The sequence below is a fragment of the Syngnathus typhle genome, linkage group LG5, assembly GCF_033458585.1.
Source record: "Syngnathus typhle isolate RoL2023-S1 ecotype Sweden linkage group LG5, RoL_Styp_1.0, whole genome shotgun sequence".
Classification (NCBI taxonomy): domain Eukaryota; kingdom Metazoa; phylum Chordata; class Actinopteri; order Syngnathiformes; family Syngnathidae; genus Syngnathus; species Syngnathus typhle.
The window spans coordinates 18,494,493-18,638,671 of NC_083742.1; the positions used below are offsets into that span (position 1 = coordinate 18,494,493).

Genomic DNA, 144,179 nt, shown 5'->3' on the forward strand with positions numbered 1-144,179 from the left:
GCCATCTTTCATCCCTTGCTTGCGATTCGCTATTCAACACGATATGATGATCCAGGCCCAATTAAGGGATGAGGCTGTGTGAAAAATGTGATGACAGGGCAAGGGGAAGACAAGAGCGTCTGATGTGACATCTGAGAGGGAGAGCAAGACAAGTGAGGGAGGGAGGGAGGGAGGGAGAGAAAAAAGAAGGGAGGAGTGATGTCGCCAAAGGAAATGAAGTTGGGCTAAGAAGGAGAGAGAATGATAGCGAGGATTAATGTTAAGTAGAAAGCGACGGGGAGAATAATATGGTTCGGGAAAGGAGAGGGGAAATGAAGAGGCACATGAAGATGAATGGAGGGAAGAGCAGGAAAAATTATGCGCCTTTCTCATATGAAACAATTTCTCAAACCTACTTTTGATCTTCTTAGATTGGATCGCGTCATACTTTTTCTTTTCCCTTCCCAAAAAACACAAAGGAAATACAAGAAATGCAATGAAATATATATATATATGCATGTGATTGGAGACACAAGAAGAAAATATTCAGATGGTGTTGCTCATATTGCACACGTTGGTACATTTGATTTACAAGGCGGAGGATTTATTGTGCACAAGCAGGCTGGGAAATGTTTTATGAGTTTTCCCCGTCAGATAAACCCCAAAGTGTCGGGCATCAGTTTGATGCGGATGCTTTGATCAACCCCGCAGCTTTTTATCAGCGTGCGTGCTCCCCGTCATCAGCAAACAAGACCCGACGATGTCAAGCTCATTGTTCTTGAAGACTCAAGGAAACATCTCTGGCTTGAAAAGTGCTTTTATTTTGCCGTCAACAGACAAACAGTCAACTTGACCTAATTTCTTAATGAAAATATAAACAGCGGTACAGTGATTCTCATCAGCACAGGTTCACAATATGTTGTGCAATCATTTACAAGAAGCTGAAATTGATATTAAAAAAAAAAAGCACAGATGACGTCTTCTCTTCCAGTTGTTGTGCAGAAAGGGGCACACCTGAAACAGACAAATGGGGAAATTTTTGAATAAATTCTGGATTGAACATAAACCAACCAGGCATACACAACCAAACTTCCGAGCGCACCGCTAACCTATGTTAGCACGGAAAACTCATGACAGGAAAAATTCATTTGAAAGAAAAAATCATCAATAGTCAACTTCAGGAAAAAAAAACGTGCTTTGTATATATATACACAACCGTTCAAAAGTTTGGGGTCACCCAAACAATTTTGTGACCCCAAACTTTTGAACGGTAGTGTATATATTTATTTAGATAGTTATTTATAGATTATATATATAATCTTCTGTGTAAAAAATCTTATAATATATATGTATACTTATATTCATAGATTATTTATAATCTTATACAAATATAAGATATAATTTATAATATTTAATTCATAATATTTTATTATAATAATATTTACACTACCGTTCAAAGGTTTGGGGTCACCCAAACAATTTTGTGACCCCAAACTTTTGAACGGTAGTGTATATATGTTGTAGATGGTAAAGTTTAATTTGCCTCAGCTAAACTTGCCACAGAAGTTCTCAAACATGCTCCGCCCCTTTTCGACGCTACCTGAGACTCATGTCAACCGTGACTGTGAATGCAATGTGTGTATTATTCTGTCTGGAGGGGAAGAACTAGTCGACTTACGTCGCGGCTCACAGTAAGATCCTCCAATGAAAGGCCTTCATGAGCTGTGAGGGAACTTGAAGGCCAACAATAGCGGCGGACATTAGCCCCCTTCCGCACCCCCACCTCACTTTTCTCTCTTTCTTCCCGCTGCACTTCTCACATGTATTGTCTTACATGATATCCTCTAGAACATAAGTTTCAAACTCAAGGCCCGGGGGCCAGATACGGCCCATCACATCATTTTATGTGGCCCGCGAATAAATTATGGATCGACCGTGTTGTCACTTTTGAAAACTACAGCTATTGCTAGCAATTTCTATGACGATTCATTTTTTAAAAATGTTTGACCAGTTTTTACTCGACTGATTTCAAAGCTACTTATTCATCAGTTAGTTGTGATCGAACCACAGCGCTTGGTCCATCACGTCTTAATTTTGGGTGAGACCGCTTATGGAATTGACATTCCCGCCTGGCTTTGGACCTCCAACTGTGCCACCCGCATCACCAAGTCTTCCTCAATTAGTTCCAACACACCTGCCATTCACTTCCCTCCAAGCAACATTATACCGTAATTTTCGGACTATAAGTCGCGTTTTTCTTTCATAGTTTGGGTGGGGGGGGCGACTTATACTCAGGAGCGACTTATATACATATATATGTTTTTTTTCACTTTTTGGGGCATTTTCTGGCTGGTGCGACTTATACTCCGGTCCGACTTAAAATCCGAAAACTACGGTACTTCTGTTTTCTGAAACTATGGAATCTTAGGCCCAATGTAAATATAATGCCTCGCTTCTTACAACACGGGAGAAAATCAGTAAATATGACCGCCATATCTCCAACGTCCTTGTCTGCAAACAGCTGATGCAGAGCAACATCAATTTAGATTACCTTCTCTTCAACATTTCCTAGCGGGTTCACTTCAAACCAGATTTATCTCGTCGTGAACTTGAAATACCGAAAGTCACTCCCCCGCACATGATAAGTAAGCAACTGCCCTCATTTCCCCAGAAAGTGTTGCGGCTAGGCTTTCTTTTTTCCGCAAATGCCTCTGATGCTTAGCTGACAGAACAAAAGTGTTCAGGGTTGGCAGGCGGAGGCTCCCTCGGCCATTCACGGGCAAACTCAGCCCATTTCCAAAAAAAGATGAAGGCCAGCCAATTCACACGAGTCAAGTGGCAGACCGTGCCTGCTCGTCGCACGTCCGTCCGTCCGTCCGTCCGATAGCAGCTGACGGATGACGTCTATGTAGATTCTCATTCGTGGTAATCAACTGAGGTAACTGGACTTCTTGATGTTTGAATGATTTTTACAAGTACCTCCATCTGGATTAAAGGTGATTCCAAATGATTTCATGGAGCAAAACAATAACATCCTAGAATCAGCATAGCTTTGGTGAAACATGGTGGCTGCAGGAGAAGCAACACTGGGCTTGTTTTTCTTCAGTTCTATTTGACGCTTTAGTGATGGTGGAAGCACTTCTGAAGGTTTCTTTTTTTTTTTTTACAGCAGAATAAAGGAGAAGCACAAAAAGAAGATGCACATGAATTGCCAAGCAAGTCAAAAATAAAACTGGCACACAAGGAAGAGAAGACATCTCTTCACCACGCCACTTTCTACCTTTGTCAGTTCCTCTCAACCTCAGGGAGACATATTCTTTTTCATCTGTCAGTATGGATGGAAACATACATGTTCAGAAAAAAAAAAAAAACAATAGTCTTGTCAGCACAGAGGAGGCTCTATGTTTTGTATGCTCCAAGCAGTGCATTATGTGCTAAGTGTCTCGTAGTAAATAATGAATGCTTCTCACTTCGGGGACCAGCCATGGTTTACCTGTATAAATGCCCTTTCTGTGTCTTTGGAGAACTGGATAACATTAAAGGATGTGGGTCAGATGATTTCATTAGCACAGCATTTCTCCACGTGTCTCCTTCAATCAGCGCTTTGACACGAATAACGTCACTCAAAAAGGTCTGAGGGACGCTTCCGTGGTGAATTCTCCGGTAAAAGGGATGCAGAGGCTGCTGATCCATAGAGGCGGAGTCTTTGAAATATAGCCCACATAAAAAAGAGGGCAGAAACAGTAATGCACGGAAGGGGGAAAGTCACCTTTGCGATCTGCTGGATATCCTCGACGTGGCAGGCTGGAGAGTGGCGGCAATACAGGAGGTCTTCATCAAACCTAAAAAAAAAGAAAAGACATCAGATTTTACGCATTCGTAAATTTAGAGAAAATGCTGTGATTGGTTCTCTGGAGTTGAGTCCAAAGTCCAGTTTGGATCAAATGAAACTTAAAGTGTGTAAGTAAGTCTCTGTTTTGGTCTCCCCCCATCGGTGCTGACGTTACACTGAAAGAGTCTCAGATGTTGTGAATTATTTACTTGATTCACCATTCGGCCCTTTAACCTCTCAGAAAATGCACAGGGCTGTCAGGGTTAAAAATATGCTCCCATAGGATCTGCTTCAGAGAGAGTGTGTGTGTGTGGGGGGGGGGGGGGGGGACTGGAAGGTGCATTTAAAGATATATATATAAAAAAAGAAAAAAAAAACAGTAAGTATTTGTAGTTTGAACATGCTTATATTGACTTGAAGTTGTTTGATCAATTGATTTACATCCCATTTTTATATGTCATGTGCCCTTCAAATTTATGTCCATCTGTCCTTTTGGAAAAAAAACAACAACGATGTTTTCAGATATTGATTCATATTACCGTAATTTTCGGACTATAAGTCGCACCGGAGTATAAGTCGCACCAGCCATAAAATGCCCAAAAAAGTGAAAAAAAAACCATATATATGTATATAAGTCGCTCCTGAGTATAAGTCGCCCCCCCCACCCAAACTATGAAAAAAAAACGCGACTTATAGTCCGAAAATTACGGTAGTTGCATAACGTGAGTAAATATTAAGTCATTGGGTGAAATAATGTATGACGGGCCCTTCTAGCAACTGAGTGAATATTAATGTGATTGAGTTGTGGGCCTTAATGCATTTGTGCACGCACACATATAAATAGAAATATTAGAATAAGGGGGGGGGGGGGGCAAACATGCATCAGCGCCAACTCGATTGTGGTATGTCCCTGGCATACAGCAGTGTTGTCATGGATACCTCCAGACACATCTGCCATCCTATGAGCGGGGGGGATGCTGCTGAGCGCCTCCGAGGGGTTGGCGCCGATTCTCCTGCACCCCCCCCCCCCCCACCCCCATACGGAATCCCTATTCTCCCTGAAATGTGGCTTAGCATTACAACTGTTCTCTGCTCTGCTGGTTGACTCTCTGACTTTGGAATTGATTACGGCCAACGTGTTTTTGCAATGTTTGGACAATGATCCAACGGAAAGTGGGACAGAGTGAGAAAAGAAGTGGCAGAAAAAAAATCTTTTCGCAAACAAGCCAAGATAGATGTTGAACAGAGGAACTATGTATGTGTGAGTGCGTGCGTGCGCCTTAGGGGAGGGGTAGTGCTGGTGTGTTAGCCTAGGGGCTTTGGTTAAGCCCATAGTTCATCCTGAACTGATCCTTTTCATTAGCAATAATCAATAATTCAACATCGCACTTGCTTTAATGGTTTAATGTGGGCAAACCTTCACTCCCCCCCCCCCCACACACACTTCTTAGCCTGTATTCACTGGCACAAAAGCAGGAATAAATCGTGCACATGACATCATCCCAATTGGCTCTACTGAGCTGTAACTTTTTACAAAAGCCACTTCAAGTCTATGTGGGGTATACAGTACATGCACTAAAAATAATTCTTCTACTCTTGAGATGGAGGAATGAAAGGGTGAAGCTTTTATGATGTGTCCCCCTCCTTACCTCTTCTCTGCCCTCCCTTTCATATTCTCCAGTATGACTGCACATATATGCTGGAGGAAAAATAATCCCCTTTGATTGGAAGGCTAACTTGAAGTGTCAATTATTCTTATGAAACTGACAGTACAGTTTCTCACCTCTGAAATGAGGTGGAGACCCAGACAGGTGCCTCCAAAACATCTTTCCAGCAACCCTCCGCCTCCTACTCTTAATCTTTACCTCTTTGGGAAGATGTGGATATCTGCATGCACAGTGTGTGCAAGACCGTGATATCAAATGGGCCATAAAAATGTGTGCCAAATAGTTTAAATGAATATTTGACATCAATGGCAGTGAATGAGCGAATTGACGCTCAGCTTTTAAGCGATCAAATCTACTGACTGACTATGCATTGAATACCTCACGATTATTCTTAGTAAGAGTAGACAAAGTATTTTGGCCTCTCAGCTGATGTGATGGTTTAAAAATAAAATAAAAAAGAAGCCCAAAACAGGATGAAACAACTGGCTGTAGAGTTCAGTTTCACCACAACAATGGCTTACATTCACTCCCATCCTCAACACACAAGCTTTACCTCAAAGGGTGTGCAAAGGGGGCGGAGGGGGGAGGAGGTCGAGTTGGGAGGGTGTGTGAGTGCGGGCATGAAAGGTGATATTTTAGACGATAATGGTGCTGCTGGAGAGATTAGATGCTATCACACTAGCATGTTTGTTTTCAGCTGCCGGCTTGAGCGAGTTCATGGCCGACATCATCAAAATCAACTTCCGCTATGACTGCAATTTAAATCGCAATTGAATGTACAGTAAAAGCCACAAATAAAGCTTAGATGTTCGAGTAGGCTTTCTTCTGCTTTGGCGTGAATTCCTTCCACCTATATTATTACTCCAGTTCCAGTTAAAGAAAAAAAAAAAAGTTCAACTTTAGTTTCCTTCGACCTTAACACATTTCCCTTCATGTGTTTGGGAGATAACAAAAACCCTCCAGTGATGCATGGAGGTGGCGGAATCTTGCAACGTATAAGCTGGATACTGCCCCTTACTGACTTCTCAGTTTTATATTTTGAAAAAGAAGTTCTTAATCTCAGTGGGAGCGAGCCGGTTAAATAAAGGCTAACGGACGTAAAAGAAGATACGCAAAAACTCAACTACGGCCGGTAGCTGGCAACGCTACAAATCGCACGGCCGACAAAAATCACCCGTAACGTACAGCTGAGATAACAATTTCCCCATCTCGCAAATTCTCCAATATACCGTTTTTTTCCATGTATAACGCGCCCCCATGTATAATACGCACCCTAAAAATGGCATGTTGATGCTGGAAAAAAGCCTGTTTCCATGTATAATACGCGCCCAAATTTTAACTCCTACTTAAGTCCGTAAACGTAAAATCATTTCAGAAAAAAGATCATCTTTGGGAACAACCGGATGTTATTCTGCCGGTCAGTATCACTGCGCATGCGCTAGCAAACTCGATAGCGAAGAAATCTTTCGGATTCGTGTAGAGTACATTGTGCAAGCGCATGTGTAATGGCGGCCTCCGTATCATATCCGGATTAAAAAAAGAAAAAAATATATATATTTTGTACCCATGTATAATGCGCACCCCAGATTTTAGGACAATAAATTAGTTAAATTTTGCGCATTATACATGGAAAAAAACGGTAAATCAAAGGATTCCCTCCGATTATTTGTCTTGGTCCCGTCACACGTTGGAAAGAACAGCTCGGCATACAGATACTTTTGAACTTTCCAAGATTTTGCTAATGAAGCAGAGACTGGCAATTTGCTCGGATCTGGTTCAGTAGTTGAGCGTAGAAATGAGTTGCTAGGTGAGCTTGTCAGCGCAAGGAGGAAATTTTCCCTTCCCAACCACCAGCGGATATCCAAGTCGACGAGACGCCTAAATATTCCTTTTCACAAGAGTGCACTGGGAATGCCCGCTCTCTGTCTGTCTGTTCATCTGTCAGGACGCTCACCCCCCCCAAAATTCAGCGTCTTGTACCTCAAAAATCTTAAGGCTGGTTCTTTTGAGATTGTTGTGCTGGACCATCGAGAGCGAGAAGAAAAAAAAAAAACAGCTATGTTAAGGGAAAGCGATCTCGGGCTCTTCTCTGGCTGTGGCTGCTGGGTTCTCCTGGGAAACACACAGCTCATACAATGGATAGAGGAGGCCTTTTGTTAGGTCTCTGGGAGCTGCAGGGCTTTCTCTGGATCAAACGTGTGTTTGTGTGTGTGTGTGCGTGTGCGCTCTCGCAGCATTTCACTTCCATTCGCATACGAGCGGCTGGCAGGAAAAGACTGCACATGCAAAACGTGCACACGCACGCACACACCTTCGCCCACACTGCGATGCGGCAGACTTTCCTTATCTGCCTAAACTCAGTGTAACAAAGTAAACTTCTTCAGTCTTTTGCCGTGTGTATCATTTTCGAGAGTGGAAAGATGAATTTGAATGGGGTGAAGCCACATCGGAGACAACGGTGACGTGAAGCACTTTATCGGGATTGCTTTTGTGTCAGACTATATCCCCGAGAGGCTTATGCAAAAGTCTGGGATAAAATGTTATTTTACCTTGATGGGTATGATGATGTCTCACCCTTTTTTATGCTTTACTTTTGACTTTAGAGCAAATTGGTACCTTTTTCACATTTAGCGGATTCAACTTGGGAACCAAGATTGGATTGAAAGGGGAAAAAGTTTTAAAAAGCTGTTTTATTTACATTCTTTTATTTATTTATATTATATACACTTCACAAAATTGTTTGGGTGACCCCAAACTTTTGAACGGTAGTGTATATATTTATTATTTATTTGATCTTCTGTGTAAAAAAATCTTATAATATATATGTATACTTATATTCATAGATTATATATAATCTTATACAAATATAAGATATAATTTATAATATTTAATTCATAATATTTTATTATAATAATATTTACACTACCGTTCAAAAGTTTGGGGAGACTGTTCAAGTTGGGTTTCATGAAAGACGTTGTGATGTTAGTTTGGGCTGAGAACGTTCTGGCAAGCCTGCATTTAAGTGACTTCTTTTTCTCCTGTGTAGAACTCCTGGGAAATCTTCTCCCTGAAAAGAACTCGCACCTTCTCCGGGACTCCCCCTTTTCCAGTCCCACAGTTTCCCACAGACCCCCTCTCTCTGGGCTCTTCTGTCTCCGCATCCTTCCCTCACTCTTCCTCACGGCAAGCCCTCCCTCCCTCCCTCCCTCCTAAGTCTCTGCCTTGCTTTCAACTCCAATTTTGGGCACAATGAAGTTGTTCTGGCTGACAGTTTGGCCGGTAGAAGTAAGTGTTGCTCGAGCCCGCTGTGTGGCCCTGAAGTGGGCCCATTCTCCCCCTTGCCGGCTCAGTTACCGAGTGCTTGGCTGGTGAGACGCGGAAGCCGCCTGTCCCCCACGCTCCCACCGTGACCCAAACAATTAGCCTCAAACCGCAATTAGGCTCGCTCCCATGCGCCCACGCGTGAACGCCGGCGAATCTTCCACGTCGACGTTACGAAATAAACGGCGTCGTTGGTGTCGTTCGCTCGCTGACTTCAGCTCTTGCGCCATGTGTCGCTGAGGATTCTGAATCGGGGTCATTCGGAGAGACAAAAGCCCGCAGCCTTCTCTCGTCTGTCGCATCTACTAAGCATCAACAACCTCGACTTTCCGTCACTAGCCTCTGCTTCCCTTCTGGTTTTCTCTTTGCGGTCCAATGGGTGAAAAGGAACAGAAATAAATATGTCCATCCACCCAGATGTAGAGACTCACATATATGAGAAAATGGCTTTTTGGAGGCCCTGGTGTGGGAAAGAGGGGGGGGGGGACCATATGTCCAGGCGTTGAATATCAGTTGTCTCGCCTCCAGCGCGCCGCCGGACCACCATAACTTAGTTTGTCTTCAGTACAAAGTTTGGTCCAAGCTTGGCTGGCTTCGTTAGGAAGCTATTCTCCGCGGCCAATGAAGCTCAACGGACCGCCAACAAAGGAGCTAATCACACCCACTGCTGCTACTCCCCTTTTTAGCCTGGCTTCCCACTCTACCTCACCTTTACTGTGATTTAGAAAAAAAAAAGTGTATTATTTCTATGCAGCCGAACTCTTCACTAAGTAGAAAGCAAAATAAGAACTCATTCAATGGCAACAATAGTCCTGTCAAGTAAAAGGTTAACAACGCGGGGCAATCTGGAGCAAGTAAAAAAAAAAAGCTACAGTACATAATAGCAGCCTGACAATATTTGTATAACAACTAAATGATCGTGTTTTCATAGGTTACCACCTGCAGCTATTTGCATTCGTCGAGTATACGTTTGCAATCGCCTAGCTACAAATGCGTTTTGGCTAGGCGGCTATTTCGTAAGTGTCTTCCGGTGTGTGTCCCCTCAAAACAATCGGGGTTTGAATTGGTTGATGATTTTAGAGGTGACACAACAACTTCATCAAAAGAGGAGTCTATTGACCAATCACAAAATCCGAGCCAAATTTCAACCTTCAAAGCGCAAGACACGATTTCAAACAATCCACACTAAGGCAATACAAACACACAACGTACGGGAAATGCCATTCATCGTCTTTTCGGCAAAGGTCAAAAGACTAGCCGGCACCCATCTGAGGCACTTTGAAGAGCAACAAAATACATCTCCCAATGCACTCCGACATCAAATACTTTACAGATCCCTTGAATGGACATAGGGATGTGTCTTCTAATCATCGTGTATTATTTTGAAGTGCTTTTTCATCGCATGTTGTCCACAAATCCAGGAGCCTACTTTTGCTTCCTTTTGTGTGTTTGTGTAGCTTTATGTTGCAGTTGGGATTCAAACAGTAAATTGTAAACACAAACAAAATCAGACACGGTAGCATGGCTGAATCTGTCACTGGGGTCGGATATTGATTTTAGCATGACTTCATTACTTTTGTCTATTGTTTGTGAGAAAAGCTAAAATGTTTGACGAATAATAATCACGAGGATGACGTTAACCTCACAACTCGTCGTCAGAATAGATTTTGCCTTTTGGCCAGTATAGATTGCCGCCATTATCTGGGTGCTATTTTTCTAGATGACACGCACTAAAAGGAGAAAATATGGAACAAAACGGATAAAGAAAAATTCATCTAAATGCCATGTGAATTGCTGATAGGACCTGTGGGGAAATTTTGTCTGCAATTGTCAGCATTAGTACAACTTTAGTTGTCAGAGGCCATTTTCCCAGTAAGGCTTACCAGTCAGAATGGGGGAGAATGCCATCCAATACAGGAGTGGTAGAAAGAAATAGAAGATAATAATGCCGAGATCAGGTGAAGTAAAGTAAAAACTTCAAATATTTTAGAAAGATGGAATGGTACTAATAATTCCTAGCAATTTTCTAAAAGTGAAGACAATTTGTAATTTTAGTCTTGACACATGAAATCGTTGCACAATTTGTCTTCGCGGGCCAAATAAAATGATGTGGCGGGCCCCCGGGCCTTGGGTTTGACACCTATGGCCAAGATGCACTGCACCGTATTGTTACAAATATTTTGCCTCTATGAAGTAGGTCAGTGAGGTAACCAATTATTTTGCAGCACAAAAGCAAAGAAAAACGCAAACGTCTCACCGATAGCGTCAATCAAAATCGACAAACAACTTCATATCGCGGCAGATTAGCGTCGCCTCACTCTTCACGGATCCTGCCTAGCAATTGTTGCGACCGCTGGCGTTAAATGTGGCAAAGATGGACAAGCGAGGTCACGCAATTTAACTGGGAATGAGGCAGAACCCATAAACACACACACAATAAAAAGTATTTTTTTTTCTTTTGCTAATTGATTGCTTCTACTAACGCGAGGATAATGTATTCTATTGTGAGCATTCTTCACCCGTGTTCATTAAGCCAGGAAGCAAGAAAAAATCTTTTGTCTTGTTTCTTGCCCCCCCCCCACCTTCTCCCTCGCTCACCCCCACCCAGGCCTCTTTTACTTCCTCACTTTCCTCTCGTCTCTTCTGCACCGGGTGGGAGAAGGTGACGTAAAGGTGGCATGACTGCCAAAGCATCCCTCGCCTTCCCAAATGGACAAAGTACGGAATGGAAGTACGGACGCGGACGTACACGTCGTGCCTTCTTCCCTTTTCAAAACCTCCCTGTGACATCCTCTGCTTCTGCCAGCTTCACACACACACACACATGCAGCCACACACACACTTTTGACGCCCCTTCTTGCCCCATTTTCACCCAGCTCCCTTCAGAATTTCCGCGATGCTCGTCCTAATGAGAGCTGGCGGGACAATGGCCACATTGTTGGCCATGTTTGGAAAGCCCGTTGTGAAACAATCGCTGTTTACCCGTGCATCAGCACAGCCAAAAGCGTTCCTTCATTACCGCAAGGCCGAGTGTGATGAAGTCCTTTTCACAAGTGCTACAATGAGCCGTAGGGAAAAGGCTTCATCAGTTATTTGGAGCGACACTACTTCCCTTGTCTGTAATTAAAAGCACATCCTTTATGCATGTTGCAAATCTATTGACATAGTCACCAAAGTCTATTGGATGAAAATGCTCAACAAAATAAAAAAACAGTCTGCATTGATTGTTTTTGATTATTGCAATTGGACACGAAACAACCAGACGACCTTGGTGAAGCTAATTTCGTGATTTAAAATCCACATTAGAATTGAACAAGCTGCAGGCAATGGCAGTATGACTGACTGCAAGAAATAAAAGGAAATTCTTTTGGGTGATGGCCTCAGATCATATAAAAGAAGTAAAAAAAAAAGATGGAGGCATGGAGGGAGGGTTATCAAACGGATGCTTGTGGCGGAGACGTAGTGAATCAGTGGATTGACAGCTCTTTCACTCGCATGCATCCCTCAGCGCTTGCGGCTTCTTGCGGAAATATGCTAGCAGCTCTATGCAAAGCAGCGTCATGAATATGCGCAATTAGGTGGGACCGGTGTAATTTTTCTGGGTTATGGGATGCGACGTGTGCGAGGCAGAAGCATACATCAGCATAAAGAAGAGTGACAAATGCATACTGCTCGCCTTGGCAAGAAGGTTTTTTTTACACGTTACGACACACTTTTCCTTTCATACACTTTCACAGCTGCATGCAAAAAAGGAAACAATGCGTTATTTCTAGAAAGTATAAATATATATGTATACTATATATATAGTACCGTAATCTTCGGACTATGAATCGCGTTTTTTCTCATAGTTTGGGTGGGGGGGGGTGACTTATACTCAGGAGCGACTTATATACATATACCGTATTTTCCGCCCTATAAGGCGCACCTAAAAACCTAAAATTTTCTCAAAAACCAACAGTGCGCCTTATAGTCCGGTGCGCCTTATATATGGACCAAATTCCTAAATTCAAACTGGCCCAAAGTATTGTGTCATGAAATCAATCATAAGTGGCCCGCTGAAGACTATGAATCATTATTTTATGATTATAAAGTAATTTGTTTCGTCTGAAGTTGAAATAAAAAAGATAAAATGGAGAATGATTTGATTTGGATTACAAATCTGACATGATGCATTAATGGTGCGCCTTATAGTCCGGTGCGCCTTATATAAGGATAAAGTTTTAAAATGGGCCATTCATTGAAGGTGCGCCTTATAGTCCGGTGCGCCTTATAGGCCGGAAAATACGGTATATGTTTTTTTTTCACTTTTTTGGGCATTTTATGGCTGGTGCGATTTATACTCCGGTGCGATTTATAGTCCGAAAATGACGGTATTACATATAAAATAGGTAATATAGAATTATAAAACCATTTTATTTATTTATTTATTTATTTATTTATTTATTTATTTATTTATTTATTTATTTATTTATTTATTTATTTATTTATTTATTTATTTATTTATTTATTTATTTATTTATTTATTTATTTATTTATTTATTTATTTATTTATTTATTTATTTATTTATTTATTTATTTATTTATTTATTTATTTATTTATTTATTTATTATTAAAATAGCCTAGCAATAGCTTATCTTACTTATTTAGACCATAGCTGTTCCTAACATTTTTGCCACTCTGCAAATGAGGTGACCATAATCAAAGACACATTTCTAAGTTTGATGCAGTGCAGATATCGACATTGTAAACGACACATCTTTGAAAATCTACCGACTTGCGATTGAATTGATACGATGCTGACAATCAAATCAAGGCACAATTTTTGATAAAGGTCAGAAAGTCATGGAAGTGTACTGGGCAGTGGGCATATGTTACAATTGATCCATCTTGGAATTGGGGACCGTGGAGGTCCTCAAAGACATCACTTGCCAAGCAAAATTGTTAAATATACTGGCAAATAAGTTTTCCTTCTTGTTGGCGACTACGAGCTGCAGCTCAGTTAATAAGAAAGCTCCAGCAAATTTCACTACTCTGCTTTGTTGCAAAATACTTTTTGCTTTTTTTTTGCCACTGTATTGAATTACCAAGCATCCATTTATGCGTGTGTGTGTGCGTATGTGTGTGTGCATGCACAATTCAATTCAAATGAACCTTTAAAGGAGCTGTACATATGAATGCACAATAAGGACGGGCAGATGGGAACAGGAGCACTGACAAAAGCATCTATTAATAATTGGATCATATTTTGCACACTAGCACACACACACACACACACGCATACACACATGAATATATCAATGCATGTGCACTTCCACACACTTTTCCAGCCCTTCATAGGGAGCCAATTTATAGATACTGTACTGAAGCTACCCTCAGCAACCCTCATCTCTCTTTTTGCCATGCCCCTGTCCACCACACAAACACACACGTGCACACACACACACGCACGCACACACACACACAGTGGCACGTTCGGCACCACATACCGAAGGGGAGGACATATCGCTCATAGCACCCAGGAAATTAACTTGACATTTGATGCAGACAGAAAATATATTTCAGTGGGGGAGGAAAAGAGGGCGGAAAAAACAAAGTGTACCAAAGCAGAGACAGCATAAACCCATCCCCCCCACCACCACCACCACCCCCAAACCACCCCCTTGAGCCCAGGGACGCATTCAGGGGGGGGGGGGGGATTTTAGCGATCTGCAATGCAGACGCCACTGGGTGCCCACGGAAAATGAGCTTCATCTTTTGCCTGTCCCTCTCGGTGTATGCTCTCTGTGCCCCTTCTGTTTCCATCTTTTATGATTCCTGCATGCCCTCCATTTTCATATGCACTTCCCCTCCCCTTCGCCTTGGTGCCTTTCTATTAAGAGGCAAGTTGCAAAAAAGCAACTGTGTGTGTGTGTGTGTGGTTGTGTGGGGGGTGCATTTAATAAAGCCACACAGACAAACTAGACAATAAATCGTGTGCAGAAATTCTAACATTGATCTGAAAGTTGAGTGTCGGAAAAAGGTGTGGAATCATCGTACTATTAATATCCAAATAAAAAATGGTCTTAAGTGAGGCTAAAGATGTTTTAAAAAAGATTAGCTTAGCATTTAGAGAGGACATTGCTGCTTTTCCAAGCCGCGTGTACAATTTAATGCTCGCAGACTTGAAGATAGCGCACGGCGTGGTCACGCATAATCCGACAAGATTAACGATCACATCCTGGGCCTTTCAGTAGTCTCGGCGAGGAGCCCCAAACACTGACGAATGGCACGGGCCGCAATTAATGCATCATTATGTACGCATGTGTCGCTCACACCTTAACAACACACTGCAGGAGCAGCCAGCTTCTGTCGCAATATCCACCCCATTAGACATGCGGGTATGTTAACATCATTATGCGCAATTGTCAATGCCTTGTCTGGGATCGCAGACCCCCCCCCCCCCCTTCCAAAATTGTCTGTGTATGATGTGTTAAAAATAGATTAGTGCAGTTATCCGCACATCAACTGTTGGAAGAGTATGTTCATTTTATTGCAAATAGTATTATTATCAGAATTATATGCAATTGAGCATAAGAGCCAAATATATCAAGACAGATAAGGCGTTTATAATAAAACTCATTTTACACAGAGCCGCAACGTTGTGCGAGTCATAAAAGTGAAGGTGTATTATTTATAACAAATGTGAAGTGACATTTAGAGAGCCAAATAGATTTGGCACGTTCTGTATTGATGAAAATAGATTTGCCTGCTGTATTTTTGGGGGGTAGATAAAATTCCAGTAAAAATATATACAGGCAGGTTTATATTTGAACGCAGGCTTGTAAAAATCAAGAGTTTTATTTGAATCAGTTTTGGTGTTGTATTTTCCTAAACTGGTGCACTCAACATATTGCATCATCCTAACACACACGCACAAAGCAGGCAGCTTTATTTTTCTAGCATTTTTTTATGGCTAAATTCCTTCGTGAACTGCATTTTGATTAATAATTAGGAAGAATTACACAACTGAATAAATAGCAAAATGTAGACACGGAGTCGGTTTGTCCTACACCTTGTCTATACAAAGTCACTGGCATCCTTCTCTGCATGTGCAACCTCCTCCCGCCCCGCCCCTCCCCTCTCTATTCCTCGCTGCGAGTGATTTGCATTCATTTGCATGATTTCACAATGTGCATATCCTTTGTTCTGCTTGTGTGGTGATGCACAAGAAAGAAAGAAAAAAAAAAAAAAAAAACAGTCTGCTGAAATCTGCTTGGATTTTAAGATGCTGTTTGTTAACTGCTGTTGTGTCTGCTTTGATTAAACAGTTTTACTAAAGCTACAGTTGTATGCTCATAGAAAAATCACAATATGGCGCATGAGGGGTGTGGATGTTTTTTTTTTTGTTTTTTTTTTGCAGGTTCCTCTGCATGTAATTGACATTGTGTTATCGCTAAGAGTATAGGCAGCATGCGGCGTGGCTAAAGCACGTCATCCCTTCGTGAAATATGCACATAGAAATAGATGCAGAACTAAACAATACACAAAGAATTGTTCAAACTATTTTTTCCTTTTAGAATCATTTCATTATTATGGATTTTGAGATTTTTTTTGTTGATGTAGGATCCATTCAGACTCACGACATGCTAGGCATCCTTTGTTCTGTGTTCTTGTTTATCTTACCACACGTATTTCCAAATATTAAATAAATATATGGGAGCTGCTCTTTGTTTGTTCCTAGCTGGCCGGAGGTGGGGATGGTCAACTATTATTTTAAGTAAAAAGAAGTGGGAAGTGTGTGTGTGACATGTATTTTTTTTGTTTCAACTTTAACCATTGAGGTCCATCTTGTTACTTGGACTCGTAATAATAATTGAAACATTGGCTGTGTATATTTCTTTGTACACATCGACAGTATAGCTTTCAACACAATCACCGCGTCTCCTCGATTTAATATTCAAATTTGCCCAAAACCTACAACTACATTACCCACCGCTAAACATTTCTTATCTGACCAGATGGACTTATTAAAGCCATTTGTCTCTCTTCAGTGACATCAAATTTAACGTGTAATAATGACGGACGGGCCTAATTGAAAACCAAGTATGTCCTCCACGGGACATAAATGAGACCAATTAGTGTTACTGCATGGATTTCTACAGCCGCAGGGAATGTTTTTAAATCACTTCTGCACATTTGTATTTGTGGGTGTGTGTGTTACTGTGATTATGTCCAATGGAGTTCGGCTTCCTCGTCTTCCAGACGTTAGCATAAAGCTCGCAAGTGGTCACGGGATGCGATTGTGCCCACAATCACAAGCGGGCAACGGTTCTTTAGTCACTCACCATGTCCTCTGAACCAAAACTAACATCTCCGATCGTGCCCTCCACACACGGGCTAGCACACATCTCACACATCAGCAGAGATGAGCACACGAGAGAAAGCAACAAAATAAATGCGTTTTTGAGACTGTCATTACTTTGGAGATCATTTCAAAGGGGTAAAACAACCATGCTATACTGGGATTCAAAATGACAATTTTTGGAATTGGGATGGAAGGATTTCTATATTATATCATATTTAATATGTGATTTTATTATTTTGGAATGTATTCAATATAATTGTACTGGCAATTCAACTCATACATGGATTTGATAGTTTGATCTTACCTCAGACAGGTGCAGTGAAAAGAAAATTCCTCACATCACATCGATGTCCTCTTGCTTTATGGCGTCCTCCGCAGCTCCGGTTCTTCATCACTGCACCAATGAAAGATGAGGATGTTTAACAAGGAAAACATTTTGTGCAAAATGGCAATTTTGCAAAAGAAATGGAAGTGGTTTTAAGGTTTCGAATCCAACTTTGGTCTTGTTGACACGTATTTGAATCATATTTGGCCCACCGCTCATATTTAAGTGTTAAGTGTCACTACACTTATTAAAAAATAACAACATGGTCAAAGATTGAAGCAATGCTAACCAATTTATTATTAAATCAGCATTGTGCTTAATTTCTGCACAACTGCCACACAACTTTGATGAAAAGTAATGTATTAGCACACAAGCTAATTCTAATGCTAACACAACAATTTGACAAGATAACCAATGAAATACCAAATTAATAATTTTCCTTGCTTCCAGTGTCCCAACACAGTTATTTTGATGCTAGTAAGATAAAATTATTATATGGTGTACTTTTGCTTTGATTGTATAGATGTGGCAAAGCGTTATCAAAAAGGAACATTTTGGTTCGCGTTTTTCCGGGTTAAAATAAAATATATTGTTTTTCCACTGACTGTATATTTTTATTGTGGTGTCGATTTTGAAAATCTAAGCAGAAATATGGCAATCAAGGATTTACCACTTCCCTTTGTGTTACTATGAGTCATCTCTAATATGATGCACGTGCAAAACAACATCACCACATGATACCTTTTGGTTAAATAATCATTTATTCATGTTTTAGATCATCAAAAAAAAAAATCACACTGAGAAAACCAAAACAAATACATTCCAAACTGTGATGAGCAAAGACTTCAACACATGACACATACTGACAGACATCTTTATCTAAAATATATTCTTCTCATTCCCCGGTGTAATGTTCGACTTGTGGGCCGACCTCACCAAGTGTGTGTGTGTGGGTGTGTATGTGTGTGTGTGTGTGTAGCCCTACGGCAGGGTTTTGGGGGAACCATTTTCCACTCCCACCTTACCTTCCCTGAATTTTCATTCTCTTTGCAGCTGGTGTAGCATGTTTGATCCCATCAACCCCCAACGTGCCCCTATTCAATGCACTGTGCGTTATTTACCGGGTTGGCGGCCATACTGGCCTTCACCAATAATTCCAAGATTGCAACGATGCACCCCACGGTAAACTGTCAAGTTCGTAGCGATGTTAATGTCTCGTCAACATATATAACAGGGGACTAAACTAAGGCTAAACACCTGCGGAGACTTGTTATTATAGAAGATGGAAGGTGGCCTTCAGTGCTTCATTATTCTTATAAGTCCAGGTCTGCATTGACAACTGGCTCCCCCTCCCGAGCCGCCTGTCTCATTTCCTTCCCAGTACCAATCCATTAGCAAGCGCTAGGCTCAAACAAGCGGTCGTTTAATTATTGTCTCTTTGTTGGCAGCACGCCTGCACCACTCATCATCATGGCAGAAAGGGGGGGGGGGGGGGGGGTCACGTTGATAATGTGCATGCGAAATTCGACAGCATGCGTTCGCGATCATACACCGACTTCTACTTAATCGTCCATGCAAAGGTCCGAAGAAATGTAACACGGTGACATCGACGGAAACCTGCAAAACTCAATATATATAATCAAATAGTGGGCGCTTCAATATGTGATGGGTCTTCTTGCGTTTACGTGTGCGTGCCTCTAAAATAGATGCATTGTGTGGTACAATTCAAGTCGAATCATTTCCCGCACATTCTTCTTTATACATTGCCTTAGGAGCACTTCAAGATGAAAGAAAATGCTAATGCTCTAGCTGTATCTCACTCAGTGATGTGTTTGTGCTATTTATATATATATATTTGTGTGTGTGTGTGTGTGTGTGTGTGCGTGGCTTAAGCAAGCACTTTTATGGTAATTAACAGATAGGGGAGGTCGGCCTCCGTCTGTGTGTGTGTGTTTTGCACAGTAAGAGGGTGAGTAAAAGTAGAGGGCAGATTTACATGTTTTTATAATACTGTCATTTCCTTCGCTGGATAGTGTCGTCATTTATAAAATGGAGAATTTCCATTTAGTGAAAATACACTTCATTGAAAATACATAAGAATTCATAATACAACCATACTTGAAAGCTATTTTCTTTCCACAAATAAAAGCCCATTTTGTTTTTTTTTTAAACCTAATAAAGATTAACCTGTAAAATATCGGGTTCAGGTTTGCCCTGGAAATCCCACGATAGCAGCATTTAGCTTAGCGGGCTAACGAACAGATACACGAAAGACTGGCATCTCGAAGGTGACGGTAATCGGGCACATTAATCCATGCAAATGAAAGCCTCAGCCGACCGCTGTAATTGAATATTCCGACCTCCGCCTTGCCGTCAATAGAAAATGCGCATGCAAGCACGTGTGTATGCCAGCGGACATTTTAGGTCTGCCCTCCTTGCACGTGCTACTGCCAAACGCCTTAAGATGGTGGCACCTTGAGGCGGCGCATAGAGAAAGCCAAGCTCCTCCTCGCAGTCCCCGTTGCTACCTTCCTCCAGCACGACAACGCGGGACGGGCCCCCTTCTATCCCAACCCCGAGCCCCGCGTTATAAATATTTAATTCGCAGCCCTCTAATAAGGATATTAAGGCGAGAACATCCCCCGCCCGGGCGTATATGCATGACTCCTTTCTCATCAAATTTACATAAAAGGGCCAGATGCTAATGCGAGCGTAGCAACTCCTGCTCACTATTCTATAAGCAGTGCTACTGGCCCTCCAGTCCAAAGCAGCCGTATAATTTAAATGGTGAACACCATCATATATTTTTCAAATCCTTTGCTGCATGCCAAATGTAAGCAGGCCTCCATACCCCATGCTTCAGAGAAATCGGCTTTCCACGTGTGCCGCTGCAGAATTTATTATGCTTCTGTTAGTCCTTCCTGAACCAATTTTCAATACAAATAAGGCTTTACATTTTTCATCCACATTTTTTTTTTCCACGATATACAGAGAGGAGCTCATTCCGTATTTGCAAATGTTAAAAAAACGATACTCGCATATTTACAGATTGTATAATACGACAATGGGACAGACCAATCGTGGACATACACACAGTATAGTGAAAACATTCAGTAAATAGCATTTTGGGAGTGTACGCGCTACTGTTTTGTAATTAGTCCAGGATGAATAATGCAGCGGCAGAAAATATATTATTTACATCCTTTCATCTGCAAGGGCGATTGAAAACGCATTTCGTGGCGCAATTATACTCATTTATTTATACACCATAGTATTTGCATAATCAAAAGTCAGTGGAGCACAGACATATGAGAAGCCATGCATGGCAGCCAGCTTTAGAACCGAATGTAAAAATAGCATTTTTAGGCACACATTGTGATTGTGCATCACTGTAATGTATATATTTTTTTAAATTATTTTTATCAACAAAAATTCCAGTAGAGTATTAGTGTTAAATGTAAAAGGCTGGGTTTTTATAATTGCTTTTATTAAATATTTGTGGTTGTGCCTAATACCATGGCCAGTGACACTAAGACAAACTAGATTTATTTTAGAAAAATGGCGAGGTACCATCAACTATATTATTTGTTACTTTTCTTCATACAACGTTGAGAAAATGCCGATTTAAAAAAGCTATTTTTATGCCATTACAATAAATGGATTATTATTGTCATTCATCATCACTTCATCCAATCAGGACGAGAGCATCGACGGTGTGTGGGAAGCACGTGACTCCGATGCTCACAAATGACCCGAGGCTTAAGTTCTAGGCTTGGTTCACCGATGAATTTAAAGTGAATTATTTTACACAGCCTACGTTAAACCAGATCCTTCTGCTAATCACGTAAAAACACAACCTACCGACATCCAAAACACATCTTTGACAATACAAAGACGAGAAGACTAACATGTCGGCCATGCGCCGCCACGCAATCATCAGACGGGGAGGCTCGTCCGGCATGGCAGAGCACAGCATGCCCGCTGCTTGTAACAAGACGGTCAAGTGGCCATGCATGATGTCATTAAAAAGGGCCTGAACACTGCAGCATTCCTCACTGGATTATTGCAAAGTATGACAACGGCGGCGGATGACGTCCTTTAAAGTCAAGTGAGAGCGTCACATGCTTTTTGGGTGAGTTGCCATGCTTACTTAACTTCTTCTCAAAGTCCAACATAAGAGCTAAATTCAGACAACAGGGAGGTGGCATGCAACACACACATGCAGAGCAGGAACCTGGCCCGCATTGGCAGGGGCTGATGCTGCCGTGCGCACGGTGAGCTCACCTACCGTTGCCGTGGCGACACCAACCAGAGGGAAAAAAGCCTTATTGTGTGTACGCATGCGTACGTGCGACCGTGATTGTGACAGAAGCCGGTGGAAGAGGAGGAGGGCCTGCAGGAATTCACATCGTGCCTGGCTTGTTTAGGGGTCTCATTCACTTACTAGCCCCTTTTTTCCAGAGGAAACAAGCACACCTTTCAATTATTAAGGCAGTCAATTCAAAATGGCGCTGGCGATAAAAAGAGCAAGCCGGTGCTTTTAATAGAGCGGATGCGTGACGACCGCGTTGATCAGCGGGAAGCACGTGCGGACACATGCCATGTTCTATCACTACGCATGCACTTACCCTTTCTTTTTTTTTTCCCTCAAGCAGACAAGCAAAGTAAAGTCGCCTTCCTAGCAGCTGTTATTGTTGAATTCTATTAGTGATGAAGAGCTAACTCAGACTATAGGGGTCATCTGCTCATCAATGGGTGGTGGTGGCCTAGGCTCGCTCTGCAGCCATGAATGCACTGAATTCATTAGCCCTGCTGCACAGATGGTGTCTGGCTGCCTGTCTCAAGTTCAAGTTCATGTCCAGGAGATAGATAAAAAAGACAGCGAGAGAGAGAGAGCCAGCTTAAGACCAGACAGACAGACGTGGTTGAACGAGACATGGCTATTGTTCCCTTTCATCAACGTGATGCAGACTCACTCTCTGAAGAGGCCTGGGTCAGCTAACTGTGGGCACAGGGCTACATACAGGCAAAACTGAAAACGGCCGGGTCAAAATGAAGATGTTTGTCAAAGCTTTTGTTGAGCAACCACTTCCCCCACCTATGTGGACTTTGCAAAAAAAAAACATTGCAAGGGGTTGACACAATATGTAACAACCCAGATATGGGCTATTCATATGCTTCGTGAGAGAACTCAACCAAGGCTGTTCCACATTATGTAGAAGCTGCAGTGGGCGAACGCCCCGTGGAATAGTGTGAGCACAGAAAAAAGCATTCAATGTAAAATAGGCCGATTCCCTGGTGGATGAGTATTAAAAACACTTTCCATGGTCACCCTGGGTTTGCGATCATATGACGACTAATGAGGGTGCTGGTGTGGCCACCAAGAAGGGCAAGGACAAGCATGGCTAGGCAGATTTACGCTAATACGGGATATGCAAATGGCCTCTCCAGATATGTAGCAAGAACATTCACGCATTTCCAAATGAACCAAAGTAACAATTTCAAAAAGGCACAAAGGAGTTTAAAATTGAAGAACACACACACAAGGCTAATTTGTGAAAGCTAATTGAAGCATACTGAGCAAGTCTGATCTTGCAAGTGTGTGAGATGAGATGCTGCTCTCTCTTGGTAACAATACACCTCGCCATTCAATTACTTTTGCTGGCTGCAGGGATGAATCCTTTGGAATATTTACTGGCTGCAGGGTTATTTTTATAAAGTGCAAAATAATTTTAAAAGGATAAACGGAATTGTAAAAACAAATACATGATGGTGCAGACGGTGAGGGAGGCCAAGTGCTTTAGCGAGCTGTGGGTTGACATGGAGAGTGACCCCCCTCCCCCCCCCCCCCCACACACACACACATCCATATAATTTGAACACTAACCCCTTTCATAAAGCAATGCTTGCGCTTAACCAGTGCCGATTGTTTTACTCACAACAGCTCAGGCCAACTTCCTCTACTGTTCTCTCAGGCAAATAACCTGCTTTTCTAAAAAAGACTTTTGAAGAGCAAACTTCCAATTCAGCCAATTGATGATGAAAAAAAAGAGTCAAAATATGGTTCACTCAAACTTTACAATGAGGAATCAATTAAAGATGACTTAATGCGCAATTTGTCATTAAACAAATCTGTATGAAAGGTCTCCACACCAACAATCACAGAAAAACAATTTTGTTTTCAGTTTGAGGGTGTCAGGGATCCCTAACGCAGGTGTTTGCTGACCTTGTTTTCTACATAAAAGTGAAAAATATTATGCTACAGTGTTAAGTGTCAACCACACGATTCTTTTTTTATTTTTTATTTACCTAGATCTTCTATTGACCCTCATACTGTACATAATGCCAAAATTCAACAAACATCTTGACGTGCCTGATATTAAAAGACCAATTCCATCAATGCACAATACAAAGATGTCAGCCCCATTCAAATTGCACAAGGTACCAAAATGTCTAAGTGCAGTGTGTTGAAGTGGCGCCATATGCAGTGCAACTCTTTCAAAATCACTCCGACTATGACTAAGGTAGAGGCCACGCCATTATGCATACAACTGGCGCAGGCGTGAGGCCTTCAAAGACCGTTAGTCTCCTCCATGTTCCCCTCTTTCTTTGGGGATGCAGATGAGTAGGGTGCACTTGACATCTTTTCATGACAACTCCCCCCTACATTTATTACCCCCACCCACCCCCTATTCCAAGCCCTGTCATATTGGGCCCGGTCATGGCATTGCCACTTGCCCCCACCGAGCGTGGGAATGGGATCGTCCAGCCGTTCACATCTCCTGCACTGCGGTTAACGGAATCAATTAAGTCCCCCTCGCCCTCCCAAACACAGCCACTCTCCCCCTCTTCTGCCAGCGCAGTCCTCCTCACACCCCCTGACCCTCATCCCTCCTAGCCCCCCAACTCTCCACTTTTTTGTCAGCCCCCTCCTCATACATCCTAATTATTAGGCCCTTGCTCTGGGATGCCAGCGTCGTTTCCTGACCTGACTCGAACATGCAGAAATACACTAAATGTAACTAATTCCCCCGTAAAATATAATCAAGCGAATATTAGGATGTGTGCATATAAGCACCGTATATACACTGTCTCATAAATGACAAAGTTATCAGTAAATTACATTGAATACATAGATTTTTACGTGTCAAATCCAGGAAAAATAAATTGGAAAAAAATAAATAAATGGTGCATGTCCTCGATGAGTCTGGAAGTGGTTTTTACTTTCGGTTATCTAGCTTTATGACGAGCAGAACACTCATACAGCTAGATAACCAAAGATAACAACCCACTTCCTAATCTTCTGCAATAATCCACATGCACACCTCCGCCTCCGGTCTCCAACTTTCCATCTCTTAGAATTCAAATAAATTAAAGCAGGGGGGGAAAAAAAAGACATCCTTTAGAAAATCACATTCTGCCTTATATTCCCTTTTTTTGCCATTGCTGGTCACTACACAGGATGCAAAAATTCTTCCATGCCAAAGAGGTTGAGAAAAAAAAGAAATATAATCCCAATGTTAATGCTATATTCACTTGACATGAGGCAATATGAGTGAGTTGAAGCAGGCCGGCTATAGAGTGCAGTCATCCTTGCACAGGGGCCCTCATCTGCAATGCAAATAAGCCCGAATCCCACAAAAGACTCGTTCGCCTCTATTAAGTCGTCGTGGAGCAGCCATAGATATCCTGTGAGGCCGGAGGAGAACCAGCAGGAGGAGGGAAATCCGACTTCCCCGTGGAAAGTGCAACCACAGCGCAGGGAATAAGGACGCTAATGTTTCAGATTATGAAGTCGCGAGCTTGCTTTGTGAGAGTCAGATCGTCCGCGCAGCTCCAACCTACAGCAGAGCTGGAGAGCCGCTGCCTCGCAACCTCGCAGCCCGAGGGTCCCATGTGCAGGCGGTGAGCATGCTCCCCTCCCGCTCTGCAAGCAGTGTGGAAGTAAAGGGGCCATCCCCAATGCTTGATAGGGAGGCTGGACAAAATATGGACCAACCCCGGTGAGGTCAAAGGCCTCGGACCACGAGCATCTAAATACGGTGATGTCATGAAGAAAAAAAAAAAGAATGCAAAATCACACCCCCACCTCCTCCTCATCCTCGTCCCTCCTAATGCGCCCGCGCACACGTCCGCGCTGGAGGGAAAACGTCCGCCTTGTGCGGCGAGCAGCACCGCGCACGTCGTTTTTCTCCGCAAAGATTTTTTTTTTTTTAATTTTACCTCGTGATGGGAGCGACTGTATTGCGTTTGAATGGAGGAAATTGAGATAACTGCGACGATATAGAGGCTGCTTTTACAAAAGCAATATTAAGCTCTCGCTTGCTGTTCCATGCGTCAAAATCCTTATCGCTTCCATTTTTTTTTTTTTTTTTTTGCGCATCCGCAGCGTGGACTACAATGGCACCGTCGCCTCCTTCAACGTGTCCGTGTATTACTCGTTTCCCCCCCGTGCACATGGGGAAGTGTGAGTAGTTGGCTGGACATCTCAGAATGTATGAGAGCAAAATAATGGGATAGAATTATTTCACCTGGGCATGCATTGCTGCTTTTTTTGTTCATTTCGATGCCATTAAACACGACATACACCAATCAAATTTCTTAATTTGTGAGTGACAATCAGATTTATATTTGTCAATCACGTCATTCACTTTCCAAGAGGTCCCACTCACGCCAGTGTCGGAGGTGGGCGGAGCTAACTCGGCAGGTGTAAAAAGGAGCCAAATGATGCACTTTGACATATAGATTAAATAATAGACTTTTTTAATCCAACACTATGTTTGGATTCTCTTATATTCTTGCATCCACAATGTGCCATCTTCTATATGATGCACACAAAGCATGAAGACATTTTTTGTTTAGTTATATCTCTCCAATCTTGAATTAAGACCCCCCCCCCTTTCATATTGTAAATTATAATGCTCAATAAAGAAAGGCCAGCTCATTAAGGCTCCACAACGGGCCTGCCACGAGCGCGCACAAGCATGAATACAGGTCACGTCATCACAACGCATTATTAAAAAAATAAAGTTGAATAAAACACATTTTTGAAGACGCACCTAGAAATGCACACGTTTCTTTGTGATGCGGATGACGAAATAGCACAACCGCGTGTGACGTTAGAAGTGGAACTATAGGATTTGGTTTCACATATAATGACGATTTAAGCAATTCGATCCGACTTCATCTACATGCAGCATCAAATAGAGTTATTATAACGTCATTTTAATGACGCATCGCAGCCATCTACAATACGAGATGACTACAATTCATTTCTTATTTGTTGTTAAAATATGTCAAGTACTGTAGATGGTTCTAGAAGATCATTTCAGCAATCTCAAAGTGGGTCAAAACCAAAAAAGACATTTACAACCCGAAACTTTTGTTTTCGCCCGAAACCAATGTGTGCACAAACGCCGTTACCGCTAGTTCTATTCTATTCCCAAAACAAGACGTAAAAGTTCTACTTACTTTCTACAAAGGTGAGTCAAAAGAAGTGAGTGGTCCGTGGTGTCTGGTCGTCAACCACTATCCCCTCAAATATCCCGTTGAAAAATAAATAACGAAAAAGGCAAATGGGCTGGGCTGGGCTGAGGATGGGGATGGGATGGACACAGCGTGCACTTTGTAGAATAACCTGCATTTGAAGCATGCTGCAGCCGCTCTGAGCACAGTGTGATCATATCCCAGGCACATGATAGACGGAGTTGGGGGGGTGAGGGGGAGGGATGGATGCAAAAGGGAGGGGGTGGTTGGGTGCTGGGGGGGCACAAGACAACTTTCCCATACTGCCACCAAATAGAAGAAAAAGTTTTCAGTCGGTTGGTTGGGTTGATGATGATGGTGGTGGGGATGATGATTGGCGGGGGGGTCCTTCTGCGCGAGGACGTGCTCAGAAATCCAACCAAGTGCCCCCCAAGTTCTTTTGTTACAAAAATGTGCTTCTGCCACCCCCCACCCTAAAAAAAAAAACACCGCACCAACGCACAAAATACACTTAAATTCCATTTTCTATGCTACTTATTCTTGGAGACTTTTGGTCGAAAGGCAGACTGTACCCGGGACTGGTCGCCAGTCAATTACAGGTCACAAACATTCAATTTCACATTTATATTGTTATAGTGAATGTGTGGGAACTGAACCCAGACGACATGTCAGTCATAAGGTGAAGGAAGCACAAAGTAGTGTAAAGTTCTAAGAAATATAAACATAACCAATCAGTTAAAAAAAATGTAACCCATGGCAAATTTTCTTGGGGGTAAAATAAAATGTTGTGATGACTAGTTTGCTCGAATAAAGAAATGTTATAGATAATAAAAAATTTTTTTTACTAGTATGACATTTTAATTATTAACTATTGTCATCATGTGGCAAATGTGCTTTATCATTATTATAATAACGACTGTGAAAAAAGGAAGCCCTCCCTGTCTAATTGATTCAGACTATAGTTAGGTTGCGCGTGCACGTCCAGTGACGTCGAACGCGCAGCCATATTTAAATACGCCAAGGTAATTAGCCAACCGAATATGCAAATTCAGCTCCAACTACCCAGTCAGTGTGCTTGCGTGGCCGCAGACGGACTAATGGTCCACCCTGTAGACTTTTTTTTTTTTTTTAAGTGGGCGTTTAAATATACAGCATTGTCTTATTGATCTCCTTTGGACCACAATGAAGAGAAGTAGAAGAAGACGAGCGGCTCCTGTATGCGTGGAAACCTCGAACAAGATTTTTTTCCCCCCCTCCTACTGAGAAGACTTCACGCTGCCGACGCGGTATTCTTATTTTCAGTCTGAATGCAATGTGATTGAATCGCTTTGTATTTATTGACGCACCTGACTATTTACCGTTATTTATTTCTCACAATGATGTTAAAACGGTTAAATAATTGCGGGCCTTTTATGATGATAAAACAGCTAAAACTCCGAGATTTTAAGAAACGTTATTCAATGATGCAAATGAGCACATTGGCTGCATCTAGCAAGCATTTCTCCAACAATGGCGACGGGGAAATAACATTTAAAAAGCCATTCAAATAAAACAAGACATGATTTCAAAAGTCCTGCTTGTTGGGAGTGCAGTGACGTAAATCGTTTGCACACCAAATTTTAACTTATATCTATTCACTGTTCACATGCCTGCCATGAAATACATTGTATTCATCAGAAAACGCCACGTGACCTTACCTCTCATGACAGCATGTTCATTCCTCGTCTTGAAGTTTGCACACAAAGGTATGGGGACGTAAATCATGTCGCGTCGTGCGTGGCTCATCACGAGTGGTCAGCGACCTGGCTGCGCCCTAAAGAGTCAAAAGATGATGCATGACAGGTTTGATGCCCACCTGGCACATTTGGATGCTAAATTTCCCCCATATAGGATCCCAATACACACATTTTAACATCATTCCAATGGTTTGGGATTTTTCTAGAGTTTATGGAACTGTATAAATTGTGTTTTCCCAATTTTGTGATTGAATATAATGTGGAATGTTTACATTGCGTCTTTTTTGGTTTAATAGAGCAAATGTTTACTTACCTTTGTTAAGGCAGCACGCATGGACAGAAATAATGTATTCTACGGCCCTGGAATTACAATATAGCAATTAAGTTAGAATGAAGATTAATTGCTTTTCTCAAATGTTTAATCGTCAGAAATGTGTGTGTGCGTTTGCAACTATTTTTCCCTCAAATGTTTGATTAGTAAAAGAACGTACAACACATGTGATGACGACAGAGGCTAACATTAAGTTTAAACCGAAGTACAATATAGGCTTTAATAAAATACAATTATGGCAATTAAAAATAGCAACTTAACATTTGACTATATTGTAGACTACATATGATCAAAAAACTCCCAATGAAGAGAAAGGTCAAAAGAAAAAACAAAGATAGAAAACGCTAGAGTCCTTTTAATTCTTTGCTTGCACTTGTAATTAACATTAGCATGCATTGTCCTTTAGCATCTTTCCATTGTCCTTCTGCCATTATTGTTTGTTAGTTATTCACAGTTTAACTATAGTTAAAATATTATAATATTTGGTGATTTGAGATGGCCTTCATCTGTGCTTAACAGTTTTAAAATTTGTATTTGTGAGAAAATAATGATAATAAAAAATGGACAATGTCATACTTAACCCAAGACGACGAAGAAAGAGCTCCGCTCCACTCCACGACCTAATGCTGACATCTAGTGGCAGAATGGAGAATGGCTACAACTGGACTGGAAAGAGCGGCCGAAAAGTGGAAATCACTAAATGCACGTTTTCCATGAAGACAAAAATGATTATTGATTAGAAAATACTCTGTGCAATCGATGAAAATCTTATACATTCAAATATTTCTTGTACTTTTAGATTTTTGCAGTTTCAAAATGTGAGACGTGTCTTGATGTATGATACAAATTGACCAGGTCGATTATGTTTAAATGCAGATGTTGACGTTATGATTGTTTTCATTTCTGCTTAATTTCTTTTATTCCAAATAAAAACGTGCATTTGTTTCAATTTGATGTCCATACAGTGCAAAGAAAACGGAATTACAACAAGTGTATAGCGCCACACTGATTACAGGTACGTCTATGACATTTGGTCCAATTGAGCATTTCAATTTCCATTTCCATCCTGTTTATTATGTACTCGGAATGATTATTTTTATTTGCAACACATTTATATTAGCCTATCCTTGGTATGGTGCTCATATTTATTTTCAACGTGTTTTCAAAGTTAATACGGCAGGATGTATTCGCTCAAATAGCGCTAGTGTTGTTCTCATTGTTTAAATATGCACTGATTAAATACAAATTTTCTTATTTGGATATCTTAAAAACACAATGGATGTTTTTATGTGTTTATTTATTCATCAACAAATATGAACGCTCGCGAGTTCACACTGTATAGAAATGTTACTGGGCTATAATATTCGTTTTACAAGCACATTTAGATTAATTATATTATTACCGACAGGAGCTTCTTCAATACATTATTTAGATACACATGCGTTTTTGTCAATGATGGAACGAATTTAACTGATTGTAACCTGTAAAATAAATAAAATAAATAAAAGGTCATACGACGTCAAGCTGCAAATAATTCAAACATTTCCAATTTCGGTTTATCTGACTATAAATGAAACACGGGAGAAAAGAGAAGGGGCCTTCAAATAGTTGGGACCACTGCAGGCCTATTAAGGAGTACTATTTGCCAAATAGTAGGGTTTATTATTATTATTGGCTTTTCTTTCAAAAATGAATTCAAATAAATTAAAATAAGCCCTCTCTGTAATTAAGAGAAATTGCTATTAGTAGTCCTGCGTCTTTTGTCGCCATTGGAGTGTTGCGCAACATCTCTTTGCACCACTTCCACGGGGAAGGGCTCTTTCGAATCCGCACTGAAACAAAAAGCCTGCATGCAGAAACGAGTCCAACACAATAAAGTCACACCAAGTCACGATGAGGATAACTAAGAAAGCCAGTAAGTTTACTGAAATCTCTGCAAAGTACAAACAGTTCAACTCCTCTCTAGTCGAGGACACTTGTGTATTCCAGCCCCACCACAGGCAGCTCAGTCCAGTCCAGTTCCACACACTTTTCATTGAACACCATCACCATGAGTCAAGTGGCGACAAAGGCCAGCTTATGCCGCTCAGGTTCTGCACCAAACTTCTCCGAAGCTGCCCCATGCAGTCTCTGGGTTAACACAAGCTACATTTCACACTACAGACCGACGGATTTAAGCATTGAACAGAAACAGATCCCGTTTTTTTTTCTTTTCTTCCCCCTCAAGATTTAAATAAACCACACAATGTGGAGTAACAAAGAGGCATGGTTTGCTATTACACATGGCTGTACAGGTGGATGGATGCTCTCCCATTTTGCACTGCAAAGTGACCGCACAATACATCAGCGGAAGTACTGCTTGGGTCATTTGGAGGTACCAACATGACTTTTCATTTTTAATCTCAACGAAAACACAGCAACTGATCAACAGATGGAAAAAAAATAATAATTGCAACAACAACAGCAAGAAAATATAAATTCATGTCTTTGGTTAAATTTGAACTGTAATTGATCACCAGGACATGTTGCAAATAGCTCAAGATAGGAGTGAATATAATAGATGCGAATTACGGTCACGTGACTTTTTTTCGCTTCTAAGCACGCGCGCGCGCGCACGCTCACTCAAATTCGATGCACAAGTGTTGTTGGCATCGACACAAAGTCAACCTGGACTTGAGTGGAGTTAAAGTGTGAAAGAAATTGTGCATTTGAATATTTTTTTTTTTATTGTCATCTTTCAATGCTTGCAAAATAAAAACATAAATGAATGTGTAAATAAGAAGTTTACAACACACAAATGCCACTGGCTTTGGTTTCTCCACTCGCTCGCCTCAAACATCTTTTATTTTTCCCTCTCAGCCTTTTTGTACTGAATTAAAAAAAAAAAAAAAAGAAGAGTGAGAAGAACACTGCTATAGAGGCTCTGCCCCCGTTTGAATGCACAGACTATACAGTAACAACAAAGTGAACCTGCATGAAATATGCACATTGAAATATCATAACACTTAAATGACAGCAGATACATGACTCAGAGGCAGAGATAAGTGGCTAGTTTGGGTCATCAAAAGAGCTAACGATCAGAAATTAGCGACTGGCGATCACATTTTCCTGTCGAGCAAATGATGTTTGATCGGAAAATAATTCCACCGGAGGACATACGGAATCAAATTAGCAATGCAAATGATTTGGGAGTTATTCCTCACCATCCATTTGCAAAATTGCATTAGTTAAATTGCTAACAAGGGAGATTGTACGGCTTGGATATGACAAGCTCAAGTTGTGTCGAGCTGAAGGAGGGACAACAAGTTCAATAAGTTAATTAAGCTTAAGGATGAGACGCGAGACGACAAATGCGTGTTGGGGTCAGATCGTGATTGTGTGATTTCTTTACCAGCTCTGCTCAGGGCTCAAAGGAAAACAAACCAAACATGTGCGACTGCACATTGAAACTCCACTAAGAAAACAACAACAAAAAAATTATTATATATATTTATATATTAGAAAGCTATACACAAGCATGTTAATTTCACAGATTTTTTTTTTTTAAAGATTCTTAATATTACCATTATTATATATAATTAGAAATACACGTTTAATAACAAACCTCTACAAAGATAAAACAGTTCAGCAAAGCATTGGATCTCAGTCTGTTTCATGGCTTTGGGCTCCAAAGCCCATGCACTAACCCCCCTCCCCCCCCCCCTCCACTATCCTTCTCTTATTAGCAAAGCTATCAAAAACACATTCTGGCTTATAGAAACTACAAAAAGCCACAAAATGCTTTGCATTGTATTCCTTTCATAAGAAAATATAAGCAAGTGTATCGTACAATTGTTTTTTTCTTTGTTTTCTTTTTCCTCCTTTAATAATACTGATAGTTAATACTAGATCCAGAGGCTTATTGATTACACCTAACTCTTGGATCAGAGGGTGCTCCTCACCCCACCCCTCCCTCACCCCAATTTTTTTTTTTTTACACACCAAAACTTCCAAACGTATTGGGGTCCGATTACCTGTACAGTCCTTCAAATGTTGCATATTAGCTTTTTCTTTAGCGAGTAAATAAATCTTGAAATGTCCGGCAACCTCTTGACCCCCCCCCCCCCCCCTACCTTTGACCTCTATTTACATAAATACGTTGAACCTGCAACATGACATCATCTAATGTTAACACACACTTGTTTTTGCGAGGGAGACGGTACATAGCGATGAAACTACACACGGCGTGTATGTTCATTTTTTTTTCTTTTTTTTTGTCTTTTCTAGTCACTGATGATTCTCTGCGGTGAACTTGTATGGAAACAGAGTACCTGACTATTGTTGGCGATATGCATATATGTACACAGGGTGTGAAGATATATGCATTTGTGATTGCTTGTATCCAAACGCAAAGCAAGTTATGCATAGTTCCCCAACTAGAAATCCAAGACCCCGCCCCTCCCCTATCCCCGAATGACATCTACAAGAGCCCGCCGGTTTATGTGATGTCATACGTATAGCACACACACGCACTCAGCAAAAATACAAACAAAACTAAAAAAAAAAAAATTGTAGACTTTTTAGAGGGGCTGTTAGATGATGGTGGTATTGACAAGGGGGCTGTTGTTGTTTAGGGGGGGGTTAAGTTGGGGAGAGGGCAGCGCTATCATGTGGCCCAGCCCTCGGACAGGCGCACCCGCTTGATGGAGGGGCTCTCGCGCTCGTCCAGGGTGGGCCGGGCCAGTCCCAGAGGAGAGTGGAACTCGTTCCTGTGCTCGTCGCGGTCGCTGCCTTCGTGGGAGCTGCTACAACTGCTCAGGCTATCGACCGGGGAGCGTCCCGAGTCCTGGCGGGAAGCGGGGTTCTGGGGGGGTACTACCCCACCGCCACCACCGTAGCCCCCCGGTGTGCTGCTGGTGCGATCTCTAGGAGGAGAAACAGGTTCGGACTTGATGTGCAGGCTTTGAGTAGAGGGCAGGGAGAGATTTGAACCCTGACATAAGTGAGAGCTAGAGCAATTTCTGTTGGAAGGAAGAGGAAAGGAAAGGTGTTACAGAGATACGGAGCACACAAACATGCATTTGACGATTTTCAAGAGGTGTCGTATTTGTGCTGTGAAGACTGGAGAAAACGGTGACGTAGCGGTGCCTCGACGTTTGTCCATGCAACAAAACGTATCATTCCTCGCGAAAATGAGTGGAAATGCGCCCAATCGTAGGAAAAACAACACTCTAAAATATTTCACTTTATAATGACATAATTAAATAGAATGATAAGAATTAAACAGTGCTTTCTGATTTGGATGTCATGGACAACAGGGGGCAGTATAATACAGACGTTGGTCATATGCTATATCGAACCCCCCCAAAAATGGTCATAAATCGGGTCTGTCGAGGTGCCACCCTCTTTGGCTACTTGGTTGTGACATCATTCTTGTGTGATGATCCATGCATTCCAAAATGGGTCCGCAGCCACTCACCCGAGTTGTCCGAGGGCCGAATGTTGCATGTTCTGAAGGTGTTGCTGTTGCCAGCCGCTCATTGAACCCAAGTGCAGGGAACTGCCGCTGTTAAAGCCGGACAACGAAGACAAGTCTGCACTATTCAGGGAATACTCTGCATAAGAAGAAGAAGAAGAAAAAAAATGGTATCAGGAATTTGTGCAAGTTGCAAGGAGTGTGTAAGTGCGTTGAACAACGTGGCACCATCCCTAAATGAAGCTCTCTTCATTTGTGTGACAACAGCGACCTCTTCTGTTCAAATGCTGAACAACGTTTCCAAAATGATGGCTAATTCAAGGCCAGATTTATGCAACACCAGGATTAAGATGGTCGTTGCCAAATCGATACCAGGCAAAGTGCCATTAAGTAAAGAAAATGACTTGGATTATAATTATAATATAATTCCCCAAAACAAATGATTGAAAGCAATTATTTGCAAAGACTATCAGAGACATCTTTATTGAACATCTTTTTTTATCTATTATATTGAGTGCCGTCTGAGCACAATTTAAAATAATATTTTGACCCATTACAGTGTTAACAAACGGCACATACCTGTACCATAAGAAGTGGAGATGGCCGACGGGTAACCACCCATGCCTTGTCCTGGTAGAGTTGGAGTTGCTACTGACACAACTGGGGTGGCCAATGACTGAGCAGACTGGGAGTTGTTTATTCTCTGGTTCTGCGACAGGAAAAGATAAAAGACAAATAAAAGAGATGAGGGGAGGAGAAAAAAAAAAGAGCCTTGAGAACATTTAACGGACAGCGCAGCCTAATCAAAGCAACCGAGTTCTACTCGTCTTTTTCATTTCCTTTCTCACTTAACAGATGCTGGCAAAATGAATGCGATGCCAACTTGCGCAGGGAAGCAATTGCCTGACACGCGCTGAACTCAGCCAACCCTGTCATTTACCCTTAGTGAGGGCCCAGCGTCGCTATAGTAACACCATCTGTCTCCAAGGCAACGTAGGGTAGCGATGGCAAAGGGAGTGGACATGCTTTTGCCGTGGCGAAGGTGAGCATTTGTTGGCCAAAGATGCAATAAAAAAAGAAATCGGAACACAAATCACAGTAATAAATACTGTGAATTGTGTGCCTATGTGTGTGTGTGTGTCAAATGCACAGAGAAATGGGAAAGGCAGAAACTAAAAGTCAAACTTATGAGAACTAGATGTCAGGTCAACGTGCTGTTACAGACATCCAACGCTAGGGGGCACTATGTGTCCTAACAAAACAAACACAGCCCACTTTGCAACCTTCAGCGCAGACAGCGACAGAGATGGAAAAAGTCGACTGGAGTCCGAAATATCAGACTCCGACAATTTTTAGTGGTGGCAGCGAAAAAAGTGGGCGCACATGAAAAGCCAGTTTTTGCAATATTGCTTCATTAGAGGGAGGCTGCTGGGATTAGAGCAGTCCGACTTACCAGGAGGAGATCGACGTCATCAGACTGAGGGCATTAAAGATGGGGAGGGTGATAAATTCAAATTAGAGAATGTGAGTGAATAGAAAGTGACGACTAGTTGCGGGTCTAAAGAAGAAGCGGCTACAAAGATCATTACGCTACCCAAAATAACCTCGATAATGGCAAAGGGGGAAAGGTCAAAGTAGACAAACGCAGTAAATCGAAAGACACTGTTGAAGTCGGAATGAAAAATGTATTATTTTACTCCCTACTTTTCATGAAATGATTACGAATGCATTCCAATAGGAGTAAAATAATCTTTAAGAAGTACTTGTACACATTTTTCTGTTTGCAATTCATTTGAATATATATGAATATATGACATTTTCTTTTCCCGTGTTTTAAACACGCACAAACTGCAACAATATTGGAATTTTGATCAATACTTTTCAGCAATAAAACCTTTGTTTTTGATAAACAATTAGTCCTACTATTTATAATGCTTGGAGATCTTTGTATTGTCAAAGTGGTAAAATGGAGAACCACATAAATTAGACTTGGTCAGGAAACAAATAGGTCCGACACAACTATTTTAAATAATGGACAAGCTTGAAGAAAAATGAAACCGATAAGCGTTTACTCACAATGGAGGGCATGTTGTTCTTGGCGCCATGCGGGATGAGAACACGGAGGTCGGGTTTGCGGTTGTTCATGCCCAAATTCATGGGCGGGGGTGACTTTGCCTGCATGTTCTTGTTCATGCCGGCCTGAGAGACCAGCAGACCGGGAGAGTTGCGGTGATTGCCATATCCGTTTCCTGGCAAAGCAAAGATGGCACCGTTAGAAACATTTCAATAGGCACACGTGGATTGTTTAGGTTCTACTCTTCTTGCAAAATCCTTCCTCAAACTTTTGCAAATCCTGCTGTGTAAAATAATCAGGATCCACACTATTCCATTTTCACCTTGCGGTTCTTTCAAGTCGTTACTTTCTGACACAAGACCCTCGAGCGCTCGTATCATTTACTTGGCGGCTGTGCAAAAAGCCGACCTTCCCCTCCGACTCCGTCACACTCGGTTAAGGCTACATGTGCCCGGCAACAGCCAGTGAATCATGTAAAAACATCAAATTACGGGTAGCAAGACCACAGTGGGACGGGGCCCATCATTTGGCCATCAGAACTAAACACGTGCGGTCGCTCGGCACAAAGACCCTCCCTTGGGGTTGCCACCGGCTCGGGAACACAAGTGCAGCACACGCTTGAAAAACCGTGCGGTGAAAACCTCGCAGTATTATAAAGACCAAAAAATTGGAGGGGAGCATTCCTGCAAGCAACATATTCTTTGTTTCTAACCCAATGCCACAAGCTGGTGCCCCCCCCCCCCCTTCTCCTCTCAAGGGCTAGAACACAGGGCGCAGTGTGGACTTTCCCACTTGAAAGACAGGCAGGAATTATACGTTAGACATAAATGAATTTCCTAATCATATACTCCGGGGGGGAAAATGAGTCGCAGATGTCTTCCTGGGCAATTTCCCTTTGCTGATCTTTGTTTAATTTGAGAGCGAGCTTTTTGTTGTTTGGAAATGAAAAAAAAAAAAGCACAATTTGAACAGTTTGACGAGTAAACCGCCGCGAGTGGTGACGGGGAACGAATGATAAAAGTGCGTGTGTGTTGGGCTCATGTGTGGGTGCTTCACGTGTGATGTCATTTTGTTAATTCACGCGCTTTTCCATGCGAACGGCGGGCCGTGATGTAGCGAGCGTCTTTGAAAGTAAAAAGCAATCTTTGCATATGGATGCACGTGTGTGTTTTGGATGAGCCTCCCTCTTGGTTCTATCTCAATCCCTCACATTAGCAAAGTGGCAGCTGCCTCTTCAGCTTTTCCCGCTCTCTTATTCTCATGGCTGGCCCCCTTTGTGAGCTCGAGTGGCTGCATGTGGAGATAGATGAATGCCACCTCACACACTCCTAAAACACGCATTGACATCACACACACTTTGGTAAATAACCCTCGGTGTTTCGGGGAGAGTTGCCGACATTAATACGGCGTTTGGTCAGAACTTTGTGATGGTAAGGCTTCAATCAGACATCTGCGCGGTGCCGTCGCGTGGAGATGGCTGAGGTCCAGTCAATTATTAGCGCACCATGATCACCAGCGGCACACGGCGCTGCTTAAAGCACTTCACGAGTCGAATCATCAAGTCATTAAGCAAATGAAATGGGGAACTGGGAGTCAAGTCTTTTCATTTGCTCGTTTGATCCCCCCTCCCTCTGATTTTGGGGCAGATGCTCCGACTCAAAGTGAGTCCACTTGCTGCAACCGACCGCTTGGAGAGGAAGTTAGAAGACGCAGCCAAGTGGAGAGGCAATTAGATGGTTGCGTTCACATATAGATTTGTTCGAGAAGTTTACTCATAAAGTTGAACTCATTTGCTTGACTGATTTCCTTGTTCCGATCCCTCGCCTTGTATTTTTTTTTTTTGTCTCAACTTTTGCAGACGTTTAAAACCGGAACATGTGCTGTAGATAAAAGCAGCCATGTTCCTTCACAACCTTTCAGAAGAGGACGTATGATGACTCAGTCTTTCAGTAACCTGTCTTCACTGCACTGGAGTGGAAATAGCACATTATGAGATTCGGACGTCATGCTTGGCTCCTAATGCAACATATTTGCTTTGGTGGTCCAGGCTGGAGATCCACGTAGCATCTTCCAACATCATTGAGTGAATGGGTTCCTTTTATTTAGCAAAAAATGCAAATTGTATTTTAAACATCCGTCAGTCTAAAAGAAAAAAGTTAAAAAATATTTTTTGGGGGGCAAATTCCACTATTCAATCTGAAGAACCTGGTTGTGTTTTTAAAAAGACCATGAAACAATTAGAACAATGGAATTAACAAACGTCTGTGGTATTTAGGCAAAACAATTTTTTTCAACAATGCTGCCACACTACAGGGGACCCCCAGGTAATAGTAGTCCCATGTGGGAACTTGCTGTCATTTTGTCTCTTTAGACACACGTTGGAAGCATGACATCTATGGAAACACACACACATCCGCGCACAAACACACACCTCCTTTTTCTTCACACAGAAAAAACACAATTTGTACAATTTTTGATCCAAACTTGTGAGCAGCTAAAATGTATTTCCGAACAATCGCGGTCCAGCCACCTCACACTGACTCCCTCAACGTCACAATGACCGATCAAGTTCACACAACACTTCCATGTGTGTTGCCCTGCTGTTTCTCCTTTGCACACAAGCACCAATGGATATTCACCCCCCCCCCCTACTCAGCCTCTAGATATGATTTAAGGCCCCGTTTGAATAGAATCTTTTAGTTTCGCACAAGTCTCTCTCCACGTCGGCGTGTTTTTTGCCGCTGCCGAGCGACGCGCCGCCGCACTCCTCACAGAGCGTCTCTGTTCCTTGGCCCCGGTGACACAAAGAGTACATTGGAAGCAGTGCTTCGTCCAAGCAACGTACGCCACAATAAATGATCCTGTTGTGTGTGCGCCACGAGTGACCAGACAGAGAAACCAAGCAGTGACCTCGATGACGGGGCCCCGGGGGCCAGACAGGGCTGGCCCAGCTGTGCCCCCACTGAGCCAGCGCCCCTTCTCGCCATTTTACACTGTAAAATATGTTGAGGCTATAAAATGTCACCCTTTAAATAGAGGTCTCTTTGCTATAAACTTTGGCCTGACATGCCCTGAGGGACAAATCTATTGGCACACAGAAGCTGAAACATTACATTTGCTTACATAAGTTTTTGGGTTTGCTTAAATCTCTGTAGGTTTTTGGGCTACGGTTAGACACTAAAACACGGCATTAATTCGGTTACGAGACATATGGTAGTTGTTAATGTGCGGAGAAGTAAAAAAGCTGCTTGTAAGGAGACACAAAGAACTTAAAATGGATTGGTTTTAGACAACCACAATGTTCCCCTGAGCAGGCTCCGATTTATGAACAGTATCTGGTCAGTTAAGCACCAAATCCTTTTTTTTTTTTAGATACACTGATTCTTTTATTTAAGAGACTTTTCTTTTTTCTAAATCAGTGGTTCTCAATTTATTTATTTTTATTCTCTATTCTATTTATTTTTTATCCTCAAATTATTATTTACCGTATTTTCCGCCCTATAAGGCGCACCTAAAAACCTAAAATTTTCTCAAAAACCAACAGTGCGCCTTATAGTCCGGTGCGCCTTATATATGGACCAAATTCCTAAATTCAAACTGGCCCGAAGTATTGTGTCATGAAATCAATCATAAGTGGCCCGCTGAAGACTATGAATCATGACTCAAAAAGACTATGGATCATTATTTTATGATTATAAAGTAATTTGTTCCGTCTGAAGTTGAAATAAAAAAGATAAAATGGAGAATGATTTGATTTGGATTAAAAATCTGACATGATGCATTAATGGTGCGCCTTATTGTCCGGTGCGCCTTATATAAGGATAAACTTTTAAAATGGGCCATTCATTGAATGTGCGCCTTATAGTCCGGTGCGCCTTATAGGCCGGAAAATACGGTAATTTATTTTTTATTTATCTTTATGAAATCTTTGAACGCTTATTTAACAATAATTTGATTTAAATTTGACGTGTGACCAGTTTTAATAAAATATTTTCTTTACTAATTCATTTTCTTATATTTAGACTCTGTGTTGTTCTTCAAACCTGATTAAAAAAAAATTCCCTACAGTACACGGGATACAAGAAATGATTGTCTTCCAAAGCCCGGTTTAGCGCCTCTCTTCACCTCATCAGGAACTACGTTTCATTTCTCGTCCCTCCCTCCCTCCTCTTCGTCTTGTATGAATTTATTGCGAAACTCAACAGGGGCAGGATGTGTCACAGCCTCAGCGCTGGGTAAACATTCCCAGATGAACTCCACCACCACTAAGATCAACAACACCACCGACAAAATCTCCATTTGGGCTCGGGTTAATATTAGTCACGCGTTATACAGCACCGAGTGGGTGAGCGGGTTGCTAGACAATAGTGTGAGAGCGAGAGGACATTCTTACCAGCACTGGTGCCTGCGCCAGTGGTGAGGTCAGCACCCATGAGGCCACCTAAAACGCCAACGAGGACACGTGTTACATCTCACTCATTCATACAACACACCAGTGCGTCAAGATGCTCCCAGAAAAGAAAAAAAAAAAAAAATCCCTCTCAAGCACACCGAGCAACTAGACGCCGCGGTCCAAGAAAAATGACACATTATTATTTTGAAGCTATGTGAGGTGGAAGGGGTGGGAAGGTTCCGAACTGGTGCGGTTTGCTATGGATGCTGCAAGCTCCAAAGCTCATATTTAGTTTTGTGCTGGCGTTTCTCCCATCCACTTGTAATGACAGGGTGAGGGTGTGGGCTGAACTTTTCAGACCAGTGGGCCTGAAAAAGGACTCGGGACAACAATAACAAACCAACAGGCTTGATTTTTCGTGTCCCCGACACTCGGGGGCCAGACAACGAGTCAGCTCGATTCGAATCCACGCAGGTGAATCAATGAATCGGTGAATTTAGTTGTGCTCGGCGTGCCAGAGAGAAACACACGAGCCCTCATCCCCCTCCCCTACCTGCACTGGGGGGTCTGTGTGTAACTCCGGGCGACATGCTGTTTCTCTGTAGTCCGTGGTGCGTCAGCGGTAGAAGATTGTGATTTCCGAGGGAGCCGCCGGGATGGCTGTAGATGAGATTGTTCTGGTTGCTGACTGGGATGGAAACGGGCATGTCGTAGTTGGACGGGGGCATGGCCTGCTGAGACAAAAAAAGAGAGGCCGGTTTGAATCCATTTGCAAGTTGCAAATGCAACAAGACTGTATTGTTTCAGAAAGAGGGGGAAATTAAAAGGGGGTGGAAAACAGAAAGGGCAAAAGCTTGAAAGGAAAAACTAACATCAGACAACCATGCGCAATTGAATAAAACAGATGACAAGACCACAAGGCAGTAGCGAATGGGTGCGTCAGGGAAGTACTGCCGAGAAAACAACTGGCACAATAACCCAACGTGCTCCTCATTAAACGGATGGCTTTGAATCCTAACGAGTCACTTTCTTCATTCGGAGAGAGACGACTAGTCCAAATAAGTGCATTTCCCTGCCAGGAATTTTATGACAGTAAATCAAAAAAAAAAATACATGACACACTCAGCTCCAAAAGGCCAAATGATCATCCACTCTGACTTCATCTTTGTGCAAATGTGCTGAGACCTTTGCAAAATTTCTTTTGAGATGGCAAGGCTTGAGTTTAATCGGAGATGATTTATTTTTCCATTTCATGGCGCTAATGTAAAGTGTTGGTGGTATTTACTCAGATCAGCGTGCAGCCTCATCAGTAACATTAGAAGCCCTCAAGCACCTTTTTTTTCCCTTCCATGTGACATTTTTTGTGTCACTTGGCACAAGGGCTTAACCTTGGGAGTGCCCTGGAAGTGGTTGGATTCTCAATGTTAGCTTTAGGAAGTAGAAAATAGGGCTCTAAATTACTGCCATGTGCCTGAAAGCAATATAGGGAGAATCAGCCGGGTTTGTATGGAAAATATACTTTGCTGCTTTTCCCACTTTTGTCCATTTTAATCACTGTTTTACTTGTAATTTTCCTTAATGATGTAGGAGAAACACCCATTGGTTGTTTGTACAGGGGTGTCAAACTCATTTTTGTCGCGGGCCGCATCATAGTCATAGTTTCCTTATGGCCGTCGACAAACTGATGAATAAGTTTGAAACCGGACACTAATAAAAACGGTTCAAATATTTTAAAAGATCATATTTTCTTAAAAGTGAACACAATTTGTGACTTTAGTATTGACAGATGAAGTTGATGCACAATTTGTCTTCGGGGGGGCCACATAAAATGATGTGGCGGGCCGTATCTGGCCCCCGGGCCTTGACTTTGACACCTATGAGTTATAACGTACATAAAGTTGTCCAGACTTAAAACTCTCATAAGTGTATTTTAAAGGATAGTTAAAGCCTTCATTTAGGAAAATGAATTATGGTTTAAGGAATGCGGACACCCTGTTTTTAAAAAGGATCTGATCAGACTGCACACGTCATTTCACGGGTGCCATTTTCCCTGCTCTCACTCATCTCCCGCCTTTACGCTGCGTCCCCTGCAATGGAGAGAGGCCCGAAGCTTGGCAGCCAACCCTGACCACACACCGAACTGCCACTTGTTTTGCGCGCAACACACACCGCACACCCCAGCGTCGATCCCAATCGCATCTCACCCAGAAAGCTCCCCCCCTGGCTCCCCAAACCGCGTCTCTCTTCCATCCATGCAAGGTTTTGTCACACACTACTCTTCTCGTCCAAATGATCCAACATAGAATTACTGTAAGCATTTCAATATGATGATACTTTGTGAATGGCGGGAAGGGTCCGTTTACACAAAGCCGCTTTTACGGCGTGGTTTCAGGCAAGCGACTCGTCTGTAGAATCAAAACTACAATCAAAACGTTTGACAAATGTTACACTTGTGCATGCAGTTCCTCGTGAAATCAAAAAGCCAGGCATCGTGGGGAACAGGTTCACGGTGGGGAAGCCGTTTAAACGAGAAAGTGTGCAATTATGAAGCAAAAATGGCTGCCGGTTGTGGCTGCACTTATGTCAAATTAGAGGACCTCTCCTCAATAAGCAAAAAGTGAGAGCTGTAATTTTTTTTCCCCCATTCTGTGTATACATTGTAATCTGCGGTCGTCCTCCTACTCTCACTTTGTGTATTTAGTCTGGTGGCAAACAATGGCGGTTAGCCGGGTTAGCTAGCGCAACACCAACCGGCCAGTCAGCATTTTGTTAGCTCGCCGAGGACGCCGGGTGACGTCAAAAGCCCGTACTTACAGGAATCCTATGACTTTTAATCATGTGATCAAACTCCTCGTTAATCTGTTTGTATTTCTCCTCAGTTCGCGGGGTGAGGATGAGAGTGGATTCAAGCTCCGGGCTCTCGCCACCTTTGTTCTCCTTCTTGCTCAAAGCCTGCCGGGCCCCGCAACCGACACAGGAGGGAGGGACGGATGGCGAGGAGACATGACGGAAACGTGGAGACGAGGACGAAGCAACAAACATTACAGCGGGGGTGGGTGGAGAGAGGAAAGAGAGAGGTGAGGAAGACTCGGGGTTCGACAAGAGGTACTTACACACAGTCTCTGTCTGCTGATCATCAGATCTATGTCCTCGTTTATTTTCCTGTATTTGTCCTCGGACTCGGGGCTGTGGCCGACCGAGTCGTCTGCATCGGGGTCGGGGCTGTCACAGCCATTTAGGCCCTTCTTTCTCAATGTCTGTAAACAAAGCAGTGGCACAGCACAGTTGAAGGGCCGCATTTTTTTTTTACCAATTTTTTTCCCCCCAAACTCGTTATTTTTTGCCCGTTCTATAAAATAAAAGCTAACTGCGACGAAACTAAACCGTGACCCAGATATTAGTTATAATTGTGAAGGATCTTCCATCAATGGGTTCTAAATGATAACATTTATGTTCAAATGTCATTTTATTCGATTGAATAAAACAACCAAAATGACTTCTGAAAAGAAAAAAAAACCCAACAAAAAAAACTTTTGTAATACACGCCTTCTATGTACTTCTTCTATTCAAGTCAGTTAGGACTCACTTTTATTATTATTATTAGGAGCTTGGTGGCCCTTAAATGGAGCCGGATAACAGGAAAAAAAAAGAAAAGCAACAATGACCAGTGGGATGACAATTTAGACCAAACGTGAAGGTCCGGGGGTCACTGACGGTGCACTATTGAAGGCAGCAGTTACATTTTTGTCCACCTGATGGCCACCTGGTCCCATTAAATCTCCAACAAGTCAGGTCGGCCATCCATCTAAAAATATATTTTCTCCGAGGATATCGTCGACTCCCGTGATAACCAAAAGAAGCCGCCACAAACCATCTCCCGCTGATCCACATTGTGTTCATTTGTAAAGTGAGACAAAGACTGCAAGTGAAGAAAGTACAGTAGCTGACAGTTAGAGATCTCATCAAAGGCAGACCCCCCTTCTTTCTCTCCCATCTTCACTCCACTCCGAACCACCACCAGCCTCCCGTCTCTTCTCCCCCTGGCTTTAATAAAGGGAGATTAGTCTAGTGGAGGAATATCACGGGCCTTCTTCTGCCTGTGTAGTCATTGCTTCACACTGCGCTCCCCTACTTTCATCTGAGGCTCCATATCAGACAGGCGTAATTAAATTTACTTTAGTACACCCTGTATTTGATGCTGATGAAGTGTGTGTGTGTGTGTGTGTAAGGATTGTGCGGCGGTGCCAGTGTGGGTGTATAAAGGAGGAAGGTAGATGCTAAGATAAGTTAATCTCCATGAACTTCTTTCCTCTTTGTTTGTCTGTGTTGGCGCTACGTGTGATGCTAGCTAGCTGCTCCATCACGAGCGGCAGCCGGTGACAGGGAACGATCTGCCTGCTTAGAAAACAAATAAGGATCCGCTCATCTCTCATGTCAGCACAACAAAGAGATGTTTGGAGTGTGGTTTAAGTGAACTTAGAGGGCTCCTTTTGTGTGCGTGATTGCCGTTTGATTCCAGAGGCGTCTCGGCGGCGAAGCCGCTACTGTATAAGCGTGTCAACATTCGTCGGCTCGCCTTCTTTCTCTCGCTTTTTCCCAAAATCTCACTTGCCCGCTGAGGGTGGAAATCTGGAATTGGGAATTTGAAAGCATCTCTCACATCTTTGACAGTCTTCAGGAAATCACACCAAACAAACGCAAGGAGATCTGACTTCTAACGGAGCAGCTGTGAAACAGGCGCTCTCGCTTCATGCGAGGTGTGTGAGTCAGGAGAACAAAGGGGTTGCAGAGGTTCATCACGCTGTCTTTTTTGGCATGAGGCGCGAGATGTGAAATTTCAACTTTTTTTTTCTTTTTCTCGGGTCCTAGAGATGCATCGTATCGAACTGACAAAAGTTGAATTCTGCCCTCGCTCTCTTCATGACAAACCAAAACTTGCAAACTTCATCAATCCAGGACAACCAGGAATGGTCTTTTTGTTCAACCTTTTTGATCGTCAACTGCCCCGAATTCCATCCTTTGTGTCGATACCGTATCTATTGTACTTACGTGAGCCCATATGAAGCCCAACGATAAAAATAAACGTCTGTTCCAGTTAGTCAAAGGCCCATCCCTAGATCAAATACACAAGCCCCTTTTAGGAGAAAATAGCAACCATCAGAGGCATCCAAAAGGGGCTTAAAGACCCAACGAGTGGTCACGCAAGGAGGTCGCAACACCGCTTGTGTCGGGTGTTGATAGGTCGCAGAGTGTTATATGACTCGTGGTCCCTCCCCCCGGGTTTAACTTTCCAGCGGGGCTCAGCATTTTGACAGCGAGGGCGCTATGCCACTCATCCCAGTTACGACCACCTGTCCGCCGACATCACACCTGTTGCCAAAATCCGACACCCGACCCGACAACCAATCACGTCTGCCGTGGCGCTCGCATCACCGTAAAAGGACCTTAGACGCCAACGTCATTGTATGTATTTATACATGTGTGAGTGAGCCAACGGGAGAACGAAGAAGAGCTATACTTCTTGGGAGAGGAGGGAGGGGTGAAAAAAAAAATCCGTTTTTGCTTGCTTGGCTCTTATGTCTTTCTGCGGCCCCTTTGGAGGCTTGCTCCTAATTAAACTCCTTCTTCATGATGCTCCCTCATGACTCGACTTGTCACAGGGCCTCTGCCAAGCGGGGACGGCATAGACACGGTGGCCTACATACTTAGACACCCGTCTCATCAGTACCCTTTAGCTCTTCACTCAAAAGTTAGGAAGGCCGACATTGGCAGCCCGTTCAACGGAACTATGATGTCGTCAGGTTGGAACATTTTTTAGCTCTTAGTTGATACCATGTCGCTGTTCTGTAGACCGCAAACCGGTTGAGACTTCTTCAACGGTGCCATCAATTTGTTTCAGTTGCTTCAAAATCATCCCAACTGAGTTCTACTTGGAATAGACCCACTTGGAATATTCCGCTTTCTTTTGTTTCTGAAGTTCTTTGTATAGCATCTGTCATGGAAATGTGTTTTAAATTGTAACAGTTCCTTAGCACAGTCCAGGGTGTGAGTAATAACTCCGAGGATCCTCGCAGGGTATTTGGGTGTGAATTCTGATCGGCCCCCCCAGGGGGTCTGAAAGGGACAGCTGATGCCCACCATCGCCGGGTCCTTCTGTTCGGCATTCTGCCACCCTTCGCACCCTCTCCAGCCCTCTGATCCGTCTCTCTGTCCCAGTCTGCTTCTCAGTCTGTCTCCCTCTGCTCGACTGTGCCGCCGTCCCCTTTCCTTTTCTGGACTCCCATCACATCTCGAGTCAAAACATGTTGGCTAGAAGGGTCCGGTCTTTATTTTTGACAGACGCGTGTGTTAACTGTTGGGTTATGTTTGGAAAGCTCTTCATTGCTGACCGCCGCCTTGGCAGTGGCTGAAGGGTAAGACGCGTTCAATATTGTGTTTATGGCTATCGGCGACAGATCGTGGATCTGAATGTTTTCAAGCCAGCAGAATTGGTGCAACATGCTCTCACGAAAACAGCTTGTTTCTATTCCTTTTTTGCTCTTTGCCAAAACGAGACTTCAGGAAAGATTATGTCTCGAAAGGATTTCCCCCATTGTAGCTCTTTTTCATAATCGTTGAAATACAATACCTGACACTTTTTCCCCAAATGGTTTACCCTGATTGCGACGCTATTGTAATTTACGAGGAAAGCTAAGTATAACGTGACATTGCGTCAATGGGAGTGAAACAGGTGAAAGTGACATTGGCCCGTTTTGTTCAGATTAGGTCAGGTGGTTATAAAGTGGACCCACATTCAGCACCACTGCATTGGCAGTACAGTCATGGCGTGAAGATGCAATACAAAAGGGATAATAATGGCTTGAAGATTCTCTCATTTTTTCCCTCTCTCTCGCTCTTCATCTCGTCACTCACTTGGACACTGTCGCTCTTTAGTTCTCTGCTTTTCAGAGTTGCTGGTGATAGTAGTGGTGGTTGGGCATCAGAGAGATCAGGCTGGCTTCGTTTATTGGAAGCAGATGGCAGACCAAAAGGCAAAGAAGGCCACAGTCTCATGAAGCGTGGTTTGAACATGCCAGGACCATATCGAGGGCCATGTCCACAGATGACGGCTGCATGGTGTGCACGTGCGAGTGAACATTTGGGGAGAGATTTAGCGATGAGAGGAATGCGCACCCCTCCTTTCATTATACCGTAATTTTCGGACTATAAGTCGCACCGGAGTATAAATCGCACCAGCCATAAAATGCCCAAAAAAGTGAAAAAAACCCCATACATATGTATATAAGTCGCTCCTGAGTATAAGTCGCCCCCCCACCCAAACTATGAAAAAACCCGCGACTTATAGTCCGAAAATTATGGTACCTTGTACCTACAATCGTCCATCTTCATCAAGGGTGTCAAACTCATTTTTGTGGCGGGCCGCATTGTAGTCATAATTTCCTTTCGAGAGCCGTTATGACTGTCGACGCCTTATATTATACAGAATATAGGCTACACAACAAACCTGACGAGTAAATAGTGTTGAAATCGCAGATCTAAATCTAATAAAAATTGCCAGCAACTTCTCTATTTTTTAAAATGTGAATTTAGTATTGACACATAAAGTCAGTTGCGCAATTTGTTTTTGCGGGCCACATACAATGACGTGGCGGGCCGTATCTGGCCTTGACTTTGATAACTTCATAAACCCTAATCGGAAAAGTGAAGGTCTCTTTAGCGATTCATTCTGATGCTACGCCACCTTTCATGGGCACGAATGGATAAAGGCTCAATTTCACAAAGGGACGATGTGCATCACAAAACTCCAAACATGATCAAACCGTGGCATTGTGCGTGATGTGCACGTGATAAAAACCCCATTGGGGAAAAGCCCCCCGTAGACAAGAGCCCACTCACACCCGGGCGGTCTTAGCTAGCTGGTCCGTCCATCCCGTACGCAAGACAGCACAATAGCAGATGGTGCAGCGTTCCCATATGGAAAGAGACACACACTGAGCACATGTCACAATCCAACACGCTTTGCTACAGCGGCGGCATCCCAGCCCAGTGAACAAAGTGGTCATTCAGACAAGTCACCACACTGTATAATTACCCAGATAGACATTATGAGACAATACAAGCTCAGATAAGTGGATAAAGAGGGCACTTATGTCTACACTCTACCATTTTTATTCTGTCTAACCCCCCCCCCCCCCCCCCCCACCCCGGTCTTGATTCTAAACTACATATTAGATAATGTGTCTGCATTGATTTTGGATTCCATAATTTATGAGGACTTCATTTAGCGGCAACCGTGACATATCAATCCTAAATGGAAATGACCAAAACTTGGAGCCTTTTAAAACAAGCGCCTCAAGTCTTGGTTGTTTTTTTTTTTTTCCTCTTTGCGCTGCCCACCAATCATGACTTATCGTCTTTTGTCACTCGGTCGCTTATCGCGTGGCTCCACAGCAGGAAGAGGGAGCCTGAGGGAGGCCTTGAGTAACAATGACCAGCTGCTTGACCTCTGTAATGTGACCTTGGATTTCCAAACCCTGCCCAAAGCTGCAATTATGGTGAGGAGGGAGGAGGGGGGGCATGGGCGGCGGCAGAGGAGGGGACGGAAGCTCTGGAGCCGGGTGAAGGGAATGCCATGTTTAAAAATAGATCATTATTTGAAATTTTCCACAAATAGTTTCAAAGAACAAGGCATCATTTCATCTTATTGGCTAGCGAGAATTGTTTTGGGGCTGGATAGTGGAAAAACCTCGGCCGGCGGCCTTGGCAGCGTGGTCTCAGAAGTGGCCGGACTGTCCACACCACAGGGACCGCATATTGGCACATGTCAAAGGCTCTATTTTTAAAAAGCTCCTTTTGTTATCATGTGCCTACCTCAGAGTTCCGTTGCAACATGTTGACCTTAAAAAAACACTATCCAAAGCGGTCGTAAGTTTAACGTCTGAGGTTCTGCTTTTCTGGACAGTGGCTGTCTGATGTGGAGCAAAAAAAAAAAAAAAATGCTGAGCTGGTACATCAAGTACATTATCTTCTTGTTTTTAGCCTGCCGTATAAAATTAAAAGAGGCTTAGTCTGTTGAAAAGGAACTCAGCAAAGTTCTCGGTCTGATGCGCCAGGCCTGGATAATGCTCGGGGGCCGGTCAAAGGTCATCTTCTCAATAACATAATTTTAAACACAAGGACAAAGAGGGTCTTAGCGTTAATTGTGAGAGGACTACATGTGTTTCTCTATTATGTATGAATTTCAACAAACAACAAGACAGGAAGCTACTGTTTGGTTTAGCGTGGGGAATGGGGGAGCCAAGTGAATTCAATAACAGGCGTCTTTATTCAACGGATCAAATGTTTATAGGCACCGCGGGGTCTTGGGCCGATGGTGTCATGCATGTGGTTGATGAGAGCAATTATTCATGCTGGATGATCACAGGGAAAAAGAAAGGGGGAGATGATGACTGAATGAATAGCATGAAGCTCTGCTTGCTTACTCGCTCTTCTGTTTGAAAAACACCCCCCCCACACACACACCAACAATCCAAAGTGTGTGTGTGTGGGGGGGGAGAGTCCTTCCAGCAAAGACCGCCAGCTACTAACTATTTTTAGCCTCACCACAAACTATTTTTAAAATCACTTTTTTTAGCCTTTTATATAAAAGCAGCTATTATAAAACAAAGAGGTCACGCACAGTGAAATGTAAATGATAGCGGCTTCTGTGTTGATTATGTAGCAAAATAAAGTCTTAAAAGATAGCCAAAGAAAAACAGCTAGTCAGTAGCAACGTTTAAGATTCGAATTTAAACATAAAACAACGACGGCGGCGGCGGCCGCAAGGAGGACGGTGAAGCCGGTGAAGACAGGAAGAGGGGAAGGAAACACAGCTGCATGACACATGGAACATTACAAGAGGTTCTGCACGTTTACAGTAGCCTGTTTGCTTTTCCACCAACTCATCAGCTTACTTACAGCTGCCACTGTTGTTAACACAGAGCCTATGAAAACAAGTGCAACCTCCAAAAAGGCGCTCAGACGTCCCGGCCATTTGGGAAACATGTCAGGAAATATACGTCGTGAAAGCTGCACTCAAAAAAAAAAAAGAAAAAATCATGTAAGAGGTCGCTGTTGTTGTCGAATGTTTACTATTCTATTCTATTCTTTTTATTTATTTATTTATTTGTTTATTTGTTTATTTTCTATTTTGGACAATTTAGAATTACGACACACTCACGTTGGCAAAAGCTTGAGCCTGAATAATTTAATTTTCTTTATTTACAATGGGATCCAAGTATATTTAAATGCAAAGTATAACTGCTGGCTAAATATGAATCCCAACATTTCCTCAGGGCTGCCTTAAGCAAAACCTTCATTTCCTAATCTTCCCAGTGTCATAATGTTAATTGACTTAGGCAGTCAAAGCGGCTTCGGACCTTAATCCTCACCTCAGCCCGTGTCGCCCGTCTCCGTGAAGCACCGTGATCGCCATGGTGACCCCACCCCGTCACACCTCAAAGCTTAAAACCGCCACACGAGACCCAACACTTTGGACAACCATGGGGACAGAGGACTTGATTCCATGTCAAAGTCATGGCGAATAAATTAGCGTCGCTATTCAAGCTGCCACGATTACACGCCCTTTGAGAGGCATGAGAAGAAGTCATTCAGCGAAGCTGATCAACACTGAAACTCCTTAAGGCTAATGTTCTCCACGGTGTTTAGAAACCAAATAAGCACACAGAATAGCACACAAGCTGGAAAATATTTTCGCAAGCGCGAGGCAGAACATGAGCACACTGCTACTTCTGAGCGGGAGATCACATGTCCTGCGTCTGACTCGCCGGACAGAGTTAATGTACACTATCCGTATAAAATTGCTTCTAATGGAACAGATTGGACGTGAAAAACTCACCACCGGCAACATCTGCTGGGCTAAAACACGTTTATTCGTTTCTCACCAATCGAGTCGTCAAACTACACTCGACATTATTCATCAAGAAATTTAGAACAGAATGTCAGCGCGCAAGTGTACCTAATGATCTGTCCGCCGAGGGTTTTTAACGGTTTCTCTGTCATATTTACAAGGCGATGTCTTTGTTCTTTTAATTGCCCCGTCGACATTCTTTCCCGCTACTTTGCCGCCCGTCGCTGGACTGAGCACACACCTGTGCCTCGCACACATCTTGGCACATCGGTGAAACATACGCCGGGTGAAACATGGCCAGGGAGCTTTGCTGAATCTCATTAGCCGAGCGGGTAGTCATTAACAGAATGACCTTTGGAAATAATTACCAGCCTTCCTCCCACCATCCCTCTTTCCCCTCCCTCCTCCTTTGCTCACACTCATCCATCCCTCTGTCCCACACTTCCCCCCCCTTTGCATGGACTACATCCTCCTAGGTGAGCAGGAAAAAACGAGGCAGGGCGGGTGAGGGATGGAAAGGAAGAAGCATGCTAACGCTCCTGCTGCTGTGGAAGATTACGAGGAGAGCTGAACTTTCAGATTAGATTAATCTGCGGCAATGGGATTGGCGAGGAGCCCGTCTTCTGACAGGTACGGTCAGGAGGCGGCGAGGTCGGCTTAACGCCGAGTGCCATGTGCCGCGCCATGTGATGCTTTCACCGACGAACGGCATGAGGGTGGTGCACATGTTGAGGTCACCAAAATTCTTCCGGGCTTGAACACAATTGCCATTACTGTTTGCTTAGCAGCCAGCGCATTTTGTGCAAAATGTGTTCCCATCAAGAACCAAACTTGTATTCATCATAACTAAAATGCCAAACATTCCAACGTGGAGAAATAAAACTAAAAATTTAAAGCCATCACATGGAAAGTTTGCAGGTACTGTCATCATCACGAGCACAACCAAAAGACTTTTTTTGATATACTCTGGCAATTAACAAGTCCCATAACTTACACCGAATGCCGCCTATATAACTTGAAAGAGAAGGAAAAGCAGAGGTGGATAGAATTTCATGCTTTCCATTTTCTTCTGTGATATCATTCACATGTCCAGGAAACTGGCCAGGCAGAGTGCAAGGTTAGGAAACGTGTCTGTTTTATCTGGAGCCAGACTCGGGAGTTTATTGCAGAGCTGCCAGGAGGACACACTTGGACGTCATATGACTGAGGAGCTGCCTTTGCTTTTCGTTGAGTTCACAGTTTGAGGATTGTATTTTAATCCAAAGTGTGCAAACTATGGTGGCTGACATGGTTGTAAAGGGTTTGAAATGGAAGTATTACGTGCAAAGACCTTTTCAAATCAAGATGTGCCTCTTTGTCATGTCAGCAGTGATGTGAAAATGAATATTTGCTTCAGAACCAGTTGTATTTTTCTGAAAACCTATTTGCCATTTCTTAAAATCTCAATTCTACTGGAGTCAAAAAATACAACTGCTTCATGAAGCAACATTGAAGCTTCATTTTCCCATCAATAAATTGCTCGGTATGAATATGCAAACATAGCGTCAACCTACTGGAAAATCATCTCATGATGACATGTAACGTGTTCAACGGATACTGCAAAAAAAAAAAAAAAAACATGAGAAAGCCCTGAAGCCTCTTGTAAACATGCAGAAGCTGCAGAGGCTGTGTAACACTTTCAGTGGCACTCTCTCAACAACGCTAATTATCAACCAAAGACATGCTAATTACATAGAGTTTTATTGCTAATGTAGCGGGCCTCGATGCCGACCGCCCACGCTGAGCTCTGCTCCCCTACCTCTGCCTTGCCTCCCTCCCACTACACCTTCAGGCACAGCAGCATCAGAGAGAGAGAGAAAAGGAAGCCTTTCTGTGTACGTCTGAGAAAAAACGTACTTTACAAATTTGAAACAGGACAACGTGCATTTAAAGTGCTTTTTGCGTAAACCTCGATTTTAGAGGACATTATTGTTGACCCTCTGTCATCTTGGCCTTCCCCCAACCCTGCAAGCCGCCCACGTTCATGACAAAGCTTAGCTCCACTGGAGGGTCCCGACCCGACGTTCACTTCCCCCGACTCGCGTCCGCGCTAAACGTGCCCGCATCAGCCCTGCGGCCAATCGCGTTAGCACGTAAAGGCCTCATCGCATCGATTTGGAGCGGAGACCTCTGGGGGTCCCTGCGCTGGTAAGCGCTGTGAAGCTTTATCCTCCCCAGCCCGACCCAGCCCCCACTCGGCTCTTCAACATCTTTCCTGACATGGCTGTTTATATGTTATCCATCTTCGGCTCAATAAAGGCGACACGGTTACAGACAGCATCAAAGTGGCCGTGTTGCATCACAGGCACTTGTTGAAACATGATGGCGCCCACTGAACTAATAGAGTGACTGAAGGGCTTTGTGCGTATAGCCTTAATGAGCTAATGTACACTACCGTTCAAAAGTTTGGGGTCACCCAAACAATTCTGTGACCCCAAACTTTTGAACGGTAGTGTATATATTTATTTAGATAATTATTTATAGATTATATATATAATCTTCTGTGTAAAAAATCTTATTATATGTATACTTATATTCATAGATTATAATAATAATACAAATATAAGATATAATTTATAATATTTAATTCATAATATTTTATTATAATAATATTTACACTACCGTTCAAAGGTTTGGGGTCACCCAAACAATTTTGTGACCCCAAACCTTTGAACGGTAGTGTATGTAATGCATAAGCCATTCGATTTGATTCTATAAGTACACTTGGCAAAAAATTACAATTCACATCCAGTGTATTTGTGATCATGGGAATGTAACAGGCATGGATGAAGAATTGCATTGCATGTACTCATCATAGTTATTCAGAAAAGCTTCATGTACTCATCATAGTTATTCAGAAAAACTTCATATTAGAAGAATGAAGCATTGTGAAATAAAGCATGTAACGCATGTGGCTGCCACTTAATAAAATGCCCACTCTGTTCTCTGTTTTAATTATCAAGGTCAGCCCATGTTAACTGTACACCACCTAATGTATAAGCTACCTTAACACATTTGATGGCACCGAATTAAAAAAAACAAACAGATTATATAGTAACAAGAGCAAACTGCTGTGAAGATTGCATGCCAGCCATTTTATCAATGTCTTTGAAAGGACATCATTGGAATAATGCAACGCGGACGGCATCTGATGCAAACGTGCAAACTGAAAAGGTTCGCCGTGAGGGGCAAATTGCCATCTGGAGATGCGGGAATATTCCCAATGGACCTGTCCACCCGTGTTTGGGCATGGAGCCCAGTAACACCCATATGAAGAGATAAAAACATGTCCCATGCTGTGGGCGCCTGTATTAGGCTGACCAGCCGGATCCATAGGTGCGTGTGGGCCTGGACTATTCACTCATTACATCTCATTGGGCTTGGGTACATGTTGTCTTCTTAAATTCTGAGCCAACAATTTCAGACTGGTATGCATAATTTGTCGTGAGCTAGAACAAATAAATTAAAATGATAGCTTAATGAGGTGCCGGTTTTAATTAAATACCAACAAATTGCCAAAAAATGAAAGAAAACAAGGGATCCTTTGATTTAAAAAAAAACATTGACTTATTTTACTTATGCAGTGGAGTCTGATCCATCAATGCATTTTTATTTATTTAATTTCTTTTTGAAAAATTTAATTTATTTATATTTAATGTAACATTCATGGATGTTTCCTTCTAGCGCATTTGACGAGCAAGCCTGGCACGAGAGATTATGCTTGTGTGGGTACAGGGAAGGGATCAACTGTGGGTTGGTCAGAACACCAGTGCTAATGTTGCGCAACAGGGTCATGTCGAGATCTTAAGGATCTTCTCGCAAAGCACCGGCCTCATCCGCTCTTTAATCGGACTGCTCACGAGCTGCCGTGAGAGCCGTGTTCGCAGTTGTCCACAGTCACGTTAGCAACATGTGTCAACTGTTTTCAAGCTGTGTCCAACTCAATGGTGACATGTCATTAAGGCTAAATTTGGTTCGGAAAGTTATTTTATTTTTAAGAGTTGCGTTAAAAGGGATACTTTGTTGGCGTCAATTTCTTTCTGCTATGGATGCCAAGGTTGAGGATAGTTCAACAGGCAACAAGAGCTAGCAATGGAAAAATTAATTAAAACAATTGTCTCAAAACACCATCAATATGCTTTTTACAGGCCAAATTGGGGGGGGGGGGGGTAGGGGGGCTAACCTGTAGATCAATAAATATTTTGAAAAAATCTGGTTGATTCATAGGTCTCAAACAGCGAGTATGCAGGTGTGTGTGTGTTTTATACAATACGATTCAGAACAAGGTAATACCTTGCTTTTTGTGTACCATTCAATTCGATATAAAATTCAATACGATATTGCAATGTGATATTTTAATAGTTACAATGACTTTTCTGTAAATAAAATAACAAATACATATTTTTGATCATTTATCATTGGATTTTTTTTCTAAATTTAATCAAAATGTACTGATTCCAAAATGTAAAAAAACAAAAACATGAAATTGCAAAAAGCGAAATTGACAATTACACCGATTTTTTTTGGGTGCCCCCCTAGCAGATTTTGCAAGGATAAAGCAGTTTGGATAATCAAGTCAAATCATATCAACTACCGTACCACTCACTATATGTCGCTACTTTGGAAATTGAGACGATACGGAACTTTAGATCCAATTTTTCCTTTCAGTGATGAGTGGAAAGACAAAAAGAGAAGTAATGAGTCACCACCATCTGGTGTGTTTGCGCATTTCTGCGGATGATTCAGTGCATTCGGGCGCACGTGCATTTGCGTCGACTTCCCGACTCACCTCCACAATGTCCGAGTTGGTCCTGCTCTCGTGGGGCTCGTTGTACTCGGTGTATTTGAGCAGGACCTTGTCCATGTCTGTGCTGGCGTACTGGAACAGCTTGTTGGTGCTGTTGAAGATGATCAGGGCGATCTCGCAGTCGCACAGCACGCTCAGCTCGTAGGCTTTCTTCATTAAGCCAAACTTTCGCTTTGTAAATGTCACCTGGGGTAGGCGGGAAAAAAAAGAAAATAAGATTAGTTTCTGTTCATAAATGCAAAAGGACAGATGCAACTCTTGTGCTCATCATTTAATTATACTACAGTATTAATAAAAAAATAAAAAACTGGCTAGGACATCCAAAAAGGAACCCGGAACATTTGTGATCTTTTTACCATTCAACTTAAAAGTGCCTTCAAGGAAAACAGAAATCCGTTGACGTTTGAACAGCCCCCCGACTGATACTACAGTCCAACCACTAGAGCAGGAAAAAAAAAAAAAAAAAAAGCTGCATTTTAAGGAACTGAAAATACTTTCGTCTCGGAAAAATAACGGCCAAGAAGATCCGTTAATGTTTGTACATCAAAGTGCACAAAGGGACTTATGACAGATTCAAATGGCCTTCTTTCAAATCGCTCGCTACTTCGAGGCTATTTAAAGAAATAAGTTCCTGCCGACTACCCTCGGTCGAAAATAAAAAGTTAGTGTTGCCCAAGTAACTACCTTTCAATAAAAATAGCACCTACTCATATTAATACCAGCGCCATCAAAAAAAAAAAAGCACATATTTTGTAATGGGCTTTTCTTGTGGCATATCAAAAGTGGTCACATTTGATTTTTTTAATAGAAGCATCTACTGTACATTGCTCGGTTAATTTAAGCTCCGACGAAGTCGCTTCCCTCTATTATTTACGTAAGAGATTTGCACTGTCAAAGCTTTTTTTTTTTTTAAATGCTAAACATTGCATCAGAGCTCATCTGGCATTATCTTCTGCATTATTTGCCTATTCTCTTCCGACACTTCCACCAATGCCAAAAAATTGAAACCTCGCAACTCTCGTGCATTGAAAAGGATAATAAAGATGTAAAGTCTTCTTTCACGCTGCCCTTCACACTTTGAAAGCTGAAAGAGGAGCTAGGAATGACTTGGATATTGATGGATAGTTTTGTATTACACGCAAGCACGTCTCCCAGGATGCATGGAGGAAACTGAATCTATCCCTCACCTCCATCCACCCTTTCCTTCTTTCTCCTTCTACGTCGAGTTGGTAACCTTGCGCGAATCGCTCCGGATTCCTTCCAAAAGGCTTTCTCGACTTGATTCAGCAACGGCGGGAACGAGAAAATGCTCCCGTGGGCTCACAAATACCAAGCTGACATTTACGCAATCAGACTTAAATGTGAAACAAATAAAAAGGGTGTCAGTAAGATTCATTGTAGCGCCCCCCAAAAAAACCTTGCGGGCCACACCGACCAGTTCTGGACGAAAACACAAATGAGAAGACTCGTCGGACATGAGGACGATGAGAGAAGAGGACTCGGAGCATCGTCTTCAATTTGAATAATAGAGAGCTTCCAGAAGAGTGAAAGAACATCTATATTTTTTTTCTAACCACCATTAGACTGTAATTTCTAATCCTCCCTTCTTCCAAGGTTTTTCATATCATCCCAAAATGGCTTTTTATCACCATCCAGGAGGCGAGCGAGTGATTGAACAATAACACCTAGATGAATTTCACACCACGCCCACACATCTCAACGTGACGCATACAGTACAAGCTGCTATATCGCATACATCCACGCAAACACGCCTATTTCTTGGTCCAACAAGCAATTCATCTCGTGCACTAATTGTGATCATTTGGTGAGTTTTAGACTGTCAAAAAATGCAATTCACCGGAGAATAATATACCGTAATTTTCGGAGTATAAATCGCACCGGAGTATAAGTCGCATCAGCCATAAAATGCCCAAAAAAGTGAAAAAAAAAACCATATATGTATACAAGTCGCCCCCCCCCACCCAAACTATGAAAAAAAAACCGCGACTTATAGTCCGAAAATTACGGTATATAATATTAATTTCCGACAGTGTCAATCAAACGTCGACCTTTGTAGCGGCCCACTTCTTGAGTCTCATTAGATTTTGCAGGTGTACCCAAAGGCAAAGTATAAAAAAACTTTTTTTTTTTTTATTAAATACCCCGTTAAGTCCTTTCATCTTCTTCCCGTCATCTTTATTCATGTACGTATGTTTGTCTGTGAAACGGCAATTATATGCGCGTCCCAGTCAAATGAGCATAGATTCGCTCTGCATAAAACGACATGTCACATTTCCGCTGGCAAACGACGAAGCGAGGCGGACCGGGATAAACACAGAACAAGGTGGAGAGGCGGCGGCGGCAGATTCCACGCCACATGGGTGAGAGGGGAGACGGTGGGGAAGAGAGCAAGAGGGGGGCGGCTGGGGGAGGGGGGGGGGGGAGCACAGGAAGCACATTTGTATGCATTTCCTCTCATAACAGGAAGAGGCCAGTGGCTTCCCCTTCACAATGGCTTCGCTTCTGCTTCCCACCTCCTGCTTGCTTCCCCGGGGGAGGCATAGGAGGAGTGGAGAGACAGGGCACCTTAAAACGACTTGTTAGCAAACCGAAACGTGGCGCACACACACACATGCGTGTCAGTCCGTTTTGGTTTTGTCCCGAGACAAACACTTCTTCCATTGTCAGGGGCCAAGGCAGGAAGACACCAGCTTACGCAAAAGGAATACAAGAAGTGCAGGACCTGTTTCTGAACTCTGCCTCAAAGCCAAGGGAACATTTAAGAGGGCCATTTTGACAAAAGGGCCTTTGTCCCTCTTCTAATATACGCCGTGCTCTTCTCTCGCTTCAAAACGCCACTTATCGGGTTTTTCAACGCACCAGACCGAAAATGTTTTTTTCCCTTTTCGTTGAGACTGAAGCAAGATGCGGCGAATGAAGTGTCCGCGTTGAGTGTTTAAAAGCTGCTGCATTATGGGAACTCTTGAAATACTGCAACGGTTCCCTCTTAAAGAAATATGGAATTAAAATTCCCTATGGCAATATGGTCGTCCAAAAAGTTGCGGGAAACCATCAGGACAAAAATAGTCATTTACTTTGATGCATTTTGAATTCTACAAGGGCAACATTTCCACATCTGCTGTGAGAACGTCACATTCATTTTCACACATTCAACTCCATAACCATCAAGCGCTCAGGTGTGACGGGGAAAATGACGCATGGGACAAAAAAAAGTTGAGCAGTCCAAAGAGGAGTAAAAGAACGAGGTGACAGCTCGGCTTTACAGGTGAGGCTCTTGCCGTGCCGACCAGATGACAGAGCGAAGGTGATGCTCACAAAATGGAAGTTGCTAGGTGGGAATGAGGGAATTAAAGGGGTGACGAGAAGATACCCTGCGGGCCTCATTATTTCCCTGCTGTTAATTTCACCAGCACATGTTCTCACCCTGGCACCATTGATTGGATTAAAGCTTTGTCAGAAGGCAGGGGGGGAATAAATAAATAAATAAATAAAAGATCGCTTTCTTTTCTTTTTTTTCCATCTCTCTCCATGTGCCCAAAGGCATCACTGTGCATCTCCCATGTGTTGTTTGGGGTGGGAAAGCTCGGAGATGGAGTTATTTCCCTTCCTGACACTGATGACCTGCTCCATCTTTAACCTTTGGCCTTGCATCCTCCTTGGAACCCGAATGTCTCCATCGCAACACACACACACACACACACACACACACACACACACACATGAATGCGCAAACAAGTCGCCCTGAATTTTGCCCTCCGAGCACACTAGAGGCAACACTAATTAAGGGCAATTGCAGTAAATGACTTGCTCCCCAGACTAGCTCAACTGAGATACATTAGGCTGTTTATACTTTGCAACCAGAACCAGAACTAGAATGATTTTTTTGTACTAGGTGACGCAGTTAAAATTATTTTAAATAAAAAAAAAAAAATAGAACATTTTAAAAAATTTCTTTTACATTATATTAAAACTGTAAAAATATTCCTTTAAAAATAATAATAATAATAATTAACAGGTGCGTCAAATTCAATAAAAATGGACTTATTTGCTGTACTGGTTTGTTTCCCTTCATGTGGAGTAATATGCCTTATGATAATATTCCGCCTTTACAAAAAAAATTCATTTTTGATTGACACAGTCAAATTGGTCAAAGGGTTGGCTGATCGTTGTTTTTAAAAGCGGGCTCCAATTAAATTCACCTTTGATCAAAATGTCGAACTGAATTATCTGCAATGTGTCAACTCTACACGCACACACCTGTGGTGTGCGTCTGCTTCTCGTGTCCATGAGGGGTTCTTTTTATGTGCCTGAAGCAAGGTTGAGGGTCTGAGTGGTCAGGAGGCTGAGAGCCAGCCAGGCCTCACACACTGCTGTCCACTGTCCAGAGCTTCGGGCAGCCAGTCAACAACAGGCAGGCCTGGCTCTACTGCCTCGACCCTGGGGAAGTGTTTGGGGGGCCCGGGGGGGTGGCGGCCCAAAGTGGCCGCCCAGGGTGAGTGGCCCTGTGCCCAGAGTCATGCTGCCGCTGATGAGGGGCAATGTGGGTGGCATGGTGAGGATGGTATTGAAGCTGATTTTCTTTTTTTGGGGCCCTACATCATAAGGTTAGGAGTTTCTGGTGACGTGTACATTATCCATCCATCTTTATTCTCTGACACTTATCTCACTATAATACTAGTTTAGCTTTAAATCTTCAAACGATCTCCCTTTCTGTCCATTTTGAAAACTCGCTGGGTACCTTCATTTCCTCGGGGTTCAAAACTATTTGGACTACTGACTCATAAGGTAACATTTTTCCTCCTGTTTAATTCAAGTCTGCAGTTGATTTAATCCAAATACTCTTATCTTTATTATGATGATCTGTTTCTTTTAAACCATGTGAAGAATGCAAGGTTGAAAGCAGCTGGATACAAACGCCTCTTTTGTTTATTTGGCTTGGGCCGGGTGGCGTTTTCTCAAAAAGGAAGTGAGAATATGCAAAATTCAACTTCTGGTTTTTTTTTTTTTCCTTTTAAGAAGGTCGGACTTTCTGCTCCGTCTTGTGATGCTGTCTAATACAGTGATGTCATTCATACATGCCATAAACGGGAAGACAAAAGTGCTCCGCTGACCACATGACAACACCATTTCATGACATCATTCCAATTTGGAGATCCAAACCACAAAATCCAGCCGTTTATCGACTCTCCTTTCCCTGAACCTTTTCTCCTCTGCCGTTCCGTTCCTCTCTGTAAGCAAAGCCCGGATATCACAGGCATCGATTCCCCTCAGGTGTCCTTCCTGTCTCCCTCTTTCCCTCCTTATCCTCGGGAGCCGGATGGCCTGGCGCATGTGGCTCAGTCTAAGGTGAGAGAAGGGCTGAGATAACAGCGAGGAAGAAGCCAGGGTGCCGCCGCAACACGATAGCTCCAGTCCTCGTTGGGAACTCGGTGACCTCTCCGGCTGCTTCGGTCGCTCGATGACGATGACAAAGTGATGCTGCGCCGCGCTTGCTTCGCCTCTTTTTCCAAAGAGCGAGCGGATGATGTGTCACAACCAGTAGAATTCCTGGAAGCTTTTTTTTTTTTTTTTCCAGTTTTTTTTTTTATCTCAGGTGCACCCACTGTCATACGACTTAGTTGGAATGTCATTTATAGAGACCAGTCATAACACGGGTCAAAAGGACTCCTCCAACATTGACGAATCTCTTCCATTTTTATTTTTACACCAAATGACTCTGCAGATGACTTAACCGGATACAAAGAAGAACTGAAGAAAGCGTGACTGTGTCACGCTTATGTCAGAGAATTAAGAAAGGCCTGAAGCTGATCTGTGTGTGTGTGTGTGTTTTTGACCTGTGATCCAGGGGCCACGCTAGATGCGTATGGATCCAATTTGAAACGTCGGGAAGCTGAAAAAGTGTCAGTGGTCAGTTGGAGCGCAGGAAGTGATCGATTGAGTGCCTCCAGGGCAGCCATGGAGGAGTGCTCGCTTTGTCTTTGCTTTTACAACCGCGGGCGGACCTCGGAGAGGGCCACGAAGTCACAAAATCCAATTTTTTAAAGAATTGTACGCGACGATTTTAAGTCTGCTGCTGGTTAAGAAATAACATGAGCTCAATCGGAAAATGGACACGTTTGACTCTTGGTCTTCTCTTTGTTGGCTTTCTCCTAGCCGGTAATACTCCACTGGCGATGCGAGGGCCGCAACGCGGGCCGCTGTGCCGATATGTAGAATGGGTTTTGAGAATATTCCCCCCCCCCCCTCGACCCCTCCCAGATTGCCTCAACGCCGGCTGGTGAAGGAAACGAGCCTCGTCATTATAAGGCAGGAACATTTCACCCCCAAAGCAATAACTCTGCTCTGCCGGCATGCACTCCCTTGTCCCCCCCATTTGATATTGCTCGCAATCCCGAAAGATTTTCATTGTTGAGGGTAGTGTGCGGGGGTGTAGGGTGCCCCGCCCCCCACTCTCCCCCACCCTCATCCATCCTCCCATTCCCCAAAGACATACCTGTCTGTTGCGTTCATCCATAATCCGCGTGATCTGAATCTTTTTCCTCCCCATCGTCCCCGTCGCTTTCTGTCTCTCCTCTTCCCAAAGAACTTTATGCTTGCTTCACTCTTTTCTTCTTTCCTCTTCTTCTTTCTCTCTCGTTCTTTCTCACTCACTCGCTCTCTTTCTCGCCGGCTTTCTATTTGTTCCAATCAACTCAAAGATCCCAGCATCTGTACCTGCAAGAAAGAGAAAGAAGAGAGGGAGGGGGAGGGGGGGAGCGGATGAGCATTAAATGAAATGAAATATGGCAAAATACTGAGGGGAATGAAAAAAAATATATGAAAGTGGCATCATGGCAGCCACTAGGGAGGGCGAAGAAAGACAAAGAATCTGTCAACAATGTGGCTGTGTTTTTCACTGTCGATATCATGCAAATCAGTTTTTGTTTCTTTTGGTCTCGCTCTCTCTCTCTGCCGGCACAGGCTACGAGAGGAGACAGCGCTGTCAGGATCTCGCCTCGTTCACAGAGACTTTGACAGTGTTTTGGAAGTGGCGCTAACTTAAACGCTCTAATCAGCAGCACTGTAACATTAGCTGCAGACTGAGCAAAGCTTTTTACTTGCTCCTGTAAAAGTTCACTGTACTGACAGTAAAACTAGCATCAGGCTTTACCCTGCTTCAAATTGTCAGATGAAAGAATTAGATGTGTTTTTTTAAACATGTTGGAGTTAAAGGTTATCCTGGGTGAAGCGGTTTGTGCGTTTAATTAAAAAAAAAAATCAGTTTGTTTGGATTTTTAAAACAAACGGTAATGAACGGTTGCTATGTAGCTGTTATGCTAGCACCGCGTAAAAACATTTTAGTGAAACGATACACTATCGGTGGAATTCAGATGGAGAATTGAACTCTACTTTGTCCCTTTCTGGCTCAACAAAAAACACAAAATAAGACAAATACTTTGTCATTTTAGGAAACAGCATTCAAACAAAATGGCGGACTTGTTCTTGGTTAAAAGCCACCTAACTGGACTTTATGTTTCGCGCGCCCCAAAAAGTTTGCATGACTGTACATGTGTGTGTTCTTTATTTGAGCTTGGCTAAGCCCGATCTTGAGCGCATCTCTCTGGAGGTGCTTAAGTAGGCCAACCCAATCTATCTGAGGGAGGAGCACAAGAACTGTTGTTGTGTTTTCTTTTGACAGTAGAGGTGATAACGTCCCTCGTTATGCAAATGAGCATCCCATTATTTAAGCTCAGTGCAATGCAGGGAAGCTGTCAGCGCCATCACATAAAAATAAAAAAATAAAAATCCTCCATCTACCCGGCCTTTTTTCTCCATCTTTGCTTTCTTCTCTCCTTTCTGAACCAGATTTCCGGCACCTGGCAGCACGAGCATCAGACATTGATGTGTGAGACGACACCGCTTCACCAAAAGACATGACAGTCTCTCTCTCTATCACTTTTTCTCTCATGCACCCTTGCTCTCTTCCACGTTCTTCTCACATTCTCTCCTTTGCACGCACACACACACACACACTGTACTGCACTTCCTTTACCCCCACCCAGCTCAACTCCCCCCTAACCCGACTCCATGTATTTATTGAGTAACATGCATGAGAAAGCAGAAGAATGCTTTAAACCCCCGAGGTGAACACAGCACACAGCTACGCACTTGACCTCTTTTTTTCCAACTAGTAGGACATTGATAATGAAAGTATGCAATAGGGACATTCGGCGAGGCCCGCGCGCACGCCGGCAACGCGGCTTTACACGCAACATAAAACACGGCAGTTTGCAGAAAGATAAGCCGTATGATGTGTGCTCACTGATGGAGATAAGCAGGTCACCAAAAACATAAAACTGCAAGAACATACAGTGGACACCTATTTGACGTATAAATAGCAAAAGACAGATTTGAAAAAAAAATCAGATTTCAAAATTCTTTATCAAACCAAAGTTTGCATCCCTGGTTGGAAACACTCACAGTGTACCTAATGAAGTGTCTGCAGGTAGAGTTCAGTGAACATTAGTTTAAAAAAAAAAAACTTGACATCTGATTGTCTGCAAACCTCAAACGGGAAAAATGGGATGTAGATACAAAGCATCTTTGGCAGTTGGGGAAATAATAATAAGATCTAAAATAACTCTGCCAGTTCTAAGGAGGCAATCCAGAACATTTTTGTGCAAACACGCCCATCGTTAAAGACAGAAAAAAAAACAAAGTGATGCCCTCTGGAAGGAAACAAAGAGGGATGTTGTCAGACAAACAGGGATTACAAGCCAACTAAGATGCTTGGCACAAGAAAGCCAGACGGGCGTATCAATCAAGCCAGCAGCGTACCTCAATCACGGGCTGACAGCATCACCCCCTCCCCTGCCTTTGTAGTCAACACTCGCCAGCTCGGGCAGGGCTCCAAAAAGCCAGGGGTTACTCGACTGATCCCTGCCTCCTGGCCTCTACCACCTCCTCCTCAATCCTCCCAAAGCACTTGTGAGCAGAGCTGAACCTCTCAATGTCAACACCCGCTGGGGCAACACCTTAGGCCTTACGTAACATTAAGACAAAGCCCGTGTCCTGAACATTTAATCCCTACTTTTGGCTCCCAGTGCTAACCATGCGGCACTCCCCCGAGGAGAAGCCTTGTGAGCGCTCCCCTTAAACCCCAACCACCACCTCCTCCTTTCATCCCCTCGCACTTTCACCACCTTTACTCCTCCTACACATCATCGCAAGCACCCCCTCCTCTTCCTCACACCTGCCCCCGTCCCATATGAGTGCCAGGTTGCTTCTGGATCTACGCACATTGCCCACCAATGGCATCTCCTCCTCAGCCTCCCCTTGTGGCGATCAGTTAACAGATTACAGAGCGACTCGCTGAATCCAATTTGGCCCGTTGAAGCCAAGGAGGGGAACTGCAGTGGAAACAAACGCCGCTTAGTGAGCGCGGTCACGTGGCGCGCGGCAGTAATCCTCCAGAGGAATTTTTCACAAGGGACCTCTGACCCGGTGAGGGCAAGTGAGGTGAGGGAAGGCCGCAAAAATAGACCTTAAGGCATGGAACGTATCTGAGATGATGAATAATTGGAAGGAGGCCTTCAGTAGTAGGAAGCCAGAAGGACAACAGTTGCTCCTCTGCTTGTTTAATATCACGGCGCCGGGGGCTCGGACGGTTGACGCGAGAAGGGGTTGGCCGACGGAGAGACAAACAGATACATACGTAGGAGAAGGAAATAGAGTGAGGCAAAAGCAAAGGATCTTTTGAACAGGCACCGGGCCTCTCCAGGGGGAAGGGAAGCGCTGTAGCCATGACCCTCCCATCTGTTAAGCAGACGGACAGAGAGACCGAACCAGAGAGATGAAGGTTGGGGGAGGATGGGAGAATCGGAGAGTGAAATTCAGCACATAGATCTAATGAGCGCTCGTTCTCTCGCCGTCTCCGAAGCGGGAGCTGAGAGGACGATGAGAACACCAACACTCCAGTGTGCACCGCAAGGCTCGATTCTAGGTCACCTCTCTCCCAAGCGTTTAGTCGCTAAAAACTAATACACACATTCTAATAGACAGTCTGGGGGATGCCTGTTAAAATGGACCGAGTCTGGGCTTACGCAACAGCGTTGCGGTGTCGGTCCACCATTGTCAGTCTAGAATGAAGTTAAAACTTGCTCTGAACTTCCTAAAGAAGAAGCTAAAGACGCATCGCAATCATTCACCGGATTTATTTCTGCATTCAGAGAATTGCGCGGAGGGAAAATGTTGAAACCGAAAGTGACACTTCTGTATCACGCAACATTTCCAGAAATCTGCTGAGTTGGGTATTCTCAAATTCTCTACAGGTTATATACAGTGTGTAGCAAATTGGGTAAGGTGATTTATCATGACAGGATTTATGATGTTTTTCTAAGAAACCCCACCTCGGGAGTATGGACTCATCCGCACCATATCGTACATCTGCAACGCATTTGTGTATGTGTCCTGAAATATATACCTATGTTTATATAAATACATATACATATTCGTATATATTACCAGTAACCTCTTATCCTCTGAGGAAATGTGGTTATAAGGATTTGAACTAACATTTTACACTACAGTAAGTCAACCTTTGTCGGTGTATGGTACATTCAATAAACATGCTCTCTTTTTAAATAAACTCATTTCCTTGAAGGGGGGTTAGGTGCTTTTGTATCATTTTGGAAATGAAATCGGAATGTTCTGTTCTCGCTCGAGCGTTTCTGCCGAACGTTCTTATTTTTCTTCTACGGCTTTCCTCTTTGTTGTATCTCTCGTCTGCCAGTTTACATGTGGATTTTGTTGTAGCGCACGTACGTGTACATTTCGGAGGAAGAATAAGCGGCGCACTTGGCACACGTGGCGCCTCCGAGGATTGATGGAGACGGCACCGGCAGAAATGAGTAGATCCGGCGAGTCAATGGCCACGCAGCATGGGAGAGAGAGAAGGAAAAATATGCGCCGGGTCTCATTGTGCCTCTAATGTCATTAGCGCCGGTGACTCGTCTATGTGGGACGTAGCGTTTGCCGTCTGTCACGACGAGATAGGTACGGTGACGAATGGCTAGCGCTACTACTTCTACCTCCTCCGTTTTCCCTAATGTCTATATCTTCTCCGAGTGACCCGAAGCTGGGTGGTAGCCCACGCGTAGGTGGGCCTCATGCGGCTTTGAATTGCAGCAGATATTAGGGCTAATTTAGCATGTTAGCGGCTAAAGAGATTAGCAACATGTACACCCGGGGGATTAGCGTGATAGCGGCGGATCATCTTATAATGTGTTCATTCTCCTCAGTGAAGGTTTGAGTTAAACCTGAATTTGAATGTTTGTGTATGTGCGTTGGTTTGTGTGTTGAAAAATATTGGAATATATTCCCGCTTGTCTCTTTCTATTAGCTGATGATCTATTCTGATCATTAGCAAGACAGCAAGGTTTTCATGCACATCCAATTGTCAATCTCCATGTACCTTAGAAGTGAGACGACTGTCTATTGAAAATGACTTTTATTTACATAGTCTTACACTCCTAACTGGGACTGACATCACGGGGGAAAAAAAAACACCATCAAAAGTATCTTCTCAAGTGCTGAACTCTTCTCGACACCTCCGGCTCAAGAAGTTGTTCAGCTCAACTTAACTTGAAATTGAATTGATTGTCATCCTAATGAGACTCTTCCAGCAACGTTTCCCTTCTTGTGCCTCACTCTGTGAAACCCAAAAGGGTCTTAGAGGCCAGAAAGACAGGAAAGATCATGGAAGGATGTGACATCAGCAGCCCAAGACAATCAAAGTTGTTTCCTTTCTTAAATCTCTTCAAACCAAAACTTAAGACATGTACGCTTCCTCACATGAGTTACAGAAGCAGTAAAATCGTGTGAATGCAGATTATTACTCGACATGTTGACTTCCCCATAAACTTTATTTTAAGCATTTTGCTAAAAATATTTCCATGAAGCAACTGATTGTGAAAACACGTTCACGGAACCTCGACGCAAACAAAGCAATTCGTTTTTTTTTCCCCTATTGTCCATAAATAGAACACTTACAAGGAAGTACAATATAATAAAGATCAGACCCAGTTGGAGTCACTTGAATGAAGAGTGCGACATAAGATGAGATCACAGCTTGTGACCTAATAATTAGTTAGAAGCGTGGATCAGAAAAATGAGTATTCAAACATCTGGGTGGGGAACTTACAATCTTGACTGTGTCATGTGTGGCCGGAAAGAGCATTTGATATGGCTGGCCGCACAATTTCAAACCCAAATAAAATCATGTCATCCACATTCACTGCCATTGACGCATATAGACGTCAAATTTGTATTTTATCTTCATTATATCTTGTTCATGGTAAACCCAGTCAATTCAAACTCATCTTAGTAGTCTTTCAATTGACACCTCCTTGTCTTGTGACGTTCTCAAAATGCTTGCCCTTATATCATTTTTTGATACGTGGAGAGTTTGGAAATGCGAGCCTTCGTGCGGGCATCTCACTCGGCGGCAACAAACAGTCGATGACAAAAGCCGCCGCCATGTAGACAGGTAGTCATCCGTCAGAGGCAACGGCCAGACAGGTGAGAGCCATCTTTCCATAGAGCCTAGCGCTGACTTCCCCAAGGACGCGGTGACTTGACACAATGCGTCAGCCCCCTCTCTGAAAGCAGGCCAAGGGCTGTAAAATCCACAGCTGCTGGGCCAAAGGCAGACAAGCTAGAGGACACACACGTGGAAGTGAGGAGGGGGGCATCAAGAATTAAGAGATACGCCTTTTGGGTTAGAATTACCCAAGGATGGGACCCGTGCAGCTACTGAAGTGAATGAAATTCCGGGTAATGGTGAGTTGTAGATTTATTATTAATTATTATCGAGTCTGTCGATTCAATGTTGATGTAGGTGTTTTCGTTCTTGAACATAAAGATAAGAATTAGTTTTGTAAAGTATGTGTTGTCAAAAGTACAAGTGGAATTGTGTAATTTGCATGCCAGGCCAATAGGTGGCAATGTAAAGAAAACACGCAGCTGCTTATGGGGCTGATTCTAAATACGCTTTTAAATACTTTTATGATAAAAACAATTCAAAAGTGTTTTTAAGGCATCCAAAAGTCATTTGTAAAGTAAACAAAATCAGATTTTTTTTTTTTTTTCAAAGCCATGTGTTGCAACTGTGATGTAAGTTGACGTCCAGCAGCATGACCGCGGTTTCTCTCCCTCTTCCTCTCTTTCTTTCACTCCCACCTTCCTGTCATTGTTGGGCCACTTACTCATGCTCTAAGTCACCTCCTCAAATCAAGACTCTCCGAAAAGCTGAGTATGAAGAGATGGGCTCCTACGCCCCACTTGTCTATTGTGTTACAGAAAAAAACAACAATCTCATAAATAAATAGCTAAAGCAGTTACGAACCAACACCCCCCGCCCCCCAGCACGCCTAATCCCACCAAGAACAGCCCCAAGTCATGTCACGACACAAAGCACTGACATATTCACCCGATTATGTTCTCTGCCGACAATGTCTTTGTCGTCTTCAGTGAGTGTGGGGGAAGTAAGGCAATGAGAAGTGAGACACGTTCCGAAGACCTGAGCCCGTGAACACCCCCACCCCGCTCCCCTCTTCAACCCAGCACCATATCATCACCAGCCATGGCGATGAGGGTGATGATTTCATCACACCCCCAGCCCTGACTCCTCCTGGCTGCCACAGTCTTCTAATCACCCTAATTAAAAGCTTTGTTCATTTAGAAATCTCTGATGACAATTTGTTTCACTCCCCCCCCTACAGCAGTGGTAGCTGTGAAGAGAGGAGAATTAAATTTGATCTTCTGACAGCAATTATTAAATGCTCCCTCCTGGCCTCAATTAAGGCCCGCAGGCTAATGCTAACACTGCTAACCTTCATGCAGCCACGAGGTGCACTTCCCTTTTTCCGTCGCCGGCTTCGTTTCGTCACCTCTTTCCGCACGGGCGCATGAGCGTCGCCTCCGAAAAGAGACACGCTGCTTTCGGGCGGTGGGCTCGTTTGCATCGTAGCTAACGGGATGGGTGAGGTGAAGAAGGATTTTCATTCTTGGGTATTTGTGGTAACTAAGTCAGTAAATTGGCAATGGCAGGTCTACTGGGAAGTTTCCCCCCTTAATTCGTTAATCAGCAAATTTGGCCTCTGCAATAACAACAAAAAATGTTGAATTGTGCAAATTTGTAGCTGACCGAGATCGGCTGAAATGTATTTATTTATTTATTTATTAGATTATTATTAAATGATTTAATCCTTTTGAGACATGTTTGTAGCAAATGGCTCTGACAGAAATATTAATCCAATCGAATGGTGATAATTTTTCACATTATTATTATTTTTTTAATTCTTGCTAGGATGTCACTTTGCATGGTGTGACAAGTGACAGTCACAGGGTGGGTGTGATTTGCACAGAAGTAGACGCTTGCACACTCGAGCAAGGATGTCCTTCATACTGAAGATACGACCTTCTGTTTTTTTTTTTTTCTCCTCAGGTCCCTTTGCTCTACTGGCAAACCGAGTAACCTAGATTGTAACGTATCAAGAGGCGAAAGAGATTGAGCGCTGGTACAGTCGGGCATTCAAATTAAAAAAAAAAAAACATTGCAAGAAAAAAATGCTTGTTTTGCCTTTTTTTTCTGCTTTCTGATTGATAATTGCGAGCATTGTGCACATCATTAAACACTGCCGCAGTGTTTGCTTAAGCAAGGCTGGTGTTATGTTTCCAGGCGTTGTCTCACCACCACACGCGTAAACTTGATACACAAGCAGCAAACTGAATTCATAATTAATGCCACTCATATTCTTCTGTTTCAATCAGAAATTGATCATTTAAGATGCCAAGAAACCACATTTTGAGGTAACTTGCTTTCTTCAGTTGGAACTGTGCTTTACAGTTCCCTGGGGGGATGGGAGGGGGGGGGGTCCTGTGTGTGTGCGTGTAGAAAGGTTGTCTGGAGTGTGGCGGGCGTGTGGTGGCATGACGGCACCTACAGATGAGCCTCTGTTTAGGGGAGTGGCCCCCACCGAGGCCAAAACCGAGCCAGGCCCAGCCCAAGCCTCTCATTAGCCGCTCCTTTTTGGAGTGGTTAAGAGGGGAAAGAAGGGGGGGGGGGGTGATGTTACTGGCGAGGGACTGGCAGCACCAGCGTCCTCCACTCCCTGCGCCATCACACGGCGACCTCATCAAAGCGAGCGCTCGTAATTTGTCACAGAAAGCAGCCAATTAACATATGTTAAGGAGGAGGGGAGGATGAGGAGATGGGAGGAGGGGATGGCGGGTAAGAAAAAAAAAAAGATAAGCTTATGATTAAAGAGTCTGCACAGCTGCATGGAATCAAAATGGCAAAAGGAAGAGACCTCAGCGCTAGTAATCTGATAAAGCTTACTGTTACTTCAGCCCCATACGCAGAAGGGGGAAGGTCGGCTGGAGATTGAACTAATGCAGACAAACAAATATCAAATTACCGCCGGCCGCGAGGCTCCGAGCTTTGGCAGAGTGCCTCGGGCTCACTGTGTGGCTACACGGACCCTCGGCCACCCTGCTGTTTGACCACGCTCTATTTTTAGCTCCGCTCACACCATTGTGTCGGAGCGTTCTGCTAAAACTTCCAGGAATGTCCAAATACTCATTATCGTAACGGCAGGTGCACAGCGATGACGTCATTTATTGTTTCTTAGGCGAGTTCCATTGTAAATTTCCATTCCGCCCTTGTTTGGTTTTTCCCATCCTAACTGACACTGTTATTGTCGATGTTGTTGGAATATCTTATATGAGAGTTTGCCTTGTTGTCGCAGCGCGGTGGCAGGTTGAATGCATTAAGCAGCGCCCGCCGATGCCATCCTGTTATCTGTCGTCTCGCCGGCGCGCCTGCGCTTCGTCTCCGCGCCAGCGACTGATCGCACGAGGCTGACGAGCCAGTTTGGGTTGTATTCTGCAGCCGCATTCTTTGCTACGTGTGATTTGACGCGCACAAAATGTCAAACAATAAAGAGGTGCGGGAAGGAAGCGTTGAAAACTTTGGAGTGTTTTACGCAATTGAATGCAAAATTACAGGGGGGAGGTTTTTGCTCCATCACAATGAAAGGTATGACTTTGATGCCCTGCAATGAGGAAGCAGTAGTTACGCACGGGTAATTAAGACAATTATTAATCATTAAAATAATTAAATGATACAGAATGGAATAAAATGTTACCACCGTCATTGTCATCTCAAAGTATGATTTGTTTTAAATACTTACTATAAATAAAGGCATTTGGTGATACATATTTTATTTGAGCAGCTAAAATATTTCAGTAAAATATATATACACTACCGTTCAAAAGTTTGGGGTCACCCAAACAATTTTGTGACCCCAAACTTTTGAACGGTAGTGTATATATTTATTTAGATAATTATTTATAGATTATATATATAATCTTCTGTGTAAAAAATCTTATAAAATATATGTATACTTATATTCATAGATTATTTATAATCTTATACAAAGATATAATTTATAATGTTTAATTCATAATATTTTATTATAATAATATTTACACTACCGTTCAAAAGTTTGGGGTCACCCAAACAAAACGGTAGTGTATATTTTTTAAATTACACATGTTGCCTTTTCAATGGGGTTTAGGTCTGGGGACTTAGATGGCCAAAAGAAGAGGCTCATTTAGTGTCTGTTGAAGAATTCTAAATCTAGAAATTGAATTTTCATTTTCAAGCCAGTAATTGTGGGGGACACGAGAAGTGAAATACATAATTTGCGTCACTGACAAAACTACAAACTTATTCAACGTGTCAACAAAAACTAGAAAATATCACAAGGCTCTTGTGGTGAATGTTGGGAGTCAATGCATTCCTTAAATTCACAAATGGCAGGGAGTAAGTATCTGGAATCCCCCCCCGGCTCACACTATATGTATAAATCATGCCAGCTTCCTTTTTCCTCTTCCTCTCTCCTATCTTTGCCATCAAGCATCCATCGTTACTTATTTATTCTTCCTATTTGGGAAGTAAAGAGTGAGAGTGGCGGGCCGAGAAGAGTTGTTTGGTTCACAAGGTTTTATCTTCTGGTTCAGCGACGGGACCTGGCCGCCTGGACTTCCCCCAGCGCCGCTACCATCATCTTCATCATCAACATCATCGTCAGGAGCTCTCAAATCCCTCCGCTACGAAGACAGCTGCATCGTTCACATAACCTCGCTTGCCCCCTCCCAGTGCTCCGCCACCGCCGCCCCCGGCTAATGATAGCAGAGCATGTCCCCTTTCGCAAGGCTTTTTTTTTTTTCCACACAAACTCACAACAAGAAACGATGTGGGCACACAACACACGACCCCTCTCGCGCTTTCTCCTCCCCTTCATTTATTTTTCTCATATCACTCAATTCCTTCCCTCAAAAATCCCCCTTGCCTTCTGACCCAAAGAAGGCCTGAGAATGCTCGACAGCCCCCACCCACCCTCAACACACACACACACACATGACGCACACTTAAGCGGCCCTCCGATTCCATACTGTTTTCTCTCACTGTGTTCACCCCTCACTGCAAGTGACCTGCATCACAGCTGTGTGTGGGAACTTGCATGGTGGAGTGTGTGAACGCGTGTGTTTGCACATACCTGCACACGGTCACGATGGATGTGTGATTTCAGTTGTTGGTAAGGCGCTTGTTGTGCCCATCGCTTTGCCGTCCCACCCACAGTTGCTCAACTTCTCCGTCCTGTCACACTCCCACCAAAAAATAGGCCTAAAACCGAACCGTCCAAAAACCAAAGCGACATGTGCCACGGGAAATAATGTAAATCTGAATAATCGGTTAAAGACAGCCCAAAATATTTACAAAATTCTTTAATACAATCTGGATAATTAAAAAAAACAAAATCTACATTGGAGCTATTTTTAGATATTGTGCAACAACGGTAAGGAATGCTTTTATGCACAACTCCGACAATAACAAGTCGGTCTGCTCGGCAACACTCTGACAAGTTTGGGCAACATCGGCGAATCATCCTTTCAAAAGTCAGGCTTTTCAAATAAAAGCATTTAGGATTAACGCGCATCCATTGCAGGGAATGTGTTGTTTTGGAGTGGATATATGAAATTTAGACGACAATCAACGAAGACCCAATTGTCGAAAAACGTGCGGTTCCACTCAATTATATAAAGTATTTAAATCGTGTGTGTGTGTGTGGCGGCGGGAGCGCTGGCTTCTGTGACTCCTACTGTGCATTATATCAAATAAACAACGTATTACATGTGTACTTAACCAAGAGGAGCTGCTGAGCGCCAAGGGCTAATCCCTGTTATCGTTTCAAGCATTTCTCCCTTGATTAGGGAAGAGGAGCCCAAGATGGTTGAGGAAGGCAAGTGAGGAGGCGGCAAATAGAGAGCGAGAAAAAAAAAAAAAAAGGCATTTGTGTTAACTTCCCACATACTATCCCTTCTCACTCTGGTTTGGCGCACTCGCTAGCCTCTCTTTGCCTTCTTCTCATTCTTCTCCCTGTGGATTTTGCACTGCTCTTCCTTGTTTTTCGACCACCTCTCAGAAGTGGGTCATCGACGGGCAGCGTTTTGAAGAACATGGGAGAAGAAGGAGGGGAGAAGGAAAAAAAGCCTGTTCTTTCGATGAGAACAATCTGAGACTTCTTTAACAAGTAGCCCGCTTATCAAATTAAGCTGTCAAAAGCACATTAATAACAGGCAGCTCAATTCCCTTCACACACAGAGGGGATGTGAGGGGGGGTGGGTGCATTGGAAAGAAAGAATGATCTCTCTCTGGCTGGCTGTGTGAAAAAAAAATAAAAAAACAACAAAAAAAAACAAACACCAAGGGCACTAATGATTTTCACAGATTCTCGCCTCTCTCAGTCTGTATATTTCTTTTCTCAGGCCAACTTTTGATATGATTATTGGCCATCAATTCTTTTTTTTGGGGGGGGTCAGTTGAAGAGTACGGCACATTTAAAGGGCAGATAGCAAAACAATAACCCCGCATTGACTTGGAAGAGTTATTTAGCCGTTTTATCACTCCAAACGTGAGGCGACGAGAGAAAGTTAACACGCTTGACACTGCTCACATGACATATGCCTGAGATGCAGAAACAAAATTAACACTTTGGCGCGCAGATGGCAGGGAGGAGAGAAAAACACCCCGTGACCTCGCATGCCGAGTCCAAGTATCATACTTCAGGACTCTGGTCTAATAAATGTCTCAAATATAAATACATAAATAAATGAATTGAGAGGAAAAAGAAACTTGTGGTAAGTGTACTTAACGCTGCTCAATCCAATTGTTCACATCTGTGTGTGTTGCTAACCAAAATAGCAGCACCAATCAGGGTAGGAGAAAAAATTCACTGAACTTCCTCAATTTTACACAAAAGTAGTACCGTAATTTTCGGACTATAAGTCGCACCGGAGCATAAGTCGCACCAGCCATAAAACGCCCAAAAACGTGAAAAAAAAACATATATATGTATATAAGTCGCTCCTGAGTATAAATCGCCCCCCCCCCCCCACCCACCCAAACTATGAAAAAAAACGCGACTTATAGTCCGAAAATTACCGTAGTCTATTTTAAAGATATATTATTTTAATCTAGCGTCATAACTGAGATATTTTTTTTTTAAATGAAAATATGTATCTGGAGTTGTAAATGCACCTACACAATGTGGATTTGCTTTTGTGTTGCCGCCACATCCTTGTAGTCCGTGTCCCTAATTTCCTAACACCAACTATTTTTTTTTTCCCTTGTCAGATTTTCTCACACCCTCATCCTGTTTGCGCGGCTCCCAAGGGGGGCCGTTTGTAGCGAGCCGGCCAGCGGCGGATGGATGCGGCCGGCCGGCGAGGAGGCCCTGGGAGCCAAGCCGGGAGCAGTGACAGGTATCTCCCACACTTGCTCGGCTATTTTTAACAGTCAGGCCAGCGGAGGGCCGAAAATAAGTCAAGGGGCCATTTTTATCCCACACCATCCTGGCGACGCCCCTTTTGGCTTACTCACACCAGCACACACTGTGCCAAAAAGTTAACTAGCAAAGGGGGGGGGGGGAAATCTCACTAAACAATGGAAGTGTCACTCTATAGCGCACATGCACGCACACACAAGCGGCAGACAAAAGTCAATATCAAGGCTGAGCTATTTCTGTAGAGTGCACTATTTAGGAAGTATGGGCCGGGTGCCAGCATTCTCCTCTATCGTCTGGGCGCTATAGAAGCCTCACCTCTTTCCTCTCTCACCCACTCCTCACCCTTTTTCCACCCGACCTTCTCTCCATTGTCAGCCTTCTCCTACAAGGCTATTTGTTTTTCCACCGAGTGGAAGGGCAACGCCAGCCAGGTGAAAGCATCTCAAAGCCATTCAAAAGAGAGAGAGGGGAGAGGGAGGGAGGGAGAGAGAGAGCGGGCCCCCACTCTGGCCAGCTTGAAGTGAGGCGCGGGGCTGGAGTTTCAAACAAAGTGCCTCCCTCATTCATTATACATGCTCCTCCACTGAAAATCTTCTTCCGCAATACCATCTCTTCTCCTTTCTCTCCATTCACCCCCCCCCCAACCCTCCACCGGACGGAGCATCCATAAAGTATGAATGAAATTAATGACATCATGAGCTGCACTTTTTTTTTTTTTTTTTTACTGGGGGGGCATGCTTCATGGAGCTACTGCACACAAGCCAGACCAAGACTGCTGTACTGTAAAGTTTCACTTTCTGGAGGGCCAAGCGAGCAAGCTGGCTTCCAGTCTGGGAACGGCCCAGATGACGGCGGAAAGGAACACGAGTGTGGACTTTGGCAAGTTGAAGCCTCTTGTTCGAGACGGGGAGCGCCCGCCGATTCTCAGAAACGCCAAAAGATTCGTGAATTAGCGCCGTAATATTGTCCGTCGCAACGGGAGGAGATTTACAGCTTTTTTTTTTTTAGGGAGACAGTGGCAACAAAAAGGCTCAAAAGTCAAAATATTTTCCCCTCTTGGATTCATGTGTCAACACAAGATGGTCTAAAAATACTGGATAGCGGTGGCGCAGACGAGACGCTTCGGATGGATGCGTGCTCGTGCACAGAGCCACCTCTGTGCGTCTCGCCGGACTACCGGATGATTCCGCTACGTCGCAGGCGTGACAAAGATAAATTACAGAAACACTTTTCAAGCCTTGTATTTCGATGGCGAGTGGAGTCGGCGTTGCCACAGGTGGGCCCCTTGTGACATCATCATGGCTTCACGCATGGACAAACTTGAGCTCCACACAATTCATGCATGTCATATCTAAACAGATAAACACATCTGTGGTGGTCCAAGATAAGCAAAATGTTGAATTTCTCAGGAAGGGAGGCAAAGACGTTTCTTCACTAGTTTGTTAGCTCATTTAAAAAAAATAAAAAATCGGAATTCCGAGCCTGTTCAATATTTAGAGCGAAATGTACAAACTCGTGTAAATGTTTCCTTTGTCTTATCATGCACAGTCCAACAACTCCCTCCTTTCTCTTTCTCCCTATCCAAATATTTCAAGGAGCCGGCCGGCCGGCCTCCAGCATGGTGAGAGGTGTTTCGGGTGTCTCTTTAGGTGGGCTACTGCTGACGATACCATTGTGTGGTCAGCCCGCGGCTGCCTGCGGACCACCCAGCAGGCTGCCGCCGCCGCCGCCATCGTGACCGACAGGCCAGGCAGGAAACAGGAAACAGGAAGGAGGAGGCAGGACGTCCTGTTCAACCAGATCGCCGCGTTCGCTACGACATCACTCTGGCGTCATTTTAGTTCAAAAACAGAGTGGCGTGATTAACCGAGGTATGTTTTGATTTTTTTTTTTTTTTCCCCTCCCCTCAATCTTTCTCATTTTCCTTTCCAACTTTTTTTTCAGATGCCAATAGAGACGATGGGGCTTTATTATTTTCAGTACGCACCAGCAAAAAACTCGAAAGGAAAAATAAAAAATAAAAAACAAAGAGATAAACATTTCCTATGTGCAAACAGAGACAACAAACGCACAAAGGCAGCAAACACAAAGCAGCCGCAAACAAAAATCAACTTTAGGGAGAAAATATTCTAAAGTGTGTTTTACAATACAATTAAACATCAAAGGCTGCTCTATTCCGCTGTGATCTTTAACACCCTAGTGAACAAGCCCCCCCACTCTCGCCCCCCACAAACACACAGACAGAACGATGCTGAGCACCAGCGCTAATTACTAGACAGAGACACTTGGCATCATTATGTAAAAAAAATAAATAAAAAATAAGGACATTTTTTAAATGTACGCATTCACCCTAAACGACACACGAGTGCTATTTCTGTTATAATGTTTGAAACGACAATGCAGCCAGTTTGAAGAAAAACCGAGTCTCTGATTTCATTAGTCCCAATAATAATTTCATTATGGGCATAAAAGAAAAAAAAAAAGTGGGCCGGCCTTGTGTAACAAACGACATAACAAGCCCTTTAGTTAGTCAGAAACTTTTCATCTGCTTCAAAACAGCCGGTGGCAAATAGTTGTTGGTCCAAACTATCTTAAGAATGAACTTTGTTGTATCATTTCGAGCTTGTGATTTTATTGGCGCTCAACCTGTTCCTCATGATTTGATTCACTTGACTCCTCTCTCACCTTCTCCTTTCAGCCAAAGCGGAATGAAGTCCAATTACTGTACTTTGATATCTCCCGCCACATCTTGCTAACCTGCAGTTTGCAAATGAGCATTCTGCTGATGGTTAACTGAGCAAAAGCCCTTCCAAAATATTTCAAGCACCGTCGGAGGACTTTGAGAAGGGGGCTACTTTAAAGCCACGCAAAGGGGGGGCTGATGAATTATTTGCTTAAACATGAGCGCCTCTGATGTTTCTATGAAGCTAAATGTTTTCATAGATCTGCTTTTCCATGAGGAGCCAATTGTGAAATGTCCTTTTTTTTTTTCACTTAGCATATTTTCGGCGACATTTAAAAAATAATAAAAGAACCGCTAATTTAGCTCGCTAAGGAAAAAAAAATCACCTATGCTCAAGTCTTAAACACACGCGTGGACACACACAAAGTTCTTCCTTTAAGTAAAGCCTCACTGAGCCCCAAGTGTACAGCAAAGTGCCCTGACAATCGGCTCAATGCCCCGGCCAATCACAGGGCCACGTGACCCTCTAATCCTTCTCCGAGAGGGGCAAGTGCGTGTTGTCATTGTTGGTTTTGTGAATCAGCGCCCAAAATCCCACGATTTGGCCGCAGGGAGAAAAAAAAGGGGGGGGACAAAAAGTAGTCAAGACAGTGTTGGGGTGTTTGAGCGTTAAGGGGACAGGGCATGCTTTTTGTCTGTGTGTGTGTGTGCGTGTGTGCTTGCACGGGGTCCTTCAGATTACAGTGCTTGGCTGACAGAGTCCTCAGTGTGTAATCGTGGGTCCACATGCGAGCACTCACCTTCCTCTGAGCGGATTAAGCCAAGTCCCAAGAGAGCAACAGGCCAGACAGGACAACTTCATTGACCGTGGCCACGGGAGAAGGGTGGGGGTGGGGGGGTGCAATGAGACTAACTAATATTTGGCTAACACTAAAACTATTTTCACTGTAAAAGTAAAACAAACAAAGGGGGAAAAAAACTTTGACAAGATTGAAATGTATCCTGATGGATCAATTACATTTTTGAAATCCAATTTAGAGGCTGATGTGCTGTTGGAGATGTCGAAGAAAAAAAAATTCACACTTTAAAATTAATTGTTGCGTTTTAAAAAAATATGTTGTTGACTCCAGCTTTCATCAACTGCAAAGGGTCATTGGAACAAAGGGTGTTTTTCCTGTTTTAATCCAGTGTGTGTGCATAATAACCGCGAGAGTGAATGCAATAAGGAAGTTCTACGGCTGCTTTATAATTAAACATCTGCTTCGGGAATTTTTAAAATATAACTGTGGTCATTTGAAAAAAATATTTATATATACAAATTAATTTCTAATGTGTCAGCCATTCAAAGTTGGTGGGTCGATTAAGGTAATTTTGTTAAGACTCCGATTTGTATGAGACGACGCTAAACTACAAATAAAAGAAACTGAATACAAGTTCTTTTTTTAAATGATCCATTTTATACAGCCTGAAAGGGCCATCATTGTCATCACTTTGGTATAATTGACCTCTTCTCTATTAATATTTATCTATGCAATATCTTATTTTCAAATTTGATCAGGACTGTTAGTTTAATTGTAAAAACCACAGTCTTTTTTTTTTTTAAATTAGTGCACCAATATGTTTACACAGGTCCAATTAGATTGCTTCCAGTGTCTTTGGTCAATATTCCAATTCAACTTTTAGATTCAATTACAATTTGATTCAGTGCCCTTCAAGAGAGGGTCCGTTTATTTTCACATAAAGTCAAGTTAACAATTAAATGTCTTACCGATATGAGTTATGTTCTATCAGCTTTATTCTTTATTTATGATTAAATCCAATAAAGTGCATTTGGTTGACTTTAACGTTGATGTGCGCGCCTGCATGTGGACACGATGAGCCTAACTCTCCAAATAGACCATAAATAACGATTTAATGACTTGACACCGTCTTCAACTTTGTTGAAAGGTGCGCGCATCACAAGAGTGGATAATGAAGAAAAAAAAAGCGACGGAAAAATAAATTTACTAACACCCAACTATCCAAAGCGACGCACGCGCGCTCGCTTGTACTTACTTTAAGACGCCAGAAAACGCATCCGTGTGGTAGTGTCAATGTGGAAGAAGGTTGCCAACAGCGACGATCAGGTCCGCCGGTGGTCGGGCTCCGGCTCCGGACTTCACAGCACTGACAGGACGCGAGGACAGCCGCTCGGTTGAAGAGGACGAACTCGGAGGGGCCGATCGAGGGAGCGAGCGAGCGCGCACTTAAAATCCAGGAGCGCAACTTAACAGTGGACGCCGCTGGGAGGGGAAAAAGTCATCTACAGTACACGCTGGGAGTCTCGACAATGTCACGGAGAACTAAGAGCGCCTTCTCTCTCTCTCTTTCACTTGCTCTCTCTCTCTTTCTCGCTTGCTCCCCTCCCCTCTCTCTCTCTCGCTCTAATCGCTCAGTGAGCGTGTGCGCAGCCAGGGGCGCGTATGCAGCGGGGGTGTCCGTCGGTACCGCGAGGCCCGGTGGATCGGTGCCGGTGTATAGTGGAACGTCTGCTTTGTTCTAGGGTGGGCTTGCTTGCTTGCTTGTTTCTTTTATTCTCCTTCGCACTAGTCGTGACAGAGTCTTTCCATAAAGGCTCTCTTCTAGTTCCTCTTAACGCGTGGCTTCTTCTTCTTTTTTTTTTATTTGAGTACTGAGAAAAGGGGGCGGGATCACATTTGCCCGGAACAGGACTTTTATGAAAGAGGCACGTCTGCTCTAATGGTTTGTTATAGTCAATACTGCTCTAATAATAGCTTGAGCGCTCAAAACAAATCAACAGTACTGTACTAATATGAGAAAAAGGGAATTCAGAAAAGTAATTGAATCATTTTCAAGCCATTGAATTAAAATTGGAATTCATTTGAGGAACTTTCCAATTTTGTGGAGCACTTTTTTAGAAGTTTTGTTTTTTTGCAAGCAACCTGAAGCAAGAGTTTTATTAAAACATCCCGTTTCTCAATTTGACATTGTGTTGCATCTATAAACTATACTAACCCTAACCTCTCGACACGAGTGACACGCTGGACCCGTTTCGTAAAACGCAAAGCTCAATGGCGACAGGTGGATATGCAGATTTTATCTTTTGCCGTTTAGCGGGAGAAGATTTAATTGTGCGTCTCACGATACGTCGATCGCATGGATAGATGAAAACAGATGTTTGTAGTCAATAAAAAGTACTTTTCATAGAAAATGACTTGTGGCCTCGTATAGAGCCTGTATACTCTGTGCCTTCTGCAGATTTGGTGCAATGTGAAGATCTGAACACCCCCCCCCCCCTTTTTGCGGTGGTCCCCGTCCAAAAAGTTCCACCTCCCGCATGGCGCCAATCATTGTAGAAGAAGGCGCTATCTTCAGATGATAAGGCCTGACGCAGACAGTAAGCATGGGGAATTAGCAAGCCCTTATCCATCCAACCCAATGATTTCAAAACATCCACTCCACTGCCGTGACGATAACAATTAAATCAGCAAGTTTGCCACTTCAGATAAGCGCCAGACAGCCATCGCCATGTCTTTATGTGCAAAGATGAATCGCAGATAGGCCTTGTAATAATCCTGCTCTATTATTTGAACGTTATATGGCCGTCAAAGGGAAGATTTTGCACGCGTGCTGCCTTAGCGCTTGTTTGGTTTGTACTCAACCCATGTGTACAAAATCAGCAAAACAAGTCTGACTTGAAAATAAAGACATTTACAAATGACATTGCGACTGCTTTAATATAAGGAGTAGGGCATCTTATTGCCATGGCAACCTATCATAATGATTAACATTGTTTGAAAGAATACGTGCTGTGCTTTTTAGCACGGCTTGAAAGGAAGTTGTGAACATTTTCCGACGACTGATACTCAAGTAACTTTAAAACGGTTACTTGTTTTGGTTCCATCTGCTCAGTGCAAGGGCAGAGCTATTATGGTGGCATACGGGGCCATGGGCCACCCTATAACCCTGAAAATAAAATAATTGCCTTCTCATCTTCAATAAAAAAAAAAAATTGCTTGAGTTACAAAACACCATTGTTCAAGTTAGGGTTGCACCTTATATCACGATCAACAAAGCTAATGTAAATAGCCAAAAAAAAGCACCCACTGATGGAGCTATCATTGGTCGAAAATGGTACAGGCACATAAAGACTCCCAGTCCTTGACATCAAAGTCTGCATTTACGCGACCCCTCGACCGGACCCAAAAAAAAGCCTTGAATACCTCACAAAAGCAAACGTCATCATTCCTAAGCGATTTCTTTTCAAAGGTCTTTGGTCACGAGTGATGCAATAAATCCAACAATGAGCAAAACAAACTTACCTTTGTGGCTGACGTGCTTCTTCCCGCGCTGAAGGATTGTAGCTATCCATTTAAAAAAAAAAAAAAATGTTTTTTTCTATGTTGCTTTTGGAGAGTCTGGATACCCCTGCTCTATGATCCTAATACCGCAATGTAGTAAGAGAGAAAAAAGAGCTCCCTCTATATCCCTCATTGCGTAAGTTGACACCTTTCAAATTCACCGGTGAAGCGTAAGCTTTGTGCTGCGTTCACCCGACCGATTGCTGCCTATCAAATCAGTTGATAAATAAATCAAGCTGTCTAATCTGCTTGACGGGTGACCGTTACGTTTTTTCGTAATGCAACCTTGCTGGTGTCTGATGCCACCTTCGCAACATCACCTGACCTTTTAATCTTTAATAGCATTTCCTCTGCCCTCCCCGGACTTCGGACGATACTGGTCAACACGCTTTTTAATCAGAGATGGCCTTTGCTTCAATGCATTTTTAACACTGATTAAAATCTTTTTTTACTTTCATCCCTGATTTAAGTCAAAATGTGTTGAGCCGTATAATCACGAATGCAATGGTATCAACGCAAAGACCCGATTGATTGCTTTGCAGCAGCTATCCATCCCCGGTCACTTGTTGATGCGTGTTCTTCCAACATACCACGTTCAATGTTCCTTCATGTAGCGTCTCGTCGCTTTCTCAGTCATTCATCTGAGAGCTCCTCTCAGTGTTCACAAGGCTTGAGTTCGTCTTTGGTTGGCACCTGCAAAAGAGGCGGAGGCGGAAGAGGGGGAGTGAGAACCTGTCACTGACATGGTAATTGTTTGCATAGAAGTGTGCAGGAACAACATCATTGACGTAAATGCGACTGTTTTGTTTCTGTGCGACACACTTTCAAATATTCGCTGTGCGTGTTTTTGTAGTGGATGAGAGTCTGAGGCCAACAGTAATAGAGTCATTTTAAAACTTTCGACACCAATAACGTGACCAACGTACTGTATGAAGTCCAACTGGATGAGATGATGTGGTTGCAAAAGTATGCACACCCTCTTCGAACAGGGCTGTGTTCAGAATCGGATTTGAGCTTATGCAAAATAGGGAGTGGACTCACCCCCAAATAAAGTTCAGATGTTTCAGTAGGCTTTTCCGAACATTTTTTTCTGCTTTCTTACAGAAGACTAAAGGTTTTGTCAAAGGTTACACTACCGTTCAAAAGTTTGGGGTCACCCAAACAATTTTGTGACCCCAAACTTTTGAACGGTAGTGTATATATTTATTTAGATAATTATTTATAGATTATATATATAATCTTCTGTGTAAAAAATCTCATAATATATATGTATACTTATATTCATAGATTATTTATAATCTTATACAAATATAAAATATAATTTATAATATTTAATTCATAATATATTGTTATAATAATATTTACACTACCGTTCAAAAGTTTGGGGTCACCCAAACAATTTTGTGACCCCAAACTTTTGAACGGTAGTGTATATCGGTCTTCATTAATATGACAAGACAGTAAGACCTTTTTCATACTCCTTTGACAAGAATGTAAAAAAATCAAAGACACTTAAAGTTGTTTTTGCAGTTTTAAGTCCAAAATTTGTCTGAGCAGACGATTCAAGTTTGACGATGGCAACAGTTTGACTTTTACCGATTAAATCAACCATCCATCCATTATCTGAACCGCTTTCCGATAAATCTGTTTTTAAATGCCGAAAAGTAATCAGTGGTATTATTTTTATTGGAGTGTGCAATGAGCAAGAGCTGTAGCATATTTGACTGGCGAGCGCTTAGTCGAGTCAAAACATTGTTGAATGAAAACATTAAAAACCGACTCGGACTACTTCATGGAGCGCATAATATGATTGAGATATGCTCACTGCATAGTTGCGTGCGAACAAATCAACTCCACTGTCGATTGAATAAATATACTTTGTGCCATTTCTGTCATTCTCAGCCAAAGCGATTTATCCTAAATGGAAAGTAATTACAGGATAAGTTTGCCTTCCGAAACACTTCCTGTCCAACTCAATAGATATCTGAGCTCTTGATCACAGACTGTATAAATGTGATCCTAAGCTCATTATTTTAGGCTGCTGCGTGTGCAAGTGTGTCTCAAAGTCAAATTAATTGTTTAGCCAAACAATTATGTTGATTGCAACGCTGTATTTACGCACCTAGCGTTTGGACAGGTGGAATTTTGCGAGGTTTGGCATTCACCGTAAAGGAAAAGTGTTTTGGGAGGAGGGCGCCAACACGAGTGGACCAAACACACGTGTGGTTTACAGATAGCGATCTCGCTCGGATTGTTAGTTAAGCCTCTCCTGGCAGCTACTTCACAGCATGTGTCACACGCACAGAGAAAAGCTCGCCTCGAAAAATAAAATGTGTGTTTCGGTAAAAGAGGGGGAAAGAAAGGAATGTCTGTCCCGAGCAAACGATATCAACACAAACGCATTTCCAGGGCCGATGCGGGAACACACAGCACAGGCTCGCCGCAATCTGTTGTGGCTCCGGCTCACGTGAAAACACAAGCTGCCACTCACTGGAGAAGATGTTGTCAGGCAAGCGCTGCTCCGGAGAATTAGCCGGTTATTACAAAACACTCAGTCGTTGTTATGTGTCACATACATCTGAAAGATGCTTATCAAGTATTTACGGCTTTCCATCATTCTGTCTGTGCTCACTCCCAATTGGGGCAAGTTTGATGTCAACTCTAGCCAGATCTGAACTTGGTTTATTCAGAAGTGGGTAAAGAAGCTTCCATTAAGTGCTAAATACCATATTCTCCGGAGTATAAGTCGCTCCAGAGTATAAGTCGCACAAGCCATGAAATGAATAATAAAGAAGAAAAAGACATAAGTCGCATCGGAGTATAAGTCTGACACACTGTACCATCACAGTTCTAATTAACTTTATTTGTTTTGTACATTACATTCTACTTATAGTGGCATATAACCTAGCAGATCGACCTTTGTTCTTGGTGCTAGTCATTCAAAGTATTTTATTAAGTATAATTTGGCCCCTCTTATTAATCAGATTTGTAATGAAAGTCAGGGCAATATCACAAGTAATTAGAGTTGGAGGGAATTTTACCAGTGTGCACCATAATTAGGAGAGCAAAGGTGACAAAAATCACTTAATTAAGTCATGTAGCCTCATATTACGGAAGAAAAAAAAATGTTAATAAAATAGAATATCAGTTTCAAGGGGTATTTTTTTTCCCACTGTGTTCACAATTACGCATTTATGACAGAAAAATCAAATGATAGGAAAGATAGAAAACAGGAAAACATTCTTCCATCTTGCCATTTAATTATTTTGTATTTTTGCAGTTGGTATTTTACAGTCAATCTGAATTTTAAGACAAAAACTTCAAGCAAATGGCTCTACCAAAATTTAAGGATATGATATGCAATGTTATATATTTTTGTCGAGACCAGAACGCTGCTCTGGACCTCATCACCTGCAGAATCACGGTACGACTGTTACCATCGCGACTCCTTAACTGAGAGCAGTGTCAAACGTGAGACAGCGGAGGCCATTTTGCATGTGCCGTGTTTAACCAACAGTGTTCTAACTGTACACCTTTTATGCATAATGGATGAGGCACAAGCTGAACAACAAGCTCTGCCTTTGTTCCTCCCGATGCTCCTGTTACATCACAGGAAGAGCCCCATGGTCCCATGACCGAGCTGCACCACGACGCCACTGGGCCGGCTGGCGGGCAGCTCGGAGTTGCTGATTTGACACTTTTTAAAGCTCGCTAGACTTGAGCAAAATATTCCAAAACATTGCTCGGTGTTGTCCAGGGAAGTTCTCCGTATTTAATTTTTATAATATAATTGCGCGTCTTTCAAAGGTGGCGTTGCCGTGCACTGCTACCTGGCGCCCTCTTTTGACGAGCAATTTCTTTCTGCGTACTTCAACCAATATCGTGTATTTGTCGTGGCTATTGGGTTATTACAACTGGGGTATTTTAATGGTGCCACAAATCTCAAAGCAAACCTTTGCCTAAAACCCAAAAGCACTTCCGAATGTTTCCACTCACGATAGTCGTAGTAACCGCTACTCCTGCAGCTGTTGACCTTGACAATTAAAGATCACTCAGCATAGTGACGCTACTTCTTCCACATGCTCTACAAGCAGCTGATAGCATCTAACTGTGAAGAAGAAGAAAAAAAAAAACGATGCTTCTTAACGAGACTCCGACGCACGCCAGTGGAGCCTTCGCGACCGCGCGCCGGATCTCAGCAGATGAGCGGCTGCGTCTAAAGCTCTTTGTGCCTCCAGGATGGCCCCCCAACTCATTCTTATTCAGACATGATCAGAGGGGAGGCAGGCAACTGAGATTAGCTGCAGATCAAAAGAGCTGCCTCGCGCCAGCGCTCGTGTTTTGTAGATTTAGGCCGCCCCGGCGCGTCGCCGTTGTACGGCGGCGTCGGAGCCTCATACTGATATTTTCTGGCCTCGACGGAGCTCAAGGGGGGTCGGCGGAAGGGGAGTTTCTGCGCAGGAGGTCGGACGGCTATTGGAAATGTTAAAAATATTCAAAAAAGATAGGAGGGTAAAACAATGATACGATAGGCTCTTACGGCTTGACCGAAAAAAAGACGCGCTCACTTCTTTCCATGCACAAAAAAAGTAACTGCTTCCATATGTGAGGGGGGGGAAAAGAGCTCTTCAGTGATAATTTGTTTAAAAATGAAATGTGCTTTCTCCGGCAACACACTTGGAGTACCGACTAACTACAGGCCTGCGCTCTGTCAGAGGCCTTAGCAAAATACTTGTCAACAACCGAAAATTACGGCTATACTGTATCAAAACCTTTCACGTTTATTTACACGAACCTGAGTCAGAACCTCAAACAGCAGATACGGATTAAATAACATTCCACTTGACATCTACAAGACTCACAGGGATGTCTTTGAGGAAATTGAAAAAAATGGTTGCATTCATGGACGTGAGCAGCGACGGTAGCTCAAGACAATCGCTTTCCGAGTCACATGACGAAGCAGAAATGAAGAGGAAACGAGGAGGTGAGGTGAGTTTCGGCAAATACTTAAGCGCGCGAACCTCCCGACGGAGAGAGAAAACAAGAAGTTTCCTCAACTCGGCTGCCCATCAAAGCGACGGAATTCAGAGGGTAGAAAAGCTAATACGGGAAGACTGAACAGTTACTGTAAACTGGCTCCAAGTTTCCGAGCTCTATGTGAGAAGACGTTAACTCTTCCCGATTACCGAGGACCGAGGCAAAACTTTCAGAATGTTGCTATGAATTCAACTGAAATGATGGAATCGTTTCCCCCAAAATAGTTGAAAACGTTTTAAACAAAGTATTTAGCCTTCCGTTTGATTCGGAGTGATTCTGAACGTTTCCATTTTCGCCTCCCAAAACAATTCAACAAGAATAAAAGCTGCTTCAAATCATTTTCTTTGCCCGCAAACTTCATCTCACACCAAACCCCGTGATGCGTATTCTTATTGAAGCGTGAATCTTCTCCATCTTTCAAGCTAGCAGCATGCCGTAGCTCCGTTTCTCTCTCACCAGACTGCGTACGGAGATGTTCTAAGCAATTACCCTTAAATGTAGCACTAACCTAAACTGACTGTGAAGAATTAGAAAGGGAGAAATAACACTATATTAAGTTACACTTTCACGCCTTCGACCATTTGTCTTGCTTCGGAGGTATAAAAACCAGAGACGTTAAAAGTTTAAGACACTTTTCCAGGTGCTTTTTGTCACCTTTTCCGAAAGGGTTCAACAGAGACGATTGGCAACAGCTGGGACGCGACCACGCCTTTGTCGCCCGAGCGTCTCTGGTGTCATTGCGCTGTGCCAATGCAGGGAAAAAAATGGCTGAATAAACAATAATGGTCTCGTCGATGACAAAGCCCCGATTTACTAAAACGAGCAAAGACATCTATTCGAATGAAGCAAAACATTTCCGAATATGGATGGAATCACAAAAAAATCTGTTTCGGGAAGCCTCGCCCCACTGTGAGGTCTCAATTTGATTTGGGAGAAAAACGGACGACTTACCCGTGCCGTTTCTTTGCTTCACCAGGAAGTGATACCCTACAGCACCAGCTGAGGCCCAAACAAATTCGAAATAAAAAACTAAAAAAAAAAAACAGGGCAAAAGAGGACAAATGGAAAAACTACAAATGCCCACAAAGTGCCCAAAATAAATGCCCAGCATGTGATAAAGCCAGACCAGCTGGCTTTGAATAGAAACCCCGAATTTGGGTTGTGCGTTTGCCCCGATGTCTCTCCGCATCTGAACTGAAATCAAGTATATGTCTTTCCAGACACCCAAGCACTGTCCCGACTCCATCCACCTGCTCCTGTCAATCACACATTGGGTAAATTTAGCCTTTGGGGGGATCAGTGACAGCCTTGACCCCCACGCACAAACCTCATGCATACTGTAGCCCGGATCTCTGACCTCGGAGGAATGCGGGCGTCGCCCGGGTGACAAACAGATGTCCCTCCCTCCTTTCACCTTCACATGTGCCTAACTTATATCAGACGTCATTCCTTGCATTTGGTCAAGTGACTTTGGGAAGAAAGTCCTATATGTACTTCATTTGGAACTCAAGGTCTGGAGGAAAAGTGAAGAAGCCAACAGACAGCAAGGTCATTTGATGTCTACCGGGAAATTTTCGAGCGCTTTATGCTTCCCGCTACTGACGAGCTTTTTGGAGACAATGATTTTATTTTCCAGCAAGATTTAGTATCTGCCCACAAAGCCAAAACTACCAATACCTGCTTTAATAGCCATGGAAGAAGAGTGACTCGAACCCCATTGGAAATTTATGGGGTTCTGTCTTTATGTGTTTCTCTGCCGTAATCGTCAAAATTGAAACAAATATGGGCTTGAAGTATTTCACTTTGTGTGAAAAAAAAAAAAACCCTGAAAAGTTACCGTGAAGTTTTTTGGGCACCCACTTGAAGGCATTGTCGCCATTTTTTTTAGTTTCCATGACTAGAACGCACGTAAGACGCTAATTGGCGCAGTCATCAAAATTGCTATCATTTTGCAAAGTAGCAAAATTGATTTGCAAGATCATATATTTTTCCAGCTGCCTCGCAAGGTTTAAACATAACCACTTTTCCACGCTAATGACCCAAGTTATCGACGCTGCCAAAATCATGAACGAATAAGCTTTCCTTTCAGAACCCGCATCACCCAAATATGCCAATGAGAAATTATCCGAGGCAACAGATTAGCTAACATCGATAGCATCTTATCTGGAGTCCAAATAACATGCAAAGTGGTACCCGCCTATAATTGAGTAACTATGAGCTCATTTAATTACGCATTTGTATTGCTGACATTTTTTTCCCCCTCCCAAATCGCCACAGCAGGACTCAGGAATTGATAAAAATCATACACCTCCATCCAAGAGAAAAGTTATGAGTTTTCCAAAATTGCTGACATTGCTACTCCAAGTCATTTCTCCTGCTAAATGATTCATTGAGTTGAATGCAATTATCAACACGCTTAACAAGCACAATATTACTCTATGACTGTTTTGGTTTTAGAGCAGCTCAGAGCGGGTGTCAGCGGATCTTTTCTATTTCAATCAAACTTAAGAGGGCTGCTGCCAAATTCTCATGCAAATGACAATTCTGCTCTTAAATCGTGAACATTTAAGGTGGAGTAAAATATAGATTTTTTTTTCCCAGAAAATTAAACAAATTCTGCTTTGAGAGAAGTAAAAAAAAAAAAAATGGCGGTGTCCCTCGATGATAAGTTTACGTGCTCCCCGACTGTAAAATTGATTTTGCATTGATCTGGTTGTATTGTTTACACGTTTCTGAGCACGGGTAATTAAGTCATGCGTTTGTTTTTGGTTATTTCCAACACTAAGGCTACTTTACATTCAGCGTCAGTCTGCTCCGATATTTGCGCTGACCTCATGGACAGGAATTCAGTAATGTGCGAGGGTGGGGCAAGGGGGGCGTGCGGTAAGACGATGCACGCTGGTGAGACTTAATTGAATCACCACGGGCCCAGAAGACAACAGCGAGTGAGGATCAAAGTAAACGTTACGTGGCGCCGCTACCAGTAAAGCCCCTTCATTGTTTTAGCTTTAATACACACAAACTTTGGCATACACAGACATTTTTTTTGTTTGTTTTTTTAAACGGTAGTTGTTAGTAACACAAGAGGATGATTTTTCCAAACGGGAGGCGGTAAAAGCAACACATGAAGTTAAGGTGAAGAAATGGACAGGGTGGACTTTAGTATAATGCAAGTAATTATGTCATTGCGGGAATACTTTTGAGACATTTAAAATGAAGGTAGTCTTCACCCCTGATTTAGACCAGTGCTTCTCAATTATTTTCTGTTACGCCCCCCCTAGCAAGAAGAAAACTATTCGCGCCCCCCCTCCCCACCGTGACTATCCTAACTTGTCTTGTAAATCGTAAAATGTTGCACTGTCGCAAACGTGACAGAAGTAACAATGAGAGCGCCACTGCCCCCTGCTGTAGTAAACGCGCAATTACACTTTATTCTAGTACTGCCAAAAAAAAAGCCTGTTCCCCAGGGTCACACGCGCCCCCCCAGGAATAGCACCGCGCCCCCCAAGGGGGGCGCGCCCCACTATTTGAGAAGCACTGATTTAGACTAACATTAAAATAATGACATGCACAACTCAAATGTTTAAGGACTAAATATCAGAGTGGAATTGTTGTTTAGTACAACAATCATCCGTGCAATCCTTCAGTACGTTTGCCTCCGACAAGAAAAAAAGATTGAAAATTGAGGCCTTCAAGTGAATACCGTATTTTCCGCACTATAAGGTGCACCTAAAAGCCTCCAATTTTCTCAAAAGCCGACAGTGCGCCTTATAATCAGCTGCGCCTTATATATGGACCAATATTGAGCCACTACAGCAGGCGTGTCCAAAGTCCGGCCCGCGGGCCAAATGTATTTATCTTATATATGGACAAAGTTTTAAAATGGACCATTCATTGAAGGTGCGCCTTATAATCCGGTGCGCCTTATATATGGACAAAGTTTTAAAATGGGCCATTCAATGAAGGTGCGCCTTATAATCCGGTGCGCCTTATAGTGCGGAAAATACGGTATTTGTGTGCAAATTTGCGTGCTTTCCTCTTTTGCCAGCATTGCAGTCCAAAGGGCGCGCTGACTTCAGCCCTCTGCTCCACACAAGGTCGCTCTGTGTGTGTTCAAAAATTGGAGAATGAGGCGAGGCACAATCCCGCGAAGCGCATACCTTTCTGCCCCACAGGCCCGCCAGTCCAGACACAAACTCTGGAACTGTATGTTTATCGAGCGTCTCAGGGTTAGACTGCTGATTTAGGACCCCCTGGCTCAGGCAACTCTAAGCGACGTTTTCACGGTGAATCACACTCCGTGAAAACATTGAGAGTGATTCATGATGAAAATGATGGATCTCAAGTGCTGACCTTAAGTCAACGCTCCAGATCAGATATGGCTGATAAACACCGAGCCAGGTCTTAACCTGACCCAAACCGGGGGCAGATTAACGAGGGCTGACCCAACAAGGTCCTGATGAGCCTTGAGGGCTTTGGGAGGCAGGACCTGATAAACCACAACGGGTAGAGTCTTAGCCAGAACAGGAGACTACTAAAGAATACTGTAAGTTTGGGTGAGAGCGATACGCGGGACGGAGAGAGCGCGAGAGCCAGTGTGCTCCTCAATCCAAAAACAATATTTGGACTGAAACCTTAGCCTCTCCATCTGGCTCTTTTGAAGGGTGGATTATGACTGGTGCCATGGCTAACTCTTGATCCCACACTGTTCCTTCTCTAAGTGCACTCTGACATTTCTTTTTCCTCAAAGGACACTACTGTTTGGCGAGTGTGAGGAAAACCTGCTGTGCTTTGATTTTAATTCAATAACTGTTAAATCGGAGTGTTATATGGCGCAGTGCTGCGGAGATGTAAATCTATAATTGTGTATTGGAACGTATGATTGATTCTGGCGTATTGCTCTGGACTGAGGTCATTTGACAAAATTGGTACAAATAACTATCAGTGCGTTATTTTTTATTTTTTTATCTGGATGAGAGACTCTCTCTGAAAGTCCTTAACTTTTGTTTCGTTACGGGTGTCATGTTGAGCAGATTAACAATACACAATTAGTCAACAGCGCCTCTGCTGGTTACAGCCATGTATTGCACTAACATGGGCTGAGAACTGGCTTGATAGTTCAAAAGTCAAAATTCTAATAACGCCAAGTAAGAAATGTGAAAATTCATCCAAGAGACAAACGAGATTAACACAACAAAGTCTATACCGTAATTTTCGGACTGTAAATCGCGTTTTTTTTCATAGTTTGGGTGGGAGGGCGACTTATACTCAGGAGCGACTTATATACATATATATGTTTTTTTTTCACTTTTTTTGGCATTTTATGGCTGGTGCGACTTATACTCCGGTGCGATTTATAGTCCGAAAATTACGGTACATTCAATAACCAAAATCAAGTTTGAGCTTGGGTCCCTGTATTATTCCATGTCTGTCCATTCATCTTCTGTAGCTTAAGTACAAAAAAAACAAACACATTTACAGTGGCCTTGGTAACCCAGAACACTTTTCTTTGCACTCTATGCTCTCAGTCCATGTTCTCTTTGACACCAAACCACTTTCTTTTTCCTACACTGGGATGACAACCTTTCTACCTAAAATCTAAATGTATTGATTGTATTTACATAAGCTTTCTTTATAAGGCATTTAAAACCAGGTTCTTATTTGCAATGCCGAACTAGCATTTTCATCAGACATGGTCATTTGCTGCACAGATAAACAGTACCGTAATTTTCGGACTATAAGTCGCGTTTTTTTTTCATAGTTTGGGTGGGGGGGCGACTTATACTCAGGAGCGACTTATATACATATATATGTTTTTTTTTTCACTTTTTTGGGCATTTTATGGCTGGTGCGACTTATACTCCGGTGCGACTTATAGTCCGAAAATGACGGTACAATTATTATTGATAAATGGATTTATTTGTCATCCCTTAAAAGTTGAAGTTGCCATTTAATTGTTTTCCAGCTTATGGGTCTCAGTGCCTCAGCATGTTTTGTTGCACTTTTCGACTAAGTATGACTTGAACACTGGCACCATATAGGAGTGGCATACAGCAAATCAGTCACCGTCGGCACTTTCGAGACCAAAATGAAGGGCGTACAGCGCGTCGGTGCCGAGGGCAAACAAAGTCTCCGACCAGAAGTTTAGGGTGTTGCCTTGCTTCTCTGTCAACTGTGTTTAACATGACAGAACACAACTCTGACTTGGACCACATAGATAGAAACTTTTGACGACGTCAGGGGAAAAAGTGATATGGGTACGTCGTGTACACTTGCCAAAGTCACGCGCTGAAAAAAAAAATTGTAATATGTAGTAATATTTTGAGGGCATTGATGTATTTTTTGGTGCTTTCTGGATGCTTGGGGGTGAAGATGGAAAAAAATTTAATACAATTAGAGGAGACATGCCTGTGCTTTGTTATGCCTTCTCGGTACTGTCACAGCTTCATCTGATTCATATTTAAGCGCCCAGTGTGATATTGCTTAAATTAGTGTCCTCATTAAAGGTGTCTTGTTTCTTCCATTAGATACTGTCATGGCAGGCGGGCTGTAATGCAAGTGATGTCAGTGCTTTCTCTTCATGTGGCTGCTGGGATATTACTTGGCCCACCACTTAGCCACACAGACTGTGGACAAAGGCACACAGCTATTTTTTCCCTTTCCACTTTTTGCAAATTGTGCCAAGTAAGAGGTTTTGTTTTGATTTCTATTTGTTTGGCTTGTTCTTAGCTATAAGATTATTATAACTACAGAATTTTCACAAGACACGAGCCAAGAAAGACTTGGTAATATTGTTGATCATGATACAAGGTAGGAATTGAGTTATGTATAGTACATATACACATTTAGAGCTCAGTATGTCGTGACTCTACACTCTATAAAGCTTTTATTATTTTATTTAGTCCCACAAGAGATTAATTCAACTTGTTTGTTTGTTTATTTCGAACATTAAAAGAAATACAAGAAAAAAGTAAAAAAATGATAACTCCATAGTACAATGGAAGATTAAAAAAAGAAAAAAATATATTGCATTATAATTTCCCCTTTATAGTAAATTCATATTTGTTCAAAAGGGAGTAGAAGGAAGCCTAAGCTTACTTTCAATGAGTAGAATTGTTTTAAAATGAGAATAAATAACATCAACTTTTGTATTTCCCTGATTTATATTAAATTGAACTGGCTTGAATCTTGTAAGCTGAAAATCTTTTTTTTCCAGCTAAATCTTGACAAAACCTTATTGTTGTACAACAAGCGCACTCGAAGATAACGTACACAAAACTATGATGCATCACGAGGAAAAAAAAAATTGAGTTAGGAAAGTGGGACTTGTCAACCACCTGTCAGCTGCTATAATCATTTCAAAGTGAGTCTCTGTGCGGCCTCTGCCACACGCCCTCCGTGTTGAACGCATAAGAATAATCATTTAAATGTCTCCCAATCAGCCCTTTTGCCATCTTCAATTACACCTTTCCACCCTAACGTTTGTATAATTTTCTAATCTAGCCGAGGCGTGGAGCTGTCAAATTTGTCGGAGGAAGGAAGCAGCAAAGCGTGAGCAAAGACTGACAGATGGATGCATGTCCCCGGACCATCCGTGCGTCTTGGCGCTGCTCGAGGATTAGCTTTGAATTGTTTGAAGGAATCATTGTGTAGTCAATGATTATGTCAACATTCTGAAAAAGTTGGAACAGAACAAAATTACATTTAAGGTTTTTTTTTTTTTTTGGCGCTGTTCTGGGGAGATGGATGTGAAGAGTCGTCACCCATTACATCGTTTTAGCTTGAAGTGTCCCACTGACCGACACTCTCGTCGCACTAAAAAGCACAAAAAAAGCTATAATTGGGTTCTTCAGCTCTTTCACTTTTTCACTTTATTTTCGGAACTGCAATGAATGGGGAACATTCTTGCTGTGATACGTCCCAAATACATCTTCTGTATATTGTATTAATTATGCCATACCCTGATTTAAAGAAATACATAAGTCCGAACTTTACTAAGCAGGAGAAGTAATGAGATGAGAGCAAGCCCGAAAAACTTTACAACACGTAACTGTGAGGTCGATCAATAGTAAACACTTCTCAAATAAATTAGTAACATTTAAAATAAATGAACAAGTTTAAAATAAATCCTATATTTTTTGCCAACTCTTTTTTTTTATTACAATATATATTAATAATAATATTCATATTAATACGATCCTGTTTTGGGTCACATAATAGAAATATCTTCATTTTGGCAGCCCAAAAATAATTTTCTTTAGCTTTTACATAAAGGAAGGGAGGCCTCTAATCATTTGTTTTCCTTTTACTCTTTGAGAATATCCTTGTAAGCATAAAGGGCACCCACTCATATTTTTTCTCCATTTTCTTGCAACTTTGATCAAAGCGCATGGAACATGTTTGGCTGCAGCTTTACAACACAGATGTGACAATTTAATAATGTAAATGTCTGTTCCACGCATCAAAAAACAAACAGCAACTCTTTGACAACCATCTGCACGTGGAAGTCTTAACCGAGTCTCCGCGCTGTATTTTTTCTCATTGCAGTGTGACAGGTGTGATTTTGGAATACCGTAATTTTCGGACTATAAGTCGCGTTTTTTTTTCATAGTTTGGGTGGGGGGCGACTTATACTCAGGAGCGATTTATATACATATATATGTTTTTTTTCACTTTTTTGGGCATTTTATGGCTGGTGCGATTTATACTCCGGTGCGATTTATAGTCCGAAAATTACGGTAGTAAAATATAATCTGTAATTTAAATGACTGTTCATTGGCTGTTCCATCCGTATCTTCAAATTTTTATGGTTTGCCACCAATCCACAGAGCAGTCCCAGAGCCCCGCCCCCTGCATGACAGGTTATTCGGGTTCGGCCGCGTCGCTCGCCGTGCTAAAGTTACCGTGTTACAACGTTGCTAAAAGCTTGCCGCGTTCAACGATTTTCCCAAGTGGACTTTTAACAGATGCTTAAACAAACAGAAATGCAACACCTCAGCATTAGATTCCTCACCATGGCTGCAGAAAGAAGTGAGAAGGAAAGAAAGAGTCGTGGACTTGTTGTCAGAAGTCTGACAGCAGTGGTGTAAAGCAACGTGTTCTACATACTGTATATGTCAAGATTGATGGAAGATCACGTTTCCCACACAACAGAGTCGCCGCTGAATGATTTGTTCAAATTGCTGCCTGTGAATGAAGTCATCTGTCAATGCCATTTTTAGAATCACTTTCTGAAGGGAATCGAAACTAAACTAGGTTTTCCTCTTCAAAAAGAAACACGCGGGAAAGTCGACACAAATCACCTCAAATAATCTTTATGCTTAAAGACAGCTGTAGTAAATCCTTAATTGAAAGTTGGAATGAAACGAACCATGACTGATCTGCTTTACAAGTTTAAGGGTGCAAACAGAAACGGGACGTAATCCACCGGAGCTGTTCCATGTGTTAAGACGGCGCGAGACACTTTTATGCTTTTCCAATAATGTAAAATGACAGTAAAACAGCAAAAGCAATGTTTAGCATTGACGTGTGGAGGCTGAGCATTGTTCTGAACATGAATTTTGCATTCCAACGCAGTCTTAGTGACTCACACGGCAACTCGCTTGCATGCTGTTCGACACAAAGCCTGTCAAGCACTGACTGTGTCTTTAATCCATATTTTCTGAAGATGAACTTGAAATTCAGCTCATGTTTTCCAGGTTCAAGAAAAAGACATCAGAATTTTTCAGGCTGGCCGAATTTTGCAAGCATACAAAGCTGTCAGCTTGCGGCAGTTGGATGTTATCCACCTACGGGAAACAAACACTCCAGTTGTACATTTTGTACGTTTTTCTTGTGCTTGTTGTGCGATGATCACAGTTAGCTACCGTAATTTTCGGACTATAAGTCGCACTGGAGTATAAGTTGCACCAGCCATAAAATGCCCCAAAAAGTGAAGAAAAAAAACATATATATGTATATGTCGCTCCTGAGTATAAGTCGCCCCCCCCACCCAAACTATGAAAAAAACGCGACTTATAGTCCGAAAATTACGGTATAAGCATTTTTGCGATAGGATTGCTAGCATAGCAATGTCAGCAGCAAGGCATTTGTCTGAGGAGGCCAATGCCCCCAATGGCCCACCCTCTAGTTTTGCCAGTGCAAAACGCACATTTTATTTTCCTTTGAAAACATCGACACTCTTGAGTACAATGTAAGCACTTAAAATAAAGTCGGAATAAGTAGGACGAGTCATTTCCCGATAAACAGTGGTTAATATGTAGCATCTCTGACAATAGTAGGTGTCATGTCTGTAAACATAAAGTTAACGTCCACCATTTTATTTACCAACAACACGGTCTCTTCTTGTTTCCACGTAGATACTCCAGTCCAGTGAGTTTAACCACAAACATTTTAATCACACTAATAACACAACGACATTTCCCAAACATTTCACCTCTACGGGAATATAGAAGCGAAACTTAAATTCCGCAACGGAGCAAACCAACACAAACGCTGAAAGAGCAGAAGGCCGCGCCGAATCACTGACGACTAGTAACTGCCTCAGCAAAACATTGCTTTATAGCCAGAAAAGCAAAAGCCTGGGCCTTCACTGTAGCTGATAGTGCTTTGTGTGGTGTTATTTATTTGCAGGGGGGGGGGGGGGGGGGGTAGGGGGGGCTGCAACTGGACTTTATTGATTCAAATTAATTAATCCACTTAGAGAGGAAGGGGTTTCTGTAGCTCTGGAGCGGCTTAAATAGTAAACACAAATTAAACTGTAAATTTGCTGCCTTTAATGATATTCCCATTTAATTGAATTGAAGGAGAAGGGAATGTGGCGTTTGCATGAAAAACATGTTTTAGCATTGGATAACCCAAATAAATGTGACATTCATTAATTTTTGATACGGTTAAAAGCTCTTTAGTGTGCTTGTAATTACCTTGTATAGCGTGAAGTTTAAGTGGCTTTTACAAGGAACAGCAGATAAAGATGCAAACGATTATAGAAATTAACATATTGGCAACTAACATTGTATGGAAAAACAAGAGTGAGTAAATTGCTGCGATCCCTGAAAACACATTGTATAAATTATAAAATTGATCCCACATAGCCTTTTTTCACCTTACAATTCTTTTAGAGGAAATTATGCTGCTAAAGATGATTATAAAACTATGCTTATGCTTCACATTGTATCGGTAATATATCTTGGTGGGATTGACTCGAGCTATAAATAGCGTTCAAGTAAACAAGTGTTGTAAATTGGAAAAAAAAAAAATATTCCCTACCAATATCCAAGACACTAATAACAAACAAAGTTCAGGAAGAAGCAAAATCCCTCACAAACAAATCCAACTTGAAGACTGAAAATTGTGTTTAATCTTTACAAGTCTGGCAGTGAAGTCATAGGTGTCCCATATTGCTCACCTTCCTCGTAAAAGTCTAATCAAGGATGACACCCGTGCCACAGCATCCTTGGCTAATCCAAAGAGTTCAAGTTTAGATGATTCACTTTGTAACTGCACAGATGATTTGACATGCGCTCCACAACAACTGCCACTCTGCACGCCAAAAACAAGAAAGCGTAAAGGGATAGACGTGCTGGAAAAATAAGGACGACGGAATTATTCCTCGTCATTTAAAGAGTGAAGTCAAATTGGTGGATTACATGATCTGACAAATGGCATCATTCTCTGGTTTTATATATATATATATATATATATATATATATATATATATATATATATATATATATATATATTTATTTTATTTTATTTTAAGTAAAAGTTAAAGTTTGGGATGCATGCTAAGCATTTCACAGCTCCTGTGACATAACTCAAATTTGAATGTGCCTCCTATGCTAACCAATGCTAGCTAAAGTCATAACTAGTTTGCAAAAAAATTTCCAGGCCAAAAACGTAAAGCCATCAAAGGGAAAATATGATCCCGACCCACCAATCGGGAATCATTACTGTAAAGTACTGCACTATATATTTTTTTGCATGTGTGTACAGTGTGTGTGTTTGTGAGTGACAGCAAGAGACAACTTGAGACAGGGGAAAGAGCCTCAACACACACACACACACACACATCAATTAACTTGCTATCAAGGGGAAAAACATCATCTCACCCCCTGGTGTGTCTTGTGCATTTCAATGTTTTAGAATCTAATGTGCATTTTTGCTGAAAAAAAAATATCTATACTACATACACACTTTAACCGGTGTTTATAATCTAATTTTATCTCACCCTTCAAAAAACAAAATTCTGTGCTTTATTCTGCCGTCCCAGCAGCACACTGTCGTCACGGTAGTCCGCAATCGGAGAGATAAAGGCGCAGCAAAATTAGCGGAATGAAGTCGTGACATTATCCCGTCTTATATTTTGTACACATGCAAAATCTCAAGTGCAGAATTTCACATTGTCTTGTCAACAAACATCAAACACTTTCTCGGTTGGAACAAGCTACTGTCCAAACCCCTACAGGCACCACATTTCACATCCACTTAAGAATCAAAGAAAAACATTGCAATCTACTGCCTGCATTCAACATTTATTTCCTAGATAAATATGTTCAAAAGTGCTTTTGTGAAGTTCATACTTTATTTTTATTGTCACCGTGCATAATTTAAAAAGTACACAGTAATTGCAGCATAATGCATGTACGGCTCCTGTCACCTTTCCTCCACCTCGTCTCGTACGGGTTATTCTCGAAGTTGAATTTCCAATTAAATCTACTGATGTTTTACACCACTTTTATTGAACTATAGACTTTGAATCACAATTCAACCGCCTGGCTACACTCCAATTAAACAAGTCGTGCTTACCTTTCCATAACATCCAGTTACGGTTTCTGTGTCTGATTAATTAGTACGCTGACAATCTAATTTCATTTGCAGATCACAGTTGCATACTTTTTTGATGTTCCCTGTTTATCTCAGCACCATGTTTACTTATGACCCAACTTTTGCAGTCGACAACTCTTTTACAGAAAACCAAAACGTCTACCCGGTGACATAAAACGATATACGATGTACCATATTTTCCGCACTATAAGGCGCACCTAAAAACCCCCAAATTCCTCAAAAACCGACAGTGCGCCTTATAATCCGGTGCGCCATATATATGGACCAATATGGATTCGTGGATGAGGACTAATTTATAAAAGTAAGCTTTACGTGTTTATTTGGTGTGTTAACGTTTGAGCAACATAAATTGTTATTGTTTTCCCAATTTCGAGTGTTACTATAGTGTGATTGCAGTTATTTATTCTATGCACCTTATAATCCGGTGCGCCTTATATATGAACAAAGTTTTAAAATGGGCCATTCATTGAAGGTGCGCCTTATAGTGCGGAAAATACGGTACTTTAAATTACAGTACCTTCGCAAAATGGCGTCCGCCGTCTCTGGATGATGATGATAAAAGCTGCAATGTCATTCTCGGGCACGAATGTGTCCTACGAACAGAAAACAAAACACAAATGGATTAGCATTCCGTTTGATCACAACAGTTTTAATCTGACATTTGAGTTGAACTTGCTTATGCTTCTTATCCTTTGTCATAGTTCTGTACGCTAACAAACAAAGATCCACTGACCCTAAAAAAATCATGTGGATCACCTGGATGTCCATTTTTTTTTTAATGAATCACCAAATGCATTGTCATCAATAAAGCTGATGCCCCGCCCTCCCCTTATAAACGGACCCTACGCTAATAGACCCCAGGCTAACGAAATGCAACCATTCCCCTGCTTCCGGGCGAGTGGAAAAGGAATCTTTTCTGATTGAAAACTTCCTGGAGCTGTCTTGCTTGGTTTGTGAAACGTTGTAATTACCGCTGGGGGTCTCCTCCTGCTCCGTTTGCAGGGGGCCAAGCAGCATTTGTTGGCGCTCTAGGGTTCTCTCTCAGTTCAACACACTTAGGCCCGTCTAATTAGAGTACGCGCCACGTTTCCGATCTGCTGTCTCCGCAGCTGGGGACAACCTCCACATCAAGCTGTGGCGCAGACGCTCGTCAAGCGGCGTACAGAGAGCAACAACAGGCGACGCTCTCGCTGCGACGCGAACAGAAGCTTGCTTCCCTCTCCATCTTCCTCTCTCATTCATCCCCTCCCCAGCCCTCGCCCACCCTGCCTTATTTTCTCCACCCTTCTTTTTCCTTGGCTTTGTTCTCGCTCTTCTCCTCAGCAAGCTCAGGCACGGCGGCTACAAAGAGCCCCATATAGGAAGATGAGAGAGAGACTGAGCACAGAGTGAAGTGGGTTCACATGCTGCACAGCTTGCGAGCGTGTGTGTGCGTGTGCGTGTTTGTGTGAAAGCCTTGCGAGAGTGCGAGGCGGCAGGAGATCGCCAGGGTAGTGAACGTCGGTAGTACACCTAGAGGCAATGAGAAAGAACAGAGGGAACACTTGCCCCCCCATCAAGAACAGTTGTTCAACCCCCCCCAAGGCGAGGTGATGCAGGGATGCAACGCAGGGCGGAAAGGTGGCAGGCAAAAGCTACAATTGCAGACGCGGTTTTCTTCCACCTGATCACCTTTTCAAAGTCTCCTACGCCCATTTCAAATACCCAGTGGGTGCACACGGACTGGTGCTTTGGAAGTGTAGTCGTTTTTTTTTTTTTGTTACCGTTTTCATTTTCGATAAGGTTGAGAAAAAAACTGCGTGACTTGTAAATCCATAAGCTACTACAAGATGCTCAGATACACCTGAGTGGACATTTATTTTGCACACTGTGACGACAGGAGATGTGATGGCGAGGGGATTGGTTGAAAGTCAAAGAAAGAATTTTAATAAATTCGAAATCTAGAAATATTAAAGGGAAATAGAATAAAGGAGAGCCACCGATATCCTCCATTGTACGATCCACTGTTTATGCACCAGCTATTCAATAATGCGATATGCCCTTAAATGCTCGGTAAAGTTCGGGAATGTACGTCTTGTGAAACCAGAGAACGATGCCATTTGGTCCACCCGTATGGACGTCAATCTCAAAATCACATTGTGACAACTGTCTTCCGACAAATGTGACGGAAAGCATGTGGCCATGACATAATTTATCGACTTTTTGCAGGGCAGACGTTACACAAGTAGTGGTCAGACTCATGGTAAAGGATCCAGGAAATGAACGTCACTCAATCTAATGTCTAAAGAAATAATCAGGTTTGTGTGTGTGTGTATGTGCCAAAGGGTGAAGCACAGAAAAAGGGAGGGAGTTGAGTCACATAGTATAAAAGATGAGAGAGCTATACTTTGGGGACAGAAACATAAACACACACATAAATAAAAATATATACAGTATGCTGTCATTAGAATAATAATAATCACAATAATAATTATGGAGAAAAAAAACAACTCATACCCGCATTTTGCACGTCACATTTGCAATATGTGATCATTTGTTAAATGTTTACACTGTGCAAGAACCTTAGCTAGTGAAGAAGTCGTTAGCCAAAGGCTTCGCCCTAGAGGCTTACCTAAGAGTGGGATATGCTAATATTCACAATTGACACAAGCCACTTCATTGGCCAAAATGATTGTTTTCTTTTTTTTTGAAAAATAAAAAAATGTTAAGAATGGCAAAGTTCTGAAAATGAGAACTCGAAATTGCCAAACGGATAAAAAGAACAAACAAGTTGCTGCACCTGGAGAAGTGTGGGAAGTGACAGACTATACCAAAGAACAGTAGCATTCTCAGTTCTGCTCTGCGTTTGCTCTCATTTCTGTTGGGGAACACACACCTGCCATAACGGAGCGCACGCTATGCCAAAGCAATCTGCTGTGATTCACAGCTTTTTACATGAGGACAAGGACGCCTGCTAACAGCACTATGATTAACGGCTTTTAGAGCCTCTTACCAGACACATTCGCAAAACCTACACATGTACCCGTGTTTGTGTCTAAAAAAACAAAACAAGCTGAATGTTTCCTGGCTGATGTTCCAGTCAGAGTGCATTAAGCAATATCACAGTCCACAGAGTGATATGCTAATATATATACTATATATCTTCATGGCAGTGAATCCGTGGTAGACACTATGCAAGCGTTCTACAAACATCGTTTCTCTATAGTACCGTTGTTTCCGGACTATAAGGCGCACCTAAAAACCTAACATTTTCTCAAAAGCCGACAGTGCGCCTTATAGTCCGGTGCGCCTTATATATGGACCAAATTCGTAAAGTTAAACTGGCCCGAAACATTGTGTCATGAAATCAATCATAAGTGGCCCGCTGAAGACTATGAATCATGAAGCAAAAATACTATGGATCATTATTTTGTGATTATAAAGTAATTTGTTGCGTCTCAAGTTGAAATAAAAAAGATAAAATGGAGAATGACATGATTTGGATAAAAAATCTGACATGATGCATTAATGGTGCGCCTTATAGTCCGGTGCGCCTTATATAAGGACAAAGTTTTAAAATAGGCCATTCATTGAAGGTGCGCCTTATAATCCGGAAAATACGGTAATATGGAACAAAAATACTTATAATTTGTTTATTTAATCAGTTATTGGACTACATTAATACGAATACTAGCTAAAAGTGCTCGCTACAAATGCTAATACAAGTCCAAAGAGTTAGCGCTACAAGATAATGCAACAAGGAAAAGCTCGCCAGTACATTATATATTTATACAATTTGTTCATTTAATCGGTTATTGGACTCCATTAATATAAATACCATGTAAATCTGCTGCAATTTGGGATTGTGCTCAATCTAGGGGCCTAGTGCCTGAATATAAATATTTCCCAACTTCCGCGTCACTAAACATGAAACCCGTAAATGTCCCTCACACTTTCACCAGAAAGCTATAATTTGTGTAACCCTGGCAAGAAAGCGTCTCTTACACCTTTTTTTCCCCATGGATGGAGTTGTCATCAGTCTCGTCGTCACTCTTGTTTTAACGCATCTCCAGGGAAAGCTTCTACTTGAGCGGGAATTTACATTTACTCTTTAACAGTTTTTTTCCCCCCCGTTTAAACTTGCTTCTTGGCAGGTTGACCTGTCGAGAGGGAGCCCAGGAGTGATTTTCAGAATTGCTCTTGGAACTGGGTTCAAACCATCTCCTCTGCTTTCAGCCTCTGAGGAGCACATCATGCTCCAGAGAAATGATCTTCCATTGATAGAAAAGATGAGAATTGACATTTTAATAATACATGTATATGATATAATGGATCATTTACATATAGTGACTTTGAAATTGCTTTAATCATACTTGGCTATTGAAAACTGATTTAAAAAATCTCTATTAAGTCTGACTTTTTTTTTTAATTCAGTTTTGTTGGTTGAGCTTTAGTTTTACAAAACTGCTTTACACTCTGACGAGAAAAAATTAGAAGTTTGTCATTTGAATTTTTATTGGTGGAATCATTCTTGGATTTTTTCTGACGCACCTCGTTTGTCTATCTTTTTTTTTTTCCCCCGGTCCTAATTTCCTGCACAGTCCTGCGTGTGTATTTATCTCACACCCACAAGCATACAACCTAAATAAGCAACAGAGGTGGAGGTAAAATTAACCTCGAGAATGAAGCCAGAGTTTTGGGGTTTGTGAGGCAGACAAAGACGCAGACATGTGGTCTCCTATCTCAAGAAGTGAGAAAGCAAGAGGCCGTGGGAGGCGAGCGGGGGCGCAGGGGTGAAGGAGAGCCCATCTGAACTCATTTAAAAAAAAAAAAACTTCTTTTCTAAAGTCAGCATTTCAAATTGGAGCGTGTCCCCTCTCATTTAATGCATCATTTTGCGACGTGATAAATTTATGAATTAGACATACATCCTTTTTCCTTTTAAGATACTCGGCCTCATGAGGGAGGGAGCAGTGTGGAGGATTTAAGAGCGTTTTGCCGTGTCAAACATTAAAACCCACGGGGAGAGCATCAGCACAATTAGACTGGAGCGAAGGGAAGGGAGAGCGAGAGAGGGGAAAAAAATCCACAGACAAAATCAGGATCTTAAGAGCAGCGGCGGCGGCGGCGGCGGCGTTATTCGTCAGTACAGTAACGTGGTTATCTGTCGCGGGTGATCCTTTTAAACGCTTCCTTTGCAGGGATAAAAGCAGAGCAGAGGAAATAAACTTAGTTCTGCCTCCAATCTGTAAATCCTTGGTGGTCATGGAAGATGATCCCAATTTGCTTCTAAGCACCGCTGTCAGATCTTACAATAATAAATAATTTAAGACTTTAAGCAGCAATTATGCTCCGTAAATGTAGAAAGCCTGCAGACCAGTGCTTGCTGCTGGAGCCAGATGATGGTGGGGTTCCTCAACAAATACGCTAATCACTGCTTATGTCATAGCCAATAAACCAGGTAGAATGCCGGATGAGAAATATTTCCTTTTGCATCAGGTTGGCTTTGCCAGAAGCTACTGAAGATCTGCCCTTGGCCCAAGTTCAGGCTCGTCATTCGGGTGGGCGTTACTTTTAAGCCTGCCACAAACAATTTGATTGGCTGAGGCGTGCCACATGGGAGGAGCTAAAATGCTAAATCTCAAACATCCTCCAAATTTCCACGTAATCACCGCGATGGCAACGACGAGGCGCTCTAAAGCGGCCTTGCCAGCGAACTACCTGGGAAGACGCATTTTCAGGATGTAGGAGTAGCTAGCTAGCTCGTTAGCTAAATGTACTCCGCAATTACTGGTCATCCAATTGGAGGTGCTCAAGTACTCAGTTGAAGCGTGTCAATGGATTTGCTATGGATTCACTTTAGATGATTTTTATGACTGAGAACAACATTTCGCCAACAAGAAGACTACTAAAAGTTCTCGGAGAACCATTCGTCGAACTTAAAGCACTAAAAAATGTGCTGCCTGCATGGCTCCCAAAATATTCATCTGATTGATTGAGTTGGCCAATACCAATAGATTGAGCGGGGCACAACAAAAGGGAAATTGCTCTTCATTTATCTTTTAAGGTAACAATATCTTGCTGGGATTGCAGTTATAACTGTCAAAGGACCTCCAACGTGAAGATAGAAAACCCAGAGCAGCACTAGAAATAACGTTTAAAGATCGAGAATTATTGGAGAGAGGGAATATTTAGTTTCAGATGAAGACTGCAATCAGTCAAAGACAAAAGAAAACAAGTAAAAAGAAATGTGAGCCCAGGTGAGCAGAGCTGGGCCGTTTAGTTTCCTAAGGCTGGTTATGATTTGAAATCATCTCTCTGTCGAGCCATGTTTGTCTTTTGTTCCTGCCAAATTGACTTGCCACTTGCAGGCAGATTTCACATCCGCTCAGGTGGGACGGTCCACGTTGAAAATTAATTACACGCTTTCGCAATCAAAGATGAGAAAATTACTTTTGCTTATTTTAGTCAATGTGATGAGAGTTGGTTTAATGTTTGTATACAAGCCGATTGGTAGCAACCTTTCACATGAACGAGTGCAAACACAGCATGTTTATTACTGACCCGCTGCTTTCGTGGCTCGGATGTGTACTGTGAGGTCTGTTAAACAGCATGTGCATTACTCTTTTCGGGAGAGATAAAGAAAAAAATAGGGGGAGGAAAAAAAAAGAAAGAAAAGAAAAGGAAAATAGCCTGGCAAGACAGCAGAATTTTGAAGTTATAATTATTTTAGTTGTCAATATTCCGATTGACATGAAACAGCATTGTATGCAAAACTAATATTCCCAAATGAGTGCTCTCATACTCAAATAATTAGCAATGACACTAATTTTAAAGAACCCGATCGATTGGTTTTACCAATCAAATTGTGACTCATTGTTAATAGACACATCCGCCATTTTGAAAAGTTGACACCAGCAGTATCAAGAACACCTTACACCAGGGGTCCCCAAACTTTTTCCTGTGAGGGCCACATAACCTTTCCCTTCTCTGATGGCGGGCCGGTGGCAGTTTGTAACAGAAAAAGTGTGACGATCGTAGGGGAGCTTAAAAAATTTTTTTTATTTTTTATTTTCCAGAAAGCCACACATAACCAAATAACGGTTATTTAATAACCCTTTCCAGGTTCTTTACAGAAAAAAAAGTCAGGAAACAAATAATAACACTATTAATGAAATAAATAATAACTAAACCCTCTCTGAGTTCTTCACAGAAAAAACAGGAAATAAATAATAACTAAATAACTCTCTCTGGGTTCTTCATAGAAAAAAAACCATGGAACATTAACTTTCTGTTGTGCCATGCACAATCTTAACAGATAAAAGTTCAGCTCAGTTGTCAGAGCAGAACCTCTCTGACACATATGAGCAGTCTCTTAAAGTTCTTGTGTTCCTTCCTTATAATCCTTTTGTAGGTTCCAGTAGGCTTGTAGACACCGCTGTCTTTTTTGTTAAAGTTTGATAGTGCGTCATAGTCTGGAGTAAAATTTGTTGTGGCAATTCTTAGGCGAGATCCGAGGTGTTGGTCCGTTTACCTCGATCTGTGACGGGTAGATGTTGACGTTCATGTGGCTGAACGTCACGTCGCGTACGTCGAGCCAAATTGGCAACTCTTTTAAACGCTCGGCACTGTGTTCACCCTGCTTTACTTGGGCGACATTTTAACGGAAGGATTCCAGGGGAAGGTTTGTGGGTGGCTTTAGCGCAAAACTGCATCTGAAAGCTCAGCGCGCAAATTACAAGAATGCTGTCGTCACAGCCCACGCTCTAAATTCGGGACTGATACAAATAGAGCGCGAGTGCGCCATGTCCGTACACGCACTTGTGAGTGTGCACCGAGCTTTCTGACACGGCTTCCGGTAGTAAATGCGCAGGCGAGCGCTTCCCCATCTACTGGGGAAACGCAGTCATTGCAGGCAAAATGAGCAAAAAAAAAAAAGTTTAATAATACAATTTATTCAGGGTTGGCGGGCCGGATTAAACGGTCCCGCGGGCCGTGTCCGGCCCGCGGGCCGTAGTTTGGTGACCCCTGCCTTACACCGTAAAGTGAAAATTTCGAGTTCAGGTGGCTTCCCAGACATTAGTTCCGACTAGGAACTCGGAAGTTCCCACTTCCGGGTCCAACTGGAATGCGGCATATTTTACCAGCAGAGTCACTGTGTCCGTTTGGGGTTGGACGCTTTGGCCGCTGGAATCCAGTATGTGAATACTCGCATTGAGCCGCTGGTGCAAAGGAACGGCTGTGAGGCAGCGGACAGACAGGAGCCACCGGTCACCACAGTTTCAACATGGCATCCTCATGCTGTTTGCTCCTCTGCCGCCTCCTCTCCTGCACGCTGTTTGCTCATGTGTGGATATAAAATAGCAGCAAATATGATATGATGTGTAGAACTGAGAGCCATCTGGCAGGAGCTGAGATGGATGTTTAATTTATTTCATGATTTTCTTGTGTGTATATTTGTCTAACCTCTGCTATCCATGAAATTCCGCCATCAATAGGAGTAAACACCGGTGTCCTTAAATGATTAATCATGACAGGTTGAGAGGTGACAGACAGTTTTGCTGAAAGGCGTAATTTGTAAAGCCATCGGTTTACCTTGAACACACTATGAAAATAATGGAGGGGAATATATTTATATACCTGCAAGCCCATATAAACATAACACTTCCTCGTTCCCAATTGAAATGACCGTTATTCAGTTCCATCCTCTATAAATAAAAACAAAAAGTTGTTTATCGTATAGGAATTTATTTTATTTATTTATTTTTTATCTCATGCACGGATCGGTTGGCACTTTTTAAATTTCGTTGTACATGTGACAATGACAAATAAAGATCTATTCTATTCTAATTAGCACTTCATAAAAATATAGTAAAAACATAAGTAGGATTCCTGTGTACATGTGTTGCTGCGCCGTTTATGTTCAAATAGGCTTTGCTAAAAGCGTTACAAAATTTCCACCGACGCTAACCAATGTTTCCTTTAATGTGTTAGCATTGAGCTAGCGGACTTAAAAGTTATGTTGTCGTTTTGATTTTTTTTAAACAGGATGATAAACAGTCAACGGGAAAATTAACGTGTCACGAACTCACAGACAGACTGGGGAAGAGTGTGAATTCCCAAAGAAATCTTTTTTTTCCCCAAAGCCAATAGGTTTTTCTGTTCTCTGTTAGGATTTTGAATCTAGAGGACTAAAATGTTCATATTTGTCGTGGCATTATGGCACTGTGCACTACTGACAGAATCCTCTCAAGTCATTCAATTCAGCCACTAAATGATGAGTCCCACAGGCTTGAGTATATCACGGCGCCTTGGAAGGATGTGAAATAAGCTCATTATCAAATATGACCATGAAAATGGCCCATTTTTTTGGGATGGATGAAATGTACCGCCTCTGCTCCGAGGGTGGCTGGCCGTGCCGAGCGGCGGCCGCTCGACAACTGCACCGAAAAGTCCGGCCAAGGTGATGACGTGATGGCAACCGGCGGATAAAAATCGTCGTCTACAACAGAACCAGATGTTGCTTCCATTTCCACCAATTAGAACTCGCTAGGCAGCAGATGAAGAAGTAGCACTGTCACTGTCACCGGTGAAGAACAACAGAAGTGCGGCATAAGATAACACAGGAAACAAGATGTAAGAAAATCCAAATCCAAAAGAAAAACTCAATGTTCATCACTTCAGATTGATTCATCTTCCTCCAGGAAGAAGAAATTATCACATAAAACTGATATTTTCTTCCCCTCGTTAAAAGTGACTGCGTGGTTTAAATATCTCCATTCCGCTTGAGCATGTTCTGCGAGAGCCATGTCATGTCCGTGTGCAAAACTACAACCTATTGTTTGAGAATTAGGCACAGCATATGGGCCTGTAATTATACCTCCACAATAGCAGGTTTTCAAAAAATGTTTCCCAAAATAGCATGGGAGGCTTTCGGTCTGCGCTTCAAACTACACTGCAGCTAACAAGCTGACTGGCTGTAAAACGCTCCAGACAATAAATCCAAAGTCCTCTATCATTTTTTCTTGCCAGTGGATAAGTGGTAGCGACCACTACTGTCCAAACACTTCCAGATTTGTCCATGAGTTATTAAAAATGTGTAAAGTTATGACATTATCGTCACAATCGGAATATAAAGGAAATAAAATAGATTTCAAATATACACTATCGTTCAAAAGTTTGGGGTCACAAAATTTTTGGGTGACCCCAAACTTTTGAACGGTAGTGTAAATATTATTATAATAAAATATTATGAATTAAATATAAATTATATCTTATATTTGTATAAGATTATAAATAATCTATGAATATAAGTATACATATATATTATAAGAATTTTTACACAGAAGATTATATATATAATCTATAAATAATGATCTAAATAAATATATACACTACCGTTCAAAAGTTTGGGGTCACAAAATTGTTTGGGTGACCCCAAACTTTTGAACGGTAGTGTACGTACAGAGACCAATTAAGTTTTCCACACACGTACGATATTCAGTATCCCCCATTAACACTGCGCTTTTACCTTAATTTTACAAGTGAGACGCCTGGCACGGTGCCTAATTGCCCGGCAAATAAAGGGAATAATATACAATGGTAGGAAATCCCAGTGGTGAGCAGACTGCAAGAGCATCTGTCTGATAAAGACGGGAGGCATGTGGATGTGTGTGCACTATTAAACGCCGTACAGTACGGCCCAGTCGTGTGAATTTGGCTTCAAAGTAGTTTTTTACTTTGGATGGAGTAAGTCATTGAGCCCGAGTCTCTCCTGGGATTTCGCAGCCGGGCTGGCGGGGTGTGTGTATGTGTGTGTGAGACTAAGATCAAGATTCAAAATGGGGATGGAGACATGTGCTGAACATAACGGCCTTCGGGGAACCAGTTCATCTCCACCTCACTCAGTCTTACTGCCCAAGGCTCGTTCTCTCCAACTGGACAGAGTCAAGGTGATCCTCTGCTTGACAAAATACCGCCAAAGGTACACACACACATCATACGCAAATGAGCATTTTTAGAATTAAGGTGAAATTCCCTCATTCCCAGACGCTGATGGTTGGTTGTTTGACTTTCACTATTTTGTGTGTATTTGTAAGTGGAGCTGCCAATGCGGGTTAAGTGTTGGCAAATACATTTGAAAGTACTTGCGAGAACGTTCGATCATACTCGCGAACGTGTTCCAGGCTTTCCTCCTTCCGCTTCTGTTAACTATTTACGCTTTAAGGGAAGTGACCCGCACAGAGCAATAAAGCACCAATGTTGACTCGGTGCGCATTTGACATCATTCGCCAGCTTTTGTATGCGCTCGGAAGGGCTTGTTGATTTTACACAATGATGTGAGTCACACAGCTTCAAGCGCCACCACGGCCTTCGTCCTCAGGGTGAGCGGCTTAAACCACATACCAATCAAGTGCTAGTCCACAATGCTCCAAAACAGCCACCTGGAGAATCGTTTTATCGGAGGAAAAAAAAAAAGTGACCATGTGGAGAAAGGGTGACCATGGAGAGGAATGGCGACGGTAAAAGCGCTAGCTTAGAAAAACAGCAAGTTACCATGACAATGAATCGCGGGGATAAAACAAAAACATAGGCGGGTCGCAACCATGTCTGGTGCCTAGAGAAAGCCAGTTTTTTTTTTTTTTTTACTCCAAGTTCACGACAATCTCTGAACACAATCTGTTCATTTTTGTCTCACATCAATTGTTTCCTCAGGTAGTGTAATTCGCCGGACTAATTCTCCATTGACACAGTTATGACAGGAAGACCACCTGTGGTTAAACAGATTGCGGCCTAAATGGAGCGTATGGCAGGTCAGCTAAACTCTGTTTTTTTTTCCTAACATTCCATATATTGCAATACATCAATGTGGGGACAAAAGCCAACTTTAAGAACAAGGGCATCAATTATTTTACTCAAGATTACCTTTGAGGTCAGTCTGAGTCTCAGGTACATAAACGCGAGTCAATGTCATATTCATAGAAATGACGAAAACAAAAAATGTGTTTGGCTCAGGCGACGGGTGTACGGTGAGCGTGTGTTTATCTCCGTAAACATACACTCCCGTTCAAAAGTTTGGGGTCACAAAATTGTTTGGGTGACCCCAAACTTTTGAACGGTAGTGTAAATATTATTATAATAAAATATTATGAATTAAATATTATAAATTATATCTTATATTTGTATAAGATTATAAATAATCTATGAATATAAGTATACATATATATTATAAGATTTTTTACACAGAAGATTATACATATAATCTATAAATAATTATCAAAATAAATATATACACTACCGTTCAAAAGTTTGGGGTCACAAAATTGTTTGGGTGACCCCAAACTTTTGAACGGTAGTGTACACACGGATCGTTTCAAAGCACAATCTACGGCGGCATATGTAATGCGTGTGCGTCCATTTTCTTTGTCGATCGCATCGCCATCAAATCTGTTCTGCGAGCTCACAGATGGCCATGTTGGATAACGGAAAGACAATAACTGCGGGGACAAACACAAGCGGGAGCCGGCAAAGGAGAGCCAGCTACTCTTAATGGAGGAAATCTAAGAAGATATAAGATTTATTGAACCGACAAGGCAGAGCAAATGAACAACAAATGAACAGAGGCCCAGTGAAGGATAAAATAACACATCGGAGGAGAGGCATCCACAAACTGCAGTAAAAAGCCAGGCGGTATCGATCCAGAGCTGAGAGCCTTCGTGCTACTCCTAACGTCGCTTTTCCAGGAAGGGTCGGCACAGAGGAGTCACGTTTGCACCTTGTTTAGGTCAAAGAATGTTTTGAGCAAATATTATTAAAAAAAAAAATGCCCATGCTGGACAGTGACAAAACATTACATAACCCTGTAATAGACCCCAAACTTTTGAACGGTAGTGTAAATATTATTATAATAAAATATTATGAATTAAATATTATAAATTATATTTTAGATTTATATAAGATTATATATAATCTATGAATATTAGTATACATATATATTATAAGATTTTTTACACAGAAGATTATATATATAATCTATAAATAATTATCAAAATAAATATATACACTACCGTTCAAAAGTTTGGGGTCACCCAAACAATTTTGTGACCCCAAACTTTTGAACGGTAGTGTACGCCAATAGGTTGCCACGCAATAATCTCGACTGTGGATTAAGTAGGATGAAAGATCACAAAGCCCACCATGACTCACTTCACCACCCAAAATATGACACCACAGGAGATCCCCAGAATGAGGGAACCGGGTCAAGACTAAAATATTCATTCTCTTGCTCTCTTTTGCTCACACAGACACAGAAACAGATTCCCATTTCACAACTGCTGCTAGCCTGTTGCTGTGCTGATGAGGCACCTTTGAAGAAATGTCCACTTCACGAGGGTGTGTGGTGTCTACGACGCGAGTGTGTGCGTGCAATAGAATCTGTTGACAGCAGATAGAGTGGCAGCAACTGGGAACTCGCGCAGATATTCCCAGTCAGCTGCCCCAATGTACGTTGAGCCACACTATAGCGCGGACTGACATTAACACGTCTGTGAATGTTCATCCGTGTGCATCTGGAGGGTGTCGGAGTGACGCAAATGGAAACTAGTACGTACGATCAAATGCAATCCATGGATAATGCAAAAAATATATGAAAAATACATGAAGTCAAACTCTTTATTGGAAAGCCACAACACTGAGCTACATTAGTCTGTCAAATTGGGTTTGAACTTTTGTACTTGGATTTTAACATGGGTCTTTAAACATGAGCTGCTTGTTGCATGTTGACCGCAGAGGGTCCGGTGGCACAGCCTACACATGACGCCATGTGACATAAATACTTCCCAGCGTCATTGGGTGGGTATTAAGTCAGATGGCAAACTATAATTACAAGCGATTTTTAGAGTGGCCGGTCACTGACAATTCATTACTTGTGACCAAACCTTTTTTTTTTTTTATTATGTAAATAGGATTTACACGCAATTGTGATGGGGGATAAATTGCCACAAATGTGTCAGGAAATTATAATATAATATAATATAATATAATATAATATAATATAATATAATATAATATAATATAATATAATATAATATAATATAATATAATATAATATAATATAATATAATATAATATAATATAATATAATATAATATAATATATTATACACTACTGTTCAAAAGTTTGGGGTCAGAAAATTGTTTGGGTGACCCCAAACTTTTGAACGGTAGTGTAAATATTATTATAATAAAATATTATGAATTAAATATTATAAATTATATTTTATATTTGTATAAGATTATAAATAATCTATGAATGTAAGTATACATATATATTATAAGATTTTTTTACACAGAAGATTATATATATAATCTATAAATAATTATCTAAATAGATATATACACTACCGTTCAAAAGTTTGGGGTCACGAAATTGTTTGGGTGACCCCAAACTTTTGAACGGTATATTAAAATTATTTACAACAATACAAAAAGTTGTAAAATGTGAAACCTTTGACAAGCCTCGCTGAATGAATTGTTGGATGTGCTTTGGCGCCAAAACCGTCAGCACCTTTAAACGTCTGATCCTCGATTCGACCCCACATATCAAGCGGGCTCCCGCAAGAATTTTACTTAGATCCATTCATTTCACATTCACAATTGAGCTCCAATACATTTAAAAAGTAGGTTTGTTGCAAAGTTTGAACCAAGAGCATCCAGCCGATTGTCACCTGTATGAATTATGCAGTGAGATGTTCCGACATCTTATTTCACCTTGCCTGGTGTTCCGTATGTTTTATACTGTAAACAGATGTTCGTGCTATACAGGAATAAAGTTTGTGCTTCCCAAACACCACAGTAGAACAAAAAGAACCAGACTCAGCAGTGTTCCTACCTGCTTTACATCCAACGTGCACACACACACACTCATATAGGCCACACACACACACATATCCTCACAAACAAACGGTGAGCGGAGAGAACCTAGCCTCGGCGCAGCGGCACAAACAAACACACTAAAAATACAAACTACGCATATCCAAACACTCTCGCTCCTTAATGAGCTAGCACTTTTAAAAGAAGACTTACAACTCTGTGCCACACACTGATACCTTGAGGAGACGTCGCGATCGGAAGAGACGCGCACTAGAAAAGGAGCACTCTGGGATATGAAAGAGGGAGCGAACGAGAGGAAGGTAAGAGCAGGAATCAAAACGCGCTCACTAAGAGGGACGAGAGCAGGAAGGGGAAAGTGTTGCACCTCGCTCCTCACATCTCAAAGGGGGATGATGGGAAGAGCGCAGTCGGGAGGAGTGGGCTGTCGCTCCCGGCAAACAAGCGGGTGAGTAAATAGACTCATGGGCGTAAGGGGTGCTGGGTGTAGGTGAGACGGAGGGGGGGAGGCTGCATCTCGAGACCCTTATATGCTGATGCCGTCTTCTCGTTTACAAACGCATCCTCACCCCTGCGTGGCTCTGCCATCCACACTCTCCCCCCCTCCCTCCCTCCCGCCCTCCGACTGTCTTCAAACATCCCTAACAACCACCCCCTCTCGTCCCTCCAAGGCCTGCAGGCCCTTAACCCAGCCTTCGTCTCCCCCCCCTTCACCAGCCTCGCCGTTCCCCATCGCCCCGCCACCTCCCCCTTCTATCTGTCAGTCGTTCATGCCTCCCTCCTTTTCACCCCCCACTCCCCGACGATGGCATCCCTCGGGTCGCTAGGCTGCTCGCCTGATGAGGGGGAGGATATCGCTTGCAGAGCTTTGATCCTACGAAAGCTGATACCCAGTAGAAAGATGCCGATCGCGCCATTGGGCACCCTGGCATTTGAACGCAACGGCTTGGTGCCAAAAGCTCAATGGGGGCCGTTCTCCTATAGCGTGCCAGCTGGGAATGCCGAGTCGAGACAGGTGGGGCGGCCCGTCATACCTGAGATGGTGACTGAAGACAAACCTGGGACGCAATGTTATTTCCCGAAAAGTGAGGATATCATCACATATATTTAACTGGAGTTTTGACAAAATAAGAATTAGTATTATAACAAGGTACATTGGACTCAAATGGACTTAGCAGTTGGTGGGAAATGGCGTCTATGAACTGAGGTTATTATATCCATTCGTCCGTTTATCCTCCCGAGGGTCGCGGGCCCCTGAAGTCAAAAGATGAAAAAAATCCAGACGATAAATGTAGGTACCGTAATTTTCGGACTATAAATCGCACCGGAGTATAAGTCGCACCAGCCATAAAATAATAAAATAATAAATAAAAAAAACATATATGTATATAAGTCGCTCCTGAGTATAAGTCGCCCCCCTACCCAAACTATGAAAAAAAACGCAACTTATAGTCCGAAAATTACAGTATTTAGGTAAATTGGGGTACGGCGTCGACTGGAGGGATGGCCACCATTTACGTTAATCGGATGCAAAATAAATACAGAACGTTTCAGAAATAAATAAATACAAGTGGGTGATCTAGTAATGAATTCTCAACTCGTCGCAGTAGCCTTCACGGGTGTTTCTAAACTAAATAGCGGGATCACTTCCACCGGCCCCGAGGTCGTATAGTGTCGATTTGGAGGGTGTACATACACACCCTTGTTTTCCTTTTATATTTCCCAACTGTAATCACAGGGGCCATTTCCTTTGTTGTACTTTCAAATGATTTTTTACGAGCGCTTGATTTCTTCTGCGGTCGGTCGGAGCCGGGCGTCCGCCCCCACCCTAAATTTCACTAAATACTGCCGAGTGCTGATCAGGCATCTTGGGACTTAAAAGTCAAACGAGGAGAGCTCAGGCTGCTTAATTACAGAAAGCGGCGTGAAGAACACACCGCCTACTGCCCAGCTCTGCTCCAAAAGCTGCGTGTGTTATTTCACTCCAAGCCAGATGAGGGATTTCTCTGTTTTGTTAAACAAGCCCTTCCAAAAGCATTTAAATGGCTTTTCCACAGCGCAGATAAAAGATAACAAGACTGCCCAACAGTTCCAGCGAACGACAACCCAAAGTGTTTGTCGAGGGAACCAAAATGTTTTCCAACGTATTTAAGAAGAAACCGAGGCACATTTTAGGGACACGGACACGATCTATTTCATTTACTCAAATTCACATGTGGGAAACACTGAACTAAAATAAACCCTTAGTGGAATGGCAGGCAATAATTATATATTGTAAGAGTATCATGGAAAATATTCCGTTTCCAACAGACTTTCACAAGTGTCTGGCTGGTTACATCAAAGCAATTGTGAAGAAAATAAACAATTAGCCATGGACTGGGAATATGTTCATAAATAATGGATTCCCCTTTTCTCTTAGAAAATAAGTTCTGCAATGAGTAACCTTATATAGATCTAAAAGTTTCCTGCTGTGAATTGACACACAAGACATTAGCCTTTCCCCCACAGGCCAGCACAAGGAGAGGAGAATAAAAGAATGCCAATGACATCTGCAGATAACCAAACAGCCGATAAAACTTGGGACCGAAAAGTTATTACAACTTGAAATATCATTGAAAACTGCTAATACAAAGGGGACGAGTATAAAAAGCCAAGCTTGACTCTTATTTCTTGTTAAAACTTCTTTCTTCTTTCATGCAGGGGCCTTTTTTGTCATTCCGAGGATCTCGACTTTCAAAGAAATTGTTTCCTCCATTCACTGAGGCAGCCTTCCAATTTACAATACTATATTTATATTCAAAAGACCCTCACCCGATCTTAAGAGCAAACGCAACGAGACAAACAAACACCTCTGAGTTGCAATGTAGATTGTCAGCATTAGTGAGGGGTGGGTGGGGAAATGAGATGAGCGAGGGGGGGGGGAAGTTTCCAGGCTGTCCATCACAGAGTTATCGTGGTGTTATCTATGCCAGACGCCCACCATCCTCAGCAGCGTTACCGAGACAGCTTCCAGGACCTCGGGACGCCTCGGGAAACACAGCAGGACACCGAAAAGAGGTGTGACAACGTCACTGGGATACAGCAGGCGCAGGAACTGTACAGTACGCGCCACCGCCTCACAATGGCTCCAGAGCACGCACGCAGATATTGTAAAACTGGCTCGCCTACGCAAACGAGACACTTGGGACATTTAATGACAGATCAGTTTATACTATTGTGAGTTTGTGTTAATTGAACTTACCACATGCATTCTTATGGAAAGAAAAAAAACAATTGAACTTTTTTTTTTTTTATATATAAGTACCGTATTTTCCGCACTATAAGGCGCACCTTCAATGAATGGCCCATTTTAAAACCTTGTCCATGTATAAGATATATACATTTGGCCCACGGGCCGGACTTTGGACACGCCTGCTGTAGTGGCTCAATATTGGTATATAACGTGCACCTGATTATAAGGCGCACTGTCGGCATTTGTGAAAATTGGAGGTTTTTAGGTGCGCCTTATAGTGCGGAAAATACGGTGTATATATATATATATATATATATTCTTTTTTTTCCCATATATACATATTTTTCCCACATATATACATATTTCCCCCTTATATACATATATATACATATATATATATATATACACATTTTTCCCCCATATAGATATATACGTATATACACATACACGTCACAGTATATTTTCAGTAAATATTTTTTTTTTCACAAATGTAACAGCACTCCAACTGACAGTCCAAGTGAGTCAATGAGTGATTCACTCCCGCAACCCATGTTCTCCTTGCGCCATGCGTTTTACCACAAGAAGAAGAAAACGGAGACAGCAAGTCCAAAAATTACTGAAGAAAAAAAAAAAAAAAAGTAGCCATGGCATGTTGTTCAATATTTAGACGACTTGGTGACTGTCTGCTCAAATATTGCCCCGTGGCCGCTGGGTTTGAGTGCGGAACAGAGTGGCAGTGAGACTGACAGTGAGATCTCTGTCAGTAGCCAACACTCTGTTTATCCGTCCGTCTGTCTGTCTGTTTATCTGACTGTCAAATTATCCCTCTCGGCAAACATCTCGCTGTGAGCTGAATGTAAATAACAGAGACAACATTGGTCACATGATTTGAGGGGCAAATGTTGAGTAAATGCTTGAAGATGTTTCAGATGCTGCAATATATTTGATTCTATGCTTAACTGAGACATACGGTACAGTTTTAAGACGTTTTGTTCATATTTAAACAAATAATATTCATATATATTAGTTTATATTTTTATATAAAAAAAATATATATATATATATATTTTTTTATATATATATATATATATATATAAAATAGTATTTTTCAAAATATAGGCTAGCAATATAATGTTTGACCTTTTGTCAATATTTAAACAAAAACTTTTCAAAATACAGGCTAGCAATATAACGTCTGCGTGTGAACAATAGCGTATCTGTGTGCAATTTAAGGTCATTACAGTCGCTACCTATTTTTTTTTTTCTGAAGGAAAAATGAGCGGCGCCTATTTAGGGAGAGGCATACTTGACACGGCATACAGTATATTAGCGTAGGGGCCACTATTTCAGGAATAGGGTCATTTAGTTGGAAACCACAGTGGTAAAATACAAATTGACAAAAAAAAAAAAATGCTCAATCGGCTTGTTCAAATGATTTCCTTGCAGAGGGCAGGAGTCTTGGACAGAAAAATTATTCGGGAGCTGTCAGTATTAAAGAGGTTAATCTCACATTTTGGATCCACCCAAAAAGAAAATATATGACTGGCAGGTCTCGTGAAAGGCTTTTGGAAAAGAATGGGGTCAAATGATCCGGTTCCCTTTGAATCACAGTAATTATCATCATCAACTCCAAAAAGTTCTCCTTAGGAATCACACATGCAGACATTTTGACATGTGCAAACAAAGACTCTGCGAATACTTCCTGGAGAAAATACGCGTTAAAAAAAATGATTCTCCATGTTTCCGCCTGGCGCTTTAATTAGGTTTATCTGTCAAGCCTCCCAAGATCAAGACCTCCACGGCGGAGCCAAAGCAAATAGTGCGCAAATGTCAGTGTGTTATTCGTTTGATTAATAAAGTTGCTCTTTAAATACTGCAAACAAATGCAGAGAATAACTTGAATGCTCAGAGACAATCAGTATTCAGTCGAAAGCTGATCTCCAACCAGGAAGATAAGTGAGACGTCACAACGGAACCCTGGGTAATATCAGCGAACAATAACTTGGGCGGCCGCCGTTGGAAACGTACAAAGAGCGCCTTTGTGCGTATATGAAATATGGCCTGACAATATACTTGTCACATTGACGCAAAGACAAAAAGCCAGCGCTCAATCTGAAGGGAAAATTCAATTTTGCATTTCTTTGTGGACTTCCCCTGCAAATCATGGCAGATGACACATCTGTGCTACTTCAGCATTGTCTGCTCCCAAACAGAGAAGAATAGCGCCAAGAGGAAGAAGCATAGCGGGAGCCCTCTTTGACTGCACTTCAGGTCTCGATGCCACCCAGAAGGAATGCCGAGGGTGCTGAAAAGGGGGCAGAGGCGATGGGGACCGGCACCGGACCACTTCACAGGAGTCAGCGGGATGTTTTGGACGCAGCGCTGTGCTGCGCAAACACCGCCGGAGCCTAAATCCTTCACTGCCACCGTGTCAAGGCCCACCTACAGGATTGGCCCAGACAAAATATATAGATGTCTGTGTGCCCGACACATCTGTCCAATAACAGAGCTCCATTTAGCACCGAGTAGGTCTCGTCTGTCAGTGTCGGCGTGTGATTATGTTTGATTATGTGTCTGGAAATATATATATTAATGAAATCCAGATTTGTGTGCGTAGGTATCCCCATGTGTGTTTATTTGTATACTGTCTACATATACTGTATATCATGCTAACTGTATATATGATGGAGGAGGAGAAAGGTGGCGTGTGGAAAAGTAGTCTCGCTAGGAGCTGTTGGCGTCTGGAGCCACGCGGCTGCCAAAGAAAACTGTGGTCGGAAGAGTCTGCTAATAGAGCATGAGGCATGTCACCTGAAACTAGAATCATCCCAAACGCAGAAACCGCAGCGGGCCGGCATCTCTGTGGTCCTTTATTAAAGGACCGCTAAAGGCATCGGGTGCGTGCCGCTCTCCCGCTGAGGCCCCGGCCCGTTTGCTCGGGTTCGCCCCGGCTCGCGTGACCGGCCGCACCGTGGGGCATATACCTGCCGAACTATTAACACCTTTGTCGAGATACGAGCTCGTCTAAACCCGGTGAGGATAAAAAGTATGTCAAATAAATCAATAAAATATATAATAAAATAAAAAAGAAATTCATCCAACAAGAACTCTAATAAATCAGAATTAAGTTGATAGCAACTGCCCATTATTTTTTGCAAAAATATTTTTCGCCAAAAGTGGGACTGTCCCCGATTACAAAACTTTCAGGCATATCCGTAGCCAGCCAAAACACAGACATCTTTTTTTTGTCTACTAAGCAAAAGCAACAATAGTGGAAGGAGTACATAACTTGTACTTGAGTTATGTAAAATGCTATTTGTGAAGTCCAAGACGGGAAGTATCGCAAATAAAGATGAGTGGATAGAATGCATGAGTGTACCTACGATTGTAACATAAGTTAGTGTTGCTGTGGAAATGGGGGCGGGCATTCATTTTCTTCATATTTTCTTTTATAAAATTCTAGTTTGTAAGTTGAAATATTGCTAAATTAGAGTTTCATTTTTGTGCAGGAGTTGACTCGACACTTCTACCAGTCATTTATTTTACACAAGTATCTGTACTTTTATTTAAAAACAACATACCGTATTTTCCACACCGGATTATAAGGCGCACCTTCAACAAATGGCCCATTTTAAAATTTTGTTCATATATAAGGCGCACCGGATTATAAACCGCACCTTCAATGAATGGCCCATTTTAAATCTTTGTCCACATATAAGATATATACATTTGTCCCGCGGGCCGTACTTTGGACACGCCTGCTGTGGTGGGTCAATATTGGTCCACATATAAGGTGCACCTGATTATAAGGCGCACTGTCGACTTTTGAGAAAATTGAAGGTTTTTAGGTGCGCCTTATAGTGCGAAAAATACGGTAATTACTTTTGCCATCTCCCAATCATTTTTCTTTTTATCAACAAGTATCACCAATGTTGAAAGACAACAATCAGGATACTTTTGTCACCGACGTCAAATCTTCAAGTGGCTTCTCTGAGTACATTTTTAAAATACCGCTTTCTTTGCATACTATCACACCTGTTCCAGGGCGAAACTTCTTCGAAGGCACACATCTCGTCTCCGCCGCACAGGTGCAATAAAATGCAGGCCTGCCGCAACAGCAGCAATTTGGTGACAGGCTGTGGGTGGGTGGGTGGCGGGGTGGACCAATTGTGTCAATGGCAGCCATTAAAAAGGACCACACACCCCTCCAGTCAGCGGCGAGGCATGATGGATGATTATCTCAAGGTGTGACAGGTGCTGCCATGCTGGTGGGGGCAGATTGGGGATTGGGTTGGGGGCTCTCGCTACGCTCCCCTCTCTGCCTCTCTCTTGGTCAATGCTTTAACACCCCACTAACATGACTCTATTGACACACTCCAGATAGCGTCTGGTGGCTAATGAGTGTCTAAGTACCCCCCCTCCGCTTTCCCTCTCTCTCGCTCTCTCCTCCTCATCTCCCGTTATCCTCTTTTCACTGTCAGAGCCGTGCAGCCTGGTCTATCTTACACACAAGCCATTAAAGGGAGGGTGGTTGCAAATATTGCTTGTGATGCACAAATACAAATGCTTTTTTTGGGGGGGGGGGCGGGGGGCAAAGTTCCGGAAAATTTCAAAGCTGATCGATTTTTATTGGAGTGAATAAGGAGGGCGAAGGTTTCTAAAATGAAGGTGGGCTGTTAATGGGGAAGTTAAAAATAGGGGATTTTTATTTGAGCTGTTGTTGAATGTGACTTTTTGGAGGGAGAGTTTTTTTTTTTTTCATTTTACATTAGAATGAAACTTTTTAGGGCAGGATCGGAATCAAAATTGATTCCATGTGAATATTGCTTTTAACTCATAACAAAGAGCAATCAAAACTCACTGGATTTACACAAAATGTTCCCTGAGAACTACTTTTGAATTTAGCTCACAAACTCGGAGTCTTGTTCAGTTGTAAACATTTGACCTCAGACAAGACTGAATCACTATTTTCCCCAGTGACGCGAAGCTACGGGGATTTCCCAAAAGCAAAAAAAAAGGGTAAATTATTTGCTTTGTCATCTCTATTTGCAGCCACGCATTGAGAGAACTTCAATCTGGTTTGAGAGATTGAATTATTTCAAAAGGCAGATGTGGTTTATTACGCAGTAATGTAGAGTTAACTGGGCAAAATCATTCCTCCACTTTCACTCAGTGCGGCTTGGCAAAAGCAAAGCGTTTCTTTGGATTAGAGGCATTTTCACTTGTGTCTGTCTTACTCAATCCGATTCGGATTGTTTTCCGAACGGCAAAAGTTCTCAGTCAGCAGTGAAATTGTTTTCTGACAAAGTCCAAAGTGGAATAAGATGACTGAGATTCATTGGCTGACTTTTCTGCCAGTCTCAAAGACGATAACGGTAATTACGTCGCAACTGTGTGCATTCAAATGGGTAATATACATGACCTATTTTTTTCTGCTTTACATTCCTTTTGTTTTCCAGCATAATAAAACAATTGCCTAAGAGTAAAATTATTATAAACAGACGGACAGGCAGTGAGTTCGACACCTCCGGCAAGATTGTGTCATCAAAGGACTCGTGCCAAAGAACGTTCAGAACCTTGCATGTATGAAAGTAAAAGTTTATGTCTTAAAATACCTGTGAAGTGAAAATAAATTTCAAATTTGACACACCAGAGAAGAGTTTTATGATAAGGATTACATTGACAGCAATTAGCATCATGATAATTATTTTTTATGAATAAAATAAGTTTTTTTTAATAAAATAAAAATATGTTTTTAAAGCTAAAACTAACTCAAACTAAATCTTCTAATTATAAAATCCACTAACCTTAATTATAGTGACATTTTATATTCCTTTTTGTCATATACATACTTTGGAGATTCATTTAAATATTTCATTAAATTAAGTATTTATTTGCTATTGCTGAGTAAATGTGTGCAAAAAAACCTGCAAAAAAAAGACCATATAGTTAAAGTTTAGATCTATGATCTCCACTATATAATAAAAATCATTTTTTTACACAAGCAGTACTGTGCACGGTCCAATAAAAACAGGAACCTTTCCGTGACACAAGCATAGACGTTGACATCTAAAGTACGAGCAGTTATTTCTGCAGTCCTTTTATTGTTTTTGCTTCCACTTTGTCACATATGTGCTATTGCACGTGCTTTCACCATTTAAGTCTCTGCAAATTAACTGCAATTTAGGGACAATTTCACCAATCACTTCTCAAAATTCAGATTGACTTTTTTTTTTTTTGATGACATTGTAGGAGGCACCATATAATAAGTAGTGAATGTGGACTGGAAGGCAGCCAATGTGCATGAAGGCTGCCAACATTTGTCTCACTGTCTTGGGCCATGTGGCACGGTGCCGGGCTCATTTTTCTCTGCCAGCAATCACCACACATTCTCCTTACTTGGTGAAAGACTTTCAAATCTTGTCATTTGTGTTACATCCCCGGACATTCCATCTCACACCTTCGCTTTCATCTGCCATGGTTATTTTTTTAAAGATGGTCGCATTCTTTCTTGCACAAATACTGTAGCGATGGTTCTTAGTTTTTTTTTTCTTTCCAAATTCGAAGTTAAGAACAAACTTTAGATGAATGCATTGCCCATGTGGAGTTAAAAATTTGAACGTCTGCAAAACCCGAAGCTATCAAATGTTCCCATTTGTCACAATGACGCCTTTGACACTTATTAGTATTTTATTTCACTTGATATTACATCCTTATTTATTTATACGATATTATAAAGTGATTAATGGCAAAAGCAAGTTTTTTTCTTTCTCAAGCATTGTCCGTCTTCAGTATGTAACATTGCACCGTTTTAAACAGTCCCTGTTATTAAACAGCGAAATAAATTAAGTCAACGCAGTGCCCTATTTCGGGGGGGAAAATGAAATGTGAAAAACCGCCAATTAAAATGAAGACGAGACAAAAACAACAAATAAATACAATGTTCATTAGCCAGTGTTGAATAATGGCTTTTAAGAAAAGAAAGTGTTAATCCCCAGACAATAAGATCCTTCTGATACCTTCATTAAAGATTTCCTTCCTGCACTGTATGCTAATGTGTCTTTGTCAGATTCTTTATTATTATTATTATCTGGAAAGAGAATGTTTTAATTTTCATCTCCTTGAGTTTGTAATTAATAAGTTGTTTTAGACACATTCAAGCACACACAATGTGACAGAATTATTCAGTGAATACTTTTGGGCTTTGTGCGACACGACAAAACAGCGCCGAGGTGACACATCGACGCCGTACACGAATGAGTGACACGGCTTGCCGCAAAGTGGATTTAAGCCACAGACTGTGAAATGTGCAGGCTTCCCCGCCTCGCCCCGCCCCGCCCAACCCGTCCCCCTGGGCTGATGGTATCTCCCGTGCTGTATCAATTTCACTTTTACTTCCAGGCTCAGTGAAATGGTCCAAATAGCGTTACAAATGGCGGAAGATAAAAGGGTTAAACTAATTGCAGTTAGATAGTCATAAAAGCGATTCTTTTTATTCTATGCCTGCTACGCAAGACTGTCTCGCTCCATATCCCCAATAATACTGAGCCTGATTAAACTTTTCCACTGGGCTATTTTATTATTAAATGAAACACAGGGCCAGGAGACGCGGCCCCATCGGCCTATCTCGGAAGACGGACAATTTGACATGCTGATTTGGAATTATCACACTTACAGTAGCGCGTATTCTCAAAAGATATACGGCCCCGGCTATCTCGCTTATTCTCCAGTTAATAAATTCTTTTGTGTTCTTGGGTTTTTTAAATCAATCCCCCTGACAAGACGTGACCGAGGCAGAAACGCTTAAACGGCACAAGTTGCTGACACGGCTTTGATTTTTCTCGACTTTTTTTTTTTGTCTTTTTGAACTCGTGTTTTGTTTCATCGTACGACCAGAAATATTGGAAAGGAAAATTAAACGATCGATTCACACTGCCGTATGTATTACAAGCATTCATTGGCGTTTGAGCCACTCACATATGTTTCTAATCCAAACTTTGGCATCAGCAGCGATGAATGAAAAATACAAATTGTGGCATGCTTCCTGACAAGCAAATATTTTCCTCAAAATATATTGACTAAGGTGCAATTTTAGATATTATTTGCCATCTCAAATGAATGACAGGTGGGTCAAACAAAGCCTCAGAACGGTGCAGCCGAGCGCTGTGCCCGTACTGTCAATGTTTATGTAATGCCGGGCAAAAATCCATTATGTCAAAACTCATTTCCTCCACAAGAAAACTAAACAGGACCCGTCAGAACAAGGAAGAGAAAACGGTGAATATTGCACTTTGAGAAATTGATTCAGTCACCATTGCCGAGTAATGAGGTTGGGGTAAGATGTTTGGATATTGGATCTTCCGGGAACTACTACACATCTGCATTGTACTGTCTCGTACTTATTCATGTAAAGCGAGGAGCGCATCTTTTAAAAGTCCTGTGAGACAGGAAACAATTTTTTGAAATATATATATTTTTTCTTTTCATGGCTCAGTATCGCAGCCAAGCTTTACGTTTTACGGTTGAAGTTTTCGCTTCGGCGCCACTACAAAGGAACTGTCACAACAGAAACATTTCGAGTCGCGCACCTCAAATAAACTTTTCGATTATTTGCCAAACAGAACTAATGACCTTGAAAGGAGAGTAAATTAGCAAACATACAGAGCCATCTGTGTGCCCCGCAGGCAGGCGAATTATTCCGTCTTTGCCAAGGTAGTGTAATGAAGCTCGTACATTTTACATGCAAATCTCCGCCTAATCTTACTCTTCTCATTGGCAGTGTCTTCCAAATAAATATATAAAACCCAATTATGCTTTAATTAATAGAAATCTACCGTACTGGGGAATTGCTACTCCGGCTGGCTCGACTCTGAGACATAACGCGTGAGATGATCGTTTCGAACATTAGTTGGCCTCGCACAAAAGCTTCATCGGCTCCCCGTGCGGTTTAGGAGGCCTCCTGAAGTCTCGACAGCACAAAACCACGGAGCCTTACGGGTGAAGGTAGCTATACCGCTGGGAATAGAGTGTCACTCTTGCTGTCTTCTCACCTCATTACATTTTTCTTTTGTAGATGCAAGGAACATGTAACGCTATAGTATTGAGACCATTAACTTTTCAAGGCAGATGGACCTGTGGGAACGCCCAGGTTTGATAGCTCACAAATTTTAATCGAGCCAAACAGATATTCACCTGGTAGTTAAAAAAAATAGCGTACTCTTTCTATGCAGTCGGGTTTTTGTTTGGAAGCTCAAACTAAATTGTGGACTTTTTGGTCCACTAATGCTCTTCTGGATCAATTGCACAATGGCCTGTTTATCTATCAATGAGATTTCTATGGCATAACGTCGCTGTATAAATAAGAACCACCGTATAATCCCAGCCACGAGGCCTTTCCTAGCGACGACCACGGCGACTTAGTTGATTTGGCCGAGGCAATCTCAGACTTCAAAGTGCATGAGTCATTCTCCTCAATCAGATGCCAGACAGGCACTTCCTCCAGAACATTGTCAGTCATTTGCTCCCGCTGAAACATGACACCAACGTGACTCACATGAACTTTAAAATTACACCAAAAAGCCGTTACATGCAGAAGCAACATACATGAAAACAGCTTGACGAGACGTCAAGCACTCCAACGAGGTTTTATCCTCGCAGCTAGTGTGGAGCTCACCCACTAAGTGCTCTGCATCTGGCAGCCCACTGATAGGAGAACTTAGCACTGCTGACCCGGCCCGGGCCATGCCATTCCATGTCTGCCCATACAAGGGCATGCCTTTGTCTCCTGCTCCCCTTTGTCCTTAATGCGGCGTCAGCCAATCCCTACCAGTCTTAGACATTAAAACGCAAGTGAATAAAACGAGAGATGATTTCACAACAAAGATGAACTGCTCCTGTGAAAAGAATAAATTCGTCTGTCAGACTTTAGAAAGATTCTGTAGAACTGTAGTAAACAGCATCTAAGACAAAGACCTGCACGTCTTCCTTCCTTTTTATCCCCCTGTACGTTTTCTTCCTCTGACAGCTCGTCTTTTTAGTCCCTCATAGGTGTCCAACCTGTCTTTCCATGTCCCCTTTCTGTGCTTTTCCCACTCTCGCTCTTGTCTAAAGTTAGGGATCCAATGACTGATAGGGAGTGATTTTCCCAGGACTATAGGGATTGCCGCACAGATATCACAGTCTTTCAATCTTTCCGACGAGGAAGGCGATAGCAGGATCCTAATGGGCCTGTTCTATCAGCAAGCGACTGGTCCCTTCTTTGGGAAGCAGACAGAGAAGCAGTGTGGCGTTTGCGGTGTGTGTGTGTGTGTGTGTGTGTGTGTAAGAGAGACTGATCACTCTGACGCCTCCATCTGATAGCATTAGAAGTCCCCTGTCAGATGACACATCACAGGCTCAGTTTTGTCTGTCTAGGTTCTTTTTGACGCACAGATCGAGAAACCGTGTTCAAATATAAGCCCCACTTCAACATCAATTGGAGTGTTTTGCTGGACGGAAACGTTCAGAAATGAATTTCCTGATCTTTCCTTATCCACCGCCACCCATATCATATTATTATCATATTGTCCAACAAAAAAAAAGCTGTTATTTCCAAATTAATTTTCATTAGTTAATGATATATTTCATTAAATTGCAAAAACTGTAAAAAAAGCAACGGTAACTAATGTGACACTCAAACTGAAATTTGAAATTAAAAAAAATTAAATGTATGTACATATCACCTCTACCATGCAAAAGCAGCTATTTATCCCCCATAAACACTTTGCATTTGGTTCTCACTGCTTTGCAACAATTATTAAGAGCTAACAGATTTGCAGTGCTGCCATTCGGTGATCCAATTACTAGGATCTCCATTAGCAATTAACTTCTAGCTAAAAATAACAATAATACCAATTACATGCACACTTAATCGCATAATCAACATATTCTGTCACTACACAGTTATTGTGATTACCGCAATGTTTCATGAATTGCCTTGCCAGAGGGATGGGAGCGCACATCAATGACAATTTTGATTACACGAGAATCGCAAATGCAACATCATGTTCTGGGATAATGAGTGGGCCAGAGAGGCCATTCTGCGGTTGCTTAATTGATTTCCGTGGATGACAAAAGAAGACGAGGCTCGGGTTTGTTAAGTGGATGGACTGTAAATTAATTGTGGCCACTAAGCTGGCAAATGTTCACAGACAATCTAGCAATATTTTAATGCTTCTGTGATTTTGGTTGACTACTCACATTGCCAGCCTGTTCATAAATGTGTCTTTACTCTTGCCAGAAATTAGGAATACAAGATTTTTTGTAAGAAAGCATCCAGCATATAGTTGTAAGAGGTTGCTCAGTTAGCTTTTCTTCTGTGTAACAGCTGTTAGCGTGCCATCAAAGTTGGTTGGAAGAACCAACCGTCACCTGCTGTGACGTTTACTTTTGTTTTGTTTCTCATTCTAAGAGAACACTCCATTGAATTACATACTTGAAACTTTCATGGACAAAGTTTGATCATATTGTTGATATATCGTAGGGCACCGGTGTCAAAGTCAAGGCCCGGGGGTCAGATACGGCCCACCACATCATTTTACGTGGCCCGCGAAGACAAATTGTGCATCAAATTTGTGTGTCATTACTAGAATTGGAAATTGTCTTCACTTTTAATAACGAGTTATTTGATTTGTAGCTTTGACTGTATATAATATGAGGTGCTCATACATTTATTTGGGTTGACAGTCATAATGGCCCTCCGAAAAAAGCTATGACTACAATGCGGCCCATAAAAAAATATTGTTTGACACCACTGCCATAGGGCGTCAGTGATCCATCTGTAAAGCGGGCCAAAGTTCGAGTCCGGTTGACGACAAATGTACAAATGGCAAATAATTGAATCTGGTTACGGTGGACACGGTACCCAAACAACAAAAAACTCCAACGCAAACAAAATAACCAACTTGGGTCAATTCATGTCAGTAATTCCACTTGAGCTCATCAAATTGTTTCGGTTATAGCGGGATGCATATTTCTCGGAGCGGCCGCAGAGCCCCCCTCGGTGTGTACATGGTGTCTGGTGTCTGCAGTAATGAGCGACAGGTGTGACCTATTGTTAGCGTGCGAAGAGCAGAAGTGACGGACAAAGACGTACGCAGCCATACATGGCTACGAGCGTCTGTGCAAATAAGCCGATGATGTATAAGCGGGCCAAAATCAATCATGCTTAATTCTTGTTCTGGTCTCTGGTCACTTGTTTTTTTGGCTTAACTATGGTTAAACGAACAGCCTTGTAGTTCCGTAACTTTTCGCTTTGAAATGCCCACAAAGCGGTAGGAACAGAACCAAACCACATCGGTACCACTGACTCAGACCACTTTCGGAATGTGCATCTTAGAATGTGGAAGCACCCGGGTAAGCAATCGTGATGGTTGGAATTCTTCAACCATGACTTGTGCATAACCAAGCTGTTTTTACGGTCGCATCTGTCCTGGGGCTCCGTGTTTGTAGGAGCTTACTGGAATGTAAGCCTGGATGGTTCGAATTTTTTCTTTTGAGACCCTTTGAATCCATGAAGGGATAACATGGCAAAGTTGAAGCAGCTGAAGTTTGCAAAATTATTTATTTGGAGGATAAAACAAAGTAAAGAATAAGATATTAAACAATGCCGTTGCATATCATAGGCTAGGACACGACCAGTAGTTTCGCAACAACCCAACCCAACCAAGTCAACCTGACAATCGAACAAACAAGCTTCTGAAACACTTCAATTGAATCTGAAATTAAACACCAGACTTCGCAGCACTACTTTTTTCTTTTGCCAGCCGTAATCTTCTTATTTCTATGACCAACAAGTAGCTATCATCTTGAAAACAAAGCTGGCATAACCAAAGGCTTCAACTCAAGCCAGGAAAGCTTTCCTAGCCCCTGCATAAACCTCAAGTGCACAGAATTAAATGTGTCTAAGAACTGACAATGTGCAAGTGTGTCATCCGTTTGAAACGTTGGGCCCGAGACCTAGCAGCATTTAATGAGTTGCGAGTGACAACCGGCTAGATGGTGGTGGCAGCACCCAACCCAAAAGAGGCTCTGTCTCCCTGAACAAGTGCATCGAGTATACTCACTCAACAAATAATAATAGTTATGCGGCCTGCCTCGCTGGTCCAGGGTACTTTCCTCTCTCAGTCTCCCTCTCCTCACTGACATTAGCTGTCTGCTCTGGACACACACTGTTATTGAAAGAAGAACTTATTAATAGGTTGAGAGCAAACACCATCAAGTCTGAAAGTTTCCAAAACACGAGGCCACAGACTAGAATTTCACAACTGGATCATAACATGGTTACTACATAACCCGACTTAGCATTAACTTTAACTATATGCCTTTGTTTTGATTTTATTTATTCAAATTTGATTCAACTCTTAATCAACCGGGATTGTACATTCCCAATTTTGGAAAAATCTGCCTGAAAATATTTGACTTGAGAAAAATATTCAGATCTGAAGAGAGTTAAACATTGAGTTAAATGTCTTCTCCTGACCTTGGTCAAGATATTTACGCCACAAGATAACCGCTGTGTCCACAGCCTGTGCCGCACTGAGCACCACCCAGACAAACTGGACAATCAACATAAGAATTTGCCTGGATGAACCTACCAAAGACAATAAACCCCAAATTCCAAGCGAGGTCAGTGATCCCTTATTGTTGAAATGATGCGCGAACTGGATGCATCATCTACGATTCTTCCTAAACAACTTTCCAAGGTACGGTATTTTTTGGTATATAAGGCACACTTGAAATCCTTGGAATTTCTCAAAAGTCAACAGTGTGATTTATAATCAGATGTGCTTTATGTATAGATGACAAATTCAAGTTGAATAAAGTTTGACTCATTTGCCATTTTGCTTTCTTCAATACTCAGCTTTGTTGAGTCCTTTGAATTCTTCCAAATAATTTCTTCCAAATCTGCAAATACTTAAGGTCGCTGTTAATATCAAGAGTCCGAATTTGGACACGCTCTTACTTCTTCAACGGCCTAAGAAAGTGGATCCAAGCTTTCGTCTGGTATTTTACAGTCCACTCCATCAAGACAAATGATCTGTGATAACCAACGATGTGACAGTGCACAAGTCAAACAAAATTGTACGTAATCCCTCAAGGCACGAAAAGGATAACCTGTTATTTCTGTTGTTATATGATATTCAAAGGGACTGGGCAGATCTTGCAACTTAAAAGGTTGCTTTTGGCATGATGACATTGGCTACGCTGTATTCTGTGGTTCATTTTGACATGGTGGGTTATTAATCTAAATATGCAACCGTTCCAGCAATTCTCCTTTGACATACGTTCATTGGAAATGTGCGGACAATGATCCGCTTGAGAAACATAATGAGATTTTAGATCATATATACCTCGAGAAGTTGGGCACACGTGTGCTTTTATTGCTGAAAGCCGGCCAACAAACACCAGGGGAGGTTTTCAGCGGCTTTCTTTTAAATGTTCTTACACAGGGGCAATAAGCTCCGGCGTTGTCTGACCGCAGGAATCCGGCCATCCCGGCCGGCCTTTCTTAATGTGGTCGGCCGCCGCAGCCTCTCGCATTCCAAAGCGCACAAACATGTTGACCAAATGGGACTCATCAATCCGCATTATTCCAGCAAGCTGCTTTTGAACATCCACATTGCCTTTCACTCGTTTCCTTCCACGTCTACCTGCCAACCAGGACAAGATGGTTCTCATTAAGCTGTGCCTCATTTTCTTCAAAGGAGAGTTTGCGTCGAAATGAAAAAAAGGTAAACTCCTGAATTCTTCTTTGGAAATATGCAGTGGAGCCTCTGCACTGCAGGACTTAGTTTTCCAGGCAATGTCAGAAGAATAGTGCGCAGATGATCATTAGCACTACAAGTAATAGAAATATGTCAGCAATGATGCTGATTAAGGTTGCTGGCTAGGGTCAGTCGTCTTGTATGAGTGAGTGTCAAGCTCTGGCGATGACTCTCGCAACAGGGTGTCTGGGTTACACCGTTTCCATTCTTCTTTGAGTTTGATAGCTAATCAATGAGGGGCCTCGGGGAGGACCAGCTGAGTTCCGATGAAAGGATCCTAATTGAATCTGACAATAATTTTCACATATTTCTCAGACCCTGTCTCTGATGCCATTAGCGACATCACGGCGATAATAGTTGCCATGACAGCATGAGCAATGCTCATTAATGACCCGGCTGGTGGTAATGTTCTTTGCCATATTTCCTTTACTTCTGTCTCGCTTTTGTGTCGTTCTTTTAAACCGTCTAAGATCATGCGGAGGTTGCAAAAAAAATTGAAAAACGATACCTCTGTTTATATTTTGATTGTAAAACAATTGGGTTGAAATTGCTTAAAATCTCGTGGTTTAATCAAAGGGACATTTGGAGAACATTTTTGGGATGGCTCATTTGATGAAGACAAAAAAACAAAGCTTGCATTTTTTGCAAGAGTCAGTTAAATTCATTTGAATATTTTTGTGTTGCTTTCCCTTGTATGCATCTAAAACGGTCTCCAGCAATAGAGTAAATGTGGACATGAGTTTTTGCCGCGTGTTCTATTATTGTACTGCAAATGCAACAAAAACGAATTGATGCAAAACAAACATCTGTTGTGGACAGGACTGTGTTTTCAGTGAGGTCGGAAGCCGCTGAACGGGAGCCACGGACAATTTCCCGAGAAGCGACAAACTCCTCCTCTTTGACGAAGGACAAATGTTTCTCGAGGCGATCGTGTCCGTCTGTACTGACGAAAGACAAGGGTGTCGGGAAGCAATGTCACAACCGACTGGAGGTGGACTTCCGGGTTTTTGCGGGCCAACTCGCTTTGTGGACACGAACAAAAATAATCCAAACCAGGTTAAAAAGATAAACCGGGAATATCCATTTGGGACTTTTTCTCATTCTGACCAGAACTGACCGAACATCAAAACCTGACCAAATATCGTCTTAGGTAATCAGCCTGGCCGATTTTCGCCATTTACCGTATTTTCTGCACTATAAGGCGGACCGGATTATAAGGCGCACCTTCAATGAATGGCCCATTTTAAAACTTTGTCCATATATAAGACGCACCTTCAATGAATGGCCCATTTTGAAACTTTGTCCATATATAAGATATATACATTTGGCCCACGGGCCGGACTTTGGACACGCCTGCTGTAGTGGCTCAATATTGGTCCATATATAAGGCGCACCTGGTTATAAGGGGCATTTTTGAGAAAATTGGAGGTTTTTAGTTGCACCTTATAGTGCGGAAAATACGTTAAGTCTCAAAATGTGTCTATATTGAAGGCCATAGAAATCTGAAACAAACACGACTAGATTCACATTTGAACACCGTTGTTATGCGGGGAATGAAATGAAAAAACATTTTGAAGTTGGCTGCCAGATTACATTGGTCCTGGGGCTGTTTGACGTGCCGCATCTTGGCAAATTAAGGTTAAGGCAAGGTAGATGGAATCTATCAGCGCTCGACTCGGGCCTCGTCAGATAAAGCTCGCAGCTGCAGGGCATCCCTCGTCTCGGTCTCGTCACTACACGTGAATACACGCGCTGCAGCAGTCACACAGTCATCTTCATGCACATGTGGGCACAGACACACAGACACAACTGGCATGGTTTTTACAAAGCAAACACAATGTTCACATTTTGTTACGATGCCACAACAACCGACGGCACAAATTCCCTAAAATTGTGGGGAAACCACACGCTACATATTTCATATCTTGATTCCCTGTCTGGGTTATATTTAAGGAAGTGGCGATTGGTCACTGGGTTTTATGGTCGCACATGTGCCACTACACAAAATTCAGAGCGGTAGGATAAGAGAGCAAAATACCCCGAGACTTTGCAGCTGCTTTCTGGAAGAGGAAGTGAGACGAGAAGTGCACCAAATAAACAAGTGAAATGGAAGGAGGATTCTCAGACTGCGATTGTAAAACCATTTCACACTACTTCCACTGTCACTTTGTGCCTACTAATTCATCAACTAAAAAATTGAACCGGATGAGGATATTTGACGTCAAACCCCGACACGTCTGGTGCATTTCAGGAAGCGTCTGTTTCACGCCACAGCTGGACGGAGCAACATTCAAAAGGGGGGTTTCCAAACTCGAGATTTAAACTCTTTGGAAGATTAAAAAAATAATAACACACATATATTAAGATAACTGCAATTGTTACAAAAGTCGCACTTTTGGGTTTATTATCAAGAGATTTGAAGCAATATTAATACAATAATCATATATTCCTCGTATGCCCATCAAATTTTAAAAAAGTAAATTTAGTGCAACTTAAATTAGAAATGCCAATAGATAACTGACATTCTGGCAAAATGCTAAATTTTGTTTAAAAAAAAAACAGTGGACACTAAACATATTTTGTATGATGCAAAACACAATATATTCAATTTCCTTTGTTTGAGTTTTGTACTTTCAAAACATGAAATAATATCCAATCAGGAGTCCAAGTGGTTGCCAGGAGGGGTAGGAGGTCGAGTGGCATTTTAATATTTATTTCACTTTCAACGTATGATGCCATGTCATTCCTGATCCAGCTTGCTGACCAATTGAAGTGCTGAGTGAACGTCAACACACAGTCGGTGGCCGCTTCTGTTTATAGCCGTAGCCCGGGGTTAGTGTTGTACTAAGAGCATTCAGAAATACAATTAAACTACATATCCAATTACAGGGAGAACATTTCTCCCTTTATTCATATTTACAGAAGATCCAGTGCAATCAAGGAAAACTGTGAAATGACTAAAAATTATTTTAACTTGAACTCAATCCATATTTATGAAAATCAGTTGTCCTACTGGTGCTTAGGTAAACCGTCTTGAGAGTACTGCGTGTTTTTGAAACGAGCTAAACCAAAAGTACCAATCTGGAAGTGGATATAATTGGTTGCAAAATGTTGAACAAAATACAAAACGGAGATGCCGGCCAGACAAACTGCCTTTGCGATAATTGCGTTATCAGTAAAATCACTAAAAGTCAGTCGCATTTCTTCCTCGATATATCATAAAAGCTTTGTGGTGATTTGCTCTTAGCATCTCGTTTTCAGCCAAAACCAATATGTGACTTTAGGGTATTCTGTTAACACTGCATTTGAGAAATGTCTGAGAGAGAAAACAACTTGAACTACACCCTTCCAGAGGCTTCCCAATGTTGGGATTGGGAGCCATGAGGGGGATAGGTGGGCTAGAACTCAGATGGGATTTTGCCATGAGGTAAACTGGCAGCAACCCAATGAAGGAGAGATGTCATAGATATGATTTAGAGGTGCTGGGAATAACCTCAACTGATCTTTACAGATCTTGGGAGGGACATAACCGTAGTGATTCTGAACTACAAGAGCTCAGAATCAGATCAATGAGTAACTTGAGGCTTACAATACAGACAGAAATAGTCTGGCGCCGTTTCATCTCTGCTGAAGACTTCTTCTAGCTGAGGTTTTATGATTTTAAATGGAAGTGGATAACTAGCTCCATTTGTGGCAAGGGACTGATGATTAATATACGCTTTCAAATAACTCGACAAAGTCCACGTAAGCATAAGCAAATTCAGGTAATCAAATTCATTGGCGATAAAATCCAAACCTCGACAGATGAGCGAACGCCCATGAAGTGGGCAATAAAGAGGGTTGTTGCCGAGCGTTCCGCGGAGAGTATTTACTCTCATTATTCAAATTAACCCCATCCAAGTGTCTCTCTGGGTCTGCTGCAGTGTAATTGGGTTCTTACTTAAAACAGGAATTACTTTGTGTGTTTCATCCGCAATTGTTTTTTTTTTTTCTTTTATTGTCCCCTACACCAATGAAATTAGAATAAGGTACCGGCAGGAGTGATTTGCTAAAGTACCCAATTTTGCACCAACCCATCATTTTCAAGGCTTCAATCAGAGAGCAATAACTAGTACTACAAAATAAAGTTTGAGTAAGAGAAAATCTGGTTGGTGTTTTTGGGATTAAGGTGAGTACAAAGAGTGGACCTCAACAACCCGGCTTCTGCCAGCGTGTCAGCTTGAATCTCCGTCATAAATTGTACCCTGGGCCCTGTTAACACTCCAAACATCCAGCGTCACCGAACCGTGTCCCTAAGCATTTATTTTAAACATGTTCAAACTTACGTTTTCTTTTGCAATGTAAACACACGAAGAACGACCCCTCTGGGGCTTCCACCGCTCTATGCTCTATAGAACTACGCGGACCTCCCGTCTGCTCGACTCTGATTGAGATCGAGATCAACCTAAGTCGGAGCCATTGGACCGACATGCTCCAATGCCGCTGACCCGCTGTCTAAACCTCCTAAATTAGACTATTGAGACCCCGAGAAGCAAGGCTAACATTACCACTACCTGTGAAACCTTGGCAGGCCTTCTCAAGCGGAGTTGGAACCTTACGCAAATAAAAGCAGCCTGGCCTGTCTACGCTCTCTCCCTGCCCACAAATGGACGCTGAAAGGGAACATGAGCCTCAATGACGGAGCAATATTTGGCAATATTCCCTTCTGGGCCCATTAAAGGTCCCAGGATCTTAAGTACCCAGTGGAAAGTATACTATGAGTCTGTCTAGGAGGTTTTCATTGTCAAATACAGACTAGGAGCATCTTTCAATTTTAGCCCGGACATTTTACCGTAAATCTGTGCTTCGCATGAGCACACAGTACACTCTCGTTCTATTTTTTTCTTGCACTTTTGATACTCGTATGACTTCTCTAGTAGTTCCAATTGGAAAATAATGGAGGATTGGTTTTGGGCTATCAATAAACGTCTCACAAAGCGCGCTAGATGTCAGTCGAACATTTCAAACTCAGACAGATTTTTTTTTTAATTTATTTACTGAATACTTATCTATAATTGTTAAATCAATTCGTTAATTATTTTAATAACAGCTGCGACCCACCACCTAATTTACCTGGCAACAGTCAAATAAGAGTACCGGTACTTTTTCTTCCTACTTCAATGGATAGACAGAAAGAACAGGGACTTTGGGTAAAGCCAAGAAGGAGAGGAAAGACATCAAAAGAAGCTAATATTTGAACAATTCAGTTGGAAAAATGGGATAAGAGCTCGACCCTGCAGACACGACAGGCTTATATGCATGATTGAGGAAGAAAAAGTTGTATTGCTGAACACAATGATACAGTAGGTACATGATGCCGCTGTTGCTCAAACAAAAAGTACATGTCGTGCTACTGAAATTCAATTATTAGACAAAGACTGTACGCTTCAGGCACATACCATTTAGATTGAGAGGTTCGGATTTGCACGTATTGTCTGACGAGGGGGGGGGGAAAAAAACGTGAATGTAATAGCTCAGACTTGAAATTGCCTCTAAGCATCTGAAATTATACTGGAGTAACAAGAGTGTCGACCACTTTGTGCACGGCGCAAGTAAGGAACATTTCTCTAATAGTTTCCTGCCTTTATTATTTTTTCCAACCTTAAAGTAATGAAGGAGAAATGCAATTCATCTCGAGACGGACGAGGACTAACTTCCTCTCTTTTCAAACGTAAGGTGGCGGAAATAAGAGAAAAGATTACGGACGGAGCGGCGGCGGGAAACTTAATGGGAGGAAATCATTTACACGTTACAGTCATTTTAATGTCCTCACGTCTGTTTCTAATCACTCTTGTCTGGCGCTTTCGGCAAGAGAGGTTGTTGCGTTTAGTGTAATTGTGCTCAAAATGTGTATTGCCTCTGAATGCATTTTGTAGATTTATAATTGGAAAATAAATAAGAAATAGTGTATAAAAAAAAAAACACAATTTGATTTTTTTACTCCTCATTTCACAGATGCCCTCCAACTGTTCTTTTGCACGGGAAAAGACTTTGTAGTCAAAGGCTGAACCGTTGCCTCTGCCTGTTCACCCGCTCGAGGCCTTGTATCTTCTAAAACCTGTTTGTTCACAAGCGGAGCATACGAGGTGTTTGAGCAAAAGTGCAAGGTGGAGATGCGGCTCCCATTGTGAGACATTTGGAGAAAGGTTGGCAATTTGTCAACACAACGCAGAGCAAAGCAGCTTCAACCTCCGATGAGAGAGTCCCGCTTACTGCACAAACAAACCATTACATTAACAGTCATCAAATTGAATTTAACGACCACAAAATGATGAGCTGGCAAAGCTCAAACATTTATTGGATGTCTTTTATTCTCACTTTAAGGGGAAGAACGTTTTGAAATTAGACACAAAACAATCGCGGTGGGCAATCGGACCCGTGGATCTTTACCGTGTAATTGGGGGTCTGTGTAATTGTTAACCTTGGCTCAGTTAATGAATCAAATCAATACTTCTCTCTACTGATCCATAATTATTTGAAAAGAGATGAAAAATTAAACAAGGCGAGCCGATGAGGTTATCATGCCATGCAATTAGTCCGCCGGAGGGAGATTATGTTACCTAGATACCATTGGGGAGGTGTAATTTCTCTTGCAGATGGAGTTTTTTTTTTTTTTTTTTGGTAATGAAGAGTGCAATTATCTAAATAGGTCAGCCAAAGACATGCTGCTGCTGTTGCTGCTGCTGCATGCCGCTACTCAGCGTACCTGAGAGGAAGCTTCTACACAAAAATAAATAAATAAAATAACAATGCACCGTCTGCAACTGTTGTTCCTCCCTCCAGGATCCTCACTTGGTGTTTTTTTTCTTTCTCACTCTCCTTCCTATCCTCCCTGGATGGTGTGTCTTTTTTTTTTCCGCCCAATTAAAAAGTGCCGGCGTAAAAGTATTTCATGTGTTTGGATAGCAACGGTAGCGATGACTAGTGATCACATTCCGTTCACAGATTGAGCAGGTAGCAACATGCTCGGTGCATGATATCCGTCAAGATGACATCTCAAAAGTAGAATTCCAGAATCACCTTTGAAATATGACTCAATATTATCATTCTTAATTATTTTATGGTCATCCTTTTTTTGTGTAATGTAAAAATGTGTATAGTCATTCAAACATTAACTAAAAAAACTCCAGGGCTGAAAAGGAGTCCCACTCCCACCATGGTTAGAGAATATACACTACCCAAACAATTTTGTGACCCCAAACTTTTGAACGGTAGTGTATATATTTATTTAGATAATTATTTATAGATTATATGTATAATCTTCTGTGTAAAAAATCTTATAATATATATGTATACTTATATTCATAGATTATTTATAATCTTATACAAATATAAAATATAATTTATAATATTTAATTCATAATATTTTATTATAATAATATTTACACTACCGTTCAAAAGTTTGGGGTCACCCAAATAATTTTGTGACCCCAAACTTTTGAACGGTAGTGTACATTTTGAAAGAATGTTTGTTTTTCTCGAAAAAATATCAGTAGTGTATAGGGACCACTGTTTAGAAATAATCCAAGTCTGAATGAGCTAAGCCACGGGTGTCATACTCATTTTTATCATAGCCATTGTTTCCTTCGGAGGTCCGTTATACTTCTACTGTATAGGCTACACAACAAAGTGATAAAGAACTCCTTTTGGAATCAGAGACGAGTAAAAACTGATTAAATATTTTAAAAAGACGAATGTTAGTAAATATTGGAGAAAAGACAACTTATACTTTCAGTATTGACACATGAAATTGATGCACAATTTGTCTCTGCGGGTCACATATAATGATGTGGTGGGCCGTATCTGGCTTTGTGTTTGACACCGATGAGCTAAGCAATAGCGACTTTTATTCCGATGCAACCGGGAAAACATAACACACCACTCGGGCTGCGAAGACTCAGAAGTAGCTAGCTGAGCTGAGTGCAGACGACTCATAATGCATTCTACGTGGTGTTTGTGACTAATAAATACATCGACATGTTCCCCCCCCCCCCCCCTCTCGATTTGTGTGTTTTGATCCCGAGCCAAATGTGAAATATTTGGTAGTATTCTCTACAAGCCGTGTGTGACATGATTGAAAGAAGTATCTGGCACAGGCGCTCTTTCCTCGGCACATAACAAGCGACCTTGTGAACTGCCAAATGGTGCCTGTTTCAGGTTTTCGACGTGGCAGGTGCCTTGATCACAATTCAACCGACTTGTCAACAAGCCCTGTTTGCCTGAAACTTGGCAAGCGCTCCGTCGCCGTTTCCAAGTTGGAACTTGAAGCATTACAGGAGTTATTCTAATGTATATATTTTTTTTTTATTTCCAAGATGATGCACTATATTATTTGCGTTGGCCTTCGCTTGAAATCGACGCCTCGGTGGAAAACCATCAGAGTAAATGTCAAAAGTCCCGTTTACCATGCGATCCGGAGCGATACGAGCCGTAAATAGCGGAATCCTCGTCTTTCTGACGGACAGGGTTTCGCCCAGCCCTCCCACACACCGGCACGTAGGAAATATGTTTCCAGCGACGACACTAACATAGCCTCTTTACACTTAATCATTGTCAATCACTCAGCGCATTTGGCTGCGCGGCTAATAGGAAGAGATCCAGCATTGCGTCCCGTCCAATCTGTTTGGCTCTCGCACGGGAGGTGCATGCTGTTTTCATGCCTGTGTGGGATGGCTTCAAGCTGTTTTCTTATCAAAAGGCCCATTCAGACATTGGCTTTGAGAGGCATTGCAAACCTCAGATATCACAGCCTCCGTTCAACCACATGTCTTGATTTTTGGAGGCCAGGCATCACATTCGCTGCCACGACGAGCTGTCGCTGCAAAGGAATGGGATGGGATTTATCGTCTCCAAGCACACAGGCCACTGATTATCGGCGAATTTCTACGCATGTGTGCATATAACCCCCCCGCCCCCCTCGCAGACCTCCACCTCGTAAATAGTCGAAAATATAAATCACACGGGCACACGATCACTCACCCTCTGCCTTAATCTTTGCAAAAGCAGGTGTCTTGCCTCTTACATGTGTTTTTTTTTTCTCTTCCCTATAAATTAGAACGACAGCTTCCATCCAAGGATACTCAAAAAATGCTCCGCTTTTAAACCTTCGCTACAAACATTCTCATTGATTTTATGTCGCTGTGTTTATTTCCTTTTTTTCCTCGCTTTTACTTTGGTTGTAAGCGAGCAAACACAGATGAACCCGAGCACCGCGTGTGTCATATTGGGTCTTCCTCAGAGTGCTGTGATCACAAAACTGACCAAAACAAAATAAGCTACACTACCGTTCAAAAGTTTGGGGTCACAAAATTGTTTGGGTGACCCCAAACTTTTGAACGGGAGTGTAAATATTATAATAAAATATTATGAATTAAATATTATGAATTATATCTTATATTTGTAGAAGATTATATATATGTATACATATATATTATAAGATTTTTTTACACAGAAGATTATATATATAATCTATAAATAATTATCTAAATAAATATATACACTACCGTTCAAAAGTTTGGGGTCACCCAAACAATTTTGTGACCCCAAACTTTTGAACGGTAGTGTACGTTGACCAAAAAAAAAAGGCAAAAGCTGCGGATTTTTACTTTGGACTCTTTTCGAAATCTCTTCAGTCAACTTTGACATCCAAAATATTTGCTGTCGTCTTACGCATCGTGATGAAAGCGTATTAATGAAGA

General features: G+C 42.2%; 1 protein-coding gene and 1 long non-coding RNA gene across 17 annotated transcripts; both read right to left on the reverse strand.

Annotated features, from left to right (window-relative positions):
• Positions 1-812: 812 nt before the first annotated feature.
• LOC133153658 (uncharacterized) lies at positions 813-27,117 on the reverse strand. Its single transcript, XR_009714348.1, has 4 exons — positions 26,941-27,117; positions 17,449-17,538; positions 3,749-3,821; positions 813-993 (listed from the first exon to the last, which is right to left on the reverse strand). It is a non-coding gene; the product is annotated as an uncharacterized LOC133153658 (long non-coding RNA).
• A 3,799-nt stretch (positions 27,118-30,916) lies between these two features.
• On the reverse strand, positions 30,917-102,075 carry mef2cb (myocyte enhancer factor 2cb). Of its 16 annotated transcripts, none has more exons than XM_061277919.1 (13): positions 102,057-102,075; positions 84,247-84,349; positions 63,214-63,434; positions 56,682-56,885; positions 44,058-44,201; positions 43,759-43,896; positions 41,498-41,678; positions 40,945-40,992; positions 36,554-36,726; positions 35,931-35,954; positions 35,057-35,186; positions 34,481-34,616; positions 30,917-34,022 (listed from the first exon to the last, which is right to left on the reverse strand). In XM_061277919.1, exons 3-13 carry the CDS (start codon positions 63,265-63,267, stop codon positions 33,668-33,670), a joined length of 1,587 nt encoding a protein of 528 aa, XP_061133903.1. In that variant the 5' UTR covers positions 63,268-63,434; positions 84,247-84,349; positions 102,057-102,075; the 3' UTR covers positions 30,917-33,667. The 16 variants fall into 16 exon arrangements, with proteins under 16 accessions (XP_061133903.1, XP_061133905.1, XP_061133901.1 ...); XM_061277921.1 differs by lacking the exon at positions 102,057-102,075 and adding an exon at positions 89,645-89,898 and having other exon boundaries at positions 41,498-41,675; XM_061277917.1 differs by lacking the exon at positions 102,057-102,075 and adding an exon at positions 89,645-89,898.
• Between the last annotated feature and the right edge of the window lie 42,104 nt (positions 102,076-144,179).

What these genes read in the sequence shown, in the direction of transcription:
- mef2cb (XM_061277919.1), bottom strand. Translation starts at nt 63,267, where the DNA reads ATGGGGAGGAAAAAGATTCAGATCACGCGGATTATGGATGAACGCAAC. An exon ending in TCAGCAGACAGAGACTGTGT is followed by an intron (nt 43,897 to 44,057) that starts GTAAGTACCTCT and finishes GGGGCCCGGCAG; the next exon opens with GCTTTGAGCAAGAAGGAGAA. An exon ending in ACACAGACCCCCCAGTGCAG is followed by an intron (nt 40,993 to 41,497) that starts GTAGGGGAGGGG and finishes TTGGCGTTTTAG; the next exon opens with GTGGCCTCATGGGTGCTGAC.